General features: G+C 45.5%; 3 protein-coding genes and 2 long non-coding RNA genes across 7 annotated transcripts; 1 reads left to right on the top strand and 4 right to left on the bottom strand.

Annotated features, from left to right (window-relative positions):
* Window positions 1-21799: 21799 nt before the first annotated feature.
* Window positions 21800-32554, bottom strand: CCR7 (C-C motif chemokine receptor 7). The gene is made up of 3 exons (XM_035135887.3): window positions 32436-32554; window positions 31063-31112; window positions 21800-24004 (listed from the first exon to the last, which is right to left on the bottom strand). Exons 1-3 carry the CDS (start codon window positions 32443-32445, stop codon window positions 22928-22930), a joined length of 1137 nt encoding a protein of 378 aa, XP_034991778.3. The 5' UTR covers window positions 32446-32554; the 3' UTR covers window positions 21800-22927.
* Window positions 32555-57271: 24717 nt separating this feature from the next.
* Window positions 57272-87791, bottom strand: SMARCE1 (SWI/SNF related BAF chromatin remodeling complex subunit E1). Of its 2 annotated transcripts, none has more exons than XM_035135524.3 (11): window positions 87745-87791; window positions 86417-86459; window positions 85611-85654; window positions 79142-79309; window positions 73718-73798; window positions 72588-72719; window positions 71725-71896; window positions 68243-68415; window positions 64652-64753; window positions 61283-61493; window positions 57272-59052 (listed from the first exon to the last, which is right to left on the bottom strand). In XM_035135524.3, the coding sequence occupies exons 2-11, from the start codon at window positions 86421-86423 to the stop codon at window positions 58841-58843; spliced, it is 1302 nt and encodes a 433-aa protein (XP_034991415.1). In that variant the 5' UTR covers window positions 86424-86459; window positions 87745-87791; the 3' UTR covers window positions 57272-58840. The 2 variants fall into 2 exon arrangements, with proteins under 2 accessions (XP_034991415.1, XP_034991416.1); XM_035135525.3 differs by having other exon boundaries at window positions 79205-79309.
* LOC148683833 (uncharacterized) lies at window positions 73989-79135 on the bottom strand. The gene is made up of 2 exons (XR_015946581.1): window positions 74599-79135; window positions 73989-74321 (listed from the first exon to the last, which is right to left on the bottom strand). It is a non-coding gene; the product is annotated as an uncharacterized LOC148683833 (long non-coding RNA).
* A 77-nt stretch (window positions 87792-87868) lies between the features above and the next one.
* On the top strand, window positions 87869-89671 carry LOC148683832 (uncharacterized). Of its 2 annotated transcripts, none has more exons than XR_015946582.1 (2): window positions 87869-88168; window positions 89486-89671. It is a non-coding gene; the product is annotated as an uncharacterized LOC148683832 (long non-coding RNA). The 2 variants fall into 2 exon arrangements; XR_015946583.1 differs by having other exon boundaries at window positions 87869-88172.
* Window positions 89672-93160: 3489 nt separating this feature from the next.
* KRT222 (keratin 222) lies at window positions 93161-113253 on the bottom strand. The gene is made up of 6 exons (XM_035135860.3): window positions 113060-113253; window positions 105487-105615; window positions 102799-103019; window positions 100995-101074; window positions 99503-99611; window positions 93161-97821 (listed from the first exon to the last, which is right to left on the bottom strand). The coding sequence occupies exons 1-6, from the start codon at window positions 113153-113155 to the stop codon at window positions 97608-97610; spliced, it is 849 nt and encodes a 282-aa protein (XP_034991751.3). The 5' UTR covers window positions 113156-113253; the 3' UTR covers window positions 93161-97607.
* Window positions 113254-115583: the final 2330 nt, after the last annotated feature.

Here is a 115583-nt window from a genome sequence, read left to right as displayed (position 1 = left end):
TGTGTTGGTATATTATATATATATATATATATATATATATATATATATATATATATATATATAATTTTGAAAAGCAGGTAAGATGAAACTAAATATAACGGAAAATTCCTTTATTTTATTTTTTTATAAAAATCACATTAAAAAAACAATTTGAAACTCTTATTTTTTTAAAAAAAATCATTGGAATTTCATTGGAGAACAAGTAGGCTCGTTGAAATCAATGCACTTAACAATGGTGTACAGTCGTACCTTGAAAGTTGAACGGAATCTGTTCCGGAAGTCCGTTCAACTTCCAAAACGTTTGGAAACCAAAGCTTCCTGCAGCCAATCAGAAGGCACACTTTGGTTTCCAATTGGAAGCTGCGGCAGCCAATCGGAAGCTGCGGAAGCCCTGTCGGATGTTCGGGTTCCAAAATAATGTTTGCAAACTGGAACAATCACTTCCGGGTTTGCAGCATTCGGGAGTCAAAACGTTTGAGAACTAAGCTGTTCGAAAACCAAGGTACGACTGTACTTAACAATGGCCATGTTAGATATCATCTTCCTTTTTAAAAATTCACTCTGTACTGTATGCCTCTCTCAAACCACTTTCAAATGATCATGTTTCCAAATTCAGTTTCAGTTCTTCCCTACCTCTCTTATGGTGATAACAACTTGAGTGAGTCCTAGCACTGCTTCTTTATCTTGTACATGGTACTTTTACACTGCAAGCCTATGCACGCTTACTCAGAAGTAAGAGCACCTCTGGATGCATTTGTGCTTGTGCTCGCGATGGTTTTGGAGCAGTTCTGCACAATCCCACTTTGAATACTTTTTGGGGGATATCATTTATCTATTGCCTTTACATCCCACCCTTTCCTCCAAGGAGCTCAAGATGGAACCCATGGTTCACCCCTCTTCTCGTTTAATCCCTGCAATAACCATGTGAGACAGGTTAGGCTGAGAGGCACAACGACTCTGGCAGTACGTGCCAAAAGGATCTAGGAGTCTTTGTAGGCCACCAGCTTAACATGAGTCAACAGCGTGATGCAGCACCAAAAAATGCTAATGCTATTCTAGGCTGCATCGACAGAAATATAGTGTCCAGAGCAAGGGAAGTAATAGTACTACAGTCGTACCTCGGGTTGCGAACACCTCGGGTTACGAACAACCCGGGTTACGAACTTTGCAAACCCGGAAGTATATTCCCCGCGCGTGCGTGCGCAGAAGCAAAGCGTGAAAATAGCGAAAATAGCGCTTTGCGCATGCGCAAAACGGCGGTTCGGGCCCTTTTCGGGTTACAAACTGCGACCCGGAACGGATCGCGTTCGTAACCCGAGGTACCACTGTACTCTATTCTGCCTTGACCAGACCATACCTGGGATACTGTGCCCACTCCCAGTTCTGAGTGCCACAATTTAAGAAGGATGTTGACAAGCAGGAATGGGTGCAGACGAGGGCGACCAAAATGAGCAAGGGTGTGGAAACCAAGCCTTATGAGGAACGGCTGAAGGACCTGGGTATGTTTAGCCTGGAAAAGAGGAGTCTGAGAGGAGATGTGATAGCCATCTTCAAATATCTGAAGGCCTGTCACATAGAAGAAGGAGCAAGCTTGTTTTCTAGCTGCCGTGGAGGGCAGAACTCGAGGCAATGGCTTCAAGTTACAAGAAAGGAGATTCCGACTAAACACCAGGAATAACTTTCTGACCGCAAGGGCTGTTTGACAGTGGAACGGCTACCACAGGAGGTTGTGGACTCTCCCTCCTTGGAGGCTTTTAAGCAGAGGTTGGATGGACATTTAGTATGTTCTGATATATGCTGTGAGCAGCCCAAAGTGGCTGGTGAAACCCAGCCAGATGGGCAGGGTATAAATAATAAAATTATTATTAGTAGTAGCAGTAGTACAGTAGTAGTAGTAGTAGCAGTAGTCGTAGTCATGGATGCTTTAGCTGAGATTCCTGAATTACAGGGGGTTGACCCTTGAGGGTATCTTCCAACTCCTTCTATGAGTGGTCTAAGGTCACCCAGTGGTGGAGCCCTGTGGATACATGGTGGAGTGAGGATTATGAACCCTGGTCTCCCTGGTTTTAGTCCAACACTCTAACCACTACACCACACTAGCTCTGCTTTGTTTCCAATCAGTGCACATCCCATAGCTTCCTGGTGAAATACTGTAACTTTGTATATCACAAATAGTTTGGGTTGTTGTTGTTGATGTGCTTTTGTTGCACTATAGCGCAGGAGCACCTCCCAGCCAGGAGTAATAAAGTAACATTGGGGAAGCATCCCATTAAAGTGGAATGACGTGTGGGTGGTTCAGTATAAACCCACCACTAATGTGCTCTCATTGCATCATTGACATGTGACAGGACACACCTGCCAAAAATACCAGTCTGGAGGGCCCCCATTTCTCACCAAGCTCAGTTAGCTTAGCCTTCATTTGCCCGATCTGTTTGCCTTTGGGGAACTGTTGGGCGAAGTCACTGTTGTTTTCCAGCTGAGGAGGATTGCGGCTGAGGAATAGTGATCCACCAGTCACCACAAAATTAGCCCTGCGTGGCTGCTGGCTGCAGGGAGAAGCCAGGTTCCCCTCAAATGCAAGCCCAGCCTTTCCTGCTCCTCCAGGAGAACCCACCACTGCATGCCTATTCCTTTGCATCATCAAGTGACGATGTGCTTGGGTGAAGCAGCCAGCGTGATCAATAGGCAGAGCTCCTCCGTTTGCCTCAAATGAACTCAAACCCAGCGCTTTTTGAAGGAAGGCTATTGATGCTCCCAGCTGCAAGTAATCAAGCACTGAGTCACAGAGAGGGACGAGATATCAAGCGAAGCACATGCCCATGTAAATCAGCTTCCTGGTGGCGTCTTAGAATGGGCTTTTCTTCTTTTAAATTTATTGGTTTTGAAAGGAAAAAAAAACATAGCACAACAAAGAAAAACAAATCAAATATGTAGTACTCAACAAGAAGCAATCCGGAAAAAAGGTTACATTTCTTACATCCAGAATCGAGTTAATTCTTCACTGATTCTAGTATGACTTCCTATCTCCCCACTGTGTTTCTTGGGCTTTTCAAAGAGTCTCCCCTACTTACATCGCTGTGCCGGATGACACAGCAATGCAGACCTCCTCCTCTTCGGATACGGGGACGTCATCGCACGCAGGACTCCTGCTACAGTTCCCAACACGTCCCCCTGTTTATGTAACTGTGCAGAGGGGTGAATCACACACCGGGTTGTGCATTGTCTGTCGCCCTCGGGGAAAAGGTTGTGTTAGTTTATGTGCAATACAAGACTAGAACGAGCCACTTCATCTTTGCCAGGTGCCCTGGACCCCACCTCTGAGTCTCACAAAGGTAGGAGGCTATATAAGGAGTTGCAGTAGCTAGCAGAGCCTTGCACTGAGGGGTCCAGGGAGGTTTGTACATGCTGAGGCTTGTCTACACCTCACTCCTCAAAGTCTCTTCCCCTGCTCATTTTCTAAAGCATTGAGTGGATACACACAGGCACACTGGTTTAGTGTTATATCTGCACCAGGGAATCATGGTTCGTTTTGCTCCCAACAAACAATTATCTGTAGTTTAGTTTGGTTTAGACATGCCACTGAGCCCCTGGGATCCTGGTGTCAGGAGCCGGAGTCAGGGGCACGTCAGCAATGAAACACCCAGTGTCAGTGACGCTAACTCTTTATTCAAAGAAACCAAAACAGCGCAGGCCCAGTGATCACAGCAATTCTTCTTCCCAGTAGGTCTTGACCCAAGGAGGCAGTTATGAGGACTGAAGGTCCCTGTTTTCCCACCGCTCTCTAAGACTCCTCCTCCAGGTCCTTCCTCCGCAACCTGAGGCTCCTCCATCTTGTCTCTCTTTGCTCCACCCTCTGCATACCTCTTCTGGTTCTGGGAGACCAGGGGGGAGAGGAGCTGGCCGCAGGAGGAGGAGGAGGGGGAGACTCCCTGGCTTCTTTAGCAGCCTGCTTCCACTCTGCCTCTTGGCCCCCCTCCTCACCAGCCTCCTCTCCTGCTTCTGAGTCTGGGTGGTCCTCTGCCACAGCCTCTTCCTGTTCACCAAACCCTGTTAGCTCTTCAGTTTCTGACACCTCCTCCTCCCAGTCTTTTCTCTCTTCTCCCTCTGACCACTCATCATTGTCCCACCACCAATCCTCTGGCTCAGAGCCTTCTTTCCCTGGGGGGTTCCCTTGGGGGTTTCCCCAGCTTGTGCCCCCCCCGCATCCAGCCAGTCCATGCCCCCTGGTCCCCCCCTCCATGTACTGACTGTGGTTAACTATGGACATGTGAACTGAGCCAATGTAAAAACTGGGACTTGCAGGATTTCCACATTCAACTCCATATTCTGGGCAGCACTTCCCAGTACTATTCTATCCAGGATTCCTGGATTGGGAATCATGAGAACACCCCTAAGCAAACTTGAAACCAGTGTAGGCTTGTAACATTGTTGTTGTTTAGTCGTTTAGTCGTGTCCAACTCTTCGTGACCCCATGGACCATAGCACGCCAGGCACTCCTGTCTTGCACTGCCTCCCACAGTTTGGTCAAACTCATGAGGCTTGTAACATGGGCATGCCTAAAATTAGCAGTGTAGATCGGGGCTAGGCAGAAGGTAGCAGAGCAGACAGATCTGGGGCTTTTTTAGAGAAAGGGCAAGTAAGGGGGAACATGATAAGGGTGTGTGAAATGATGCCAGTTGGTTATGGAGGAAGCGGATGGGGAAAAGTTGTTCTCCCTCTCTTACAATACTAGCACTTGGGGACGTCCAACAAAATTGAATATTGGAAGATTCAGGATGGACAAAAGAACTACTTCTTCATGCAGTGCATAGTTAAACTATGGGATTCACTACCACAAGAGGCATAAAAAAGAGTTAGGCAAATTCATGGAGGATAAGGCTCCTAGCCATGACAGCGATGTTGAACCTCCACTGCCAGAGGCAGTATAGCTGGACATAGCTATGCTGGACTAGATGGGCTTTGGACCTGATCCAGCAGAAGTTGTGTTCTTGGGATCAACTGGTATAGCTCTGGATTATTTGCAGTAGATCACTTCTGACACCCCCACTCACCCATGGTTTAGTAATATAGAAACAACAAGGCAACTTGACTGCTGGAACAAGAAACTTCCTAGAACTTTTGCGTGAGCTCAGTTCAGTTCTGGGTCTGGAAAACAAAATTCCTAGGCTCTGGACGTACTCGGAGGCACCGAGTTCTTTAGTCCTTGCAGTGTATCTTTTGCACATGACTCCGGTTGCTGGATCTCAGGGTTCTAGCAAAACAAAGCCGACTCAACAAGCCTGAAATCTCCTCACTCCTGTGCCCTTTACACCCTCAATGAGTCTTAGTAGAGTGATGCTGCCACTTCCCCAATTTTGAGAAAGCTTTGTAGTTACTCAAAGGAGGTGAGGCTATTAATAGAAAAGCAGGTTTAGCCCAATACTTATGGCAACTTCCTCTGCAGGGGAGGCTATCATGAGCATGATGTGGTGGGGCAATGGGAGTTGGGCACGTCCTTTCCACATCATCTCGGCGCTGCACATTACATAAAAGGTAAAGGTAAAGGGACCCCTGACCATTAGGTCCAGTCGTGACCGACTCTGGGGTTGCGCGCTCATCTCGCATTATTGGCCGAGGGAGCATGTGGCCAGCATGACAAAGCTGCTTCTGGCGAACCAGAGCAGCACACGGAAACGCCGTTTACCTTCCCGCTGTAGCGGTACCTATTTATCTACTTGCACTTTGACGTGCTTTTGAACTGCTAGGTTGGCAGGAGCTGGGACCAAGCAACGGGAGCTCACCCCGTCACAGGGATTCGAACCGCCAACCTTCTGATCAGCAAGCCCTAGGCTCAGTGGTTTAACCACAGCGCCACCTGGGTCCCCTTTCACATTACATAGCATGTGCTTTTTTGTGTCATTGTGGCTCCGAGAGGCATGTGCTGTCTTTGCCCTCTGTTTCACCATCCCTGGTAGGCCTATTTGTCTTGTACCTTGTGGCATCATGCAATCCTGGTGGTTTGCCCACAAGGAAGGCACCTGAGACAATGGATTACTCACTGGCTCCATCTTAATAAGGGAGGGCATTGAAAAGAGAATGGCCAATAACCATTCTCTACAGTCGTGCACGATCTGTTCGTTGCCCTTTAAACTCCAAAGCTCAAAGCACCTGAAAGTTATCCCTGATAACTGGCTCATAATACAGTGGTACCTTGGAAGTTGAACGGAATCCATTCTGGAAGTCCGTTCGACTTCCAAAATGTTCAGAAACCCAAGTGTGGCTTCCGATAGGCTGCAGAAAGCTCCTGCAGCCAATCAGATGCTGTGGAAGTACCCCCGGACGTTCGGGTTCCAAAGAACATTTGCAAACCAGAACACTCACTTCCGGGTTTGCGGCGTCCGGGAGCCAAAACATTCAACTCGCAAGGCATTTGGGATCCAAGGTACGGCTGTATACAGCGGAGAGAAATTAGGTCTGCCTTCCCCATCTGCACAGCACACAATCCTACCCTGGGTGTCTTTAGACATCTATACAGGGCCATGACATCCAAATATAACCTCTGTGCGTAAAATCTGATGTACAGGCTGAAGCACACATAGATGATTATCTGATATTATCCAAGAAACGGACCCTGTGAAATGGCCACGTGTGCATAGTGCATTCTCTAATATCACATCCTACAAAAGGGATGGGAAATTTTATTCAGCCTGAGGCCATAATACGGTAGGGAATCTTCCAGGGGTCGCATGCCAGTGGTGGTGGGCAGGGCCAAAGTGGTTGAAACAACAGGCATGACTCTTACCTTGCACCATAGGCTATATCCCAGCTATTTGAAACAGATGTTTGTACACACATACAAGCCCATATTTCCACCTTCCATCAAAGCAACCAAGAGGAGTCATCCCAGTTCATGAACACAGACCAGCAGGAGAAAGCACTAGAGGAGGGTGCAGAGCAAGACTGCTGAGGATTCAGAGGGCTCACCTGGATTCCTGAGTAACCAGGAAACTTACCAGCAATAGGGACACGGGTGGCGCTGTGGTCTAAACCACTGAGTCTCTTGGGCTTGCTGATCAGAAGGTCAGCTGTTCAAATCCACATCCACATGACAGGGTGAGCTCCCGTTGCTCTGTCCCAGCTCCTGCCAACCTAGCAGTTCGGAAGCACGTCAAAGTGCAAGTAGATACAGTCATACCTCCGTTTAAGTATGCTTCAGTTTGAGTACTTTCAGTTCAAGTACTCCGCGGACCCATCTGGAACGGATTAATCCACTTTCCATTACTTTCAATGGGAAAGTTCACTTCAGGTTAAGTACGCTTCAGGTTAGGTACAGACTTCCAGAACCAATTGTGTACTTAAACCGAGGTACCACTGTAAATAGGTACTGCTGTGGTGGGAAGGGAAACGGCGTTTCTGTGCACTCTGTTTTCCGTCAAGGTGTTCCGTTGCGCCAGAAGCGGTTTAGTCATCCTGGCCACATGACACAGAAAGCTGTCTGTGGACAAACGCCGGCTCCCTTGGCCTGAAAGCAAGATGAGCGCCACAACCCCATAGTCCCCTTTGACTAGACTTAACCGTCCAGGCATCCTTTACCTTTACCTTACCAGCAATAACACTAACAGGGCAACAACCAGGGCTTTTCTTCAGATGGAAATCACCGGAGCTCAGTTCCAGCACCTCTCAGGTGGGTGCCATTACCATTATAAGAGAACAAGAGAGGTATTCATGGTGAGTTCTGGTCATACCTGCCAAGTTCCTCTCTGAAAAATAAGGGACCGGACCAAAAGTAGCATGCCGGAAGTAGCGTGACGGCCATTTTGGAACTGGGCGGAGCATGCTCAGAAGTGACTTTTGATGCTGCTGTGCCCAGTTCCAAAATGGGCGCCGCACCAGAAGTCGCGCTGCAGCCATTTTGGAACTGGGCAGAGCAGCATCAAAAGTCGCTTCTGAGCATGCTCCACCCAGTTCCAAAATGGCCACCGTGCCAGAATAAACCGAGAAAAAACAAAAAAATCCATTTTTTCAACTAGGAACAGCTGGAAAAATGGGGATTTCCTGGGGAAAACGGGAGACTTGGCAGCTATGGTTCTGGCACCTTCCCCCCCTAGAAAAATAACACTAGCAGCAGCCATAGCAGCATTCATGGCTGGCCCAAGATCAGAGTCCAAGATAGCAGAAGCTACAACAAAGGTTCACCTTCAAATGAACAGCATTTCTACCGCATTTCCATACCCATCAACATTTCTCCAATGAAAATAGGGACGTCCCGTCCCATAACGAAAATTTTGCTATTTATACCCCACACATCTTCCTGGGTTGCCCCAGCCACTCTGGACAGCTTCCAGCATATATATAAAAAATGTAATAAAACTTTTTTTAAAAAAGCACGTTCCCTATCCAGGGCTGCCTTCAGATGGCTCGGGGGTCGGTCAGATAACTCCATACCCTCCAACATTTCTCCAATGAAAATAGGGACATCCTAAGGAAATTTGGGACATTCCAGGATCAAATCAGAAACCAGGATCAGGGACGTCCATAAAAAATAGAGACACTTGGAGAATCTGCATTTCTACCTACCGGTATGGCCCATGATTTCATGCCATGGTGCTGATTTTGATTATGATGCCAATGTACTTTCTTTGTTTTCCTTCCTCTGTCACAACAGGAAAGTGCAAGGTGGTTATTAAAATGTGAGTTACGTACGAGCTTTGATTTGTAGAATGATCAGCAGAGAGTTTGTTACATAGTCTGCCAAGACCCCCCAGCAGTTTCCCACTTCCTCGCAATGAAAAAAGGGTTTGAGAACCACTGCTGCTTTCAAAAGGGAAGAAGGAGATTGTATCATGAGAGCTTCCCACTTGGAACTCCCAGCTAGCCGCTGGGGACCAGGAGGGCTGACCTATGTGTCGAGCTGGAAGGCTTCTCGCCTTCCCCGTTGGCCACGAGGGACACGGCAGTAGGGCTTTTCTCACGACACTGGCTGCACCGCGTTGTGGGAAAACTTGGGGTCAGCTAGTGTTTACGAGAAAGGGATTGTTTGCGGTTGACCTTTCCCTGTGTTCATGCAAATGCATGGGAAGCCCACATCATGCCCCAGAGTTTTTATAGGAGGAACCCATGCCATTATTGCCTTCACCTCGACCATTCCTGGCAAGGGAAGGGAGGTGCTCCACTGGACTGCTGGGAAAGACATGGAGGTGATGTAGGCCGAGAGCACACTACATTGCGGTTGAGCAAATCTCACGATGGGCAGGGGACGGGCGGAATGATGAAAAGGGAAAAACCGCCGGGTTTTATCAACATTTGTTATTTCAATGCGGATTGTTATTTGCTTTACTATCGTTTTGCATTGTGGATTGTGGTCCAGTTTGAGGGTTTGAGGTGTGTGTGTGTGAATGAAATTGGGCAGGGTGTGGATTTTGTTAATAAATAAATAAATAAGTATAGTTTATATATAAATACATAAGTATGTGGGCATAGGGATCGCTTAGAGCCTTTCCACTCCATAGCCTTTTTGAAATTACGAGTGCAAACAAGCAGTGCCGGATTTATGTATAGGCTAAGTAGGCTGAAGCCTAGGGCCTCTAAATCTAGGGGGCCTCGCCAGCCCGCCCTCTTTCCAAATTGCAAACCCAAGACTTAATGCGAGGGCAGGTTAACTCGGGTCTCTAAATCTAGGGGGCCTCACCAGCCTGCCCTCTCCCCAGTGCCACAGTCTCCCCTCTCCCCAAATTGCAAACCCAAGACTTCATGCAAGGGCAAGGCAACCCAGGCCCATGCACCCTGCACCCAATCTTGTTTTTGTACAATCTTGTTTGTTCTCAGTAACCAAAATTATATTATCAACATATACAAGCAGAGAAATTGTTTTCCTTCATTTGCAAGGAATTGTACAAAACAAAGTGGCACTAATAAAGAAATGTTCCAGGGTGGCATCAGAAAGCAAACTAAAAATGCTTTTGCAGTTCATCAAAACTATCCAGCAATATCAAGTTATAGGAAAACTGGTGCTATTAACAGTGATCCTTCTAGTTGGTTAATTGGTTCGGCAACTTCCATGCACATGATGTGTGATGCTAATTATTTCCCCAAAGAGTTAAATGATAACTACCGGTAATCAGAGGCAGCTATAGTTGCAAATGACAAGAAAATTTCTGTGAAAGGAAGAGGAGCAGTGAAATATACTCGGAGGCGAGAGTGAATTTCATGCTCTTTATTCAGCCCATATTCATCAAGGAGAAGAAGAGAAGACGAATCGCTCTTTTCCCAAAACCATCTGCTTATATACATTATTTACACAATGGGCCTTGCGTGATTGGCTACTTCAGGGCTACACCTGTGGGCCAATTATATTGTGGATTGACTTCTGCCTGCAGCCTGATTGGCTGCTCCTACAGGCCAATCAGGTAGCAGATTCACTTCTGCCAGCCGCCTGATTGGCTGCTCCAGCAGGCCAATCAGGTTGCGGATTCACTTCCACCTGGAGTTGGATTGGGTAGCTCCCGCTGATTCTGAATCCTATTGTTCTAGGATTCAGCTCAGTACATAACACCCCTCCCCTCTAAGTTCCAGTCCTGCCCGGGAAGTTGCATTCGTAGTCCCCAAGGTCTGCTGGCCGCCTCCGTGTGCGTTGTGGCCTGGGGTGTTCCTTGGTCAGGGGTTCTGGTTCTGGCTCGTGTTCCGAGGCTGCTGGCTGTGCCGGGGCTGTCTGGTCTGGCGCCACTGAACCACTAGGTTGTGACTCTGGTTCCGGTGTCCTTCCAGCCTCGGGGCGCCCCTCTGTGCCTACTGCTTCTGCTTCCCCTGCCCACCCCTCTTGCTCTACAGGCCTCACTGCCCTGCTGTCCCCTTGGGACCCCTCTGTCCCGCTCTCCTCCCGGGTTCCTCCTGGGAATCGTCGCCGTAGCTGGTCGCAGTGGCGGCGCCAACATTGCCCCCCTTCCGTTAGTACCTCGTACGACACGGAACCGGTCACCTTGGTGACTGTGGCGGGTACCCATGCTGGGCCTGCCCCAAAATTCTTTGCATACACTGGGTCCTGGGCCACAAATGTCCGGGGGTTCCTGCCTTTCCCCACCACTACCTCATCCTGAGCTCTGTCGGGGTGAAGTCGGTCCAGTCTAGTTGCAAGGCGCCGGCCCATGAGTAGTTCAGCTGGGCTCCGGCCCGTCGTTGTGCTTGGGGTGCTGTGCTGTGCTAGAAGAAATGCGGCAAGGCGGTATTCCCAGTCCCCTTGTGTTATGCGGCGGAGGCTGTCCTTGGTGGTCCGCACCATGCGCTCCGCTTGGCCATTGGTGGCAGGGTGGAATGGTGCTGAGCGGATGTGGCGGATGGCGTTCTGCGCTGTGAAGGTCTGGAACTCCTCTGACGTGAATGCGGTTCCATTGTCCGAGACGAGGGTGTCAGGGAGCCCGTGGGTTGCAAACAGCTTACGTAGTACCCGGATGGCTGCCACCGTAGAAGTGGACGGTACCAGTGCGACCTCCAGCCATTTGGTGTAGGAATCCACCACTATGAAGAATGTTTTTCCCTGGAAGGGGCCAGCGAAGTCCACGTGCAAGCGTGACCATGGATGTCGGGCGGACTCCCAGGGCTGGACTGGGGCCCTTGGGGGATCCGGGCGGGATTCTTGGCAGGTCTGGCAGTGTTGGACCCAGGCCTCTATCTCTCTGTCAATCCCCGGCCACCACACATAACTCCTGGCAAGGGCCTTCATCCTCACTACCCCTGGGTGTGTCTCGTGTAGGGCTGTGAGGACCCTTTTGCGGAGGGGCTGGGGAACAACAACCCTGCTTCCCCATAACAGGCACCCCTTGTGGGCCGACAGTTCATGTTTGCGGTTTGTGTAGCCAGCGAATTCTGGCCCGGGGCTGCTGCTGGGCCATCCTCGCCACACCCAGTCCAGGACCCGGGAGATGACCCTATCTTTTGTGGAATGGTGCGCAACTTCTTGTGCCTGAATGGGTCGGTCGGGAAGCAGCTCCAGGGTCATAACCTCTTGCGCAGGCGCTGGGTCGGGGCCTGTTTCTGGTAGTGGTAGCCTGCTGAGTGTGTCTGCGTGGCCCATCGCCTTCCCAGGGCGGTGGATTAGTGCATACTGGTAGCCGGCAAGGAAAATTGACCACCTGAGGACACGTGGAGACAACACTTGGGGGGTCTGCTTCTCGGGGGCAAACAGGCCAAGCAACGGCTTGTGGTCAGTCACTATGGTAAAGGGCCGCCCGTACAAGAAATCATGGAATTTTTTTACGCCCTTCACGATTGCCAGACCCTCCTTGTCAATCTGTGAGTAGTTTCGTTCGGCTGCAGCAAGCGTCTGGGAGAAGTATGCCACCGGCACCTCTCTTCCATCCGGGAGTTGGTGTCCCAGGACAGCGCCGATGCCATAGGGAGAGGCGTCGCATGCCAGCACCACTGGCAGCCTCTCGTCGAAGTGTGCCAAGACCGAGTTCGAGACGAGCAAGTCCTTGACTGCCTGGAATGCGGCCCTTTGTCGCTGGCCCCACACCCAAGGGGCCCTTTTATCTAGGAGTCTGTGTAGGGGCTCCGCTACCGCTGCCTTATGGGGAAGGAAGGCATGGTAAAAGTTCAATAGTCCCAAGAATGACTGAAGTTCGGGCTTGCTCTTGGGCGCTGGGGCCTCACAAATGGCCCGTACCTTGTCACCGGTTGGATGGACCCCTTCTGCGTCCACCTTAAATCCCAGAAAGTCCACCTGCGGCACTCCCAGTAAACACTTTTCCCGCTTCACCTTGAGGCCCGCCGTCTGGAAACGGTGCAGGACGGAGCGGAGGCGGTCCTCAAATTCCTCTGGTGTGGGCCCGGCGATCAGTACATCATCGAAGAAGGGGGTGACGCCAGGAATCCCTTTAAGGAGAGAGTCCATTAGATTCTGGAATATGCCTGGTGCCACGCTAACGCCAAATTGCAGCCGCTTTACTCTGAATGCCCCTCTGTGCGTCACAATCGTCTGAGCCTCTGCTGTGGCTTCGTCCACAGGCAACTGTTGATACGCTTGGGCCAAGTCCAGTTTGCCAAAGATTTTTGACCCAGCCAGGGTGGCGAGGACATGGCTGACCACTGGCACTGGGTATGCATGGGCCGTGAGAGCCTTGTTTATGGTGCATTTGTAGTCTGCACAGATGCGGACCGAACCGTTAGGCTTGACGGGTGTGACAATTGGAGTTTCCCAGGGGGCGTTGGGCACCGGCTCCAGCACTCCTTGCTCCACGAGCCGGTCCAATTCCTCGTCTATGCGGGGTTTCAGGGCGAACGGGACCCGGCGGGCCTTGTGCCTGATGGGTCGTACAGCGGGGTCTAGCTGTAGGGCAATGGGGGGTCCTGTATATCGTCCCAATGCCCCATCGAAAACCCCTGGAAACTCTTTGCATATGGCGTCCACGTCCACTTGTAAGCTAGTGCGGTTCACCCCGGTAACGGCTAGCCCCAGAGGTCCAAACCATGCCAGTTCCAGTAAGCTAACGTAGGGGCCCTTAACTACCAGCAAGTCCAATTGTTGCTTTCGCCCTCGATATTGCACCCTGAAGGTCCCCACCCCCATTGTAGGGACCTTACGTTTCTGGAAGTCCCGGAGGGTGAATGGGGCCGGCCTTAGTTTGGGACCCCCATTAGGGCACAGTTCCCTTAATGTTCGGGCCGAGATTATGGATAGAGTTGAACCCGTGTCCAGCTCCATGCGGCATGGGGCTCCCTCTATCTGTACCTCTATATAAATTTTCTCTGTGCTGGGATGGGGCAACTGGAATACCTGGTAGTCCGTGATCTCCGTCGAGTTGCCTTGGTGCATGGTGCCGTGTGACCTGGGGCTCCTGGGTCGGTCATCTGATGCTTGTCGACGGGTGAGTCGAGCCCGACACACCCGGGCGATGTGTCCCAATTTTCTGCACTGCCTGCACTCTGCGTTGCGGAAACGACAGGTCCTCCTCTCGTGGTTCTCCCCGCAGCTTGCACAGTTCCCTCCTTCTCGTCGAGGCTGCTGTGGTGTGTGTGCTGCTTGAGTGCGCCGCTGTACTCGGTGTACTTCCTCCCTGTCAGATTCGGATTCGTCGGTGAGGTCTTCGTGGTAGACCCTCGGTTGGGATGGCGGGGCCGGTCGTGCCTCTTGCGTTGACCTCTCGGCGGCTTCGGTTGCCAGGGCTTCCTCCAGAGCAATCTGGAACGTGAGGTCTTTTTTGGTGTAGAGGCGTCGTTGCAACATCTCGTCCCTCAGGCCACCGACGAGGCGGTCACGAAGCATGTTCTCCAACTCTGAGAAGTTGCATAACCGGGCGGCTTGGCGGAGGGAGGTCACAAACCCAGTTATGGTTTCCCCCGGGGCTTGCCGCTTTGCGTAGAAGGCATTTCGGCAAGCTACCACCGAGGGCTGTGGTGAAAAGTGCTCCTTCAGCCGTTCCATTATTGTTTTGTAAGAGACGGTAGCGACATCTCTAGGTGCAAGGAGAGCCCGGGCGATTTCAAACGTCTCCTTTCCACAGACGCTGAAGAATGTCGCCCTCTTCATGGCATCGTTGGTGACTTCTTTCGCTTGCAGGAGGAAGTTGAAACGGGCGGCGTACCCTTCCCAGTCTCCTGATGCTGGTTTGAATGGCAAGAAGCTGCTGTCGGTTGCCATTCTGGGTTCCTTGTGTCCTGGAGCTGAAGCCTGGATGCACGGTGCGATGCAGCGGTGCAGCAGGTGGCGGTGCTGCGGTGCAGTGCGTGGTGGCGGTCAGCTCAGCAGGATCCCACCTTCGTCGCCAGTGAAATATACTCGGAGTCGAGAGTGAATTTCATGCTCTTTATTCAGCCCATATTCATCAAGGAGAAGAAGAGAAGACGAATCGCTCTTTTCCCAAAACCATCTGCTTATATACATTATTTACACAATGGGCCTTGCGTGATTGGCTACTTCAGGGCTACACCTGTGGGCCAATTATATTGTGGATTGACTTCTGCCTGCAGCCTGATTGGCTGCTCCTACAGGCCAATCAGGTAGCAGATTCACTTCTGCCAGCCGCCTGATTGGCTGCTCCAGCAGGCCAATCAGGTTGCGGATTCACTTCCACCTGGAGTTGGATTGGGTAGCTCCCGCTGATTCTGAATCCTATTGTTCTAGGATTCAGCTCAGTACATAACAAGCAGGTTTGCTCAAGTGTGTTGCAGGTAGAAATACTGTTTGTAATGAATTGAGAGCAGCAGTTTACTTGCTCAAATTAACAAATAAGAAAGTTTTGAGAATTTAAATTCTAGATTAAAATTGATTACTTAATTGAGGAGGGGATTGTGACAAAAACACTGGGGCCTAATTTGAATAGTAGAGTGCCTGGTATCTGGTGGGCAATCTCATCCTTTATTTCCACACTGTGGCTACAGAGCAAATCACCTGTCAGGAGAGTTATGAGATTCAGGTGAGGGTCAGAGGCCTTGTCAATCCCAGCAAGGTATATAAGAGGCCTTTGTCCTGCCCAGGCCTTTGCCCTGCCCAAGCGGCATTGGTATATACTAATCCATTAGTATATAACCTATTGCAACTGAATTCCCCTTATGTAGCCAAGATGGAAATGCTCTTGCAGAAAAGGGATGTGTTGACAGGTCAGGGGAACCCAAAGATCTCCAGAAGTCAAAACAAAACAAAAGCAAAATACCCTCTACCACACACCCCCAAATTTTTTTGATGGGAAACTCCTTAAGCTTTCCCCTTGCCCAAAAACAGCTAAAAGAGGACTGAGCCAATGTTTGTAGCAAAATGTTGAGTATTTGTTGTGGGTTATACTGATTTAATCAAATAGCCAGACTTGGCCCTCCTTGCTCTAGAGCAGGCATCCCCAAACTTCGGCCCTCCAGATGTTTTGGACTACAATTCCCATCTTCCCCGAGCACTGCTCCTGTTAGCTAGGGATCATGGGAGTTGTAGGCCAAAACATCTGGAGGGCCGCAGTTTGGGGATGCCTGCTCTAGACAAAGTAACTTTGGGCTAGAAAAATATTGCCTGTTTCACTGTCTCTGCTTGAAGAGATTGATAAAGCTCTGCCAAACAAAGCATTTCTTATCTGCTCCCCGGGGTCATCATCACATCACAAAATCTTCCCACAGCATGGTTGTTATGTGACAACTGCAATCACTGGAGAAGGAGCAAGGCTGTCTCTCTAAACCCACCTCAGGGCACCAGGTTAAAAAACAATAAAACCAGTGTTGCCTTATTAAAGGTTTACATCTCTGTTTTGAAGCCAATGAGTTTATTTACTCAAACTAGAGTATGTATGGAGGTTACTGTAGAATGTCATGCCTCATCTGTTTTCCAGTCAACACTTATTAATGATGAATTTCTATGCGCAGTTTAAACAAGAGTAACATGCCCATCTCCCTCTACGGAAGCAGGAAATTCAAACTGCAGAACGCCAGATGTTGTTATATTGCCCTCTGCTGTTTGATACACTTCAAGCTTGATACTCCAAATGAATATACTGTAACGGTATGAAATTCTTTTAGCTTTATAGACATCTTTCTGTTCTGCCTTTCCACCCACAGAGAGATGATCAACATGGCCAGCAACCAGAAGTGTAGTTAAAAAGAAGTATACAATGGACTTGAAAAAATAAACATGGGATAGCTCGGTCGGTAAAGTATGAGATGTGGGTTCGAGCCCCAGACTTGGCAAAAGATTCTTGCATTGCAGGGGGTTGGACTTGGTGACCCCGCGTGGTCACTTCGAACCCTACAATTCTATGATTTTATAGAAAACCAGGCTGGGAATCAGATTGAAATGGATCTGATCAGTCATATCCAGAAAAGCGTGGAACTGAGGCACCACCGCATTCAAGCACATTGCCGAAAGGTGGCTGTTTGCAGGGCTGGTTCAATATATTTTGCTTTCTAAAGAGGACAAAATGGTGCCCTCCCAGTCAACAGAAGTTGACTGGACTGACACTGGAATCTTAGTTTGCTTCTGGCAAGGGGGTGATGCATGGGAGGGCAACGGGCTAGTTATTGGGGTGCAAGGCAGGCCATGTAGCACACAAAACTCTGCCTTCCAGCAGAAAGTCATGACCAGAGGGCTTCAGGAGGAACATCTACGCTCCTGCAACCACCTTCTTTTGCCAAGCCAGTTCCCTCTTTGTCTAATGGTAGGGATGGAGCTGGGTGTTGGGTGCCAGCTGCAGATGATCTAAGACAGTAGGGACTCCCCCCCCCCAATAATGGTCTCACTGCAAAAAACAACAAACAAAAAAACCCTCTCCCACCCCACAATTTTTATAGATCCACTCACAGACCATGAAAATGGGCAACCATTACAGCTATTTGTTGAGCATCAAGGGGCAAAATGCATCAAGGATCCTCTCATCTTCTCCCTTCTGCTGGCTGCCACATTTAAATCTCTGTAATGACTTGCACTGAGATTGCATCAGAAGAAAGCATCATTCTACAGGGCACTCTGGGGAAAAACAGTAGCCACCCAGGACAGCTGCCAGTGGCCCTTGACACATTGTTACACAGCACCATTCTGGGGGGTTCAAATGTACCCCCAACAGGAACTGAGGGAGCACCAGGGAGCTTTGCACACTACTCTCAAAATCTGCTGAAATCGGAAAGAGGGGGGTACAATTTTATGTCCCCTTTTTAATGCACTCCAAATTCAGGCTGAACTTTCAGAATTCCAAATACTTGGTCCAGCACTACTGACTAATGCTTCCTTCCGGTTGGTGCCAGGCCCTCTTTCTGCAAAAAAACAAAAAACAAACCCACACCTACATTAAAATAACTTCCCTATTTAATCAGGCAACCCAACTCTGACTATTGCTTCCTCTGGAATTGTTGGAGCTAAGCCCTCTTTCTGAAGAAAACAAGAAATTTCCTGCCTTATCTATTCAGGAAACCCAACCTTTTTTTGATCACCCTGTCCAAGAAATAAAGATGAGCATACAAGTGACCAGTCATATAATTTCAAGAATTCTATCCACATCCTAGGTAGAAACACTTTCATCGAATACTTTGTGGAAATCACCATCTATGAGCAACTTTGTGTGCAAAGCATCTTGCAAATGTGGGTCATTGAGGGATCACCCAGAGCGACAAGTTGTAAAACTCAGAACAGTTCTGCTGGACAGCCCTGCACAAGTGCAACAGTGGTGAGTGCAAAGTAGAATCTCTTTGTCGGCACCACAACCACCGCAGAGTAGCTGCAGAACGAACTTTCTCCTGTGTTCGGTCAGATTCATTCAGAGTTCTCCTCCATCATCGCTCTCTCGCAGATAGCATCTAGCCAAGTCTCATTCTGCGAAAGCCTGTGCCACAATAAATATGTTAAGTCTGTTAAGACACCGCAAGGCTGTTTGTTATCTTTACTGCTCGCCAGCTTCTGTTGGCACAAAGCAAGGGTAGGAAAACTCGAGGCCCCTTTTAATCTCCACCATTCACTCGGCGTGATCTATGCGCAAAGCGTGGGAGGTGATCAAGGTGCATGTTCCATGCGCAGACTGGCAGGCATGAAATGCAAGCAGACCAAGCTGATAGGGGAGGTGAGATTCTGAGAATTGCAAATTTCACTTTGAAAACAAGTTTCTCGCCTTCTCTGTTTTTAGAGGGAAAGTCTATAGAGGGGTAGGAGAGCTGGACATAAGGCCAATATATTTCACATCTGGCAACCAATGCGTCCCCTTGGTTTCAGATAGTACATGGGTAAATGAGTCTAAAAAGCCCGGGATACATATTTTCACATTCCTGGTGGCTCGTTTACCAGATGTAATGCATTCAGCGTAAGTTCTGGAAGTGTATACTCGATTCTGACCAAACTAAGCCTCCTAGAGCGCGACATACATCAGGAGGCATATGAATTAATGCACACATGTTTTGTGCAAGTCTGCATCCCCTTTCTCAGTGTGTGTGTGTGTGTGTGTTTGTCAATGGCTACTCTGCTTGGCCATTCAAGTGTCATTCACATCATTTTATTTAAAGGGCTTGCTGATTTTTCAGTCCCTCATCCCCCCCGCCCAATTTTCCATTATCTTACCAACCAGCTTCTGGAAACGAGAGATTTCATTGCTTTGCAGTGAAACCACCGAACGTTTTTCACGGGCCTCCTGTTTTCGGATTCCATTTCCCTGGTGTTTGGGGGTGGCATGAGCGAGCGAAATGAAAAGTATGCATATGGGGAAACCCCACATCTCGATCGCAGTTTCAGAAACAGTTTCACTTCAGCTTCCCTTGAATAATCAATGCGCCCGTGTGAAAGGATGCTCAGAGCCCGAGCGCTGCTGTTCTGGTGGGAGGTCCCACCTCGTTCGCAAGGGCCAGAGTTTCACACCCGCTGTGCATTTACTTCACCTGCTCTGGAATGGAGGTTAGTCTAGGCAGTTTCCTCCAGACGTTTTGGGATCCCTTTCTTTTACAAGTGTACTCTGCAACATGGCCTGGGCACAATAATACAGTAGTACCTCTAGTTACGAACTTAATTCGTTCCGGAGGTCAGTTCTTAACCTGAAACTGTTCTTACCGTAACTAGAGGCATGCTTTCGCTAATGGGGCCTCTTGCCGCCACTGCGCTGCCGGCACACGATTTCCGTTCTCATCCTGGGGCAAAGCTCTCAACTTGAGGTAACTCTTCCACGTTAGCGGAGTTTGTAACCCAAAGCATTTGTAACCTGAGGCACCTGTAACCCAAGGTACCACTGTATACTGTGGGAAGGAGGCCACTGTATAATACCACTGTAGTGCATTCGTGGTGGATTTATACGGGACCATCCACACATCATTCTGCTTATTAGTTGCTCGGCAATTAACCCCCTGTGTTCTTTTTATTATTGCTATCTGGATGGGCTTTACTGCAACAAAAGTGGGGCAACACCTGGAGGAGGAGGAGGAGGAGGAGGAGGAGAATTTATTACTTATACCCCGTCCATGTGGCCGGGCCTCCCCAGGCACTCTGGGTGGCTTCCAACAAGATATTAAAAACACAATAAAAGATCAAACATTAAAAACTTGCCTAAACAGGTCTGCCTTCAGATGTCTTCTAAAAGTCAGGTAGTTGTTTATTTCTTTGACATCTGATGGGAGGGCGTTCCACAGGGCGGGTGCCACTACTAAGAAGGCCCACTCCCTGGTTCCCTGTAACTTTGCTTCTCGTAGTGAGGGGACCACCAGAAGGCCCTCAGAGCTGGATCTCAGTGTCTGGGCAGAACATCACCCTTGGGACATTTGGGGGGGGGGAAGAGAAGTTATGGACATGTACTGATTGGAAAAGAAGCAGTCCACCCGCTCCTTCCCTTTTTGCAGGCGCAGATAGCATTGAAAGGAGGATCGGGTGTGACTGCCCCTATAACATCCCAAGCACAAATCGCCATGAATGCATGATGAAAAGGATGGCCGGAGGGGCCCTTGCACTACAACTCTCCTCAGCCCCTGCCATTGTGGCTAATGGCAATCCAGCAACCTACAGAGAGTTCCCCATCCCTGAGTTGGGCGCAGTTAAGTTTTGCACTGGAAGAACATCTCTGGTGTGGGATGCCCAGGGCAGGATTTGGGTTTGATGAGGCCCTAAGCTCCTGAAGGTAATGGGGCCCTTTATATGTCCAGCTGTCCTTTGTCAACAAAAAATTGTCACTGTTTTTTGTGTGTTGAATATATGCTATATGGTAATTTATGGACCTAAAAGCCATTTGCACATGTTGCCATGCATCCAGTCCATGCACAATGTAGGCACCCAATGTATAGAAAGGAGCAAACCAATGCTATTTTAGGGAGCAGGCGAGCAGGGGGGGGGGCATTACTTACATCATAGGAGCCTACACAAAACAAAACAAAACACTTTTGCTGTATGTAGGTTTTATTTTATTTGTTGTTTATCTTATAGAATCATAGAATCATAGAGTTGGAAGAGACCACAAGGGCCATCCAATCCTACCCCCTGCCGAGCAGGAAACACCATCAAAGCATTCTTGACATATGCCTGTCAAGCCTCTGCTCATAAACCTCCAAAGAAGGAGTGTCCACCACACTCCTTGGCAGCAAATTCCACTGCTTATATTATATTATCTTATATTTTAGAAATGTACATCCAGTTTTCCCCCTTTAATTTTTTTTATGGCCCCCAAGAGAGTGGGACCCTAAGCTATAGCTTGTTTAGCTTATATGTAAATCTGGCACTGGGGTTGACTCAGAAGTGTGCATGCACACGAAAGCTCATACCTATGACAATCTTAGTTGGTCTCTAAGGTGCTACTGGAAGGAAGTTTTTTTATTTTTTGTTTCGACTACGTCAGACCAACACGGCTACCTACCTGTAACTAGTATTGTGGTGATGTGTTATCCCCAAAGGCTTCATAGTTGGACGCGCAGTACTTCTCACTTCCCTGCATTCCCCACTCCCCCTACACACCTGGAGGTCGGTGTGCGAGTTTCTCTTGCGAGTTTCAAAGATCTCATAAGCTGCATTCCACAGTAATCCAGAGCAGGGCTTTTAGTGTGGCTGCCCCTGTTCTATAGAAGTCTTCCTGACACCCAGTGATACCGGTAGGTGTCCAATAACTGCATTTCCTGGAAACAATTAAAGACATTTCTTTTCATTCCAACAGGCTTTCCCCAGCTGGACCAATGTGGGTTTTCCATGAGCTTGTCAGGCTTCCGGTCATGTTTTATATGTACCCTTTGCGGTTTTAACTGCCTTGAATTCTTTTATATACAAATTGCCAAGAGGCAGTGGCTTAGAAGGCAATTAATAATTCAGTGACGACGATGATGATTAATAATAATAATAATAATAATAAGAGAGGAGAAGTTCCAAGGGCAGTACTTGATTCCTCTTGAAGGGAGCAAACAAACTTAGGTGTTTCTGTTAATATTTTGAGTTTTGAGTTTATTTACGAATGTACAAGTTGAACATAGGTGGAGGCACAGCTCAACCCTCTCACAAGCAGCAAATGCTACCGTCCCACATCAGACTGCTAGAGAGGCAGCCGTCAAAATAGCACTTTCCAGAGTTCAAAGATCTCTCTCTGCCTCCTTCTGAGTCCCAATCACTAACTGCGGCTTCTCTCCCCAACACGGACCTTCCATAACTTGAGGGAATAGGGAAGGTATGCCATATCACCCAATCTCTCCCGGGTTTTAGAACATATTCTTGTCTCAAGAGGCCATCTTCTAACATTTGGCTCCTGCTGAGAGACCATTTCCTGAACACCATGAGCTATTCCTCTGACAAGTCTGAAACTCTGGACAGGTATTGCGTTAAGGCAAACCCCCAGGAATAGCTGTGTTCACAGCAATCTGCTGGAAAACACATGATAATATTCAGTAAGAGTAGATTAAATGGGCCCCTCAGCAGCTGCAGAGTGCGTTTACCTCACCACCGAGAAACGATAGAGCGTCCCAGAGACAAAGCTAGGGAGCGGCCTGGAGACCAAGTCCTGTGTGAGAAGGCAGTGGGCTTCTTATAGGTATCTGGCCACTGTGAGAACAGTAATGCTGGCCTAGATATATGGGCCTTTGGCCTGATCCAACACAACTTTTCTTACATTCATTTAGGCCAGGGTTTCTCAAACATGCGACTACAGCTGTTTTTGGACTACAACTCCCATCATCCCTAGTTAGCAGGACCAGTGGTCAGGTATGATGGGTATTGTAGTGACAAAAACCAGGTGGAAACCCACATTTATTTACGCTCACTCTTCTAGTTCATAGGCAAAGTTTTGTCCCCGCCATCAGCTCACTTCCTTGAGATCCGTGAGCAACTTTCCTGCAGTCCACATCTCTTTACTCTATGCAACAGTCTGAATTAGGTGAGTTGATCTGTGGATGAGGGGGGCGGCCCGTTGGTCCCTTCAGGCAACTTGAAAACATACCCACCGGGTGAGATACAAAGCTTCCAAGTTTCAATCTCGCACGCTGGCCAATGGAAAAGGCTGTTGTTGTGACACCAAGTTGACTGGCGGTCCAATGTCCCTGCCCGTAGGGCCTTTCAAGGGTAGAAAGTGGTGGTGGTGTCAGTTTCCGTGGCAACAGAGCACCTTGTGTTCTCCCGGTACGTTGACCACTGCCAGAGCTGCGCTTGGCTGATGCAGCCCAGGTTCTTGAGGAGCCGGAGCAGGTCATTGCGGAACTTGACACCTATGAAGGCGTACAGGAAGGGGTTGAGGCAGCAGCGGAAGCACGCCAGGCCATACGTCACGTCATTGGCCACATCCATGCGCTTGATGACTTCGCATTGGCCGTTGGTGTGGTTGAAGGCCGAGATGGTCTCAGCTAGCACGACGCCATTGTAGGGCAGCTGGAAGAGGACAAAGACCACCATCACGGCGATGAGGACCTTGATCGCCCGGTTCTTCTCGAAGCTACGGGCTTGGAACAAGGTCCTGATGATGACGCAGTAGCAGAACGTCATCACTAGGAGAGGCATCAAGAAGCCAAAGAGCATCTGGCAAATCCTGATGCCGGTGCTGAAGGCCAGCAAGTTGTAGGCTAGGATGCTGCAGCGTGGCTTCTGTTGGTCAGACTCATAGATGCCCCTGTGGACCAGCTCAGGGATGGAGAGGACGAAAGCCAGCATCCAAATGGAGAGGCAGGTGACCTTGCTGGCGAAAACTCTCTGGGACCGAAGGCGGTGGGCTGAGGGGGCCTGGACAATGGCGAAATACCTGTCGATGCTGATGGAGAGCAGCAGCAACATTCCGCTGAAGAAGCTCATCTGGCAGATGCAGTGGATGGCTTTGCAACCAAACTCCTTGAAGACCCAATACTTTGCTGCGCTGAAGGCCCAGAAGGGGAGAGTCAGCAGGAAGAGGATGTCCGCTACGGCGAGGTTGAGGAGGTAGATATCTGTCATCGTCTTGAGCCTCTTGAAGTAGATGTACGTCACCATGACCAGGCAGTTGCCTGCCAGCCCCACAAAACACACAAGGGAATATACGATGGGTAAGAAAACTGCACGGAATCGCCGGATCTCATCCTTCTTGCAGATGTCCGCATACCCATCGTAGTCAATCGTGAAGTTGCTATTGTATTCGTATTCAGCTGTTACAGTCTGGCTCATGCAGAGCTAGGAGGCAGATAAAAGGATTGGTTACAATTTGCACGTTGGAGGGGATAATATCTCTGCAGCATTTGCTAATGACCCCCAAACCAGGAAGCAATCTTCAGATAAGGGGGCACATTCATTGAGGAATTATATCTAGGTATAATTGTTTGATTCACAGTTTAACTATCATGGCTTCCCAAAAGGATCTAGGGGTCATAGTAGATCACAAGCTTAACATGAGTCAATTGTGTGATGCAGCAACAACAAAAATGCTAATAATATTCTAGACTGCATCTACAGAAGTATAGTGTCCTGGTCAAGGGAAGTAATATTCTGCCTTGCTCAGACCGCACTTGGAGTACTGTGTCCAGTTCTAGGCGCCACAATTTAAGAAGCTGGAATGTGTGCAGAGGAGGGTGACCAAGATGATCAAGGGTCTGGAAACCAAGCCTTATGAGGAACGGTTGAGGCAGCTGGGTATGTTTAGCCTGGAAAAGAGGAGACTGGGGCGAGGTATGATAGCCATCTCCAAATATCTAAAGGGCTGTCACATGGGGGATAGAGCAAGCTTGTTTTCTCCTGCTCTGGAGGGTAGGACTCGAACCAATAGCTTCAAGTTACAAGAAAGGAGATTTCGACTAAACACCAAAAATAACTTTCTGGCAGTATGACCTGTTCAACAATGGAACAGTTTCCCTCAGGAGGTTGTGGACTCTCCTTTCTGAGAAGTTTTAAAGCAGTGGTTGGGTGGCCATCTGCCATGGATGCTTTAGTTGAGATTCCTGCATTGTCGGGGGTTTGGACTAGATGTCCCTTGGGGTACCTTCCAACTCTACAATTCTATGATCCTATGAAGGTGTCCTAGAGGTCAATGCCAGATGAAGATGCTCTCAGAGCTATCTAGTCACACACAAAGACTACAGCTCCAAAGATTTCCTGGGATGAGTGGATGACAGTCACGCCACTTTTAAGTCTCTGGGTTCCACAATAGATGAGCAGCCATTCACACAATTAGTAATTGCATTAAACGCTGTTTAGAAAGCAAATAGGGATGGGGATGGGGAACCATGGGCACAGGGGTTCTCCAGATTTTTTTGGGGGGGGGAGATGTCACAGAGATTGGAGAGTTCATTCCCCAATGCCATCAGTAGCTAGCCATTCACAGCCAAGAGTTTGATTAATCCTCTTTGTAAAGCCACCCAAGTTGGAAAGGTTCAATTTCACACCAATGGAATCTTTTCTTCCAATGCAAGTCACCAGTGTTCTACTTAATAAGCGAGATGAACTGAAACACTCAGCAATGAGGACACCCATTGCCCTGCTGACTGTAGATAAAAACCCTGCAACACAGGACTGAGATTGGAGCAAATAAGAGCTACTGTCTCTGTTGCTCAGCCCTGCAGCCCCAAGCGGAGAGAGTATTAGAGAAGAGGGTAAATTGTATGGTCTCAAGAAGAACTCTGCAGGGGCACTGGTGTGTATGTGTGTGTGTGTTGGGAGAACAGAAGTGGGTTCTGTGTTTTGGGGGCAGGCTTATAAGACATCTGTTTGGTTTCCTGTGCACACTTCCTTTCAGATTTCAGCGCTTGGCCCCAATCCGGATTTGGTTTGAAGGGCAAAAGGGTTAAAATGCCCCTGCTCCCCATCAGCTTCCCAGTAGGAGCCCCACCATAGTGGCTAATTATTTAACAAATCTGCCGTGTAAGGACTGAAGACATGAATAACATCACACCCGGTTTGACCTTCAGGTCCCCTTTCTCTCTGATTGACACTGTAGAACAGTGGTTCTCCATCAGCTAAGTACTGCAGACCCCCTGTTTTGCAAAAGCCAAGCCACATGGACCCCCTATTTTTGAAAACTTTGATATCTCACTAGCATTTTTTGTTGTGCAAACGGCGGCACAGATCCCCTGGGTGGGTTACGTCGACACCCTGGAGTCTGTGAGCCGCCAGTTGGGAACCACTTCTGTAGAACAAATTTTTTCTCCCACCCACCAAGACGGGATGACTTCTACATAAAGGGAATTTTCAGTATGCAGCATTTGAAAGCATTTTTATTTTACAGAAAATGCTTGCCAGCTGGCAGGCATATGCTTACAGAAACTAAGCTTTCCAGGAATTGTATAGCCAAGCAAAAACTATATTGCCAGAAAAAGAGGAAACGTATTTTCTAGAAATGCACTGTTGACACAGACATGCACACAATATGCACAGGCTAATTTATATTGATAGATGCAAATGCAGAAATATCTATTGTCATGTTCATATAGGTGCGTTGCATGTCTCTCTATAGAGCAACTCACTCTGACCTACCATAGTTACCTGCTCTGTGCCAGCTCAGTTTGCTGCCCTGGTACTCCCAGGTGATGGGCAATGCTGGGGCCCCTACCTGCTGTCGCCTCTTAAAGTCCCCCCCTTTAAATTGGACTCGGACTGGGCACCCTCTCCAATAAAATCATAGAATCGTAGAGTTGGAAGGGACCCTTCGGGTCATCTGGTCCAACCCCCTGCAATTCAGGAATCTCAGCTAAAGCACCTCTGCTTTAAAAACCTCCGGTGAATGGAAGTCCACCACCTCCCGAGGAAGACAGTTCCAGTGTCGAATAGAGAATTGTCCTCGGTAAAAGGAGGCACCTGGGGATCACTAAAATGAGATTATGGCAGGACTATCGACTTCTGGGGGAAAAAACCCCAAACTGATGCAAATCAATGGGGAGAAACAACAACTCCTAGCTTTAGGGAATGTCTGCCATTTTCAGATGGAACAATAATTCATGGCAGCGGTTAAAGTTTCGAAAATTGCCACATTCGGGCCCGTGAGATACCAAGGAGGAAATTCTGATTAGGACATGTGAGCGTTGCCTTATGAAGGATCACGTGCGATTGGTTCATTCCTTTTTGAGGATGTCATCAAAGGCAGAAGAGGTTCTCTTTTTTAAACTTGGAGTTTCTGACCCCACGTAAGGACAATGTGACGTGTAGTGCTTACACCAAAGTTTCCCAACGAAATAAAATAAAAACAGAGCGGGAGATGGGAAGGATGTTTCCTTAGCTACTGGCACAGTTAAGTGACCTAGAGCACAATCCTATAGCTGCCTACTTTTGAATTCAACAGGACCTGCTCCCAGGCAGTAGCTGGGCCACGGTTGTGTCTTAGGAACTGAGCTAGAAATCATGTAATTCCTGGCTCAGATCTTATCCCCTATCACGAGCTAAGCAGGTGTGGGTGTTAAATGAGCCACTCTTTCTCAGTTCTTTATCTGCAGTATACAGATAATAACATTGATCTCCTGCCAAGGGCTGTTGTGTAGAGATTACACTGTTGATAATGTGGCCGAAACACCTTAAAACACTCAGAAAATGCTACATACACGCTAAACATCATTACAAAAAATGTTCCGGGGATGGTGGTGGAAACATTTCAAAAACAAAGGTGTGTCTGCACCAGCTGTTTCACTCACAATTAAAAGCTAGCGGCAAGGGTAGTGCATGGAATTCCCCTTTCAAAGGTTGATGGACTCCAACTCCCATCATCCTTGCTGGTTGGGGCTGATGGGAGATGGAGTCCAACCCCATCTGGAGGGCACCCCTTCAATATTCCTGGTTTATGTGATCTATACCTGGTCTTGGACAGCAGTCCAGATTAGGGTCCCGTTGTTGGGTTTTTCCCTGAGAAAGTACCTGTCTCATTACATGGAACGAATATTTTCTCCACTACATTCCCAACGGTGCTGAACCGACACCAGTAGGGACATGATACTGCTGGCGAAGTTCAGAATTGTGCGTGAATAAATCTAATGCAGAAGGGGCATCAGAACCGCCATTGCAAATGATGTGGTCTGGAGTGCCTATCTGTGAATATATTTACTGGTGGGAAAGTATACTGTATACTTACTCACTCACTCATTTATTTCTTACATTTATATCTTGCCTTTCCGCCAATAAACTCAAGGTAGCATCCATGGGGCCAATACCTTGGGAGACCAAGGTTCAAATCCCCACTCAGCCAGATGAAGCCCACTTGGGCAACCCAGTCGGATGGGTGGGGTAGAAAAAAATAAAAGTATTGTCATCGTCATGATCATCTTGGGCCAGTTGCCATCTCTTAGCCTACCTCACAGGGTTGCTGTGAGGATAAAACGGCTTGGGGGGAGATGCATGTACACCACCTTGAGCTCCTTGGAGGAAATGTGAGGTAGAAATGCAAGAATAAATTAAGAAAGCAAGCTGAGAATGCTTGGGGAATTCAAGTTCTGCGAATTGAACTGCCCTGATTCTCACTTCTTAGACCTAGGTGTGGATTAGGGCTTCATTATCCTTTGGATTTTGCACTGTTTGGGATTTTGTGATGCAATTCGTGGCATTAAGGGGGGGGGGAGCAACTCCCCAAAAGCATTTATAATGTGTATTTCTGACTAAAATCCCTCTAGAAATGTGTACAGTGAGATGAAATATGTATCAGCTAGGTACTTCGTCCTAAAGCAGTATCTCAATACACATTTTAGCACAAATTAATGCGGAAAAATGGTGGGAAAGACTTAGGAACAAACATATGCAAAATTGACATGAACCCAAACCAAAAATCCATCCATCCCTTGGCGCACCAATCTTTGGCAGCAGAGAAGTAACCATAAGGAAGGTCATTATGAGTCCTGTCATCGTGCTAAACCATCATTAGCACAAGCCATGGTATGTTCATGCACTTCAAACCATGGTTTCTGATTCAGGTTAGCCGGCCTCTCACAAACTATGGACTATCAGCTCAAACACCGCACCAAGCCATAGTTAAGTGTCCATCATCCCTTTGGTTAACTTTGGCATGATGTCTGCACTCTTAAGATAACAGGTTTTGTGGTCAAAAGCTCTCCCTTCGCTCAGAAAAGGGTGATTCCAAATCCGCCGGCCACTTGTGGGTGACCACAGCATGTGATCTGTGATTCATATCTTTACAGTCCCTTGCTATGTCACATGGGAAGCTGGTGTGTGTTTCCCTGACATTTGCGCTGGAAATTCCAGACAATGAAAACGACACATCGGGGTTGCCCATATTCGAACGTGGAAGGGGCATGATATTCCAGGACTGAGTCCAAGACGTGGTTTGGTTTTGGATAGGGGCAGGGAGGAGGAGGAGGAGGGAGATGGAGAAGGAACAGGGTCAGTGGGAGGAACTGCTGGGGACTTTGCTGGTGTGTTTTGTTGCAAAAATAGCAAGGAGAGTGAGGAGAGGCAGAGGAGTAGAGAGAAAGAACCGCAGTGGGTTGGGAGGCAAACCGGCCACACAAAGTTTAAAAGGGAAAACACACAGAGCTCTTAGGCCTGCAAGAAAACCTTGCGGTGGGCTTGTGAGCGAGGGCTCCTACCACATCCTGTGGGTGGACCTGCAGAAGGAGCATTGCCCAAAGAGAAAGGAAGGGGAGGCAGCCCACCACCCACCACCAACACCTCCACCCTTTCCCTTGAATGTGTGTGTGTGTGAGAGAGAGAGAGTGAGAGCCTGTATGAAAGTGAGAAAGACAGAGAATGAGGGAAAGAGGAGCTCCAGAGTCAACCTCCGTTCACAACTTAGCAACATGCCTTTCTTCAGAGGTGGTAATAAAATGCCAACAAAGGTCCGTACAGTTAAAGCTATGGTTTTCCCAGTAGTCTTGTACGGAAGTGAGAGCTGGACCATAAAGAAGGCTGATCGCCGAAGAATTGATGCTTTTGAATTATGGTGCTGGAGGAGACTCTTGAGAGTCCCATGGACTTCAAGATCAAACCTATCCATTCTTAAGGAAATCAGCCCACAGTGCTCACTGGAAGGACAGATCCTGAAGCTGAGGCTCCAATACTTTGGCCACCTCATGAGAAGAGAAGAATCCTTGGAAAAGACCCTGATGTTGGGAAAGATTGAGGGCACTAGGAGAAGGGGACGACAGAGGACGAGATGGTTGGACAGTGTTCTCGAAGCTACGAACATGAGTCTGACCAAACTGTGGGAGGCAGTGCAAGACAGGAGTGCCTGGCGTGCTATGGTCCATGGGGTCACGAAGAGTCGGACACGACTAAACGACTAAACAACAACAATAAAATGCACCTTGAGATGGTTGCCCAGCAGGGATGGGAAAAGCTGTCCCTTTTCTATTTCCCATTTTTTCAATCTAAACTTCAGTTCTCTACATTTCCGCAATCTTAATAATAATAATAGTAATAATAGTAATAATAGTAATAATAGTAATAGCAATAATAATAATAATAATAATAATAATAATAATAATAACGTACTTATTTATACCCCGCCCATCTGGCTGAGTTGCCCCAGCCACTCTAGGCAGCTTCCAACACATATAAATAATAATAAAACATCAAACATTAATAGTAACAATCTGATCCGATATTTTAAAACTCACAATAACTTTAAAAATAAACAACTTACGGTATATCCAATAAAGCGATATTCAATAATCCATTGGAATCCAATAGTAAACAGTAAAATTAAACATCATCAAATAGTCATTAAACAGTTTAGACTTATCAATTGCAATAAAGAATTACTAATCTATAGCCAATAAAAATAGTCCTCATGAAAATTCGCCAGCGTTTTAGCGCAGATTTTTCCTAATGAGCACATTCTTGGGTATGCAGTTTTGCCCAATATGCTAATTTTTGCAATGCCCCCTAAAATCATTCCTCTTTGTAGGTTAGGTTTTAGTAATGTATGCGCTTGCCTGCACACTTGACTTGAGTATAGGCATTTTTGTACACATTGCTTGGCTGGAGAACGGTTTGGCAAGATTCTGAGAAGTGTGGATTCCAAAGGATGGCTGTGGTTTGGTGCATGTATTTCTGCAGAGCAAGCGGTCCAGCTAGGCTCGCCTTTAAATGCAAGCCGAATCAAATTTCTATTGCCCAGTGGCCATTTGTCGAACACCCTCAACCTTTAATCCTTCCCATTGCCCAACTTCTTCCCTTTACTGACATGGGAAGGTGGAGCAAAGGAACATGGAACAGACTCTATCAAACGACTTCACCCCAACCCACCGCAGCAGTGATGAACGGCAGTGCTCAAGGGACACCGGCCGTTTGGGTCAGCTCCTTACCTGGAAAAGGAGAGGCAAGCTCAAAACGACGACCGCTCTCAGCTTTTTACCTAGAGGAGAGAAACAGAATGCTCACAGTGACACAGAAAATGGCTGGGACGACACAGAGGAGGACAAGAAGAGAAAGCAGCCCTGCAAATTTAAGCGATGGCTGAAATATCGTGGTCTTTCAGCAAAGTTGTTCATGCCCATTCTGAAACGCTTATAGAAAAGGCTGTAACGAGGACAGATCATGCGTTAGCTGTGAGAAACAGGGCTGTGATTCGGGATTTATTTTTGTAGAGGGGGACAGGTGGCTTCTAAGGTTCAAAAGTAGTTTCACCGGATGGCTGTTTCGATGGGGGAGTTGTAGCCGATGGCTGCACCACCACTCCTGGCAAAGTATACTGCTGGCAAGTCCCACAGTCATAGGTGCTGCTCCCCCCACCCCCGCCTCAAGGATGGCAGGTGCAAGGCCAGAGTTGGCCCTAGGATAGCAGTTGCTGACACCTATCCTATGGTCACCAAAGCTTGTGACCATAAGACAGGTCCAAAACTGCACTTTGCATTGTGCCCAGAGGACTACAGAAAGCTGATCCAAAAGCAGCTTTCCAAGCAAGCATGAGCTCTGAATCATCTTATCTAAAGCAGTTTGCCCAGTTCATTCCTTAATCCGCCCCCTGCAATTTATATTACATCATCATCATCATCATCATCATCATCATTATCTACAAACAGAAAACAGAACTGACATCATTGCTGGGGAAAATACATATATTATTATTATTATTATTATTATTATTATTATTATTATTATTATTATATATGTTTATTTTTCCTATCAAAGTGGCATCTCATTCAGAAGCATGTACAGAAAGCCTCACTTATCAGTGAGTGCATAGGTCCTTAGAGATTAGGGGCTTCCTGGACCACTTATTTGAGAGCGGGGTGCAGTTTATCTCTTTTAACAGAAGAGGGTTTTTTTAACATTAATAAATCAAAATATCACATTGTGGTTCCTTCCTCTGTCTTGCAATCTGAAATTTGGGCTTCTCTTAACAGCTGTCCTGGGAGCCAAGTAGCACAGTCTGTTCATTGAAACACACACCTTCCAAGGAAGGAGAGATGACAGGGCTTTTAAACCTGATCCCCCCTCCACTTGGAAGCCCTTGCCCCCATTCCCAGATGGATGTCTGAGCACAAGGCTGCCATCATTTTTTTAACCCTCTTTTTATTCATTTAATGGCAAGTGAATTCTACTCTGCACATGCCCAGAAACACACTGCCATCGTGATTGTTTCCAAGTAGCCTTGGAGCTAGAAACAGGTTCGGAGGCTAGGTTCTGACTCAATTTGAAGCCTGAAGTTGAGGTTGAGAGAGAAAACAGGACTTACCTCTGTCCATGGCCTTTTGCTACCGGTAACTTGCCACGAAACCAGACAATGACAGCTAGTGAAAGGGAGCTTAGAATGATGCTGTGCGAAGAGCAATTTATAGGATCTTCCTTTTTCTTTTTTCTTTTGGCTCAGCCCTCATACTCTTGCAAGGACGGAGCACATGATGCATTGCGCTCGGAGGCTGAGATTTTACTTGCTGCTGCTTCTCCCGCCTGGAGCACAGCCTCAGTGAGGGGGCCCTTGATAGCCTCAGGTGCTTCCTGCTGCATTGAGAGAATGCAGATGGCCCAAGTGATAAGGAGATCTTTGCCCTTTTCAAGAAGAAGAACCTGCAGAATGAATTGTTGCAAGTCATCCTCTGGCAAAGGGTGAAAAATGGCTTTTCTCTGTGTTCCCCGAGGAACAGGTGTCATGTATATTTATATTCTTACGAGCCCCCGCTTTTCACCCAGGAATGCCCACAAAGCACGCAAGGGCCACCAGAGGAGGCGAAGCACCCCCTGCAATAAGTAACTTGCCTCTGTCCCCAAACAGAGTTTTCTTTCTTTCAGAAACCAAATATTGGACAAAAATGCATGCTGCCCACATCTGTGCCCCTCTTTCCTGGTGCTGCACAAAGTGACTTCCAGGAGAAGAATAAAGCAATACCAAAAAAACTGAGATTAAAGAAAAACCCAGGCCACATGAAAACAGCATCCTGCACCATCTAGGTCAGGCTAGTGCCTTGTAGGGATGAGCAAATCTGTTTGAGCTTTACAGGGGTCCCTTTATGGTAAAGGGACCCCTGACCATTAGGTCCAGTTGTGACCGACTCTGGGGTTGAGGCGCTCATCTCGCATTATTGGCAAAGGGAGCCGGTGTACAGCTTCAAGGTCATGTGGCCAGCATGACAAAGCCGCTTCTGGCAAACCAGAGCAGCACATGGAAATGCTGTTTACCTTCCCGCTGGAGCGGGAAAGACATGCTTTCGAACTGCTAGGTGGGCAGGAGCTGGGACTGAACAACAGGAACTCACCCCATCGTGGGGATTCGAACCGCCGACCTTCTGATTGGCAAGCCCTAGGCTCTGTGGTTTAGACCTTACTTGATTGCATTTCCTGGGTATCCTGGCCATTCCTTTGAGATGGTAAATACTTTAGTTCCTGAATCTCTTACACATTTTGACAGTTTGCTCAGCTTAACAGATACTTGCCAGACTGTTTTTGCAGGGAAATGTAAGCCCCTACAGTCCAAATACTATTGGAAAGCTTTTCCCATTTCATTCCTCCCTGCAGAGAAATATTTGAGGTCAATTTGGGAGAGTCAAAATGGCTTCAGGATTGCTCTCCTGTGCTATTTCAGACACGTGGTATATGTACTATAGTGATCTCAGGCAGGCAAGCAAGCTCCGATAAGAATGAATGAGTCTCTGGCAGTTTTATGGTACGTTTATTTACAATTAACATCCAGAGAGCGGCTCTGGGCGTACCACTCTTAGCTACGAGTTGGTCACTCTGAGTCTCTGCCCCTTTTGCAGCATGGAGGGTACAAAAGTCCAGCCCTTCCTCTCTTTTAACCCTTTCAGCTCTTCTGGTTCGGGGAGAAGGTGGGTGGACTCCCCCCCCAATAAATAGCCCTCTAAATGCTGCATCCCTCCTGGTTGCATAGCAACCCTCTCAATATTGTCTATCTCCCCCCCCCTGCCTGTGATCTTTCCGAGTCTGCTGCTCTATCTGAGTCTGGGAGCTCTTGATGAAAGGGGGGCTGAACTAACCCGCTCCTGCTCTGTCTGTTGCTCCAACCCCTTGTCTCTGGGAGTCAGACCCTGGCTCCCTCTTTACTGGCATTCTTTCATCTCCAGAGTCAGACACTTCCCAGGCTTTCAATTCAGCCACGTCTCTGACATATACTTACAGTATGTATGTGTTTGCCTTGTACATTTTTGAACATTTATTCTACATTTGAGACCTTCTGATAACAGGAATAAAATTAACTCTCAAAAGATCAGGAAATGATAATTAAACAGAAATTCACTCTCAACAATTACAATAAATAATTATTAAACTATGATTTTAAAAAATAACTGCAAGGCACAATGCATACAATACCACAATAAATCCCTACTTGAGACCTTTTTTAATCCAGGCAAAAACATTTTCAGTTCCTGAAGCCTTTGATATGTTATCGGAGTTGCTTTTCTTGTACTGGCCTTGTTTCTTATTCTTCTGCTGCTTTAACTATGTTGGTTAAATGTACGGCTTCTCCCAAATAATCCTGGGAGCTGTAGTTTGTTAAGGGATGCTGAGAGTTGTGGGGAGGCACCTAGTCCCCCCCCCAAGCTACAATTTCTAAAGTGGCTTAACAATCAGAGGGAATGCTGGGAATTGTAATTCCGGGAAGGGAATAGGCATCTCCTAACAGATCTTGGTGGTGCTGGTGACGCTGTGGGTTAAACCACAGAGCCTAGGGCTTGCCGATCAGAAGGTCGGCGGTTCGAATCCCCACGATGGGGTGAGCTCCTGTTGTTCGGTCCCAGCTTCTGCCAACCTAGCAGTTTGAAAGCACGTCTAAGTGCAAGTAGATAAATAGGTACCGCTACAGCGGGAAGGTAAACGGCGTTTCCGTGCGCTGCTCTGGTTTGCCAGAAGCGGCTTAGTCATGCTGGCCACATGACCTGGAAGCTATACGCGCGCTCCCTCGGCCTATAGAGTGAGATAAGCATCGCAACCCCAGAGTCATCTGCAACTGGACCTAACGGTCAGGAGTACCTTTACCTTTACCTAAGGCATTATCAGGTATCCTGGCAGACAGAAGAGAAGCGACACTCTCAGAATTCTGCTGGAGACCGCCTCCTTCTGTGATGTTTTGGGGTGGTGGTCTTGGGGTACAGGGTGGGCAATTTCAAAAGTATTTATAAGGGCTTGCACACCATTGTTCTGGGTCTCTCTTACCTCCTTGCAAGGAGGGGAGGGAACTCTGTTGCAACACACAAAAAAAGATCTGCCTTGCCTCCATCCGTTCATCTCTGACCGATCATGGACTCAGGGGACTCAGTCCCTTGGGGAGTTGGGCAGCAAAAGCAAACCCCCCAATTTTTTCTATAACATTCCTTCAAGGGATTCTGCGCCCTGTAGTTTACCCCTCACACAGAGTTACTATTCCCAGCAACCCTTCACAAACCACAGCCACCAGAAGTCTTTGAAGGAAACAATTTGTTTTGAAGCTATGGCGTGTTCACCATCAACACTTTCAGAGTCTCGCCTGGTTTAGATGAAAAGGAGAAAGAGGGCTTAAGTGTCATCAACATGCTGATGACTCGTATTCACTCCAAATCCCCAGACAACCTTGCTCACTGTATGTATATGTGTGGGAGAACTGGGGGCGGCAGTTTTCAGGTAGAGAGAGAGAGAGAGAGAGAGAGAGAGAGAGAGTGTTGTGTGGCTGCCATGTGAGAATCAGCCTTGGGAGTGAGGCACAGAGGTATGCTGTAACTTTGGGAGAAATGACAGTGCCCTTCATGACTAGCCCTGTAGGTCCGCATGCCTCTTCCTTCGCTCTCGCTGCCTCTGTTTATAGCAGGTTTATTTGGGCAATTGGCAGGGCCGCCTTAAGCTCATCAGGCGCCCTGGCGCAGGGATCCCTCAGGCGCCCTCCCACTCCTACCCCCCTTTAAAAAAAAAGGAAAAAGGAAAGCTCTTACCTTCCCTGGAGGCGCTCGCGCCGGAAGGCCTTGGGGCTTCCCAGAGCCCTCCTACCGGCAGCGGAGGCCAGATGGGTGCCCCATGGAGCCAGCGGGGAGAGCCTCCCTGGCACAGTGTTAGGGCCTGGCATGCTGGGCGGCGGTGGGAGCCTCACGGCGGCCTCCGCACCTCACAGCGGGGCCGCGCTGTGCCGGAGGCCACCCGGCAGCTTCTCGTGGCCCTGTCTGTCTCCCGTGGGGCCGGAGATGCCAGATTGAGTGGGAGAGGGGCAGCCGCTGCTCTGCGTGGCCTTCCTCCCTTGTCCCAGTGGGCCGGGGCCTTTCCGGCCGTCTCCCGCGAGTCTGCCGCTTGCTGGGTCCCGGCGGCCTCCCCCTTCCGTGGGTGGGCCACAGGACCCGGGTGGGTCCGGGCAGTGCCAGGAGGCCTCCCGGCCATTTCATTGCCCCAACAGGGCGCTGTGTTCCTTCCCACCAACAGGGCTCTGTGTTTCATTGGTAGAGCTGCTGCCATATGGCGTCGCCTCTACCAATGAAACGCAGCGCCGGAGTGAGGGATGACCCTGGCGGTGCAGAGCGGAACAGGGTCCTAGTGCCCCTGTTCCCTGCTCTCCCCTGAGCGGCGCAGCTGGTGGGCGTGCAAGACTTAGAGGAGGGAAAAGGGAGGCCGCTGCGCAGCTCCTCCACTTGCTGGAGCACCCCTCAGCGCCCCGGCGCCCTGGCGCCCCGCACAACTAGAGCCAATGGGTGAGCCGGCCCTGGCAATTGGTATACCACTTCATGTTTCGAAAGAAACCTCTAAGCAGTTTGCACGATCCTAAGAAAACACTACAAAATAAAAATATGGCAAAATTCACACTCTAGAGGGGCACAGATATCAGGATGAGATATCTTCTAAAAGCATCAATATAAACTCAAACAACAAACACAGGGAGAACATAAAAACCATGAGCAAATCCGCAGAGGCAGCTAGCCCTCCTCCACCACACGCAAAAACGTGTCTACAGAGATAACAGCAGCACTCTCACTTTTGCCGCTGTTGCCCCCAGCTTAAAGATGAGGCACTAAAAGATGAGGCAAAATCACACATTCCTCCAGAAAAATGGGTAATCATGGGGCAATTATAGCATATCTTAGTGTGGCCCACACTAACTAAGCGGTTAGTTAGTTAGTTTATATTAGACCCCTCCCCTTTAACCCCCCATCTTTTGCAACAAGCTCGTTTACTTAGAATAAAACAATTAAAATATGTGTTAATTACTCTCAAGGAGCTTTGAGGACTTGAGCAGTTACTGAAATTTAGCCGTTGCAGCAGCAGGAGGAAAAAAACCACAACCTCCTCAAGGGAAATGCCATGAAGGAAGACCCTTTTCACCTTGCTCCCCATGGGAAGCGTGGTTACAGAGAGTGTCCCGTGAGTGATTTTTACCAGCTCTCCTTGAAAATTTGCTTTGGATGATTGCTATCGCTCTGCACGGCTGCAGCCTGATTTGCCCTTTTCTTTATCTGTTAAATGTAAAAAGATTCATTCAATGGTTTAGCAACTGCTTTACTCCGTAACCGCAGAGCCATATCTTGCAGAAGAAACAGGTGTATTATCTATCTTCTAGAGATTTTTTTTATATTTTTTAGAAAAATTAAAAACCACTTCCAGGAAGTGGATCTTAAAGATTCTGCACCGAGTACGTATGAGCAGGAAGTTGTAAAAATGTCTAACCCGCAAGAAAAATACTGTACAACCTTGTGCATAAGAGATCTCGGCCAGTTTTAATTCATTTATAGTAGCAGACTAACCTAGCTGAATTTGGGCCCCATTGAAACCAATGGGACTAGTCAAACACAGCTTAAATTAAGATCCATTTCAATAGGACCAAGGCTTAACACCCCAATGCTGGTTGCTTGAGTGGGGAAGGGTTAGGTCATGATGAAGTGTAGGCACCACTCTGCTGTCTTCAGCCAGCAAAGGCGAGTGCTGCTGCTCTTCCATAAGGCAGAGACACACGGAAATAATAATAATAATAATAATAATAATAATAATAATAATAATAATAATAATAATAATAATACAGTGGTACCTCGGGTTACAGACACTTGAGGTTACAGATGCCTCAGGTTACAGATCTCGCTAGCCCAGAAATAGTACCTTGGGTTAAGAACTTTGCTTCAGGATGAGAACAGAAATTGCTCGGCGGCAGCAGGAGGCCCCATTAGCTAAAGTGGTACCTCAGGTTAAGAACAGTTTCAGGTTAAGAACAGACCTCCAGAATGAATTAAGTTCTTAACCCGAGGTCCCACTGTAATAATAATACCCTGGCCATCTGGCTGGGTTTCCTGTTTTCTCAGCCACCCAGGGCGGCTTCCAGCACGCCTAAAAACATAATAAGACGTCAAACATCAAAAACAGGGTTGCCTTCATATGTCCTCTAAAAGTCAGATAATTGTTTATAACCTTGACATCTGACGGGAGGGCGTTTCACAGGGAGGGCGCCACTGCCAATAAGGCCCTAGTCTGTGGGACCAAGCTAGATGAGATGTTGAGCTTGCTCCAACATCTTGTCATTTCTTAATTGCTTGTAGCAGCCATGGGGAGCTTGACTTTCAAAACAGGACCTTGTCTCAACCCTTTCTCCCCCCACCCAATGTGTTCTCAATGTCCTGCCACCCCACATGTCAGTGGCTGCTAGCCCCAGGTGGAAAGCAGAGAGTGCGACTGGGAGGTGAAAGTTACCCGTGGCGGCTGGGTGCCCCTTGAGGCCGGTGGGACGGAAAGCAGAGAGGCCAAACGCTAGGCGACTCCAGAGCCAAAGAAAGGCAGAGCCAACTAATTCTCGCTCTGCCTCCATTCTGCTGCCTGCTGAGTTTCCTCAAAGTCAATGCTGAGACTAAGGAGAAGGAAGAAGCGTATAGGACTGGTTGTAAAGTCAGAAGGAAGAGAGGTGGAGGCTGGTTGAGGGAGCAAGCCCCCTTTTGCTCCAATAGGGCAGCCTTCACGGAATATTACAGTAGTTCAACAGTGGTAATGAAACGGTGCCACCCGCCATTCCTGAGGGCAGCAGGTTGGCTTGGGAGTTGCAGGCCATGTGGGGCACAAACAGCTCTGTCCCACAACAGTTCACCACTACCCCCAACACCCAACGGGGGAAGCCACCTCATTCTGCCTAATAATAATAATAATACAGTGGTACCTCGCTAGACGAATGCCCTGCTAGACGAATTTTTCACTAGACGAATATGTTTTGTGATCGGAGGTTGCCTCGCAAGACGAATTCATTTTGTGAAAAATTCATCTAGCGAATCGCAGTTTCCCATAGGAATGCATTGAAATTCAATTAATGTGTTCCTATGGGCAAATAAAATAAAATAAATATAAAAAGATCAATGCATTCCTATGGGATTTGCTAGACGAATTTTTCGCAGAATGATTTGACTCACAGAATGAATTAAATTCGTCTTGTGAGGCACCACTGTATTTATACCCCGCCCATCTGGCTGGGTTTCCCCAGCCACTCTGGGCAGCTTAGATAAAAATGGTAAAACATTAGCCATTAAAAATTTCCTGATACAGGGTTGCCTTCAGATGGGAGGGCGTTCCAGAGGGCGGGCGCCACTACCGAGAAGGCCCTCTGCCTGGTAGGGATGGTTCTGTCTGGGCTAGGGGAGGGGTGTGTGCAAGATGTTCTGCTCCTCTGTTGGTAGCAACAGGGTCATATTTTTATTCTTAGAAGGCTTACAAGCCAGGGACAAGGCTAGGCCCGAACGCTTCTATCTGACACTGAGTTTTCTATGTGGAGAGCATCCCCCTCCCAATAGAGAAGAATTCCATAATGTGAATTGCCTCACTTGCAGTGGCACCCACCCCCACCCACCCCACCTGGCACAGGCTTATCCCCTCAGTGTAAACTAGCTCCTGGCATAGCCGCCCGCTGAAAAATGCGGGATCAGCAGCAGCGTGGCACCGGAAGCCGCTTTTACGCATGTCCGGACATGCGTAGAAGTGACTTCCGGTGCCACGCTACCCATGTCTGGGCACTGGAAATCAGGCGGCGCCAGGACCCAAAATGGAGCCTCCCTGGCAGGTAAGAAATCCGGGGGATTTATGGGGTTTTTCCCAATCCGGGCTGCCAGCAGGAAACGGTTTAAAATACGGGGGTTCCCCGTGAAAAACGGGAGACTTGGCAGCTATGGCTCCTGGTGATAAGGTTTGGCTAGTGAAATTGTAATTCCTTGGGCCCTTTGGAATAAACCATGGGAATCAAACTGGTGCACACAGAGTTTGGTGTCCCCTAAGCCCTGGAGCCCCCACAAAGGTGCTGTTGCAGCTGTCAAAATGGCAACACTGCCCAAATCATAGAGGGGGAAAAAATCTCTATGCACTCTATGCAAATGGTTCTTCTGTTCCTGGCTGCTGCTAAAGATGGAAAACAAAGCCAAACCACAACCTGCCTTTTGTTGTTACATTGCATTGCAAGCTATATATAAATATATGCATGTATCTAAAGGAAAGGTTCAACCACCCGTTCTGCCTGTCAGCTATGCGCCAGTGCCTTGCATCTTCCACCACGGTGTGCATGCATAACATGATGAGCATTTAGATCAGCTTCTTTGCAGGGAAGTGGTGATTGTATGGTGCATTGTCTAATGCCCACTGACCTCTCTCCAAAGACTTCAGTAAAGGAAACAGCAGCTTCTGTCCTAAGTAGTGAAGGTAGGCTGGCTGTTTGCCCTGCTTTACAGACAAGAGTGCTCTGTAGTAGCTGCAGCTAGCACAAAATTCAGTGGCTTGCTTGGGCAGAATGTTGCCATCATATTATGCTGTTGCTGAAAGAATTACACAGGGTGCCAATCAGCTACCAGGCTAAGTGCTGCACAGTTTGGGGGCAGAATACCTGAAAAGGGATCTTCCATATCAACCAACTGAAAACAGGCCTTTTGCAGCAACAAGGCCCAACATTGCCAAGTGGAGGTAGGGGCCTGCCTGGGTGGGGTGGGGGTGGGGCCGAATAGGGGGCAGGGATAGGTAATGGGTCAGAACCGGGTGGGGGGAGACACAGGGATGAAACCTGCCCTCTCCACAGTATCTCGCCTCGGCTTTGCAGACTAGACTGAGTGGATTTAGGGGCCTGCCTGGGTGGGGGATGGGGGCCCCCCCGAATAGGCCGCAGCATAGAATCAACGGAATATGGGCCTTTTACAGGGCCATGTCTTTGGGTAGAATAAATTTTATTTCACATAACACTCATGGGTAGGGGAGTCAGGGTTGGGACAGGGCAAAATTTTACAGAACACATGCATTGGGGGAATGATTGTGTGCAATATGAACTGGTCACAGGGATAACCCGGGGGGGGGGTTAGATGGAGGAGAGGAGGGAAATCACAGGGATAAGCTGGGGGTGGGGGAAAGAGGGGGCATAATAGGCCATGGATCAGGACAGAGTTGGGGGATTCACAGGGATGAGGGAGGGGGATGAGGGGGGAATCACAGGAATAAGCTGGGGGATGAGGGGAGGAGTAGGGGAATCACAGGGATACGTCATGGATTGGCACAGGGTAGGGGAAATCACACAAATAACCCACAGCAATGTGTGGCAGGGCCAGCTAGTAGATTCATAGAATTGTAGCATTGGGAGGGTTCTCTAGTCCAGCCCCCTGCAATGCAGGAATCTCGGCTAAAGCATCCATGACAGATGACCATTCAAACTCTGCTTAAAAACATCCAAGGAAGGAGAGTCTGAACAGCTATTATTGTCAGAAAGTTCTTTCTGATGTTTAGTTAGAATCTCCTTTCTTGTAAGTTGAAGCCATTGCCTCAAGTCCTGCCCTCCAGAGGAGGATAAAACAAGCTTGCTCCCTCTTCCACGTGACAGCCTTAAAGATATCTGAAGATGGCTACCATATCTCCTCTCAGTTTTCTCTTTTCCAGGCTAAACATACCCAGCCCCTTCAACCGCTCTTTAAGTTTCCAGAGCCTTTATCATCTTGATTGCCCTCCTCTGCGCACATCAACAGATTGTCAACATCCTTCTTAAATTGTGGTACCTAGAACTGGACACAGTTCCAGGTGTGGTCTGACCAAAGCAGAATAGAGTTGTACTATTACTTCTTAGCTTTTTTTTTGCTGCTGCATCACACCTCTTGACTCATGTTAAGCTTGTGGTCCAAGATGGGATCAAGTTTAAAACTTCCTTTGGACAGCCTTTTAAAGCCTTTTAAAGCTGTAACTGGAGAGTCCAAACAAGCAGCAGACTCTCTCAAATCAAAGCTTTCTTCCATGCAGGCCCCTGAACCTCCAGTCCTCCTACCCCAAAAGGCAGAATTGCTGAGAAAGTGGGGGAAGAGTCCCTGCTGGACAGCTTGCTGGGAAATGGAGTACCTGACACATTTCTATTGCATTCTAGAAAAGAGCATGGATAATGAAAAACACACACAATTTTAAGTGTGCTCCTGCCTCCATATGGATTGGAAAGACTCCCCCAGATGTGAATAACTCAGTAGGCCAGGCCCGTTCTGAATTCTACTCTTGCCACTCTGAGTCAAAACGGCTTCTGAAGCCCTGCCCACACCAGTCTGCACGCTAGAGGTTGAAAGTCTTGAGTCTTCTGAAAGTAAAAGGTCTAATTCAGCCCACATGGGTTACCAAGGTTTTGCTTAAAAACAGGGTGTCAAATCCTGAATCACAGAGCCTAGAGGAAAACATGAACAACATCTAAATCTGCATTTGTTTGTTCTCAGTAACCAAAATTATATTATCAACCTATATAAGCAGAAAAGTTATTTTCCTGTTTTGTTGCTTTTCCCATGAGACATTGGTTGAATTGGACCACATATATCAGTATGAATAAGTTGCCAAGGCTCTGTTGAACTTACCTGGGTTTGCTGGGGAGGGGGTAACAAACAACTTCCACATATTTCACTATTGGTTTAATTTCCATTCCACTCACCAATCCTTTCTTTGACAGGTAGGGTTGCCAGACTCAATAGAGGACAGGACTTCTGTGCCTTTAATTGCCCTGCTCTTTTTTGAGTCTGGAAACGTTAAAGAGAAACCAGCAGACCCTTTGCTTGGAAATTAAACAAAGGGTCTGCTGGTTTCTCTTTAAGGTTTCCAGACTCAAAAGAGAGCAGGGCAATTAAAGGCACAGAAGTCCTGTCCTCTATTGAGTCTGGCAACCCTATTGACAGGTCTGCTTTAATCCTGAAGTTTCTATGTCCAAGCCTTTTGTGTTCATCTGTGGCACAAAGGGCTTGGACAGAAGAGACTTCAGGATTAGACAGTAGCAGACCAAAGCAAGGTGGGCAAATTAGGCACATTAAGAAGGGCATTATGAGAAAACCACTGGGGCCTAATTTGAATAGTAGAGTGCTTGGTATATGGCGGGCAATCTCATCCTTTATTTCCACTCTGTGGCTCCAGACCAAATCATCTGTCAGGAGAGCTATGAGCTATGGCCTGGCAAGGACGCAGACCCACAGCCCAGGTGGGGCTCACTAGCTTGGGAAGCAGGTGTGTGATTCCTCAGCTGGAGTAGACTCAGGTGAGGGTCAGATTCCTCGTCCAGCCCAGAATGTATAACAGGAAGGTTGTCCTGGCCAGGCCTGTGTCCTCTAATGAAAATAGGAACATCCTAACAGATCATGGACATCCCTGGAAAACAGGGACACTTAGAGGGGCTGCTGTACCAGCACCCAATGAAAATAGGGACATCCTAAGGAAAAGCAGGACATTCTGGGATGAAATCAGAAACTTCTCTAAATCACAGACATCCCTGGAAAATAGGGACACTTGGAGGGCTGCTGTACAAGCACTGCAGTGCTGGGTCTGACGCCGATTCCCTGAAAGAGCTTGCAAGATCTCACCCAAATCTCATGAGATCTTTTGCCCTCCTTGATATCTTGCAAGACTTTGATGAGATCTCGCAAGATCTCGCAGGAAATCAGCACCTATTCTGGCACCGCTTCTCTGGCAGAGGTGGGGGCATGAAAGGAGGCACCCATGAGGGTGCTGCTGGGGCCTAATTTGAATCCTGAGTCCTGGCCAGGCGTCTGTCCTGGCCAGGCCATACCTCACAGTTCTCCTGACAGTGCCTTTCGTGCCACAGATGAACACAGGTTCATTGGGTTTTCGGTGAAATCGTGACCGCCATTAGCTATCCCGACAGATGGTTTGGTCTGGAGCCACTCACACTACTCCTATGTTGTGAAATTGGGGGGTTTTGTGTGTGGGGAAGACCTGTTTGATTGGGATATTTCCTGCTTGTGAGTAATCAGTTTGTGGTCAATTCTATTTTTCCAGAATAAGATGTACTGGAAATCACCACAAACACCTCCCTTGTTCTCTTACAATGACAATGGTGCCCAACCTGTGATTTCATGAGTTATGGTGAAAAAAATACCCTCCCTGTGGTGATGTTTTGCTGGGTGCTGTCTCCCTCCATGCCCCCTACTTCCATATGCCCAATGGAAAGGTTGCAGTCTGCCTTTTCCAACAAGATTTGTGGACCCCCCCCCCTCCATGCTGGCTACACCTATGGGTAGAGAAGATGGGGAGGAAAGGGGGAGGAAATGAAGTGACAGCCTTTCATGTGAACAACTCCAAATCCTTACCTAGTTTGGAGTGAGGCATTGGTTTTTTTTTTGGACTGCTATTTTGTGCAAGCATGGTAGATCACAAAAGGTATATCACAGGTTTCCTGACTTTGAGCAACACACACACACACACACACACACACCCCTCTGCTGATTTATGCAAAGCTGGTAGATTGGCAAACTTGTATTTTATATTTTAAAAAAGATAAACTAAAGGTGTGTACTTATAGGTAAACAGATACCAGTTTGTAAGGCCAGTCCATCCATGATTTTTCTTTGTCCACGTGAAATGTGGGGCTTTGACCGCCAAATGTTTCAGGGGGGGCTTCTGCTGGCATTTGTCTAATTTACTCCAAAGCGGCACCAATGTGGGATCCCCAAAATGTAAACCGTATTAAAAGGGCACTTTGAGTGGGAGGGATTTGTAAGGGCTGCAGGGCGGAATTTCCACTGCATTTTATTTGCTAGGAAATGCCCAGTTCATGCGATTTCCTTGGAGGAAGCAGGGAATAAACATGAAATAAATACATTCCAGGTAAGGGTGTCTTTCACTTCCCCACGGAGGTGCATGCTATTGCAAAGTCCTTCTAGAATGGTTGCCACCAAGGCAAGACTGGAACGTTTCAGCAGCATGTGCCAAAGAGCCTGTTCAGGGTGCGATGTGCAAACCAAGAGGTCTTGGGTTCAAATTCTGGCTCCATGGCGAACTTACTGGGAAGCCACTGTTCTCCCAGGCCTCCCTACTGTGCTGCTGTAAATGTTACTGAACCAATATCTAATGAGACGCACTTGCATTTTTCTGTAGTATTATTATGGTGAGACTTAAACCTGGATCACCTTGATCCAAATCCAGCCCTCTGTTTTCTGGAAGACACTGCAGGGATCAGGGCCAGCTCACTCCACTAGAGCAGGGATCTACTAGAGCAGTGAGGTGCCTTCCAGATGTTTTGGACTACCATATCCTTGACCACTGGCCAAACTGTCTTGCAATGCTGGGAGCCCTAGTCCACAACACTGGTTATCTCTGAGCTAGAAGTAATCTTAATCTCAGGGTTGTGGGTTTGAGCCCTGCACTGGGTAAAAGATTCCTGCATTGCAGGGGGTTGGATTAGATGACCCTCGTGGTCCCTTCCAACTCTGCAATTCTACGATTGCTCCTTGTTTTTCATTTCTCCACCCTTAAGTTCAGTTCTCCACATTTCCGAATTGGTTTATGGCCGTCATGAGAATCCATCAGCATTTCAGAGTGAATTTCTTACAATTCACATGCATGTTTGCAATTCTGCCTAATATGCACACCTTCCCAGGGCGATATCCCCAAATGGGAGACATTTGAGTGTGATATTTTCACCAATAAATGCATCTCAATGCACACTTTACCCTCATCCATGCCTTTTAGTGCACACCACCTAGCTGGAAAACTTGCACTGGAAATAATAATAATAATAATAATAATAATAATAATAATAATAATAATAATAATAATTTATACCCCGCCCATCTGGCTGGGCTTCCCCTGCCACTCTGGGCGGCTTCCAACAAACATTAAAATACATCAAATATCACAGATGAAAAACTTCCCTAAACAGGGTATTTTCTAAATGTCAGGTAGTTGTTTATCTCTCTTACGGGAGGGTGTTCCACAGGGCGGGTGCCACTACCAAGAAGGCCCTCTGCCTGGTTCCCTGTAGGAAAATTCAGAGGAGTGCAAATTTCAAAGGACTCTTACTGTTCCTTAAATGCATTTATTGCCACATTGTCACTTGCTGAAAGCGACTTACAATTGTGTAAGCAGCTGGATGGCTGTGTTCTGGTCCTCACATTGTTTTGTGTATTGGGTAGGTTTACTTTTAAATGTCAGCTGAGAGTTTCTACAGCATCCCTATGAGGGCCTCCCCCCTCCGCAAGGGGCTACTTCCCCCTGCCCCACCTGTCCAGGGACAGCTCTGCATTCAGGTACTGTTGTTGTTGTTTAGTCGTTTAGTCGTGTCCGACTCTTCGTGACCCCATGGACCATAGCACGCCAGGCACTCCTGTCTTCCACTGCCTCCCGCAGTTTGGTCAAACTCATGTTCGTAGCTTCGAGAACACTGTCCAACCATCTTGTCCTCTGTCGTCCCCTTCTCCTAGTGCCCTCAATCTTTCCCAACATCAGGGTCTTTTCCAAGGATTCTTCTCTTCTCATGAGGTGGCCAAAGTATTGGAGCCTCAGCTTCACGATCTGTCCTTCCAGGGAGCACTCAGGGCTGATTTCCTTAAGAATGGATAGGTTTGATCTTCTAGCAGTCCATGGGACTCTCAAGAGTCTCCTCCAGCACCATAATTCAAAAGCATCAATTCTTCGGCGATCAGCCTTCTTTATTGTCCAGCTCTCACTTCCATACATCACTACTGGGAAAACCATAGCTTTAACTATACGGACCTTTGTCGGCAAGGTGATGTCTCTGCTTTTTAAGATGCTGTCTAGGTTTGTCATTGCTTTTCTCCCAAGAAGCAGGCGTCTTTTAATTTCGTGACTGCTGTCACCATCTGCAGTGATCAAGGAGCCCAAGAAAGTAAAATCTCTCACTGCCTCCATTTCTTCCCTTTCTATTTGCCAGGAGGTGATGGGACCGGTGGCCATGATCTTGGTTTTTTTGATGTTGAGCTTCAGACCATATTTTGCGCTCTCCTCTTTCACCCTCATTAAAAGGTTCTTTAATTCCTCCTCGCTTTCTGCCATCAAGGTTGTGTCATCTGCATATCTGAGGTTGTTGATATTTCTTCCGGCAATCTTAATTCCGGCTTGGGATTCATCTAGTCCAGCCTTTCGCATGATGAATTCTGCATATAAGTTAAATAAGCAGGGAGACAATATACAACCTTGTCGTACTCCTTTCCCAATTTTGAACCAATCAGTTGTTCCATATCCAGTTCTAACTGTAGCTTCTTGTCCCACATAGAGATTTCTCAGGAGACAGATGAGGTGATCAGGCACTCCCATTTCTTTAAGAACTTGCCCTTCATGGATCAATGCCTTGTCGTGGCGAAGGGGCTTTGAATAACTCGGAGAAGCTATGAGCTATGCCATGCAGGGCCACCCAAGATGGACAGGTCATAGTGGAGAGTTTTGACTAAACGTGATCCACCTGGAGAAGGAACTGGCAAGCCACTCCAGTATCCCTGCCAAGAAAACTCCATGGACAAAGGCATTCAGGTACATGAGATGACAATTCTCTCTGCCCTTCGTTCATACTGCAAAGTGAGGACACCGTGGCAACCGCATGGAGCCACATGTGTATGTGTTCCCCTCAGTAGCCCAAACCTCACAGCCTTGCAAAACAAGAAGCCACTTCAAAAGGGCTGCTAGAAAGGTCAAAGGAGGGGCTGTGAGAACGAAAGCAGAGGGGAAGAGGGAAGCAAAAAGACAGAGACACAGCAAGAAAGATCAAAAGTGAGGAGGGAGAGTATAGGCTCCGTGGGCACTAATACTATTGCCCTCTTCAATTTCCCCATTAATTAGGGCAGTGTCAACCCTACGCTTAAAAGAAGTAAACACCCGAGTTAAACTTCTGCACCAAAGCGACAAACAACATGTTGCCTGGGAGAAAACCCCGTCTCCCCCTACCCAAATTCAGCTCCGTGTGAATTCCCTATGTCCAGAATGCGTCATGAGACTTGGCTCTCTCTAGAAGAGAAGGGTGCTTTAATAATAAATAATAATAATAATAATAATAATAATAATAATAATAATAATAATAATAATACATTTATTATTTATACCCCGCCCATCTAGCTGGGCTTCCCCAGCCACTCTGGGCGGCTTCCAACAGAATATTAAAATACAACAATCTATTAAACATTAAAAGCCTCCCTAAACAGGGCTGCCTTCAGATGTCTTCTAAAAGTCTGGTAGTTGTTTTTCTCTTTGACATCTGGTGGGAGGGCGTCAAAGGCCCTCTGCCTGGTTCCCTGTAACTTGGCTTCTCGCAGCGAGGGAACCGCCAGAAGGCCCTCAGCACTGGACCTCAGTGTCCAGGCAGAACGATGGGGGTGGAGACGCTCCTTCGGATATCAATGGGCACATGTGGCGTAATGGTTAGAGTGTCGGACTGTGGCCCCGGGAGACCAGGGTTCAAATCCCCACTCCGCCATAAAGCTCGCTGAGTGACCTTGGGCCAGTCGCAGGCTCTCCGCCTACCTTGCAGGGCTGTCGTGGCTAGGACAAAATGGGGAGTGGGAGGAGAACGACGTACACCACCTCGAGCTCCTTGGAGGAAAAGGTGTGATATAAATGGGACAAGGACAAGGGTGAAGTTCACAAGAAAATTAAATCAAGCTGTGTCCAATCCCAAGCCCGGGTTGGTGATGGTTGCGAGATCCTGGATTGTTTGTTTTCAATGTGGTTTTGCAGGCTTTGGCGCTGCTTGTTCACATTGCATCTCTGAATCAACCACAACACTCGCATGCTTGTTAACCGGGAGGCCACCTTCTTCCTGCATTGAGCGTGTCATGCTGGAGACAGGTATGCTTGTTAAAAACAGACTTCTTATTGAGGTGGGTAGGCTGCAGGGTGGCCAGAGGTAAAAGAAGACAGGGCTGCTGCCAGCGCCATCGTAAGGGTCTTTTGCACCCTAGGCAAACACGCCGCCTCTTCCCTCGTAATGTAGCAATACATTTTAGTGATGTAAGATGGAAAAGACAATGTATAATTTTCTGACATTGATTATAAATTTCCATTTTTTAAATCCATGCCATCTAAACTCAATGCCTCAAATTAACTCAAACCATTACAACGTAACCTGTTTTATTCATTTCCCTTGCTGTAGTTGAAAACTCACATTCTTATATTTTAGATTACTGTAATCCGAAATTGTCGAAAGAAAGAAAGAAAGAAAGAAAGAAAGGGCACTGAGTAGCCAGTAAATACATTTTAAAGAGAATTCATAGGACTCAGCTACATTAGTCAAAAAACAGCGCTTTGAATTCGTTATAAACCTGCAACACCAGATGGCGCCCAAGAACAAAGGAATTTCCTATGCAATTCTTACACAGTTTTTTTCTTTCGTTATAATGATTTAATTTCTGACTTATTTATAGCGTCCCGTCCCCCCCATGTGTAGATCCACCCATAGACATAGTTGGTCTTGTTAAAATGGCAGAGGGGGAAATACTAAGAATGTGATAAGGTTTGTTGATTTCATAAATTCTCATTAAGTTTTTTTAAAAAATCTTTTTTTCACATGCTTATTAAAGGTACAGGATCCTTGCCATCTCTGCCCACTTGGCCACTGTCGTACCTTCATTTTGGGCCAGTTCACTCATTCTGCACACTGATGAGTGATTGAGCTAAACAAACAGTTCCGTTCTTTACTGCTGAATTGGAACAAACAGCTATCTGCAGAAAACTCGATAGCTGTTTGGTTCAAATTCAGCGGTAAACTGTGGGTCTTCCTGGGGGAAAGCAATGGGACAATTGGAACTTTGGATGAGCCCCTACTTGTGACTGACCTAAGTTTGCCAACAAATACAAATTCTGTGTCATACATGGCTGGCACTTAAATAATATACAGTAGAGAGCATCTTGGTATGCCGGGTATACATTCGGGACAATCCCTTCCTGTAGTTTTGTGAAAAAGGGTTTTCTAAATGTGTTCAGAAACAATTGTCAACATTCCCGCAGGTGTTTTAGAGTAGGGCTTGCCAGAATAAGTAACAAAGTCAAGGTCTGCTCGAAATGCTTTTGCATTTTGACAAACGGTTAGGAGAATGGCTCACTGATCACCGCCAGAAGGAGATGGTGTGCATATACCGGTAGTTATGAGATTGACAAGGCAGCTCTATCTGTTTGTTTCCAGTGCCCTCCTGTGGGTTTGCTGTGAAACAGCAAGCTCTTCTCAGCTTCCCTTGGATCTAAAACTATATGAAGTTATGTGAAGTAGCAGGCATGTGTCCCGACGCCACTGCGGGCTTAAGTGGAGAATCGTTTTGACGGAGAGCGTGTATTCATATGTTTTGATTTCACCTGCCCTTGCACTCCCATGCCCCCAACTAAACCCCCTCACCATCGTCTACCCCAAAAGGTGTGTTTGCATTGCTTTAGTAATGAATGCAGTAATTGTTTACGAATTAACTGTTGATTATAACAAAGTCATTTCCGCCAGAACCCTACCCTCTTTCTGCCCCCTTTTTATTTATTTTTCCCCCACATGCATAAATCTGAAAGCACACAAATTAAATGCACACGAATTGTGGGCTTACTGTACACAAAATACATCACTCAGAACAATACGAAAGAAGCATCTGCTTGGCCCCTGTGAGAAACAGGATGTGGAACTAGACCACTGTTTCCCAAACTTGGGTCTCCTGCTGTTTTTGGCCTACAACTCCCATCATCCCTGACCACAGGTCCTGCTAGCTAGGGATGATGGGAGTTGTAGTCCAAAAACAGCTGAAGACCCAAGTTTGGGAAACTCTGGCCTGGCCTTGCAGGGTTCTTCTGTCAGGGCCTGCCCTGCCGTGAGGCAGTTGTTTTACTTGGCAGATGCTAGGGATGGAACAGGGGCAGCAGCTCTCTGCCTTCTCCTCTGAACCCCCTAAGCTAGTCTGCCGCCTTCAGGTTTGGTAGAAGTTTCTCTCCTAAAGGTTCTCTTCCTGCTAAACAGGAAGATTCAGCTACTAGTCCCATGAGGTTTGGTACATGGAATTGGAGTGTGGGTAGGAATGGGCAATTCTGTCAGTTACCATTTATCTCAGTTTCTCTCTCTCACACACACACCCAGAATCTTTTGCCTGCAAAATAATAATAATAATAATAATAATAATAATAATATTGTTTTGACAAGCCTACTCTGATGCTTAGAAAGCTGATGTAATTATAATCTGCTTCAGTATTTTAACTGTTGTATGTTTTAAAGTAGGGCTGTATATTTTTCCTGATTTTATCACTTTACTGTTTTGTAAACTGCTTCGAGAGTGTGTTTCCCCCGCAGTCAAATAATAATAATAATAATAATAATAATAATAATAATAATAATAATTTATTATTTCTACTCTGCCCATCTGGCTGGGTTTTCCAGGCTACTCTGTTGTGTATTAATTTTATCAAATGAAAATAAATAAACACATTTTTTTCCCAACCTTAAATTCAGTTCTCCACAATTCTTCTTTAAGCTCTCATGAAAATTCGCTGGCACTTTAGAGCGAATTCCTCCTAATATACACATTTGGTGTGTGTGCCATTTTTCCCAATCTACTCATTTCTTGCAAAGCAGTGCCCCCAAATAGAATGCATTTTGGTCTGCTTATTTTCACTAATATTTGCATTTTTGTGCACGCTTTCCTATATGCATTTTTGGACCCATTACAGTCATACCTTGGTTTAAGTATGCTTCGGTTTTAGTACTTTCAGTTTAAGTACTCCTCGGACCCGTCTGGAACGAATTAATCCACTTTCCATTACTTTCAGTGGGAAAGTTCACTTCAGGTTAAGTACGCTTCAGGTTAAGTACGGACTTCCAGAACCAATTACACTCATACTTCGGGTTAAGTACGCTTCAGGTTGAGTACTCCGCAGACCCGTCTGGAACGGATTAATCCTCTTTCCATTACTTTCAATGGGAAAGTTCGCTTCAGGTTAAGTACGGACTTCCGGAACCAACTATGTACTTAAACTGAGGTACCACTGTACTTGGCCGGAGAATTGCATTGTGGCTTTCGGAGATGTGTGGGTTTCGAAGGACAGTTTTGCCTTAGTTTGCAAATTTGTTTCAGAAAGCGCAAATGTGGGAGAACTGTATTACGCCTTTGCATGTGCAATGGATCTATTTCTCCGGCATCCCTGGGTGGTAGGGGTGCTGCAGGCACCAGAATCTTCTTTTCCTGTGGCAACAAAATGGTTTTGGATTGCCTTAGTATTGTGTTCTTGAGCTCCGGGGATTTTAGCAGGCATTGCCCACACGCCTTTAAGCCTACCTGATCTAAGGCGTGCCCTGCAAAATACCAGGCTACTTATGTGGGACAGGCACTTAAGTGGCAGGCCAGCCTCGGAGAGCCAGCTTGCGTCTGCGTACAATGATCTTTAACCACCGTTACAACAGCGCCAGCCCATCACCGGCACGAACACATCCATGACTCATCTGACAAGTTGATCTCGTGTTACTGAGCGTGGCGACTTAGCGGCTTAGCTGTTCACTTGGTTGGTTTCATCCAAGCAGATTCTCCAAGATTCAGGCTACTCCGTTTCACCACTTCTATTGTGGGGGCAAATTAACAAGACGTGTTACTTCTCCCCTTTCACACAACACGCCCTTTTGCAGCAAGACATTCTGTCTTTGCCGCTAATTACTGTTAATTAAAACCTGCCATGAGAATTTGGGCACCTGTTGAAAACCCAAAATGGCTTTGAATGGGAGGTGAGTGGGAATTAAAACCTTTGCACAATCAAGGTGGTTACACTGCAGAGGCATGCAAATCCTTGATTTCAGCTCTGTGGCAGAGCATCCGCTTTGCAATTAGAATCAGAATCATAGAACCATAGAATTGTAGAGTTTGATGGGGTCCCCGGGGCCATCTAGTCCAACCCCTGCATCCTGCCCACAGCCATCCCGGTGGGGCAGGGGGCTCGAACTACCAACCTTCTGGTTAACGGCCAGATGCACTGACCTAGTGTTGCCAGTTCAATCCCCAGAATCTCCAGGTAGGCCTGGGACCTCCTGGAGAGCTTCTGCCAATCGGTGCAGACAATATTGAGCTTGATGGACCAATGGCCTGGCTCAGTACAAAGCAGCGTCCTGTCTTTGTAGAAGACAAGCTGTTGTTTTCAGTCTAGGATTGTAACATGCACACAAGTTATCCATTTCAGTAGAAAAGCGTCACAATGAAAGCACAGGAGAAAATTGGGCAGCAAGGCGGGTGAGGTGGGGTGGGAGAGAAGCATGTTACATTTTTTTGGTAATAAGATCACCAATCAAATCGCACCCTTTCCCCTAATAATCTGTCTCTGTACAATAAAGTTTGGCTGTCTTTTTCTGGAAGTGTGAGTCTTGCTCGTCGGAGGCTTCGAAAATAGATTTCTCTGGCCAGAGAAACAAAGCACAAAAATACCTTTGCGAGAGAATCGTTTGCTTCCGGCAGGCTGAATTTAAGGCAAAGGTGGGACTGAGACTGAGACCGTGGCTTGGCTCGTGAATAGCTGACGGTTGCTTCCCCCTCCCTTAAAGTTTATATGAGCATGTGCAAAATGCCTTGCATTGAAAGGGCAACTACCCCACACAATATAACCTCCAGGCAGGTTTAGGAATCTGCAATACTCAGTTTAGAAATTAAGCTGTTTCCCCCCTTGGAGACTCAGAGCCATCCAGGCACTGACTTATGTATTGGGATCAGGGCCGGCTTACCCATAGGCGCTAGCGGTGCGGGGCACCCGAGTGCCAGGCTCTTAGGGGCTCCAGGCTGAGAGTCCGGGGATTCAAGAGCCAGGCCAGCCGACAGCCCCTGTCGAGCACAGCAGAGCCTGTCGGAGTGCCACAGGCTTTTCTGCTGTGGGCACTGAGGCAGCTGGCCGTCTCCACCCCTGGGGGTTTCCCAGGCTGGTGGCTCCCACCACTCCTCTTCTGACACGCCTGACATTGGAGGAGAGGGAGAATGTTGGCAGCTTCTTGTTTGAGAGGAACACATAGGCAAAGATCTAGCGGAGGAAACAACTGCTTCTCCACCCTCTGTATATATCACAATATAGGAACACAGGAAACTGCCTTATACAGAGACCAGCAGTCCACCCAGCTTAATATTGTCTACACTGACTGGCAGCAGCTTTCCTGAGTTTCAGGCAAGGGATTTTCCCAGCCCCACCTGGAGATGCCAGGGACTGAACCAGGAACCTTCTGCATGCAAAACAAAAATGAAGTAGTGCTGAGCTACAAACCTTCCCTCAAATTAAGCCACACAATCCTCTGCAGAGCGTTTCCCATGTGAATCTGCACTTTGATCTCGGCCAATTTCACATAACTGGTTTCAGCCCCAATGGCAAAGCTAACTGAATGCCAACAGAGAGAGAGATGCACATTGCAATCGCCGTAAGAGGCCTTGGGTTCTTTGTAATTTTATCTTTTGTTCTTAATCCGAGTGGACGCTTTGCGGTTCCACCAGATTCATCCGAATGAAGGAAGGTCCTAAACGGAGTTCAGTATATGCATGGCAAATGATGTTCCGACTTATGCACCGAAGACACAAGATAACGACGAAAGCATGTTGCAACAGGGCAACCTGTGCATTGGGTGGAGAGCATGCTCACGGGACTTTGATGGTGTGGATTTTAACCGTCTCCGGGAGCCAAGTCCTCCTGGGGATTTCACATCGGAACACACAAGCTCCGAAAGTTACCGTGGGCAATGTTACGGAAAATCATTTGCTCCCCACCCAACCGCTAAGCGAGCAGGTGTGCAAAACGGTGGAGCTTGGGCTTAGAGGCTCTTACAAGAAAAAAAACACAAACGAAAGCATTTTAAAGCATCAGAAGCGACTCGAGACACACCAGGGCCAGCTGCCAAGAGCAGCAGCAACAGAGAGGCAGTGTGGTCCAATGGTTAGAGCAGGCTTCACCAGCCCGGTGCCTCCAGATGTCTTGGGCTACAACTCTCATCGGCTCTGGCTAGCTGCTAGCATGTGCTGGTATGAGTTGTAGAGCAAAAAGTGTCAAGGACACCAGATTGGCAAAGGCTGGGTTAGAGCTCACCAGGCAACGACTGGAGGGCCAGCTTCAAATCCTTGCTTAGCCATGAAGCTTACAGGGTGATCTTAGTCCAGTTCTCCTTTTTCTCTGCCTGACCTACCTCACAGGGTGGTTGTGAGGATTAAGTGAGGGGGACCAGGTTTGTTGCCTTGAGCTCTTTGCAAGGAAAAGCAGGGCATAAAATAAGTGTTCAATATGCTCATCTCTCAGGGGGAGAAGTGTCCTTAACTAGTTTTGCAGGTTCTCTAGATCAGGGGCAGCCAACTCCCGAGACTGCGATCTATTCACAGAGTTAAAAACTGGCAGTGATCTACCCCATTTTTGGGAGTTCAGGTCAAAGTTGAGATTATTTTAGGAGGGAGGAAGGCCCATTTTTGGAGGGTTCGGGTCCAAGTTGTTGAGTTTTTTCAGGGAGGTGGTAAAATGTTGAGGTTTTTTTAGGGGAGCCACAGTTGTTCAGCTTCTTTGTGGGGAGCCAATGATCTACCAGTGATCTACCACAGATGTCCAGTGATCTACAGGTAGATCACGATCTACCTGTTGGACATGCCTGCTCTAGATGGTTGTCCATGTTGGCACAGAGGCCACAAACTTGCTGGTCCCCTGGGGCTCATGCTCCATGCCCCCCCCCCCACCTGACAGTTGCTGACCCACATCTCTCATTCCCAAGATTCCCTGCCAAAGTTCTGATGTATTTGTAACCAACTAAGAAAGAACTAAATTGTCCCCGCCGTCTCTACAGGTGCAGGGGTACATCATTAGGGCAGTCCTGAATATTATTTCATTTAGAATTTTTTTGGGGTGTGTGTGTGAAAATATGGGAATTGAAATATTCCTCAGAAATCCCTTCAATTGAGATTAAATTTGATTTTTTTGATCTTGCTCGCTGCCACGGTTTTCCCGATCTGTTGTTGGTTTGGGACCATTTCCCTTCAAAGTTACTGCTTCTTGGATTATTCCTGTGTAGGATGACTTGGTTGTAAGAGGGAGAGGTGAGCGCATTGCAGATTTGGTTAACTGGTGAGATCAGTGAAGGCAAACTAAGGAGGAAGGCAGCAAATAAAAAAGGTGGGATACATATAATCCGTGCAGGTAAATGTACAGTCAAGCATTTGCCAAAAAGGAGGAAGACACTGCCCTTTCCAAATCCCCAAAGTAGCTTTGGCTCAGCCAGCTTCCTGCTGCACTAGCTAGCTAGCTTTCTTACTTATTTTTACATTCCTATCTTCTCTTTCAAGGTGGCAAATATGTTTTCTCCTCTCCCTATTGTATCTTCATAACCCCCTTGTGATGTAGGTTGAGATGACTGGCCAATGGGGATCTGAAGCCAGGTCTCCCAAGCTGCTTACATATCATATCTTTAAAGCACCCCTCCCCACAAAGACCCCTGGGAACTATAGCTCTGTGAAGGGGTAAACTATAATTCCCATGCTTCTTTGGAGAGGATGTGCTTTCAATGTGTTGTAGTCGTACCTTGGTTCTCGAACACCTTGTGACTCGAACGTTTTGGCTTCCAAACACCACAAACCCAGGAGTAAGTGTTCCGGTTTGCGAACGTTTTTTTTGGAAGCCGAACGTCCAACGTTGCTTTGTATTGGGGCAGGAAGCTCCTGCAGCCAATCAGAAGCCGCATCTTGGTTTTTGAATGTTTTCAGAAGTCAAACAGACTTCCGGAACGGATTCCATTCGAGAACCAAGGTACGACTGTACAGGCATGCTGGAAGGAGTTCAAGCTTTTTTTTTTTTTTTAAAAAAAGATGGTTCTCTTCAGAGTTTTATTCCCCCTCCTTTGGGGGACGGACGGAATGGAACCAGTGCTTTATAACAAATCTGAGACAAGTACAGACCGCTACCACCTTCCCATTTTCTTAAAACATGTTTTAGTTTATTACATGAAAAACCATTTAAAACAGAACAAAGAGTTTTTAAAAAAACAAAACAAAACAAAACCCACCATAAATCCTTAAACCAACAACGGATTAGGAGACACTCACAAAAAGACTGGCGTTGCCTTCCCTTAAAGTTACTAATTTATTTTTTAATCCTCTGAGAAGACGTCTGTGGAGGGCAACCCTGAAGCAGAATTCTCAGACAGCCTGCGTTTAACAAGGAAAACAAATAACTTGGTGGTGCTGTAAAGGATCCAAAGAGCTCGCTGCAACTCCCAAAGGGCTGTCTGACATGAATTGCTTGCATGGTGCCGTGGTAGCACAGCGCAGCGTGGGAGGGGAAACGCTCTGACAAGCTTCAAACAACTGCCTTGGATTTGTGTTCCACCACCGCCTTTGCATCAAATCGTTCTCAGGAAAGGGATCAAGGAACATCAAAATGGCGGTGCTGGGGGAATCCCTCACGGATCCCACATCGCTGGATAGAGCCCCAAGGCTTAACGAAGCTGTATAATGCAGTTGCATTTTCAGTGGGAAGGGCCTTAATCACCATGTGCCTGGGGAGAAACTGCATTCTGGTTTAAGGCCTTTCTCACATTTCAGACTTCTGAAATATTACATTTCATCCCCGTCTCTTTTCAGTGTTGGAAAGTCAGCTTTTCTTTTACAGACAATGAAAAAGGGGGACGTTAAGAGCAAAGAAAGTGTCCTGCAAATGTAGCTCTTATCCAGATCTTTCCATGCTATTTTCATGCAAAGTTGTATAAGGATTTCCCTAACAGGTTATTTAAAAAAAACAAAACTAGTTTAAAACTATGAGGTGTGTGTGTGTGTGTGTGTGTTTTTTTTTTTAAGTGTTTGGATAGAGAGGAAATAAAACAAGAAGGGTGTTTAAAAACAAGCTCAGAAATGCAGTTTTGTGGAACAGGAAACTTCCTTTCTTCACAAAAACGAATGGCAATGTAATTTTGCAGGAAGGAAGTTTGTGCTATTCACTGATAACCAATTTTCAATTATATCTGAAAGAAATGGAAGTCTGGAGTATCAGTTCCACACACAATTTTAAATAATGTGAAAGAGGGAGAGTGAATTTGGCAGAACTTATAACTTAACAATCTGATTCGAAGTTGCCAAGTCTCCGACTGAGAACAAAGGGATTATTCGAATATGTGGCTGCTTCTCTAAAACATTCTATAACATTTCCCCGGAAAGAGGGCATAAGGAAAATTTTAAAAAAGCAAATCATAGAGCAAAATTGCTTCCTTGAGAGAGAAGAGTGACAAAGGTGTTGTGGATTATGATGCAGCTGTGTGCGAACTGTGATCTGCTTCTGTGCCAACTGATCGCTCTAAATCCATTCATGACCCCTGGATATCTGATGTTACAAAAAGTTAAAATGCCCAGTAACCATTTGGTGGTGACCAATATACAAAACATGAAATGATACCAAGAAGAACCTACATACCACCTCTTTTCTTTCCCATGCTGTTAATCTTTTGTTTTTGTTTTAAAAAAGGGAGATGCATGAAAAGTAGCTATATATTTATTCTTTCTTTTCACTCTCTTCCGGAACCACCGGGTCAGCTGGGGGTTCTTCGACCATGGCGCTGTTGCTTTCGGAGCCGGTGTTGCTGTCGCTCGTTCCTTCCTCTGCCATGCTTTCGACTCCTTCCTGGCCGCTCTCCTTGTCTTCTGGAGTGGATGTCCCTTCACCGTTTTGCTGGCTCTCGATGGTTTCTTCCGCAGGAGGCTCCTCTGCCATAGAAACAAGTTTGCCAGTGAGATTTCCCCTCCTTTGAATTTAGAAAGCTTTTCAAGCACAACAATAGGCGTCTAAACAATGCATGGCATGCCCAGAAAGAAAACAAAACAAAGCAATCCTGTCTTAAGAGTTGCTATGCGTAAGATGGGTATTGTTTGTAGATTCTTGGGGCAATCATTGGCTTGTAGAGCCTAGGTTGTGTAACAACCAAGTATATACAAAGGGGAATTAATATTTGGTAATTTGGCAGACTGGTTACTTATCACAGGGATATGGCTTAGTAATCATATTAAACAAGATATGGAAATTCAGAAACTGTTTTAATCACAGTTTCCCCAAATCCCCCACCTTCAATTCCACCTCTCTAACTGGCCTGCTGCTTCCCTTTACTGAAAATGTGCAGCCACCTCTCCAACCATTGGCCGGACTGCTATGATGTCATGGAATGAGCATTCTGACGGCGAAGGAGTTGATCTGCCAGTACAAGGGCTTAGGGGCAGAAAGGGCTGTGAATTGTTGTTGGGAAGATGTGGGGAAAGGTGAGGAGGCATCACTATAGCCATGGCAATCAACTGCTGGGCTGAGTGAATGAATGAAGGGGGAGTGTGCAGTACAACGGGGAACCGATTCAAGGAAGTCCAATTCTACACAAAATCTTTCCCTTACTGACATATTTCTTTGCAGGGTGTTGGCACAGCCTAGTTCTTGCCTTCCTTCTGCCCCAAATTACGGTAAGCTGTGAGCTCAATCAGGATGGCAGAGAGGCAGAAGTGCTTTCGTGGTTTGCACAAAAAGGGGCAATCCCTACCAACTCCACCCCTCCTAGCTCCAAGGAGTGCAAAATAAAATAACAATAACAATAACAATAATAATAATAATACCCCGCCCATCTGGCTGGGTTTCCTCAACCATTCTGGCTGCAGCCCCTGCTGCCTGGCTGCATAACCCTTCCAACTGTATCAGAGCTTTATTAGTCGTATTCTTATTTTAATAACTTTTTTTTAATTGAGCTTTATAAATAAGGATCAGAGGAATAATAAATGATACAAATAAATAGACCAAGTCTCATGTCATTTGTGTATCACAAAAGGAGCATAATAAATCTGCAGTGATATCTACAGCATATGGTTCATTATTAGTGGTCAATGTGCAAGTTCCTGGTTTGTGAAGTGGTTTAAGCAAAAACAATAAAAAGGGGAAACAGGACAGAACAGAATTAACATTCAACATCGCATACCCAAATACCTAATCAGGAGTCCTGGTGGTTGTGCTTAGATTAAGAATGAGCAATAGTCATTTTTCCTCTTATGTTACCAATGAAACAATATAACTCTATCTGAGTTATGAGCAAGGACGAAAGGAGCAGGCCTACTATTTCCCCATAGATTTCCCTGGAGCTCATTCTTTCAGTCCTCGTAGCACAGTTGGTAGAGCATGAGACTCTTAATCTCAGGGCCGTGGGTTCAAGCCCCATGTTGGGCAAAATATTCCTGCATTACAGGGGGTTGGACAAGAGGACTCTTGTGGCCCCTTCCAACTCTACAATTCTATGATGCTAGGATTTTTTTGGGGGGGGGGGGCTCTGCACTCTCTCCCAACAAGGAAAGCATGTAAGGAAACGTGGTTTCTCACTGAGAGCTTTGTTTCCCCCTGGCTGTGGGCTGGAGTGGGAACTAGTTGTTACAAAGCCTCAACCCTAAGGGGCCCCTCATAGGTAGACTTGTTTTCCATTGAACTATCAGCTGCTGAATATTGCTTTGGAGCAGCTCCACAGACCCAGAGGCATAAATTGAGGAAGAAGCCCTGCTCTGGGCACCTCCACTTCAAGGCTCTTACCCAGCCTAACTACACATAGTTCGGAAAAGTTATTCCTCTTTTTTCCTAATAGAAGAGGAAACCTTGTTCTGAATGAAAGTCTGGCTGTATCGTAAATGGCAATTAAAGACAAGCCCTGGTTATTAAGTTCAGTCTTCCTCGCACCTGTGTCACCAGACGTGGCTGTAACCTGGTCCCTCAGTGATGCGCAAGACACGGAAAAAGGGAAGCCACTGGTTGATGGGGGAGCCTATTAAAACTCAACTGTGCTACTTGATACAGACTTCAGATCCTTTAAGAAAAGCTTAAAACAGCAGAACTTCTCCCGACCGCGGCTACATGCCCCCCTCATCCACCACTGCTGCTTCAAGGGAAGCTCCCCAACACCTGGGCTTTCCACACAATTACCTGCTTCCATCGGAGTGCTCCCCTCTTCTTTCTTCTCCTCTGCCTTGCTGGCAGCTTGCTCCTCCTCGGCGCTTGTGCTGTTCTGATTGCGCTCGGCTTGCTCCGCGGCCTCCTTCTCCCTCTCCTCCTGCCGCTTGCGGGCCTGCTCCTCGGCCTGAGCGATTTCGGCCGCTATCTTCTCCATGTCCACCTCCACCTTCAGGCTGCACAGCTGGATGTGGGGAAGAGGAAAAAAATCACACGCCACTTTTAAAATCCAGGTCCTCTCATCATCTTGGGGCTGCAGGCTCAAGTCCTGTCTCCCCTCCATGGAGTCACTAGGCAGCCTTAGGCACGGCATTTTCTCCCAACTTCAGTCTCCCCTCCCTCCAATATGCAATAAGGGAATCATACATACAGCAGAAATAAGGTGCACAATATGTATGAATAAATCACACTGTAGGTGTGATTCATTTACACTATCTTAGATAAATATCTTAGCACAGAATCAAAGCCAAAACCCAACATTTGAGGCAACGACAAGCCATCTGTGCTTGCAAAACTCAGAAACTATTATTCCTAAGAACCAACCAGCTTTGTGTGTTTCAGTTGTAGCTTACAAAAAAACCTTTAAAATTAATTTGAACTAGTCCGATCTATCACTGCTTGGTTCCGGTAGTGGGAATAGTCCAGGTTCGCATCTTTATTTAAACAGGATTGGTAAGATTCCTGTTGGGAAGTGCTGGGACCACATTATAGATTAATTTATCGGGGGGAAATCCTGTGGGGCTTGGTAGGGTAGCACAGCCAGCGCTGCATTCACAGCCATAGCATTCGTGGCAGCCAGGGAAGAAGTTATGGGGAGAGAGGCAGGGGAAACATTCCCCTTCACTGAGTCAGCTCCCAGGCTGGAACAGCAAAGCACCCCAGGCTGGCCCTGTGACTGCCATGTGATGGGTCTACACAGGAGCCACCGCTAGCAGTTTCTGCTTGCCTGGTGTTTGGGCATGAGCACTAGGACACTCCTGACCAGCAGGGCTTCCCCACCTATGGTGGAGCTCCAGCAGAGCCACGCAGGGCAGAGGGATACCTCCGCTCCATTCAAAGACCCTCTGGTACAGAAAACTGTGTGTGTGGATTGCTTCGCTCACATACCAGAGACAAAAAGCTGGCTGTTTTTTTCTGGGGTACGCAGGGGTACGCATACCCCTAAACATTTTGTGAATCTGAGTTTGGCCTCATTGAGGGGCAGTATTTCAAGATGAGTTGGAAAATGAGAGTACCCCTAAACATTATTTTAGGAAAAAAAGCACTGTTTCCAGCCACGGTTTACTATAAAAAGACCTACTGCGTCAGGTTTTGAAGATTCTCTTACCCATAAATGGTTCTGTTTGTGGAACAGATTTTACACACGCCCCTCTGACACATTAAGCTGGGATTACGATGGGAGTTTTTATATTTCCGTCACTGCTGTAGTTATGTGGTGAACCGCTTTGTGTGGAAAAGTGACATGCATTGTTTTTTTGGATGTCGTCATTCCAATGAGAATCTGAATTTCACACCTTCAGTTTTCAACAGCATGCTCCAACAGCCAGACTCCAACTCCCTAACCCTTCCCTGTATAGTTTCAGCTAGTCAGGACGGGTCGTAGTACCAAAACGGAATCACTTCCCCTTGTCAAGCAACCATTTCATTAATAAAAGGAACCTGGCCAGCAACAATGAGTGTGCAGTCTAGTTTGGGATGTTATGTTGGGCTGGAACAAAAGTAAATAGTTAGCCGATCAGAAGGTCGGCGGTTCGAATCCCCGCGATGGGGTGAGCTCCAGGGACTGGGTATGTTGGAGGTGAGCCATCATGTCCATTCCACGTTGAATATTGTGAGCCACATTGAATCTTAAAAGCTGAGATGGGACTTGTTTTCAGAGAGGTGATTAATATGCCTGGGCCTCAGACTAAGGTGCGTTGGGCTCACGAGAGAATGCTCTCCCACTGACAATATTCCTACACATAGTAAGCTAGGAGGTTAGTGAGACACCCAGCATGTTAGTGAGAAGATCTTCTATTTGAAGGTATATCCAGCAATCTGAGTCTTCTTCTCCGCAAACTGCCTTAGCTAGCTCTCATGAGGAAAGTCTGTGGACTCTTTGGCCTGTATTTATTTTGCCTTGGAACTAGACTACCGGTGCAAGATGCCATTTCCCCTTTGCTCCTTCCCAACCTGTGTACAGTAATACATCTGGTTACGAACCATCCTCCTTACACACGCTTCGGGTTATGAGCTCCACTAACCCGGAAGTAGATGCTCCTGGTTGCGACCTTTGGAGGCCCCACTGGTGAAAGCGCGCCTCAGGATAAAAACGGTTTCAAGTTTAGAACGGACCTCTGGAATGAATTAAGTTCGTAACCAGAGGTACCACTGTACTGGGAGGCACAATATTTAGAAAAGGTGAAGCCTTGCTTCGAAGGAAACTAAACCTACCCTAGGGCTGATATGCAGCAGAAGCTCATTCCCTAGGCTTTCCAGACAAAAGAGCTCATGGGACCGGATGGACTTAGTAGTACAAAGTGTTATAAAACGGCAATGGCAGAGGATTTCAGCTCTCCCTCCTCTTTGTTTTGGGGAGTCATACATCAGCCCTTGACTGAGAAAGCCGACTAGTCCATGTGTTGTAAATTTTAAGGCTATATATATATATATATATATATATATATATATATATATATAATAATAATAATTGTTCATAAAGATGCACATGAATGTACAGGCACATGTCTGAAGCAGCACAGGAAGACAGGCCTGACTGACACCATTTTGACTCTCTCTGACCAGAATCACACACACATTTCCACATGACTTATCAACATGGGAGCCATAATCCTGTAAGCCGGAGGCTCTGCCAACTGGACATTTCCCCATAAATGGTGCCAGACTACTAGCCATCTCATTCACAATGGAAGACTCCTCCGAAAAAAAGATAGTGATCAACTTTTAGGAAACTGTTAATTTCTCTTTGTGTTTAGGAATTCACACCTGGGAGGGGTGAGAGGAGGACTGGGAGAGGTGTAAAAGGTGCTCAGATTTCTACCTTGAACCCTCCCTTTTTGTGAGGTATTGATTACGTAGCTGTGATGTAGGAATGATGTATTGGGGGTGTTTCTGGGTTATGGGAAAACTGATAAAAGTGGAGGTTCTCTTTTGTTCTGGGTTCATTCCTTGTTCTCCTGCGTGAGGGGAAGGACCCTGTTGCAACAGCAAAAATAAAAGGCTTTGCTTCTCAAAATTCTCTGGTTGGCCTCTGTTATATTCTCCGACCGATGGAGAACCCCATAAGGGCAGATTTTTGCTTATTTCACATGGAACAAACAGAAAAGCTCTGCAGAACCCTACCCTCTTTAGTTCATTGTTAAAGGATTCTGTACTCTCCAGGAACTTCCTTTTCTTGTCCTGGTGGCGTTCTTCTATCTGCAGGAGCTCAGCTTCTAGTTTCCGCTGTGAGTGGAAAATCAGATTACAAAGTGAGCACATAGATGTAACACGACACACACAACACACGTTAATTCAAATGTTCATGCAAAATACTGCTATATTTGAGAGCGGGGAATTTGAAGAAAAATATGCAGATCCTCTACTTTGAAATAAAAGCAGATGATTTCAGAAACAAAATGAGGCCAAGTAATGTGAACGATTTTATTCCATTGGCAAACACCTCCCAAGAAATCCTTGCCACTCTTTCGCCTGTGGACCATTTCAAACATCCCTCTGCCTGAGACTTGTAAGAATGGTTAGAGACGAGGCCTCTTCATGGGATCATAATTCCAAAGAACCATATTTGGAGATGTGTGTATGTGGGAAGGTTTAAGACTGTAGTATAATCACGTCCTTAATTTCTGCTAACCAGGAGGTGAAGTTTATTTTTGGCAGCACACCAGCATGCCTCAAACGCTTAACGAACAGGTTATTACGCTCCAGCCCCAAGCTTAAAGACATTGCAAATGGCTGTAAAAATGCTAATTTATCTGTGCTTTAAAATCTCTCCATACCTCTCCATATACATGCACACATGCCTGACTGCTTGAACGCTAAGATCCATATTTTACAAGACCTTCTAATATCAATCGAGTGTGTCCTGGTGACATTTCCATTTGTGTGCAGAGATGGTCCACACACCTGTGAACTCTTTCCCAATAGATTTGTCAGCCTGAATACATTTGGAAGGTGTTAGTTTTAGCCACACAGTTCAGAAGGTGAAATGCTATTTTGAATTTAGTTTTAATATGCACATATGCTGCCTCTTGAAGTATACAAAGGAATTCTCAAGGTGTCCTCATAGCTACCCATGGACTTATTGGTGGTGGGTCCAACACTGTGGAACCAACAGTTCAGGATCAGGTATTATACAGTTGCGCTAAAAAGAGGTGGTCCATTTTACATTCTTAAAACATCAATGACTTCCCTTCTTCTCTTTCCATAGTTCATTTTACATATCATACATCCCTGCATATTATACAAAAACTATAACTTTCAGTATTCCATTATTGCATCCATCAAAACTTATTTACACTGTTGAATTTATCTTAATGCTGCCAACTTTTTCAGCTGTACACAATAATTTCCCATCTATTCAATAAACGTTTTCCAATCTTCTCTAAAGGTATGTTCTTCTTGTTCTCTTATTCTTTATGTTAAGTCTGCAAGTTGTACATATTCTGTCAACTAAAGTTGCCATTCTTCTTTGGTAGGGACCTCACTTGTTTTCCATTTTGGGGCTAATAAAACACAGGCCACAGTAGTAGCATACATAAATAACATTTTTTGACACCTGGGAATTTCAGTCTGAATTACCCCCAACAGAAAGGACTCTGTTTTTTGGGGGGGGGGAGGGGGAAGTAATTTTAAACATTTTTTCCAATTCATTATGGATCAGTTCCCAATACTCTTTTACAAGTCCACCACATGTGAAAGAACGTTCTGACCACCTCTTCGCACTTATCTGATTCAGTCTTATACATCTTAGCAAGTCTAGGCAAAGTCAAAGGGACCCCTGACCATTAGGTCCAGTTGTGACCGACTCTGGGGTTGCGGCACTCATCTCGCATTATTGGCCGAGGGAGCTGGCGTACAGCTTCCAGGTCATGTGGCCAGCATGACAAAGCCGCTTCTGGTGAACCAGAGCAGCACACGGAAATGCCATTTACCTTCCCACTGTAGCGGTACCTATTTATCTACTTGAACTTTGACATGCTTTCGAACTGCTAGGTTGGCAGGAGCTGGGACCGAGCAACGGGCGCTCACCCCATTGCGGGGATTTGAACCGCTGACCTTCTGATCAGCAAGCCCTAGGCTCAGTGGTTTAACCCACAGCGCCACCTGCGTCCCTTAGCAAGCCTACTTAAATACCATCTGTGAATCATTTTCAGGTAGTTCTCCTTCAAATAATAACATGCTGTAAACTGCAAGTCACTTTCCTAGAGTTTTTCCCAGTGGTTAAAATCTATTTTGTGTCCTATATCTATTGCCCAGTGTGTCATTGAGGCTTTATCAAGCTCGTCTTTTGTTTCCCAGTCTAGTAACAGATTATACATTTCAGACAAAAGTTTCTCTTTGTTTTGTAGTTCTTTTTCGATTTGTGAGCTTTGGTCTGAAAAACCCTTTTCCCCCCTATCTAATTTAAACATTTCATGTAACTGATGGTATTGTAACCAATCCATAACTTGGCTCCTTACATTTTCCATTGATTTCAGTTTAGGTTCCCCCCTGCCCTGTACATACCATTGTTTTTCTATCCTAAATCTTGGAGAAAGAACATTTAGTTCACATATTTAGCAACTAGGGAAACAAACCCTAGCATGCAGAGAAATAGCCTCTGGCGGTTTGCATGCTAATGAAAAGTTGCAACAGAGTCTTTAGAAAGAGCGGCTCCTAGTTTCACCTGGTTCAACCGTTGCATCTCTGTGACAAAGTACAGCATGTACGGGGATATTTAAAGAGGTAGTCCGGACCTTTTGTTACATTTGATCTCTCTACAGAAATTGTCTAAAGCACTGAATGTTGGGTCTCCCCCCTCTCCAAAAGTGAGAAAGAGGTAAGTTTTGTGTGTGTGTGTGGGGGGGGAATCATATGCCCAGGATATGTTTTCAGCTACATCAAGAGACTTGTAGGTTCTCCACAAGCTGCTTTTTGAAACACATGCATGTTTATAGCAAGATCCACCCGCCCTCAAAGACACACTTGCAAGAAGAAGTGGCAAGATACAAATAATGATACACGAGTTGTTTGGGATGAGGTAGAAGAAAATAAAAGATAAACAAATAATTCAAGAAAAGCAACATCTTATATTTTTGCACCATCTTGAAAGAAAGGGTTGAAAGAAAGGCCTATGAGTTGTGGATTGGAGGGAGGACTAGAGCTGCAACAGGTTTGCCAAACGCAGGCCCAGACTATCTTTTGAGGGGGGGAAATGAACGAATTCCTATGCCCCACAAATAACTCAGAGATGCATTTTAAACAAAAGGACACATTCTATTCCTGTAAAAACATGCTGATTCCCAGACTGTCCGCGGGCTGGATTTAGAAGGCGATTGGACTGGATCCGGTCCCTGGGCCTTAGTTTGCCTACCCATGGCCAAACGTGTCTTTAAACAGGCACTGTTGCTGTACTCAAACAATTTCAGGCCACAGGAGGTTCAATATTATGGATGATTTCAGAGCCCAAGGACAAAACATAGTTCAGTATTTAAAATGGAAGAAAATATTGAAGGTGTTTCAGATTTTTCTTCCCCACCAGCAGAGAAAAGGCAGTAGCAGTGCTAGTGACAGGTCTCAACAATGGGGAGATTTTATTGGAATAACAGGTAGATTTCAAAACACGGGGGTGGTGCGTGGGGAACAGCTGCTGTTATAGGCACAGGTATCACCCGAGCACACTTCACATGAAAAGCTATTATGTTTATTAAGCATTCTCATATATCCAAACTTTACCTGGTGAACCATTAAGGACTGGACTTGGCGTTTGAGAACCTGCATCCTTGCCGTGGTGACCACGGATCTGACATCGGGGACGACACTTTCACTCAGGATCTCGCTAATTAAGCGGTGATTTCTCTGGAAACGGGCTGTAGCAGTGTGCTTCATAGAAAACCCATCGTCATAATCTGAAACAAAAATGTATGCAGTAGTAGAAGATACCAGAGTGCAGTTTGCAGTTTCACCACTGCTTAGCTTCACAGGTAACACTGGCTAAGTAACTTTGGGTTGCATCTAATGTCAAGTCCTACTCACAAGGAGACTCACTATATTAATGGGCATGACTAACTTAGGTTGCTTATTTCAATGGCTGTATCCAGAGTAGGACTAAGATTGGATACAACCTCTTGAAGTGTACAGCTTTCTGTTCTCTCTATTCCTTTCTGTCACTTCGCTATTCCTCCAAAGAATCTTCCAAGTTTCCAGAAATCCTGAAGCTTGGCTTTGTGGAATGCTCTGCCTTTGTTAACATATCTTTAGGCACCAGGCAAGAACATTCCTCTTCTCCCAGGCCTTTGGCTAATTCAACAATCCATGGCCTTTTAAACTGTGTGTGACTCTTATGCTGTCCAACGAGTTCAGGACTGAACTGATATTTGAAGAGTAGACAACCCAGCTCGTGCCTTTAGCCACCACGACCTACAAGCTCTCAAACTCAATGTTCCCTGTTCTAAGTGTCACTAGATGCAGGTTCTTACCTCGCTCCGCTCCGCAAGGCTTTCTGCCATGTTAGTATGCAAAGTACTGCAACATTGGAAGAGCGAAGAGGGCAACCTGTAGGAAGATCTAGCCTAGGGTCGGACAGCCTGTGGCCCTCTAGCCAGCATGGCCAATGGTCAGGATGAGAAGAGGACCCTATTCTACCTCTACATTAAAGAGTCTCTTCATTAGCATGCTGTTTATGCATGCAATCATAGAATCATAGAGTTGGAAGAGACCACAAGGGCCATCCAGTCCAACCCCCTGCCAAGCAGGAAACACCATCAAAGCATTCCTGACAGATGGCTGTGAAGCCTCTGCTTAAAGACCTCCAAAGAAGGAGACTCCACCACACTCCTTGGTAGCAAATTCCACTGCCGAACAGCTCTTACTGTCAGGAAGTTCTTCCTAATGTTTAGGTGGAATCTTCTTTCTTGTAGTTTGAATCCATTGCTCCGTGTCCGCTTCTCTGGAGCAGCAGAAAACAACCTTTCACCCTCCTTTATATGACATCCTTTTATATATTTGAACATGGCTATCATATCACCCCTTAACCTTCTCTTCTCCAGGCTAAACATACCCAGCAATCATGAGCAAGATTAACAGCAATAGTTAGAAAAGTCCCTAAGCAAAAATGGGAAAAGGAATGGAAATACGTAAAAGATTATTTTTGTAATGAAGGTATAAATTCCAGATGGGTGATCTGCTTCGATTAAGTTCGCACAAGTTTATTGGATTTATTATGTATATAGGAAGAAATTGAGACATGAAATAAGGAATTAGTTTCATAAGAGGAAAGCATAGTTAAATTTATTTGTATGTGGGGAACTGATATGGAAAGCTGGGAAGTTTACTTTGTTTTATGTTTGTTTGTGATTTCTTTCTTTCTTCTTTTTTCTTCACAAGTTTGTTTAATTTTGTATAATTTTCTATAATTTTATATTTGCGTTGTGTTGTGTTGATTTTGTTGATTTATGTTGATTTGTATTTTATGTATGCTATTAAATAAAGATATTTTTAATTAAAAAAAAGAGATCATCATCATCGTTGGTTGCTACAGAGTGAGAAAGGAACCAAGCTGCACTTCACAGACAGGTGGAGCCCTGGCCTCTTTTTGTAGAGGAATGCATATGCGCCATCAGTGAAGGAAACAGGAAGGTGGCTTTTTGTTTGTTTGCTTTTCTACAGAAGCACAGCAAGCCCCCGCCCTGTCCCCTTTCCCAGCACAAGTCAGTACTTAAACTGAATGGCAAACTTGCCGCCACCCACCCATCCTCCCCTAGCCAGAACCGCCTACAGAGAAACAAAAGGATGCCAGAGACAGTCAAGCACCAAAGGGCTTTTTTAATTTTTGCTTTGAGGAGCGGGAGGATAAATACCGGCTATGGGTTTGGCCTCGTATCTAAACAAAACTTTATTTTTGGATAGGTTTCACTGAGGAGCCACCCTGAATTTCTAGCCCATCCCTTCCAGCCAATGAGTTCAGACTGATAAAAACATTGGACGTCTGACAGCAGCAAGGCTAGCACTTAGTCTGGCCGAGAAATAAAATGATTGCATGCTCAATATGATGCTTCACCCCATGCTTAATTTCTGCCATGAGTAGGAGAAAGAAGCTTATTTGTAATTACCCAGCTCTGTTGAAGTGGCTGAATAGGATCGAGTCATCCTAACTCTCTTAATTAACTCTTTAGTTGCAGGGAAACATGGAGTTTTCCAGCTCCCACATTGCAACACCTTGTCTCTCTCTCCCTCTCTCTCTGTGTGTGTGTGTGTGTGTGTGAGAGAGAGAGAGAGAGAGAGAGAGAGAGAAAAGTCTCACTGTTATCCTATCCCCGGAACCTGTGTTTGCCAGGATTCAGCCTTCCAACTTGGGGTGAGGGTAACAGAGAACATGCAAACCTGTGCAGAATGCCTTTCATGAGACCACAATAAGCCCTCACACACTTAGGATTTGCAGGGAGGCATAAGAAGACTTGCTGCAGGAAAGCTCATGATTTAGAAAAGGCATCAAGAAATGGGGATCTGGTCCTTTTCAAGCCTTCTGAAGTTAAAAGACCAGACACGCACGAGATTGTGCTGGAGACTGTTCCCGCAGGCAGAGAGGGATGCTCCCTCTGATACCCTGATCTAGGCTCTTTGCTCAGCATCCCCGCAAAAGAATGCGTTTTGATTCTGCCAAGATTAAAGAGCATATATTCAGTATCACTTAATGCAGGTAGCTTAAATGTTCAGCCTGGACAATGAGGTCCTCCTCTGCTGGTTCTCTCACTGGGAGAAGTGAGGTTACAGGGAACCAGGCAGAGGGCCTTCTCGGTAGTGGTGCCCTCCCTGTGGAATGCCCTCCCATCAGATGTCAAGGAGATAAACAACTATCTGACTTTTACAAGACATCTGAAGGCAGCCCTGCTTAGGGAAGTTTTTAATGTTTGATGTTTCATTGTGTTTTTAATACTGTATTCTGTTGGGAGCTGCCCAGAGTGGCTGGGGAAACCCAGCCAGATGGGCGAGGTATAAATAATAAATTATTATTATTATTAGTAGTATGGATCATCCACCACCAAGCTGCTGGGGGTGAGTGACAAGAGACTGATTTGGGACAAGTAACTGGCCCAAGGGTTCCTGCTAAACAATTCCATTGCTAAGTAGCCTTTTTGAGTGAGAAGTTTCAGCTTCCCCACCAACCCCCTTGCCATTCCTTATGGGCAGAAAGCACCACACCTGCTACTCCTGCTTACCGTCCGGGTCTTCGGCGGGCTGGATGCTCATGTAAGGTTCGCCCTTCTCCATCCGGGACTGCCTTTGCCGGCTTTCCTCCTCCAGGGCGGCTTCGGCACGGCTTTTCGCATTGATGTAGGCAAGGTAAGCGGGTGAGTTATGGTAGGCCTTCATTGACTCGTTGTACTCTATCTAGAGTTGTGACAGATACATTTTAAAAATCGCAACCAAAACAGTCTCCCTTGCCCTTGGGGGGAATCCTTCTGACTAAAGGCTCCTTGCAGGAAAACAAGGACCAATTTCACGCGAATCAAGGGGTGGACAACATCTCAGGGCAGCTTTACTGAGGTTCAACTGCTCTCCTCTGCAAAGGTCTCACAGCCAGAGGCAGGGCAGGGTGTCATCTAAACATTTCGGTGCGCGTCCATATATAATGAACAGCAAAGGGAATACAGGAGGAGTGTGATGCTGGGAGGAACTGGAAGAGGGAAATCTCATTAAACTGTGTTTTATTTCCAGGTGCCTTTAGAGTGGGGGGGGGGGGGCAGAGAGGGACGGCACACAACCTTGACTCAGGTTTAATTGAAGGATTTGGTGTTATGTTTTCCCCCTGGGTGGGCTCTTTTCAAGCAATCCAAGTATCGTGTTTCTACCATAGTTTCCTTAAAACTCCCAGGAGAGCTGGGCTCGCACAGCAAAGAGTTGATTCAGTTTCCTTCCTCAATAACTCTCTCGTATGTGAGTCTGCTTTATCACCTCCTCCTCCAGAGCTAGTCTCTCTTTCTTTCTTAAAAAAGAGTTTAGCCTCGTGTGTGCACGTGTGAGAGAGAGAGAGACGTCCAGTGTCATTTGGGGGAGAGAGAGAGGGATTTCTTCAGTGTACCTTTTCTGCTTCATATTCATTTAAGTACTCTTGCTTCTCTTCATCAGTGAGGTCTCGCCACATCCCTCCAATGATCTTCCCAATTTCCCATAACTTCAAGTCAGGATTGGACGCCTTCACTTGGTCCCAGACCTTAATAAAAACATCTGTAGTAAAGCTCCAGCTAACTGAATACTTATAAAATTAAACACATCTATTTTTTTTGTTGTTAATATCACTACCATGACTAGTGTCTTTTCTGAGAACTATCATCACAATGCAAGGCTACATTAAGACAGGTTTTTTTTGCTATGCTATGTCCACTGTTTGATTATTTCTTTGGGGCAGGAAGTCAAGAGTTACGATGTTTATCCACTGCCTGGTTTAATTCTCAGCCGCACAGCATCTTTTCCGCCAGTCTTGCCCTTAAATCCTGCATTATGTTTCTTCTCTTTTTGTCTTAAGAGAGGCCGCTGGATGAAACGAGTGTTGCTGTTTTTTTAAAAAAGCAGAGATGGGAAGGCAGGTAACACAGTCGTCCTCCTGGCTCAGTGACTCCTCAACAATGGATTGGATCAGGCGCTGTCCTAGGTACTCATTTTAATCAGGAAAAAGCTCACATTTTTAAAAAGGGGAAAGAGAGGAATGGCGCTGCACCCTCTTTTTTTAAAAAAGAAAGTGGTTTTTTTTAAAAAAAAGAAAAAAACCACACACAACTTTTCAAAAAAGCAAAGTAGGTCCTATTGTCAACTCCTGCAAAATCCAGCTATCGAGCTGCACCAATCCTGGGTACTTTTAAAACAGAAAAGTATGTCAACAAGTCACCAGATGCGTCCTTGGTAGCAGTTTTAAGCATTCTCTAAATATTCAATTAAAGGAAGGTCTTCATTTGTCCCCCGAAAGTACGGTGGCCAAGTTTCATCCTGTAGCGGAACTAACTCCCCACCCGCTCCATTTGCATGGCTCGCTATTGCCTTCACTGTGAAAAGAGAAGACAAACTGCACTCTTAAGTTTTCCCTTAAGGAAAGAAAAAAAAAACACAACACATCCAAGCACACTTTTAAGAACCACCACAAAATAGATGAAGCACGAGGTTAACGTGGTTTTGAGGACTGCTTACTGAAATTAAGAGCAAGTGTTCTGTACCCACCTTCCTGCTGTACCTCATGTAGGGCATGAGGGGCTTATCTGGAGGCTTAGGGGGTTTGGGGATTGTGATACCCGATGATGCCTAGAGAAGAACCAAATAAAATCCACTGGTTATCTTATCTCAAACATTTGCGAACCACCAAGACAGGCATTTGCCAAGAGACGTACACAGGTAAGTGAGACACAGGTGCAGGTAACATGATTAGCTCTCATCAGAAGAGTTATATATTCTCCAGCACCCTGGATCGGGAGTACTTTTTTCCAACAGCACCTCTGATGAATTTGTCAGTACAGAGATTTCTAAATGAAAAAGAGAAGCAAATTTTCTCGACTTGCAACAGTGGCTTCAAAAGTTCGTTTTTCACTTTCTAATGAGAGCAGCTGTTAACTCTACCAGCACTAAATACCTGAGGCTGCATCCACACCTGCCTCACCCCACCCAGCACTGGAGCTAAGCACCTCCACACCCACAGTTCTATGGGGACTGGACTACTGCTAACTTCCAACAGTTTGTTGGGATCGTTTCATGTTGTGAAATCTGCGGCTCTCCCATAATCCGCCTGCAACGCATAGCAGAGTATGGGTGATGCTGTGTTTGACAGGGCCTTTCTTTTTTTTTTTAAAATATATTTTTATTAATTTTCCAATTAAAACCAATTATATCACATTCATTATTTCAAATTATACACATATATATATCAATCAAACCGAATGTTATGCCAAATCATCTAGAGAATTTTTTTTTTGGGTTCTCATGCTTCAAGAAATTGGGGATTCCTCGCAACCGTCCACTGCCGTCTTTTTTCTAAAGTTCAAATCGTCTCTCCAAGTTCATAATAATCCAGATCTTCCTATAATCCAGATCTTCTTATAATCCAGGGCCTTTCTAGACAGCTATGGGGAATGGTAGTCACTGCTCCGAATCCTGGGCATACCCAATTTTGACTTCTTTTAGGCTGGCGTCTTGGGGATAGTTGGATTTTACAGCGGTAGCTTGCTTAGATCCCCCCCCCCCCACAGAGCCACAGCCCAGGAGAGCATTAGGGGCACTTGCTGCCATAGGCACAGTGGCAAACCAGTGGTCAAGTTCAGGGGTGAATGCAACCTCAATGCTAAAGAAAAGAGACAGGTAACTTTAGGAAGAGGCGAGAGAACAGAACTGAAGTAGTATGGATATTCTTTCACGCAAGGCCTTCTCAGGTTATACTTATTCCATTAAGGCAGGCTAAGGGCGGGGAGAACCCAGAAAACGTATCACAACAAGAACTCTGCAAGGTTGGCTCCCTCAACCTGTACACCACATGAATCCGAATTTCACTGTCGGAGTCCAAATTAGACTGTGAGTTCCCGGAGGGACCTTTGTCTTCCTTAAAGGTACAAACCGCCAAGCACCTTGCCTGCACTCAATAAGAAAGAAAAAGAAAGAGACTAAAACAAACAGGTGTTATTGGCTGGCAGCTACACAGTGCCTTCCTTTCTATGATTTATTTTCTTGTTTCCGAAATACATTATTTGTACAAATACAACCTCTCATCCATCCAAGACAAGCTGACACTTCGTTTGCATTATCTATAGTTTGCCAGAAGGATCCAACTCCTCAGTCTTAACACGTTTTCCATTAAAAGCACAACCTTGGCTTCCATACTTTTGCTGAAATGAGGGCAGTATGTTTGTTATTTTTAAAAACAAAACAAAACAAAACTTCTATACCGCTTGGTTGTAGTTTACAAACCATGGTTATGCTCCAGTGTTCTGTGTTCATGTAGGGGCTGAGTGCAAACTATATTAAATGGACCCCAAGGGAAGTTGCAAAAGTCAACTTCCCCAAACTATTTCTGATAGTGTGATAACTCTGGGCAATGGAATTCTGCCATAATAAACTAAGGTTCCTGCATCTGGCAACTGCTTACTGCGCCAGAAGCTCTGACTTTGTGCCACCAGCTCCATGGGCTTCTTCTTCATTTCAATGGAAGAAACAGATCAGCGCATGCCATTTCTCAGCTCACGTGGATCTCTTTCCATAGCAATTAATGGGGCAGCCTGCATGAACAAGATTCCACCTGCACCTTGCAGCACATACAGCTGTCCTGGAAAGGGACTGCAGTGTTTAAGATGAAGGCATAAACATACCGGCAAGTCTCTGCATGGATTTCAGTTTTAGAACAGAATTTTAGAACACATTCTCGCAGAATGTAGCAGGACAACTGTCTAAGTCTGAGGTAAAGCATGTGTGGCAAGCTTACAAGAGCAGATCTCTAGCATTCCAGAAGCACTTCAATGTTTTGTTTTGTTTTGATGGAGGAAAAAAACCCAGGCTTTGCTCCTGCTCATATTTATGAAATGCTTTGAACCAATCAATTCATACATCGCTTCCATTGAAATATATATATGGTATATATAAAGATTTTGAGGTGTATGCATTAGCAACTGTATAGATACATGCACACACATAACAATGGGTCTGAAAACATTCAGTGAATTAATTAAATGCTTATAAATCAATAGGTGTTTTTTTAAAGACCACCTATATTGAAATATACACGGCAGAGAAAGGTGTAAATGCTCATGACATATATACAATGGAAATCTGTGAAACATAAAAACCTGTTTTAATCTGAACTTAAATTCAGATTTTAAAAGTCTTTGGGGATAAGATTTTTAAATGATGAATGGACAAAGACTGTATTTGGGGAAAACACACACAGACACCTTATGATGATCTTAGTTACGGAAGAAATCCTTCCTATGAAATGTGACTTAAAAACATGAAGGGCCATCTTATGGGGAGGCTGGACTGATTAACTCACACAGGAGAAAGAACATATGTAAAACCTTGTTTGATATTTATCTCAGCAGCTGGGAAAAAATCAGTGAAAGAGGAAAACATCTATGTGACTGTAAGGGAAAGATCGGGATTATTATAGACTTTGAGTGATGATTTGGACTTTAGAAAAAAGACGGCAGTGGGCAGTTGCAAGGAATCCCCAATTTCCTGAAGCATGGGAACCCCGAAAATTTTAGATGATTTGGCATAATATTTGGTTTGATTGATATGTATTTGTATAATTTGAAATAATGGATGTGATATAATTGTTTTTAATTGGAAAATTAATAAAAATATATTATAAAAATAAACCAACATGAAGGGCCATCAATTCCCCGCCATCATATTGTGTGCCTTCTGTATCGCTTGGCCACATTAATCTACTTCTGATCTGAGCACCGAGGGCCAAAAGAGGGCTCTCTTCAACTTATCAAATGAGTGTTGTGTTGAGCTGCGGACAAAGGTTCCACAAGGGACATGAGAGTCCCTTGACAGTTGCACACTTCGGTTTTGGGGCTGGCTATGACAGCAGCTACTATGCAATCCAGCCTTGCCCAGCTCAGTATCATCCAGATTCTTTGGATTAACCACCCCTGGCCATGCTGTCCACGGCCGATGGGAGTTGCAGTCCAAAACATCTGGGGAGAACCACACTGGGGAGAGCTGATGTGCTTCCTTGTTTGACTGTCCAGCGTGGGTGAACATTGTTCTAACACTTACTACAGTTATGTTACTTGCAACTGCATTTTATTAATTTGTTAGCTAATTTAAAATATGCATTTTCAAGGTATATTACACATGCTCCTGGAGCGCATGAGCGCTACTTCCTTATAGCGTTATTCCCGCCCACCCCCATTCCTGTGTAGAAGCAGGCAGGGAATGCATGAAATGGGCCAGGAGTGGGATTCTGTCCCAGAGCTACGTTGCTCAACTGGGAGTATAATAATCAAGGGAAAAGGAAGCATGTAATTAAGCCTGGCCTGTATTGCCCCGTTATTGCCACATCACCAGGGGGAAAAGCATGGGAAAGATTTCTCAACGATGCGGTCACCACTGGCAGGTCACTGTGATGTTGTCTACAGCAGCCAGATGACACGAGTTAAGACAGCCTAGGTGCTAATAGGTTATTATGGAGCATTCTCCACCAGCAATGCTTACAGGTTGTTTCTTTCCGAGCCCAATTCAAGGTGCTCATGGTGTTGTTTAAAGCCCTAAATTACTCAGGCCTAAGATTGGCTGGGGGGCCCTATTGGTTCTCCCCCCCCCGAAGCTCAGGGGTTGGCAGCCTGGGAGGGGGCATTTTCTATGGCAGCCGCTAAAAAGTGCATCTGGCATCTTCATTATACAGTACAGCTGTTGTTGAATGAAGATGCGCCTCTTTACACTGGCTTTTGACACCAAAGCTGTGTATTTTTAGGGCCAGTATATGTCTCTGTTGTTTCTAAACATTGTTTTTCATTTTGGTAACCTGCCCTATGACCTTAGGCTGAAGGGCAAGTAAAATATATTGATAACAATAGTAAAAATAAATGAATGTCCTTTGGCAGCAGATAGGAAGCAAGTAGGAAGGTCAAGATGGTAGTTCTTACTGATTCTTTCCCCAATTTTAAGCATCTTTTAGGAGGACATCAAAACTTCACATAATTAGTCTAAAAGTAGTAATGGGAAAATCCAAAATGATGTTTAAAACTGAAGGTGAGCAGGTGCTCCCCCACCCCACCCCCAATTCCAGAACACAGCTTATTTTACACAGGGAGGCAGAAGATGCCAACTTAAATGAGCCTAATAAGATTTTGGATATTCTTGAATGGCTTAGTTGACAAACAAATCGGCTTCCGAACGCCGAAAACCTGGAAGTAAGTGTTCGGGTTTTCGAATGTTTTTTGGAAGCCGAGCGTCCGACACGACTTCCAATTGAGTGCAGGAAGCTCCTGCAGCCAATCAGAAGCCGTGTAAGCTGCGAGGGATGTTTGGGTTCCAAAGAATGTTTGCAAACTGGAACAATCACTTCTGGGTTTGCGGCGTTCGGGAGCCAAAACGTTAAGACTCGCAAGGTGTTCAGGATCCAAGGTACGACTGTAGCTCTAAAACAATTTCCTGCAAATTTGGGAAATGCCCACCCACCTGATGAAGTAGGCTGTAGCTTCAGAAACATTCCTGCTAAGTTAAATCTTGAAGATGCTGAAGCACGCCCACCTTTTAAATGAACTGCAATTCTGGACCTCAAAAGGCTGATTCCCTTGTGCATGTCTATCACTTGCTTCCTTCTCCCTTGGTGGCCTGGCAAGGCAATGTGTGAGCTGCCTCCATGGAAACCACAGTCAAGAGGCGCTGGGAGTGGTGCCTGATCTGCGATAACAGTTTCACCCATATGTGATGCTCCAGTTATCGGTGGGCATATTCGTGAACTCACCCAATTTTTTTTGTATGCTTTACAAATAGAAGGCCATTATGTAAAACATGCACAGTGAAAAAAAGAAAGAAAAATAGAGGAAGACTAGGGAGAAAGGGAAAGAAACCACAAGTTATTGTTGTTCATGTTTCATATTTGAAAAATGAAAATAAAAAAGTGGTATCAGCTAAGATTCAGAAGAACCTAACTCTAAAGCCATTTCTGGTCACTTCCTGTTGTTTGCCGGATGACGTAATAGTTGATTCTCCTACCGTGGCCCGGCTGTTGGTGCCCGGGTTCCCTCCCAGCCTGTAGTTGTTGTAGGCCAGATGGCTGTATGGATTGTATCCCACAAACCCCGGTGTGCTGGGCATTTGCTGATGGAAACAAATGAGACAAAAACACGAATGAGAAATGAACCCCAACGAGGAGAACACAGAGAAATGAAAATGGTTTGCAGTACAGCATGCAAAAGCAACCGGAAATTTAAACAAGCATAATGAGGTGTTACAGCAGCTGGCTCTCTCTCTCCCGCTCTCAAGAAGGACAGTAAGCCTGAATGAAACCTGTTGAGGAAAGAGGGGTTTCTCTCTTTTAAAAAAACCAAAAAAACCTTGCCACTGCAGATTCTGGATGGGTGTAACCTCAAAGTTAAAACAACTGCCTAGTTCAGACGACAACCCTGAGCTAGGTTAAGAACACTGAGAACTTAAAAGAAGAAAAGTCACTTTATCCAGAGATGGCCCACATAGATATTGGCCTATTCCAACCTCTTTTTCTTACAGGTGACACTGATCATTCATAATGTATGGATCACAACTGTGATCAGGGCAGTGCGGTGGGGTAAGTGAAGGGAAGATACAACAATAAACTATAACGTTGTTCACTGCTCCTGCTCAGGCTGCACAGAAAAAGCATTTTGGTTCCTGACACTCATTCTGATTGTGCAGATAAAATATAACTGATAGAATTCGACAGGATGGGTTATTGGTGTGTGAAAACAATCCAGATCCAAGGATCCCCAGGCATGTACCTCCAGATCGTGGTACCCTGGCACCCTGACATCTTTACCTGGTCGCAAGTGGTTGATAGCCAGGTGCAAAATGCACCTGGCGCCTGGCTAATTTCCAGCACTGAAAACAGCAGGCCATGGCTTGCTTCATAGCTGGGTCAGAAGATGAGAACTGCATCATGCAATGAAAGGAGGAAGAATACAATCCCAAAGTTCCTTGCTGAGATAATGTCAAATCATGATTTGGCATTGCGTCTGAACCACCCAGTTTGCCAGTCATCTGCCCGCCTAGGGGCTAATTGCTATGCTCTGTAGGTGAATGGCAAATTGCATGCTTGATTTAAATATACATTCTAAAAAAATCAATATAACCTTATAACTATTACCACCCAACCTGCTGGGCTGGGCTCCAGCCAACCGAATTTTAAAAAATCAACTACCCTTCAGGTGCTTCTGAAGGATGCTGACGGAAAACTCCCAAGAAAAATGGAGATTCACAACTCTGATTCATTGCTTATCCAGGTGCTCATGGGGTACAAAAAGACCCACACAAAACTGGAATACTGAAAGGACATGAAGCATCATAGGAAAGCATCTAAGTATGTTTAGCCAAGTAGAACCAGTCCTTTATATGGGTGCTCAGTGCACCAATAATTTCTTAAGCCATTTGTATTTTCAAAATTAGTTCATGGTTCAAACTTCGGTATTTATTTTGGATCTTTATATTCAACCAAATAAGACTATAGCTTGCGTGTTAACAGTTAACTCCCCCCCCCCCCCGCACAAATGTATATTTAATGGTGGCTAAAAATCCCATAGCTGAGATAGAAATCGTTGAAGCTGTGCAACAAAATAAATTAAAATGAATTCTTTTTTGGGGGGGGAGGTGTTTCCATGGTGTCAAAAACATCACATCTAGGAAGGCACCCCAAAGTCAGAGCACTGCCACCAAAAAAGCACTCGCCCTCGTATTCACCTGCCACACTTCACTTTTCAATGTTTACCTAGCTCTAGCAAGGTGCTAGGAGCTGTACAGGATAGAGAAACTGACATGGTGCAAGTACACAGAAACATCCTATAATAGGCTGCCCAGTTATGTTGCTAGATGTTTGACTAGGAACTCATCAGTACTTAATGTCTTCATTGCTGGCTCATTTCTGAGCACAATTCAAAGTGTTTCTGTTCACCTTTAAAGTCCAATACAGCCTGGAAGCTGTCAAGTATAAGGAGGGCTGCTTACTCTCACACAAACCTGTCTCCATGGTTAGGTACTCTGTTGAGGCCCTTCTCTGGGTGCCTCTCCTGCAGTTTAAGTAAGTAGCAACAAAAGAAAGGCCCTCCCTAGGGGACTGGCACAAAATTTCACATCCTGCTGGCGCCAGGAGACTTTTTTTTTATTTGCCCAGGTCTTTCAAAATAGATTTGCTTTAAGGCTGCCGATGTGCTTTTCCTGGTTCTTTATAGTTCTATTATCACCATTTCAAAATATCCCTATAAGCCACCCTGGAGGTTGTGAAACTGGCAGGTGATGTATCAAACACTTTAATTAAATAAATGCAAAGGGGACTCCAGCCAGATATTCCTAAAACACAGTGGGGGAAAGCTTACATAGTTACCCTGGTATGGAGCGAGTGACACAAAATTATTTTAAATTACTGCAGCTCTGAAGAGAAACTGCACAGCCACAATATTTAACCAATGTAATCAGAATTCAGTGCGTCAAAAGATCTCAGAGGGCACGGGACTTTATATTCAAGTGTACATGAGTAGCCAACAGTCGCACTGAAAAGGTCAGGTGGGCCAAAACTCAGAATAAACCCGAGCTTGCAAGAGAAATTAAAAATAGTAATGAAGATTTATTCAGCTACATTCAAAGCAAGAGGAAGTTCAAGCAAGTAGTAGGTTCCTTGCATGGATCAGGGGAATGTTGTGGACATGGTGTATGAGGGGACGCTCATCATATTAGCAGAAGACACCAAATTGGGAGGAGACGCCAATGCCATGGAAGACAGAATCAGAATTCAAGATGACTTAAGCAGATTGGAGATCTGGGCCAAAACTAATGCAATTAATTTCAATAGGGACGACTATGAGATTGTATACCTAGGTAGGAAGAATCAGCTGAACAAACAGAAGATGGGGGACGGGGGACGGACAACTGGCTTGCAGGTTGTACATGTTAAAAGGATCTAGGGGTCTAGATGCAGCAGCAGCAAAAAAAAGTTAATGCTCTTCTAGGCTACATCTACAGAAGTATAGAGTCTAGATCAAGGGAAGTAACAGTACCACTCTATTCTGCCTTGGTCAAAATACACCTGGAGTACTGTGTCCAGTTCTGGGCACCAAAATTGACAAACTGCAATGTGTTCAGAGGAGGGCGACCAAGATGATCAAGGGAATGGAAACCAAGCCTTATAAGGAATGGTTGAGGAAGTTTGGTACATTTAGCCTGGTAAAGAGAAAACTTAAGAGGAGATATGATAGCCATCTCCAAGGGGCTGTCACATTGAAGATGGAGCAAGCTTGTTTTCTCCTGCTCAGGAGGGTAGGCATCGATCCAATGGATTCAAGTTACCAGAAAGGAGATTCCGACTAAATTTCAGAAAAAACTTCCTGGCTGTAAGTGCTGTTTGACAATGGAATGGATTCCCTTGGGAGGGTGTGGACCCTCCTTCCTTGGAGGTTTTTAAGCATAGATTGGCTGACCATCCGTCATGGATGTCTCAGCTGAGATTCCTGCACTGCTGGAGGTTGGACTAGATGACCCTTGGGGACACTTCTAACTCTACACATTTGTGATTCTAAGGAATTATGATTGGCACCCCAGTGCTAAACTCATTCCACAGAAGTAAGTCCTGCAGAAATCAGTGAGGCTCCTTTCCACGTAAATGATATACTGGTACCTGTATATTCCGGCGTATAAGATGACCCCCAACTTTCCCAGCTAAAATATAGAGTTTGGGATATACTCGCCGTATAAGAAATACAACCCATATAAGACGTATAAGACGACCCCCAACTTTCGAGAAGATTTTCCCGGGTTAAAAAGTAGTTTTATACGCGGGGATATACAGAAGCTGTTGAGATGGCTAGATAATACAACTTTTAATAATGGGCATTCTACTCTGTAGCCTGGTGAATAGGTGGGGTGGACAAACAATGTTTAAATCATGGTTAAAGGGCACCAGGTTCTCACACAGGACCAATATATAGTCCAAAAGCCAACAACAAGCTGTGGCTTCAGATTATGGTTTGTTTTGGAGCAAACAAATCATAGTTGAGATGCTGGGGAGGGTTCACATATATCACTAAGCCACGGATTAATGAACTACAGCTTAATGAACCATGGTTTAATGTTATGTGCAAAGCAGGCCACTGCAGTAACTAATGACCAAATAGAAATAAAATGTTTAGCAGTGCCACAGAAAAAGAGGGAAATAGGATTCAACCAGCAGTTCTGTCCAGTATACCCAAACCTGGGCAATTCTCAGCTCTTGAACCATCCTGAGATTCTGTTTTATTCTGTTCTGGAGAAGGTGAACCATGAATGCAACTAATACCTAAATCATTACTTTGAGACAGTACACTAGGTGCAGAGTTTGCCGCTTGAATGCACTCCCAAAAGGTGGGCAATAAATATTTTTAATACAGTGGTACCTCGTGTTATGTACCGTCCCCCTTGCACTCTGCTAACCTGGAAGTAGATGCCCCTTGTTGTGAACTTCGCCCCGGGATGTGAGTGCAAGTCACACTCCGGTGGCACAGCAGCAGCAGGAGGCACCATTGGAGAAAGTGCACCTTGTGTTACAAGTGGTTCCGGGTTACAAAGGGACCTCCGGAACGGATTAAGTACGTAACACGAGATACCACCCTTAATAATGTTTTTTTTTTTTTGCAAAAGCAGTTTTGCGCACGGCCTTAGTATGTTTTTTAAAAGGGATCTGCACCAATTACAGACTCTCTAGATACCTTTCAGTCGGACCATCAGTATGCAGCAATTTGTGGAAACAGGCATATTCACATTGTTTGGGCCACCAGAAACAAAATGAGTAGGCTGTGTTCAGGTGAGGAGCAAGGAGAAGAGGGAGAACACCTACCCAAAATGTCACTGTGTCAAACGGCCCACAAAAAAAAAAAATGGAACCAGTGAGCTTTTGCATGAGTAGTGTCTGCAGATGTAGAATTGTTTATTTTTCATTATTTTCTGTTACCACACAAAATCCAGATTAAATGGTAAGAGCTGTAGGATGGCATTTTGACAGCAATAACATGGTGTGAGTTCTACAATAAATTCCCATCATGAAGCCCTCTGGCTCTGCAGACAGCACCTGAAGCAAGAAGGCTGAGTTCACACATCACTTGAACTTTGGTTTGGTGCTATACACAAGATACAGGGGCCAGCAAACTTTTTCAGCAGGGGCCAGTCTACTGTCCCTCAGACCTTGTGGGGGGCCAGACTATATTTTTTTGGGGGGGGGAATTCCCATGCCCCACAAATAACCCAGAGATGCATTTTAAATAAAAGCACACATTCTACTCATGTAAAAACACGCTGATTCCTGGACTGTCCGTGGGCCGGATTTAGAAGGCGATTGAGCCGGATTCAGCCCCTGGGCCTTAGTTTGCCTACCCATGCACAAGTAGCTGCACCAAGCCTTGAGTTTGCACACCCACTCCACATAGCTAAGGAGGAGGTTGAGGGCCTTCACTTCTATTTAACCAAACCTGTGGTCAATACTAAATATGGTTAAAGAAGTCCGTTTCAGAAAACACAATTTGAAGTTGGCATGTTTTAAGCTAACTATAGTTAAAAATCATAGACAACATGACAACTGCAGTAAAGCAAAAGCTTCTTCTCACCTGCACTAAACAATGGTTTAGCATGACATGCCAGCTAAACATTTCCACAGAGTGGAAATTTGAGGCCTGCATTTAATTCTTACCTTCTGCTCTCTAAAGTATGTTGCTTATAGCGTGCTTTCCTGTTCATAGTACACACCACAGATGTTCTGAACATGTTTACTCAAAAGGTTAATCTACTCTCTGTCCCTAGAAGTGAAAACCTTGCTGTTGTTTGTACACCTCACTTCCACCTTCTGCCACTGTATCTAATAGCTGTAACAACACATCCCCCTCCCCATTCCCTGCCAAGGTGTTTATACCTCATTCTATGGGAATAACTACAATATACAGTTAGGGAGATTCACAAATGCCTGTTATCACCACACAGATGCTCATATCTTAGCAGACTTAAAAAACAGAGCTTGCATTTATCCAGGTTTCCAAAAATGTATGGTGACAGCTTTTACTAGGTGCTTTGGAGAGAAGCTATGTGAGGTATTACTTGGATTAAAGATGCAACACGAGATTAAAATGTGTACTTTTAAAAAAATGAATGCCAAATGTTACACTAAGTAAGTTTGTGTTATAGTCTGGAAACATAGCATGCAGTAGGCATGAGACCCCAAGTTCCATTTCTTGAAAATGCCAGTTAAGAGCACTCCACAGCCAGGGCTGGCAAAGGACTGGAGTCAGAATTTAATCACGCTGTTTGAGAGGAACCATTTGTCTGATTTGATTTACAGAGCTCTGCAGTGTCTTCTCTGCTGAACTAAAATGAAACCAGGCTTTAGTTTGCAAAATAAGAAAAATACTTTCATACTTACGGTTGTGGGGGCTGGGGCGGGTGGTGGGGCATAGGATGGCCTTTCTGTTTTAAAAAAGAAGAGGGGGGGGTAGAGAATGACTATGCAGACATGCTGGAAACCTAGAGACTGCCAGGAAAAATTTCAAATCAAAAGGTGAATAGATGAGGGCGGGGGAGGAAAGTCTGTCGTTTAAGAAAATACTTCATATAGGAGCGTCCAAGCCGTGGTTTGTAGGCTTGTGTTCGGTTCCCAAGAACTCAAAGAAGTGAGTAGAATGAACAAGCCCAAGTAAATTAAAAGTACAACAGAATTTCTCTATATTCTTCCCTTCTCCTATTCTAACCGAACAACAAAAGGGTGGCTGATTCAGTTGCTGAAGCAATTAGAGACTTTTCATGTGACTGCACATCCAGAATGTCACGATTTTCAGGTGTGAATCACATTTTGAAAAATTCAGGGTGCACAATTATAGTTGATTTGGAGGTCTTGTGCAAATGAACTTTTTGCCACAAGGACAGTGACAGTAACACACTAAGTATGTAGCTCAAAATCGGGAAGGTTTAGAGCAGACTTTCTCAACCTTGGTTCCCCAGATGTTGTTGGGACTATAACCCCCATCATTCCTGACCACTGGTCCTGCTAGCTAGGGATTATGGTAGTAGTAGTATTCCAACGACATCTGGGGACCCAAGGCTGGGAAAGGCTGGTTTAGAGAGTGCAGATATCATTATCAATGATCCATGGAATGAAATATTGATGCCATTCTATATGTGGATACGAATTAAATAAGAAAAAACACACATACAGAGTGCTGCTAAACTTACTTGACATTTTGGTAGAAAAGTGTTCAACCAGCTGACATTAGATCTGAAAAAGAAAAGTAGAACATCACTATAAACCATGTTGTGTCTTGACACATCCCATATAAGCAGTTGGACCAACGTAGTCCTCCAACATCCAAAACTGAAGCGCATAATTGATATACTGAACAAGAACCATCTATAAACTTCATTGTTTGCAGTACTGAGCTACCTTCTTAAACACAGATAATGCCCTCATTGTTTCAGAGCAAAGATATGAACCAGTACAGTACAGGGAAAGTTTATTTCCCTCCCCTTTAAACATCACCCACTTGTAGCGACTTCTTTCATGCGGTACCGAAAGAAAAAGTTGAAACCAAATATTGCAAATGGTTTTCCTCCCTAGAGAAGAAAAAGCTCTGAATCAAAAAGTGTTTATTTGTGTAACAAGATCGAAAGCCCAGAGTCATTAATGATAAGATTAATTTAGGAGGATCAGTGTTTTTTTGTGTGTGTATGTACACACACACACACATATATGCAGTCGTTCCTCTGTTTAAGTAACCCCCTGGTTACGTAAACTTTGGGATGCACGCGCGGGAAACCCACAAGTATTTTATCAGGTTTCGCTGTGTGCACATGTGCAGAAGCGGTATGCGCATGTGCAGAAGCGGTTCTCAGGTTGCGGAAACCACAGGATCCGACCGGACCTCGAGAACGGATCCCATCTGCAACCGGAGGTACCACTGTACAGTGCTTTCCCCCCCTAAAAAATGTTTAAGGGGACTCTCATTTTCCTACTCATATTGAAATACTGCTCCTCAACGAGGCCAAAGTTAGACTCACAAAATGTTTAGAGTACCCCTGCGTCCCCCCAGGAAAAAAAACACTATGTGTGTGTGTGTGTATGTATATGGACAAAAAAAACTGATCCTCCTAAATTAACCTGTTATCATTAACGTCTCTGGGAGAGTGATTGTGTGTGTATATATATAATACACATAGACAAACTTTCTTTCATATATATAAAAAACACTTTCTTTTTTGAAATTACGTTATGCCTTTTGTGTTTTTATGCTGTGAACCGCCCTGTGATCTTCGGACGAAGGGCGTTCTATAAACGCAATAAAATAAATGAATGAGCTGAAGTACTCCAGCTCTGCCTGTCCACCCGCTCCGCAAGAAGACGGCGACCCACTGGACTCAGCAGGACCTACTTCCGAGTAGACCTAGTGAGGCTTGTGGGGAGGGCGTGCCACCCTCGCATCGGGGGGGGGGAGGAGGAAAGCTAACGGACGCGCATCCTCCCTCCCTCTCAGACGCCACACCCAGACTGGGCCCCGCAAACTCACCGGCTCCAACACGGGCCTCGGGCCTCACTCCTTTGTCTCCAACGAGAGGGAAGCGGCGGAAGCAGGGATGGAGAGGGGCGGAGGGGGAAGGCAGCAACTTCCGTTTCCTCTTCAGCACTTTCCACACAAACCTTCCCCTCGCCCTTGCTCTCTCACCCACTCATCCCGTTGCCCACTTTCGAATTAAAAACAAAAACTTCCCAATTTGGGAAGACATTTGCACCTACTCATCTCCCTCTTTACTTAAAAGGACGCTGCCAGCGGATTGTTGCGAAACTGCGAATGCAATTTAGAAATTACATTTCCCGAAGCTGCCTGCTGGCTTGAAGCGGCGGCGGCGGGGTTGGTAGGCAAGGAGTCGCGCGCCGGATGACGTAAGGGTTACGCGACGACGTGACGCAAAGGGATTGAGCGTAGAGTTTAAGTAGGTCGGTGCGCAGAGCTCGTCCTCCGGTTCTTTTATGCGGGGAAGGTGGAAGAGTGTCGGTAGAAGTCAAAGCAGAAATGTCAGGATTTCTGCAGCCAGAAACAAAAGCGAGTAGAGCAGCGGGGGCTTTCTCATTTTTCTATTTTTGCTGCTAACCCAAACCACCCCCAGAGCTACTTCTGACCTGCAAGATGGACAGGGGCCTCCTATGCAAAGAGCTTTCCCAAGGCAATTTGTCCAGGCACAACCCCTCCCCCCCAATCCCCGGGGATAATGAAATATATTGGCAATCTCTCTTCGATGTTTAAGCCCCTCTCTCCGTGAAGGAGTAGGACCTGAGTAAGGCAGCTTAAGCTCCTGTAGGGGTATACACATTGCTGTTCAGTCACAGCCACAGCAAAATCCTGGTTATCTCAATTGATACCTATTTATTACCGCATATTGGAAGGTGAAAATATGGCTTCGGTCCACTTATTTTTGCAACCTCCAATGGTGACAAGCTCTAAGTCCTAAAGAGGCCTAGCACAAATTTACTCCTGGGGGAACAGCAATTTTATATACTCAAAAGTGTGGCAATAAACCTGTTGACGTAATTTTCGCAACTAGAGTGTAGCTGTCAACTTTCCCCTTTTCTCGTGAGGAATCCTATTCGGAATAAGGGAATTTCTCTTAAAAAAAGGGAAAAGTTGACAGCTATGGTTTAGAGTTCTGTTTCAAAAGGGCGGAATCAAAGCAAGCTGAGATTTCCAACATTAGTTTATTTCAAGAATTTGTGGCGAGAGTTTTGCTACCTGCAAGTGGGATACATCTTTGCGTTGTATTCTCATTTTTGCTTTTGTGCTGTCTAGCTTAGTCATTGACGTCGTTGTTTTAATATAATAGAGTTTTGCGTACAAACGGGGATGTTGAGAGGTTACCACATGGTGTGGTCTGAAAGCAAGGGCTTAATTGTATTTGTGCCTCCTGCAGTGCTAATTTCCCCCCTAATTTTAAAAAGTATTCTAATAGGACTTCCCAAAGCAGTCCTGTCTCCCCCAAGCAAGGAAAAAGATTCTGATGCTTAAATGTTTGTGGTCCCAATCAGTTTGTGGGATGTAAACCTAGGGCTTTCCATTCCTGGCCCAACAGATGTATCCTAGTCAGGAGAGTCACTGCTATGTGAACCTATAAGGCTTTGTGGCAGAAGGTATTTACAGAAATAAGCTATATTACGAGTCAACATGTGGAAGGTACCACAAGTTTTGGATTGTTAACCATTTTAAAAGAAGGGCAATCTGACTTTGTTATAAAGAACTAATTATTTTTCTTTTGCAGTGGCACATCTACAGTACTAGTGTCACAGAATTGGAAAGGATTGAAACATCAGTTTATCTCCAGTTGGAAACAGAATGGATTGTCTATTGCTGCATCAGAGAAATTAACAAAGGATGTAGACGATTTTGTTGAAATATGGCATCGTTTTATCAAATATTATAAGGCTTAAAATGATTTCTAAATCTGCATCTATATGCCATGGTGTATTTGTAACAACGAAACCGGATGCCTTCATCTGTCCTCGCTGCCATAAAACTTGTCTCTCTCATATTGCTCTCTACAGCAACAGCAGGGACTGTAACTCTCCAGGGGCGCATTCTTCCATTATCTCAAGACCAATGGATGCCAACAAAATACGCATGATATATGCAAATATGCATGATAGGCGAATTTCATGCACATCTGTATCATCCCTCTGTGGCCCTCTAGTTTAAGGTTACCAGATTTTTTTCAATGAATCCGGGGACACTTTTCAACTTCAATGGATTTTGTATGGGGACTGGTTTGTAAATCCGGGGACTGTCCCTGGGAAAGGGGGACGTCTGGTAACCTTACTCTAGTTGCTGGACTCCAACTCCCATCAGCTCCAGTCAGCCTGGCTATAGATCAAGCATGATAGGAATTGCAGGCCAACAACATCTGGAGGCCTGCATGTTCCCCACTCATCTCCCAAAGTCACCAGAGGATAATGGCCATCTAAGATAACCAATTTTGATCTAGCTTGTTTTCCACACCATAGTTTTCACCAAGGTGGTGAATCTTGGTTGTACTACTTTCAACTGTGGGCAACTGTTTGTGGGATTGCTCTTGCAAGTAAACAAATAATTCCCTGTTAGCAGAAGACCAGATACACATGAGGAACTTCTTCCTGACAGTCTAGTTTTCAGTATCCAAGATTACCTAGTATGGCTGTTTGTTCTGCATATATTGGTATGGGTTTGGGGGTGCCAGTCTCCCCATAATTCCTGGATCCAGTAAGTGTTAGGAATTACCGTAATCAAGCCTCCTGAACCCCTGGATCCATCAAGAGTTAAAATATAAGCCAGACTAGCTTTCTTTTGAGGTAATCACCTGGGCGATGAGCCATTAAGAGAAAACAAAGGGGAAGGTGATGGACTGCTAAGATAGCAAGAGAGGGAACTCTGCCAGATGGAAAATGGGTGAGGCCCCCTCCTCCAGCTCTAGATAGTTAGAAGGCCAGAGTTTTGAAACAGAGTGTAAACTAGACTGTGATGTGATCCAAAAGGAAAAAAGTTGCAGGCTGTAAAAGGCAGAGGCAGAGCACAATGCTTGCTTTCTGCTGCGATCCAAGACTACAGCTAAGGGGGAAACAAGTTCCTTTTGCAGTGTTTATGTAGTGAGCCCCTCCATCGTAGGCTCAGGTTGTATATATATGTAAATAAACCATATATTATAAAGATACCACAGTCTCTGCTATGCCTCATTTCCAAAAGGAAACACGGACCCTGGGTAAGGGTGCCTGGAACCGCTCCGAGATTGGAGTGGCATTCAACAATATATTTGTTTTGAAAATGTTAATTTTTTTCTTCCTGAGTCTATAGAATGAGAAGGGCTAAGCTTAAAAATAAATAAATAAGAGCTTAGATGAAATGCAAAGCTAAGAGGAAATTTCCTAGGCTATTATATATTTTAAATAAATTTATGTTGTCTGGAGAAACAGCCATGTTTCAAGTACAGGTAGTTCCCAAAAGGTGTTTTCCTCTCTACCACCAGTATAATCACTCTGGATTGTATACTTTGAAGTCAGATTAGCACGTTAAGCCTATCATTCCGATGAAGATGTGACATTGTATGTATTTATATCAAAACAATCTGTCATCTGTGTTTTGGCATGTCTGAATAGAGAAAAGGGGGGGTATGAAATCGAGACATGGGATTTGTACAGCTAAATGAAATAATTAATTTTAATAAGGGATTTGGGCGACTGTATTTCCTCCTGAATGGGAGTTTTTTGTTTGGTTTGCTAATCCTGTTGTAAACAGTTCAGTGAACAGCTATGTGTGATTGCTTTTATCTGGTTGTTTTAATTGTTCTTTTTGTAGTTTTGTTGCAGATGTGTGCTACTTTCAGTAACAAGATTGTTATGCTATGAGATAGAAAGAAAGATAATCACAGTTGGCAGTGACCTGATGGGTAGTGCTGATTTATTGTATCTTTGGCAGAGCTTGCGTAACATTTGGTGTTGTGTGCAATATATATTATCCTCAAGCAGTAATTGACCTGTGCTGCCTTCTGCCCTTATTTGCTGGACTGGGCGATCAGTGAGTAGCTGGGTCTTGGCAAAGCCAAAGATGGGAAATAAATCACCACATTTTTAAACAGGAGCCCAATGTTTTGCTGCCCTTAATTATGGGCTTTTCTTGAAAGTCACGTATGACTCAGAGCTTGGATGGACTCAAGGATCACTTATACCTTGAGGCACTCTGTACATTCATCCTACACATTAATCCCTTACAGACTAACTCGCGCCATCTTAAACTGTTTGGTTGCAGATTTCTGCACAATACTAGGGTTGTCCGCCCCCCCCCCCCCAGCCAGAACTCATTTCTGGCACCTCTCTGGTGGGTGATATTGCTATTCTTAGTGAACAAGGGTTCACTATTCATTCATTCATGGTGAGTACTGGCACATTTTTCCTAGAAAAAAAGCACTGGTTATTCCTTTGAATCAGAAAGCCATAGCTATACTGTGGGGTTTGGATTCCCCTTCTCCCAATTGACCAACGGCTACCTGCAGGATTTTTATTTTATTTTTTGTAATCTTTCAATTAATATATTGATTCTGAAACCAGTTAACATACAGGCAAATTCGGCTTCTCGAAGTTATTTGAAAAAGTTCTTTGCTGAGGGACTGTCCCCCCCCCTTCCTTTGGAAATGGATTTGCAACTTGCGTGGCCAGGATGAAACTTATTTCTCTAGACCCATCTCTGGAATGACAGAGAGATTGTATTACTCCAGTTTCGACACAGTAATACCGGCTGCTTAATTCAAAGAGCTGGTTCTCACATTTAAAGCCCCAAATGGCTTACTTTTGTGAGCGCCTTCTCCCATATACCTTTCCTTGTTTTTTTAACAAGAACAACAGCCTTTTTCGAGAAACAGCCTTCTTTCTGAGTCCACGTTCCACCATTTACTATAGGCAGATTGTCTGATAGGGTGCAGTGCAGGGCCTTTGCTGCAGTGGCACCGGTGGTGGCTGGTGCCCATGGTGACTGGTGGCGGAGTCAATGACTAGTAGTACAGCCACCTCCTGATTTGTTTTAAGTAAGAAGGCTGACAGCAGACTCAAGTTGGTGGGGCAATGCCCCATTTGCCATAATGGACTAGCCTTCATTGAGTGGCCCCCACTCTGGGAAGCTCTGCCCCCCCCCAGATCAGACTTGCCCCCTCATTACATAGTTTGTGCTTGCACAAGAAAGTCTTTTTATTTGGAAAGGCTGGGTTCTACTGTTTCTGCAAGTTTATTTTTACTGCTTTTTTTGGTGTTCTTTTATTTTTTATTACAAGATGTGCTGAATTGCTGGAAGGGCAACCGACCTATTTCAGAAATAAACTTAATGTGACTCAGCATCTACAATGGTTGACCCTCGAATGTGAATAGTAGTGACCTTTGACCACTGTATGCAGTGTTCAGAGATCCACATGACACCAAGGTTATATTTGCCAGGCTCAGTTTTATTATCCGAATCATCATGGTATCATTTACTTTGGTAAATTCATATCCCCATATTGTTTTCTAATGCTCAAAAATTAGTTTTAAGTCTCCTTTTTGAAATTCAAGTTTAAAAAGTACAAATTAAGTATCAACCAAAAGAGAGAGAGAGAGAGAGGAGAAAAAGGCGCACAGGGCAATTAATAAAATCAGTTTTACATTCATAATGCCAAGTAATCAAATATTAACAATTCTAGATCAGAATTTATGAAGTTTAAACATCAACAGCTAACATACCTATTTTAAGATGTAGCACAAGAACCAGCAGTAGAAATGCTTTGTATGTTGCTAAAAGTTGGAAGTTAATTAAATAGAGCATTGACACTTGCTGTGTCATTTTCCGCACCTTTGCATGCCGTATGTAATAAGGCAATTGTTGACACTCCAGTAAAATTACATGCTACAGATGAAGACCTACATAAAGAAGACACTGAACTGGATCCTCAGATATCATGATATTCTGCAGTGCCCTCGAAATCTTAAAAACACACACAACCTAATTTCATCATAAGGTCACAGTTATTGTTTTACTTAAATGCCTCTTCAGGATTAGTTTTGTTTTAGCTTTCTAAAGACAAAATAGTTTGAAGTCTGCAGTAATGAAAGAGAAAAGTATAGCCTTATCTAAGATGCTGTTTTGAGTTTCTGTAGTAGTAAGAATACACATGACATAAATCGGCTTCAACAAAAAAATAATAATGAATCGGGTGTCTGCTAGGAATACAGGAAGTTACGGGTTTGAATCATAATAATATTATAATAATTTATTTTTTATACCCTGCCCATCTGGCTGGGTTTCCCCAGCCACTCTCAGCGGCTTCCAACAGAAAAATAAAATACAGTAATCTATTAAATATTAAAAGCCTCCCTAAACAGGGCTGCCTTCAGATGTCTTCTAAAAGTGCCTTTTCTTTCACCTTTTTTCAAGAAAAGTTATGCTGTCCTAGGGAAGTGAATAAAAAGATACTGCTCTTTACTGGTAAACAAGCAAGCATTTCATAAAAGGACTATGGCCAGGACCCAAATGCTTACGGTATTTTAGGTATGTTCAAAGGCCACTATGCACCCAGGAAGATTTTTGTTCTCCATCTTTGAACTGCAGCTCCCCCATATGTCAGATTTTGAAACTCAGGTTCAAAAGTAATAATAATAATAATAATAATAATAATAATAATAATAATAATAATAAATTATTTATACCCTGCCCATCTGGCCGGGTTCCCCCAGCCACTCTGGGCGGCTTCCAACAAAACATTAAAATACAGAAATCAAACATTAAAAGCTTCCCTAAACAGGGCTGCCTTGAGATGCCTTCTAAAGGTCTGGTAATTGTTGTTCTCTTTGACCTCTGGTGGGAGGGCATTCCACAGGGCGGGTGCCACTACCGAGAAGGCCCTCTGCCTGGTTCCCTGTAACTTGGCTTCTTGTAGTGAGGGAACCGCCAGAAGACCCTTGGCGCTGGACCTCAGTGTCCGGGAAGAACGATGGGGGTAGAGACGCTCCTTTAGGTATACTGGACCAAGGACGTTTAGGGCTTTAAAGGTCAACACCAACACTTTGAATTGTGCTCAGAAACGTACTGGGAGCCAATGTAGGTCTTTCAGGACCGGTGTTATGTGGTCTCGGCGGCTGCTCCCAGTCACCAGTCTAGCTGCCGCATTCTGGGTTAGCTGTAGTTTCCGAGTCACCTTCAAAGGTAGCCCCACGTAGAGCGCATTGCAGTAGTCCAAGCGAGAGATAACTAGAGCATGCACCACTCTGTCGAGACAGTCCGTGGGCAGGTAGGGACTCAGCCTGCCTACCAGATGGAGCTGATAAACAGCTGCCCTGGACACAGAGGTAGGCATTCCCACTTAGCTTGAGGAACACTTAGCTCTTCAAGGAACACTTGTCTAAAGCCTCCTTAGCTGTGCTGTCATTTGGATTCTGGTCTAAGGATAACCATGATCTCTAGGTTCGGGTATTTTGCCATTCTGCTTAATGTATATAGATTGTGTAATAGCAATTGGTCTAATGGCATTCCCATCACTCCCAGCCAGCATGGCCAATGGTAAGGGGTGCTGAGAATTATTGTTAGGTAACGCCACACTAACTCCCCACCCTGATTTACATGGAAATGAATGCTTTCACAAGTGAGGTGATGCCAGGAATGGTATTTACAGGGCAACCTTAGACATGTCTACTTAGAAGTAACCCCCACAGAGTTCATGAAGGTTTGCTCCTCCGTGTGCATGTGTGTGGAATTGTAGCCTCAGTCTGGAATATGCCGCTTTGGGAAGTTAATATGGCATAAAAAGTGGAAGAAAGCCACTTTGAAATATCCTTTAAAAATTCTGGTCAGTGCAACTTTTGAAGCAAGATGATGACACATAGTGGCCCTCTAATGGCTCGTTTATTGTAGCGTGAACTTTTGTAGCCAAGAGCCGAATTCACCAGGCAATACATATAGACTTTAAAAAGCCGTTAAAATCCATTATCATTCTTTTTATTTCTTGCTTATAACCTTGTGTGCAGAGTTTCTGTAGCTGAAATGGGATGATAGAGTACCAAGCCAGGATTCCAGCTTTTGGGATTAGCGTAATCATACATGCGAGATTTGAGCACAAGGTTGGCTTCAAGCTTGTAGCCCTTTTTAGAATCATTTGATTGACTGCAAAGCAGGTATTTTCAGTTGTTAATACGATGACGACAGACCACATGGTTTCCAGGCCCAGTTCAAGGTGCCCATATTAATGTGCAAAGCCCTAAATGTCTCTTTCCCCAAATACCTAAAGTCTCTCTTGGGTACTAAGACTGGCAGAGGCAGCCATCTTGGTATTTCTTCCACCTTCAGATGCACTGGGGTGTCTGTGACCTAAATTGCGAAACTCCTTGTGTCCGGCACCTTCCTTATACAGCTTCTAGCAAATGCTGAAGATATACCTCTTTGCCCTGGCTTTTGAGGTGTACTGTATATTTTAAGGACTCACCTTATTTCTGCAATTGCTAAGTTGTTTGAAACAGTTTTTAATATTGTGTCGTGATGTTGCAACCTGCCCTGGGAGCTTAGGACGAAACCCAAGTAATAATAATAATAATAATAATAATAATAATAATAATATAGGCAAGTAGATCATAAAGTAACTGTTATACTTAAGATACCTTCATCCCTGCTACTGTAATAACTACAACATAGCAGCTGAAGCCCTAGATGTATTGAAATAAAAGGTTTTGCCACTGGGTTCAAGGAAGTCGTGCCACTGGGTTCAAGGAAGACGAGGGTCATCTAGTCCAACCCCCTGCAATGCAGGAATCTTTTGCCCAATGTGGGGCTTGAAATCATGATTTCAAGCTATAGAGACAACAAGAAAATATACAACATTCACGAGCTGGCAGGAATTTGCAAAATCGATACGGAAAGCATTTTACCTACATAGGGTCTTTTGGGGCGAAGAAGAAAAGTAATAAAACATATATGAAATAATGGTCTGGTCTGGAAAAAACAACCATAACCAAGTATTGGAACTGTCCATTCCTTTCAAGGAAGTCTTTCACTTGCTAAAATTCCAAGTCACAGTGAAAGGCCAGCAAGAAATGTACTGTACTCAAAAATCATTTGCCTCAGTAGCAGCCTCACCTGAGCTTAACCTCGCAAAAGTACCAATGCTATTATCGGTGGCAAGGTATGGCTTAAATCAGATTTTAAACAAACTGCAGGAAATATTTTCATGGTTTATCTGTTGGTAGAAATCCAGCTATGGTGGAATATAGAATCTCAGGTAAGTGAAAAATAATCTCAGGCAAGTGAAAAATTATCTACCCATTCTGACAGAACAAGGGCAATGTGTGTATGTTTCACAGTGAGTGTTAATTGTACTACTTTGGAATTAGATGGCTTGAGGCCTATTTGCCCTCTTGAAGCTTTTGTATTACCAGTTCCTGGGAGGTAACGGCGACTAAGGAGTGTTGGTGAAAATATATAAAATGACGGAGATAAAAATGACTAAGGACAAGTTATAATCACTTATAATCCTGTGGCAGAGGAAGTCCTTTCAAATGCAGATGTTTAGTTCTGCAGAGACAAGTCTTTGAACCCATTAAACATAGAACTGATGAAAATTATAAAAATAAACAATTCTTCTCTGGAGGAAAATAAAGGCGGGGGAGCTATTTCATCAGGTGTTTTAACTAACAGGAATTCTGTTTGTCAGGATTCCCGTAACTGCCTCTCATATAGACGCATGAGCCAGCTTCAAAATAACTACAGGATTATAGGAATATATATTAGCTGAAAGAATATACTCCTAGTATTGGTAGACAGGAGACAATCATGTGGTCTACCTGGGTCCATACTGCCATTTATTTCTGAAACCCATCCATGAATAATCTTTGGGTTAACGTGATGCAGATTTAGGTTTTGATGGATGGGATACTGCAAGACCGCCTCATAACCAATCTCACTTCGATATCAGGCAGCCCTTTCTGTTTAGTCTGTATACAACCTTCATCTGTGGCTGCCAAGTGGAGATCAAACCGCAAAGAAACTGATTTTTTCCTTAAGCGAGGGTTGTCTTTAAAGAAAGAGCCTTCCCATTCTTTAATCACTTCATCTACTTTCTCCGTCCTGAAACAATAAATTAAACATCATACTGTACACATGAATGAGTGTGGAACAGACCTTCAAGCTAGGATTTCACAAAGTGATGGGAAATGGCATGACCCGACCACACACAGAGTTTTTGTTCAGTCAGCTGAAATACGGGGGCTGGTTTTAAAATCTGTACCCCTCAGGAAACGTGTTGGCAAGTTGCAACCTTTCTGCAGTTTTTTAACTTGTAAAATAAAAGGCGCCCAATTTGCTACACATGAACTTATGCCAAACTGAAGTGCTGCACTAGAAAAATGATCAACCAGGATTTCATACTATGGAAAGAAAGATACCCATGGAAATCTGCTTTCACAACCTTCTTCAGGACAGAAGGCGGAGAGAAAGTCTGTTGAACGAAGCAACACCGATTTAAGGATCTGCATTGATCTATCACTGAGTCCTATGTACAGGACCAGGGCCGTTCTTCCTATTGGGCTGACTGGCGCGGTGCGCCAGGGCGCTCGCTCAGCAGGGGGCACATCAAGGAGGCACATGGAGCTGCCAGTGCCTGCGCCTTGCCCGCTCCGCTCCTTTCCCGGCAGCAGTGGCTAAAACGAGGCGGCAACAGCGGCAGCAGAGCTGCCTCCATCGAGGGAAACCTAGACCTGGACCTGGGCTACCTTCCGCCCACACTCCTTCAAGTCACAGCGAGCACAGACAGCGCTGCCCCACAATGCTCCGCGGCACCTCAAATGAGGTGCAGTGCTCGCTGTGACTTGAAGGAGTGTGGGCGGAAGGTAGCCCAGGTCCAGGTTTCCCTGAACGGACACAGCTTCGCTGCTGTCTCGCTTCAGCCGAGCAGGTGGAGGCGGAGCACAGCTGGCAGCGTCCCTGCCTGTCGTGCCGTGCCCTCCGGCTGCCCGTTGCACCTGGCCCTGCCCGGCAGAGTGCGAGGGGTGCCGGAGGGATCATCGCGCCACAGCGCCCGGTACACTTAAGACGGCCCTATACAGGACACATCGACACTAAAAATTCAAAGCACATTTAAAACATATGGTTTCCCCCAAAGAATACAGTTCCCAGGATTTTGGCTCTAAATGTGTTTTGAATTTATAGTATGGTATGGTATGATATGTAGACCGCTATTGAACACAGTGGGACATACTTCTGAATAAATAGTCCAACACTCATTGGCCTAGTTTGCATTTGGTAAACATCAGGTTAGTTAATGGTTTACTGTGAATCTGTGATTTTCACTTGCCTTGTTCCTTTCCAATAGCTACGGGAGAAACAAACCACTATAACTGGGTTTGGTTGTCATGCAGACTGCGTACTGTGGTTTGCTTCCCTCAAACAAACCACAACCAATAACCCAAAAACAACCCACAGTGGACATTAAGCCATCCACACTGGGTACCCCTATGTTGTCTGAAAACAAGATGATACAGGGCGTTTGATCAGAAGCATCCCTACTATGAAGCAAGCCGATGTTGCTACACGTTAACTGGCAAATGCTGCTCATTGCCAATGCCTTCTTGCGCATTTCCCACTCACTGCAATAAACTTCTGCAGGAGAATTTTAAGCTGGATTTTGTCTCTTTTTGATGGAGGTGGTAGTATTAGTTGCCCCCCCGCCCAAAAAGTCCTAAGCTCAACTCGCCTCAGAGAACATTTCCTTATTGCTTGTAAGCGCTCTGCGCTGTTCAGTTTCACTTACTGTATTGTGCCACAAGCCTCTGCGCTCTCCTTTGCGACATTTCCATTTAAGACTGCTTGCTTTGTCAGTATTTCCACTTTTTCAATCTCGTGAGCCTTTAGCTCACTTGCTGTATAAATTAAAACAGAAAAGAAAATGCAATTTTCATTGTTATGCAGGAACAGGCACCAGTAACCATATATGACTCCCCCCCCCTCCAATTAGAAAATGAGAAACGGTAATTAGTTGATCATCGGGGAATGTGCGGTGTTCGGAGAAGAGGAGGTTATGCGTTTGTAAGGAATTTCTTGGGTAGTCCAAGGAGCCAAAAGAGGGATTAGAAGAGTCATATTGAATGGGACAGCCGGAACATGGTTGTAACAAACAAACAAACAAACAAACAAACAAACAAACAAACAAACAAACAAACCACTGTGTGAATTGCTATACAGTCGTACCTTGGAAATCGAATGGAATCCGTTCCGGAGGTCCATTCGACTTCCAAAACGTTCGGAAACCAAAGTGTGACTTCTGATTGGCTGCAGGAAGCTGCAGCCAATCGGAAGCCCCGGAAGCCCCGTCGGAGGTTCTGCTTCCAAAAATAGTTCGCAAACCGGAACAGTCAGGAGCATTCAGGAGCCAAAATGTTCGAGAACTAAGCAGTTCGAAAACCAAGGTACGACTTCATAGCTTGTTAGTTATGCCCTGCACAGCTCACACAAGACGGCTTACATATCCTGAAAATGCAACACAGTTCAAAACAACACCAGGCAATCTAAATAACAGTACAAAACTATTTAAAAACAGAGGTCAGTTAAAGATTAAAAAAATGGCAGTAGAGATTTCAGCAGCTTAAAAAGCTACATATTTTAAAATGGCCCGTGAAATAGAGCCCCAAATTGGGGGTTGGGGAGTGGCCTGAAATAAACAGGTTTTTAAAACCTGCTAAAAGGTTTAGGATATATATGCAGCAGAGGTCCATAATATAAGAGGGCCATCACAAAAAAGGCCCTGTCTCATGTACCTATCAACTTTATAGATGGGTCTACATGTAAGGCCCTGAAGCAGTCATCGTGCCCAGGCAAGCTTGTATGATATATGTACAGATACCCTTCACATAACATGGTACCAAACTATTTAGAACTGGCATAGGCAAACTTGACCCTCCAGATGTTTCGGGACTACAATTCCCATCATCCCTGACCACTGGTCCTGTTAGCTAGGGATGATGGGAGTTGTAGTCCCAAAACATCTGGGAGGGCTGAGTTTGGGGGTGCCTGGTTTAGAACTTTAAAGGTAAACACCAGCACTTTGAGATGAGCCCGGGAACCCACTGATAACCAAAGCAAATGGTTCAGAATAGGTGCCATCTGAAGTTTCCAGAATTACAGAGTTGTCTCTTATTTCCCAGTGGGTTCTTTTCTTAAACTCCTACAAGTTCTGATTCACATCCAACTTTGCCTAAATGGTGAGCTGTCTTTTTATGTTAATTCCAGGTCTTAAGAAAACTCACATGAAGGTAAGATGAACGCTATTTGGCTAGTGGTGCGCTTTTTGTCGCCTTTTCTGTCTTGGCACGCAGAACGATGGAACCTTGAAAGAAAAAGAGGAAGAAACTATAAGAATGTAGAATGGGCCTGCTCATGGTTAGATCCTTCTAAATCGGGGGCTGCCAGACTTCAGGCTTGCTGGGTATTTTTTGTTTTGTTGGTGGATATCAGGTTTCGATATCTACCAACCAGAGCCAGATGCATAATAATACTTGGAGGGTTGATGTGCTGACGTACACTTGGAATAAAGGGACAGAACACAAATTAAATCCAGGAATCTGCTTTCAGTAACAGAACTGAGTTCTGAAGTCCTTTCACACAAGAGCTTCCTGGTTCCCTCCCAAACATACATTGGATCAACTTGATTTAGGTTTTTGGCTGCTGCTGCTGCTGCTTTTGGACAATTCAGAATCAGGGACACTTACTGATTGACTGTGAATTGCCCAAAGAAGTGCAGCAGATCTTGATCTACCTATTGCCCATCCCTGTTCTAGAGAAACAGATACCATGAACATTTGCAGCAGGTGAGCTCTGTGGGTTGAGCAGTCCCTATTGAACTTGTTTGGTCTGCAGCACGACACTTTAGACCAGGCACCCCCCAAACTGCGGCCCTCCAGATGTTTTGGCCTACAACTCCCATGATCCCTAGCTAAGAGGACCAGTGGTCAGGGATGATGGGAATTGTAGTCCAAAACATCTGGAGGGCCGAAGTTTGGGGGTGCCTGCTTTAGACCTTCTGCCTGTTCAGTATACAAGCATGTGGCAATCTCTATCAGGGTAGAGTTAGCTCAGGGCTGTTTCATATGTTGTTTCTTTCCTCTATGGAGACAATGGTCTGGACTGGATGTGACATATTGTATATACAGTATTGGCTTATGAAGCTGAAATGGTTAAAACACTTGTGCCACATGCTTGAATGGAGAATCTGCCACAATTGAAGGTTTCTTAGATTAATTAAGAGTTTCCTATAATACAAAGGTGATTGCAGAAGCTTTCAAACTCTCCCTCTCTCATCCCACCACATTGCCTTGAATGAAGTATTGTGTGAGTATATTCTGAGTACATTTTTAATATATGGGCTAGGCAACCAATGAAAATGGTTTGGTCCACTTCCCAGCTAAATCACCTTGGATCTGCCACAGTGCTAGCCATGCCAAGAATTTTAGGCAGGAAGTGGGATATAAATCTAGGCAAGCAAGCAAGCAAGCAAGCAAGCAAACAAACAAACAAACAAACAAGGTAACTTTTACTAGCCATAGAACCCTGGCTATGCTATAGGTCATGTGTTGGCAAACTAAGGCCTGTGGGCCGGATCAGGCCCAATTGCCTTCTGCATCCAGCCCGTGAACGGTCCGGAAATTGCCGTGTGGATCGCCAGCACATGCGTTCTTTCCATCTCCCTCCCTCTCCCTCACACGGTGGCACCTCCACCTCCTCCCTCCCTCCTCCTGGCTTCTCCTCGCCCTGCCTAGAGGAGGAAGGGGGCTGGGCTTTGTTGGCGCCAGCAGCAGCAGTGCTTGAGCGGCTGCCATTTGAAGCCGCCCCTCTCCAGAGCCCTTTCTCGCACCGCTCATCGTCCTGCTGCTGCCGCCAACCCCTGCCGCTTGCAAGACACAGGTAAGCAGCCATCAGGGCTCATGGTGCTCTTGCATCATTCCCCCCCCCTCCAAAATATAGTCCTGCCCCCCACAAGGTCTGAGGGACAGCCCCCTGCTGAAAAAGTTTGCTGACCCCTGCTATAGGTATTTGAGGACTGTATCTGAGTACCTTTTCTCCTCCCTCTCTAGCAGACTGTGGTATGTAGCTATTTCTTGCTCAAGCCTCATCTTAGTGTTTAGTAATAGTTCGTGTTGCTGCAGCTGCTTTTCAATCCCTTGCCGCACTTTATGTAGCTCTCTCTCCAGGCCTTCAATCTCTGCTTCCAGGTGCTTCAGTTGTGTCTGGTACTGCTGTTTTGTGGTGCGCAGAGAATTTTCCAGACCCTTTTCCTGTTAAATTAGATTACTGGTTTCAATTCCAGAATGTACTTCTAAAAAGCCCAAGACCATTAAAAAAAACAAGGAAGGGGATAAGTAACTTTAAAAAAACACACACATACACAATCAACTTTACATTTTAAATTAAACCCACACTAATAAAATCAGTATTTGTCATAAACCTTTATATTCTGAGCAATATAAAACATACAGTGGAACCTCGGTTTCCAATCGTCTCAGAAGGTGAAGGTTTCGGTTTTTGAGCACCGAAAACCTGGAAGTAATTGCTCCTGTTTTCGAACAATTTTTGGAAGCTGAATGTGCTATGTTTTGAGTTTCCCTATTGTATTGAGGCTTCTGTAATGAGTTCAGTGGTGGAGCTTCATGCTCTGGCACTGTGGGGTGGAGAGCAGGCGGGGGTGGGGCTGGCGCGCATCCTGGGGGCATGGCACGCCGCCTGAGGGGGCGGGGCGCCCAGCACGTGTGCAGGGGGGAGGAGCCGCGATGGCACCCCACCGGGATCACATAGCCGGGGGCGGTGTGCTCCCCTCGCACTCCTCTTCCTCCGCCAGTGATTGAGTTTTCAGTTTTTGAATGTTTTGGAAGTCGAACGGTCTTCCAGAACGGATTACATTCGAAAACTGAGGCTCCACTGTAGTTACATTCGATCGGGGTTGATTGCAGATATTTGGCTGCAGGGATCAGATCTATTAATGCAGGGATTGCCAACCTTCAGCGACCAATGGAAACATTTTGAATTTTGAGAAAGTGCTGTGGGCGCCAATCACAAAATGGCTGCCCTAGGGGCATGGCACAAGGTCATGCTTGCGACGGGAAGTCACCCATGTCCTAATGGATCTGACTGTGGAGATCCTACAATATTGTTTCCCTTCCCCACAGTGCTGCTGTTGCTGTCTGATAACAATGGAGGATTATGGGTTCCATTTTCCATTTCTTCATGTGACCTTTCCCTCATAGCTGCCAAGTTTTCCCTTTTCTCGCGAGGAAGCCTATTCAGCATAAGGGAAAATCCCTTTAAAAAAGGGATAACTTGGCAGCTATGCTTTCCCTTGCCAGTCTCCTCCTAGGCCCTCCTTTTCACTATCTAGGTGACAAGAAAATAGATCTTATCTCAAGTAATAGGCACCTTAGACTAAGGAGACAGCAACAAATCAGGAATAAAAGCTGGAAGAAAGACACAGCACCAGTTTGAACTATTGGAGTAGCCTGGTGGGAGCCATAGCTGCCAAGTTTTCCCTTTTCTCGCGAGGAAGCCTATTCAGCATAAGAGAAAATCCCTGAAAAAAAGGGATAACTTGGCAGCTATGGTGGGAGCACCCTGTGTGAGTTCCTGATACAGTAAGCTATGATCTAGCCATGAAGTAAACTGGTCCTGACTTCTAGCTTATTCTTTGACCCTTTTTGCTGCCTCACTTTTGCGAGAGGTGAGGTTGCAGGGAACCAAACAGAGGGCCTTCTCGGTAGTGGCACCCGCCCTGTGGAACGCCCTCCCAGCAGATGTCAAGGCAATAAGTAACTACAGTATTCTACTTTCAGAAGACAAATGAAGGTGGCCCTGTTTAGGGAAGTTTTTAATGTTTGATGCTGTACTGTTTTTAATATTCAGTTGGACGCCGCCCAGAGTGGCTGGGGAAACCCAGCCAGATGGGCGGGGTAATAATAATAATAATAATAATAATAATAATAATAATAATAATAATAATAATAATTCAGTCCTGACTCCTGTCTTATTCTAGGCTCATCTCAGGCCCAGCCTACAGTGTTGGGAATACAGTGGTACCTCTACTTACGTATAACTCTACTTACAAATGTTTCTACTTATGAACGGAGCTCCGTCTGCCATCTTGGATGCTGTTTAGATAGGATTTTTTCTACTTACGAATTTTTAGATAGGGTTGCTTTGACTTACGAATTTTTTCTCCCAATGCATTCTTATGGGATTCGACTTACAATTTTTTTTGACTTACGAATGTGCGTTCGGAACGCATTAAATTCGTAAGTAGAGGTACCACTGTACGTAGTGGAGATAAAGCCATACCCTCCAACACTTCTCCAATGAAAATAGGGATGTCCCACTCCCTAATGATAATTTTACTATTTATACCCCACACATCTTACTGGGTTGCCCCAGGCACTCAGGGAAGCTTACAACATATTAAAAAAACATAAAACTTTTTTTTAAAAAACCCACTTCCCTATACAGGGTTGCCTTCAGACGGCTCAGGGGGTTGGATAACTCCATACCCTCCAACATTTCTCCAATGAAAATAGGGACATACTAAGGAAAAGTGGGACATTCCAGGATCAAATCAGAAACCAGGATGACTTTTCTAAATCAGGGATGTCCCTGGAAGATAGGGTCTGTAAAGTTACCTTGGGTACTGTGAGCCCAAGGGAAAACAGCAAGCAATTTCACCTCCTCTCTACACAGACAGCCCAGCTGCTCAATCAGACTTACCACAGCATGGAGAGAATCAATTTCCATCTGCATATGGTGCCATTGACGTCTTGCTTCATTTAGCTCTGCCCTGGCTGCTTTTAGCGCTTCCTCGTCTTTGCTCATTCTTTCACTAGTGGCTTCTTCTAGCTGCAAAGAGGAAGCATTGGCCACATCAGTTCAAGATGTCCCGCACTGAAAAACTTCAAATTTGGCTGTGTGAATGAATCTGAGGTTCCTGAAACAAAGCACACCTGGTGCACAACTCACGTCTCCTTCCGTTTTATTATACTATCATTGAAACAAGATGGTTCTGAAGGGAGCTGATTGGTTTCACAGTGGGAGCAAAAGCAAAAAAAATAAAAATAAAAAGGACAGGGTGGTCATAGGTCTGCCTGAAAAGAAATGGCATATGTTCTAACCCACCCCACCCGAACTTTGAGCACAGGACACGGTATCAGTTTGCTGCCTACAAACTGAGAGCAAAATGCTAGAGCAGAATTTCCCAAACTTGGGTCTCCAGCTGTTTTTGGACCACAACTCCCATAATCCCTCACTAGCGAGATTGGTGGTCAGGGATGATGGGAACTGTAGTCCAAAAGCAGCTGCAGACCCAAGTTTGGGAAACACTGGAAGATGGGCTGTAGGGCTCTGTGAGTGTGTGCCGTCTACCTTACCTACCAAAATGTTAAGATGAATTTATGGATGACTGCAAAGCAACACCCACCTCTATTCTTTATTGCAGGGATGGGGAACCTGTGATTCTTCAGGTATTGTCAGGCTATCATCCTTGAGAGATCCAGGGTTTCGGGGTGATCAGAATGCTGATTGCTCTAGGCCATGGCGTTCCATGTGTTTCCCCTAACGTCAGGCTTAACATTGGGGTGGGAGAGAATGTTCTGCCTGCAAACAATCTGCAGCAAGTACTAGGTCGCCAACACACCAGAAAAGCCGATGTTGCTCTTGTATTTAATGGTGGATCCTGTGGATAGGATCTGAAGAACTCAGCAGCTGCTACAAGGCCAGTTTTTCATTCACCACAGCATCTTCAGTACCAGTGCTTAAACCAAGATGCCTTCATGAAGCTCAACCTGATATGTGCCAAGAGAGACATACTGAAGCACAAAGAGGATCCAAGAAGAACTGATTGCACAACTCCCCTTGAGGGACTTGGCATGTTTCAAAGGACACATTGGCACAACTCCAGAGGTTACTCCATAATATTGTTTGCTTATTTATAAAATGCCATCCATATACATGGCACTTTCCAAAGAATTCGTCCCTGCCCCAAAGCTCTTACAGTCTAAAATAGATACAGAGGACGGGGGGAATAGAGGCATTGGGCAGGCAGGGGAAGAATATGCAGTTACTTCAACTACTATCACATATACTTTGGCTTTGTTACAATGGGAACTAGAGGGAAGTTCCAATGGCTTCCCAGAAAATTATAGAATGCAGGAATATACTGTTAAGGACTCACTGACTTAAGGACTCACTGAGTCTTCTCAAGAAAGTTCAAAATACAGTCAAGGTGTCTATGAGTCAGTTGCTTGGATATCACTGAAGGGGGGGGGGAGGCAAATGGTTTGAATCCCAGAGTGCTCATTAAGATCATAATTCAGAAACACTACTCGGTTCCTACATCAGACAACATGAGGAATCTGCTAGCCTGCGTACTGTATTTATTCTGTATTTATTCTAATGCACATCCTAGTTTTCAAAACCTTGAAACCCAAAAAGGTACAGTAGTGCCTCGCTTAACGAATGCCCTGCTTAACGAAATTTCCGCTTAACGAAAGGATTTTTCGAGCGGAGGTTGCCTCGCTAGACGAATTTGTTTTATGAAAAATTCATCTAGCGAATCGCGGTTTCCCATAGGAATGCATTGAAATTCAATTAATGCGTTTCTATGGGCAAAAAAAATTTCAATTTTTTTTCAATGCATTCCTATGGGATTTGCTAGACGAATTTTTCGTTATAAGAAAAGACCCGTGGAACGAATTAAATTAGTCTAGCAAGGCAGCACTGTATTTGCTTGCAAATGTAATGCGCATTGGCAAAAAGTGCGCTCCCAAGGCCTGTTCAATCTTCTTTCCTGAGAGCCGCCATTTTCCGTCTCAAATACTGTCCCTGCGCAAATGGGCTACTGTGCCCACACCTGCAGCCAGGCTCTTTTTCGCATGACAAGGCCGGTTCCTGCAACATTCACCTTGTTCACCGGTAAGGCCAAGTCCTTGTTCGGGGGGGAGGGGGGGCAGGACGGGGTGATCTTGAATCAGTGGCTGGCATGCAGAGCGGGGCGAGGGGAAAGGTAGTGTGTTTGTACGAGCAAACTCCCATGATACACACCGACTCACTTCACCTGGCTCCCACAGCTTCTGCTGACCCACGTGGCTCTCCCCCTCCTGTGGCAAGGATGGCAGTGGAGGCAGTGGAGTGGCAACAGAGCGACCGGGCCTCCCAGTTAGCAAGAGCTCGTCTTTTTTCTTGGTGCCCCAAAAGACCCAGCAGAACTTGATTACCCCATCTAGGCAAGTTTGCAATCGAATCTAATGCACCGTCGAATCTAATGCGCACTCTAATGTTCACGGCAGAATTTGGCCAAAGAAAGTGTGCATTCCATTCAAGGAAATGCGGTAATTTCAACACCTCACGTTTCTTCATCTACCTATTGGAGTTAAACCAGCGCGGGGAAGCGTTCCAACAACAGAACTGTGAGACATTTGGTGACATCACAGCGGTCCAGATTTATTTATTTATTTAAAAAATAAATAAATAAATAAATAAACCCTAATAATAATTTAATGTACTGTATTTATTAACCCAGATAAAGCCTGGCTTGTTAATATATAATTTTATTCAGCCTGATGGATCTGATACCTCTTTGAAAATGCATAAACATTGTTGAAGCATCATATTGGAATTTGCCTTCTCATTTGGCTGCTAGAAAATAATGGTTGGCAACTAGTTCAGACATAAGTTGTGGATTTCTACTGACACCTACTTCTGAGGTAATATTTTTACAAATACCTAGCTTTGTTTCTTCTGGAGAAATGCACATACTCTGTCATTACCAGATTACAAATTGCCTTTGCATGACACATCCTCAAATAACAGGGGAGTGACTGTGGGCATGGCGGACGTCATCTGAGGCCTGGTTTGTGCTGTCCATGGTATAAGCAGAAGAAATTCATGCTTTAGGGTGGTTATTTACGCATTTCCAGAAGGAGAAGGAGAAGGAGAAGGAGAAGGAGAAGGAGAAGGAGAAGAAGAACATCCTCCCCAAAGAGGTCAAATATATGCATGAAATTTGCATATGCAGCTAATTAATATGTATACATATAGGTTCACATTTAGAAAAACAAAAAATACTGCAATCCAGGCAGAAACATGAAATATGATATGAGGATGAATGTGACCTGGATGTTTGTTCATTTTGATGCTGTTGGCGGGCAACTTCAAGGCTCCAGTTGTTGTCCCTTCTTATGGTTCTTTACTAGGGGCTACACTTGCCAACCTCACCCCCCCCCCTGGCCTGCCATTCTCCCTTGCATTAATCCCCTTTCCATCTCATGCAACTATTAAGCTCACTTTTCACCTTTCCAGTTTCATTTCTGGAGGCACTTCTCCCCTTTATTCTGTAGCCCTGCTTTGCACCTCTTTTCACCTTCACTTTCACACCCCAACTTTCATGCTCACCCCCTCCCCATGCCTCCTATTCCCTCCTTTTTTGCAGCCCCCTTTACACCCCCATTTTCACCTTCACTCCCTTTCCCTCCTCAACTCGACCTCGGACATGGACCACCCCTTTTCCATGACTCATCCTCTCTCCTATGATAACAGCCCCCTTTGCATGTGAGCCATTGTGAAACGCACGGTACTATATATTTTTTAAGTTAAATACTGTAGATTATTAAGAGCAAGGCTGCCAGTTAGCTTGTTCAATTAGGGAAGGTTAAATTCAGCTGGTGGCTTATGTACCTATATGGCTTGTTAATAAAATATCTGTTCTAAATTATTGCAAGGAATCTGGAACTTAATGCTGAAGACAACACATGACACCAGGAGTGAAATACAGTGTGTGATGCTACAATGGAATATTTGAGGCCTCTCCTTCCTTGGTCTCTTTCACACTAGGTAGCTGAGGAATGGAAGAGGGAGAAGTTTAAGTACAGTGAGAAGGGGGTAGCGTTGTAAGAAAAAGAAAAAAGTGGCTGTTTTAAACAACAGCCTGTGTTGCAGCCTGTAAAGCAGGAGAGAAGCAACACTGAGGAAAACAGCCATTTTAAACATCAGCAGAGGTTTGAGTGAAGCTGGGGTGCTTTAAAACAGCCACTTTGACTCCTTTCAGGCTCTCCCCCTTCTCACTGTACTCAAACTTCTTTCCTCAGCTATTTCATGTGAGAGAGATAAAGGACTCACTGGCATCCACCACTCTCCCACCTAAGGTTAATAATAATAATAATAATAATAATAATAATAATAATAATAATAATAATATATTATTATTATTTATACCCCGCCCATCTGGCTGGGCCTCCCCTGCCACTCTGGGCGGCTTCCAACAGAAATATTAAAATACATCAAATATCACAGATAAAAAACTTCCCTAAACAAGGCTGCTTTTAGGTATTTTCTAAATGTCAGGTAGCTGTTCATCTCTCTGACCTCTGATGCGAGGGCATTCCACAGGGCGGGTGCCACTACCGAGAAGGCCCTCTGCTTGGTTCCCTGTAGCTTTGCTTCTCACAGTGAGGGAACCGCCAGAAGGCCCTCGGAGCTGGACCTCAGAATGATGGGGTGGAGATGCTCCTTCAGGTATACTGGACCGAGGCCATTTAGGGCTTTAAAGGTCAGCACCAACACTTTGAATTGTGCTCGGAAACGTACTGGGAGCCAATGTAGGTCTTTCAAGACCGGTGTTATGTGGTCTCGGTGGCCGCTCCCAGTCACCAGTCTAGCCGCCGCATTCTTGTAGTTTCCGGGTCACCTTAAAAGGTAGCCCCACATAGAGCGCATTGCAGTAGTCCAAGCGGGAGATAACACATTTGATCATGAGCAAATGCGGCCTCATAGCCTCCAACCGCCCCAAAAATGCCAGGACCATCACTTTCTCACACAGAGTCCGAAATCCCCATCTTTGTTGAGGTACACTAATCAGAAATGGCTTCATACTGGGGGAAGCAGGGATGAGAAAGTTGCCGAACTGAGATCTCCTCCTCTGCCACCTCCTTTGCTGTTGCTCCTGGGAGTTGCAGAAGGTGGGTTGGGGGGGGGGGAGAAGGAAGAGTCTTGCACCGGGTTCGAGTGAGGGAACTAGGCCTGCCAGCCAGCAGAGTATCAGCAGCACCAGGAGCGGGTAGAGGAGGAGAAGGGGGAGCAAGGCAACAGGGACACTGATGTCCCCGTCCTCATTGTGGGAGGCTGCGACTCTCCAGTCTGGTGGATCCCCACCCAGCATAGCTGCCAAGTCTCCCATATTCTCCGGGAAATCCCTGTTTTTCCAGCTGTTCTTAGCTGAAAAAACAGGTTTTTTTTGTTTTCCCCCGGTTTATTCTGGCGCGACGGCCATTTTGGAACTAGGCGGAGCATGCTCAGAAGCGACTTTTGATGCTGCTCTGCCCAGTTCCAAAATGGCTGCAGTGCGACTTCTGGCACAGCGGCCATTTTGGAACTGGGCAAAGCAGCATCAAAAGTAACTTCTGAGCATGCTCTGCCCAGTTTCAAAATGGCGGCAGCGCTACTTCCGGTCTGCTACTTCCGGCCCGGTCCCTTATTTCTCGGACAGCAACTTGGCAGGTATGCCACCCAGTTGACCATGCCAAACAAAAACAAGAAGGAGAAAGTGAGCCAGATCAGGTCTGAAGAGAAGTGTGGTGGCTGGAAGAGACCTTGGGCAGGAACACATGCTGGGAGTGGTGTAGCTGGCAGGATGAAGACAGGCCTGCGGGGGGCTGGAGTTGAGGGGGGGGAAGGAGGTCATGGGGTAAAGGGTGGGCACCGGAGCTAGCTGGGCTTTGCACGGGGAGGGGTTGTCTGTATCCTGAAAACCTTTAATAAAAATTTTAGCATGCAAAACCAACAAAGAAAGAGCCCCTCCCCAGCAGTGATAGTGATGCAGATTTATGAGGACAGTTGGAGGGTATGCGGCCTGAGGAAAGTTCCCCACCCCTGCCCTATCCTACAGGTTTTCTATTGACCCAGGGCCATTGGTATACAGTGGTACCTCGGTTTAAGTACACAATTGGTTCCGGAAGTCTGTACTTAACCTGCAGCATACTTAACCTGAAGCGAACTTTCCCATTGAAAGTAATGGAAAGTGGATTAATCCATTCTAGACGGTCCGCGGAGTACTCAACCTGAAGCGTACTTAACCCGAAGTATGAGTGTAATGTAATTGGTTCTGGAAGTCCGTACTTAACCTGAAGCGTACTTAACCTGAAGCGAACTTTCCCATTGAAAGTAATGGAAAGTGGATTAATCCGTTCCAGACGGGTCCGCGGAGTACTTAAACTGAAGCGTACTCAAACCGAGGCGTACTTAAACCGAGGCATGACTGTATAGGTATGTAAGCCTCGTTTTAAGCAAAGTATGTTGCTATCAGTTGCTCACATGCATGTTGCAGAGTAGCTGGGTGCATTGGGATGTGGGGAACCCAGGTCCAAGTTCCTGGTCTGCCGAGAAACTCTCTGGACAGGTATGTCAGTGCCTCTGGGCCTAACCTAGCAGGCTGCTGTGTGGACAAAATGTTGTAACCTGTGCCAGCCTCTTGGGACAGGATTTGAAAGCTGCTGGAACATACAAATACTGTAGCATCATCTTACACCAGAAGCAAGCCTGCCGTGAGATAATAATAGGACCACACATTCAGAAATAACCATATCTGAAGTGTAGCAGGGTGATACGATCAGCCTGCAACTAGCTTAAATATCTTGGTTTATGACGTGTTGCGGTACTCAGACTAATTGGCCAGCTGTGGTTCACAGATGTTAATTCCTGTGTGGATGTCTAATGGTGCCATTGTGACCGGATAACCTTTAAGAAATACGAGAGCTGGAACTAAGGCAAGGCATTGCAAAATACTATGGCACTCGTTTTCGTCTTCTGGGGGACACCGTAAATATCATCTCGAGGGTTAAAACACAGGCTCCCACAACCTTAAAAGTGGCTAGAAATCGTAACCCACTTTAAAATGGCTCCTATACACAACTGCTAAAGGATGCCTACTTTATTCCCTCCCCCCTGCAAAAAAAGAAGCATCATCTCAAAATGAGCCAAGAGTACTATTTCATTTGCGGGGAGGGGGTGGGAATCACAAAAACCTTTGCCACCCTATTTACATAAACGGATAGATGCAAGGTGACACGACTCTTATACCTTAATGTATTTCCCCGCAGTTTTTCGGGCTAGATATGCTGCAGTATGAGAGGAGGAAGAACGAAGAAGAAGAAAAAACCACCACGATTCCCTTTCCCCAATAAAATGCTGCATTGGAAAAGAAAATACTGTACCTCACAGAGGCTGAGAGAGGAACTGAGTACACATTGGATTGCCTCCTTATTCGGGTAGGTGCCTTTCTGTATATAATCATTACCTGGGTCCCTGCTGAGAGGATGGTCTCTATCTGACTTCTGGTGATGAGCGTTTCATAGTTTGCCCTGATCTCATTGAGGAGCTGGGACAGTTCCATGCTGCTCCCATCCTCCACCTTGGCTAACTCAACCTTATGGATAGGAGGAGAAGCAGCAGCAGCAAAGCATTCTCAGCCTGCAGTAAGAGTGAGAACACAGAGGGAGAGAGAGAGAGGGGAGGGAGGAAAACACTGATTTTTTTTTTAAAGCAGCAGAGTTCTATTCTCTTAGCAGCATTGAAGAATGGTCATTTGTTTTTGATTTATTTCATTTATTAAATTAGTATATACTGCCCTTCATCCTAAGATCACAGGGTGGTACACAAAATAAAATACAGGATAGAAACAAGGAAATAGCTAAAGCAAAACAGCAAAGCAATATCACACACACACACCTTTTTTCACAGACGCATTTAAAAGGCTGTAAAGGTAAAGGGACCCCTGACCATTAGGTCCAGTCATGACCGACTCTGGGGTTGCGGCACTCATCTCGTGTTATTGGCCGAGGGAGCCTGCGTACAGTTTCCAGGTCATGTGGCCAGCATGACAAAGCCGCTTCTGCCGAACCAGAGCAGCACACAGAAACGCCATTTACCTTCCCGCCAGAACAGTACCTATTTATCTGTTTGCACTTTGACGTGGGCAGGAGCTGGAACCGAGCAACGGGAGCTCACCCCGCCGCGGGGATTCAAACCATCGACCTTCTGATCGGCAAGCCCTAGGCTCAGTGGTTTAACCCACAGCGCCACCCGCGTCCTGTAGCGTCAGCCAAAGGCCTGGTTGAAGAGGAATGTTTTCACCTGGCACCTAAAGCTACATGATGAAGGCCCCAGGCAAACCTCCCTGGGGAGAGCATTCCACAGGTGCTTTGAAATGAAATAATTACAGAATTAATTATAATTAATTATGTTTGTGAGTGAAATGAATTATGTAGGTTTTAGTGGAAGCCGAACTGCAGCCAAACAGAAACGTCGCTGATTGCGGTGAACACTGAGTGGCTCCTTAAATCCCTAGTAGTGGATGAATCAACTGAGGGCCACTTCAGAGTTGCTTTTTCTCCAACACAGAGGCTATTTTATAAAACATATTTTATTGCTTAGGGGAAAAAAAAGACAAGATAAAATGAAAAATAATCTTGACTGAATTTAGATAAAAGGAAAAAAAGATGGAAAGATTTCCAAATAAGATTAGTATTAATTGGCAAATTAAGACCTTGCAGAGGCAGTTATCTATGCTAACAACGCAAGAGATAGAAAAGTTGAATTATGCTCACTGAAAAACTTAGAATTTGCCAATAAACCAGGGAAGTGGCTGGCGTAAGAACAACAGAAGGGGAAAGAGAGGAAAGTGATAGTGACGCTGCAAGAGGGAAACATTGTGATAAGAGATAATGCACATATGAAAAATAGTATCTCATCAATTTTATTCTAAGCTGTATAAAGCAAATTCTTCAAACTTCTCTTTTCAGTGGGCCTATTCAGACACATGATTGGTTACATGTTTTTTGTGTTTCATTGTTTTTTTGATGTTTTAAAAATGTTTTAAACAAGTTTTTATTTTATATTTATTACAGATATGCTTGGGAGGAAGGGTGGCATATAGTTAAATTTGATAGATAAATAAACTACATTAATAATTTTAAATGACGGTATTACGGTACTTGTTTACGCCAGATCACTATATTGTGAATTGCTTTATAATTGCCTTGGCTTTCCTGCAGTTAAATGATCTAACACTTTGTGCCCTTAAGGCCTCATGAGGAATGATAAATAAGTTGCATACGGGAAGTTGAAACTCGAACATCCTTTTCTTTGGAAACACACTTTTCTTTGGAAGCAAGAAAGCTAAATACATAATGCAACATCCTACAAACTTTTCTTTGGAGGCAAAAAAACGCAATGTGTTAGAGTTCATTTTCAACATTTTTTGTTTTGTTTTGAATCAGCAAATTTTCTCACGCCTCAGTTCAGCTCTGGGATTTTATTGGCACTGGGATTTTATTTATTCATTCAAAATATTTATACTGTAAGTTGCTTTTCTTTATTGATATTCAAGGAAGCATACCAAAATAACAGGACTACAATGAAATGATAAAATGTAGCAGAGTGATGAAATAATGGCTTAGGTATTTATTTATTTATTTACTATACCGAACACGCTCAAAAATTAAGAGCGGCCAATAATTTCAATTTCAATTCAACCTTCCAAACAGTGGAAGTAAAGCACAGAATTACAAAACTTAAGAACTATTAAAAGTCTCCATGAAAAATGATGCAGGAATTGGCGTGTCCCTTAGTTGTCTTAGAAGGGCATCATACAAATTGGGGGCCGGTACTCCCTCACCCTGGTCGCCATACATTTGAATCCACCTGGTGGGGGCATCTGAATACCATATTTTTCTGTGTATAACACACGGCCCCGTGTATAACACGACCCCTATTTTTTGGGACTCCATCAACCACCAGTCTCCCATATGTACTATCCATGT

This window comes from Zootoca vivipara, chromosome 12, assembly GCF_965207765.1.
Source record: "Zootoca vivipara chromosome 12, rZooViv2.hap1.1, whole genome shotgun sequence".
Lineage (NCBI taxonomy): Eukaryota > Metazoa > Chordata > Lepidosauria > Squamata > Lacertidae > Zootoca > Zootoca vivipara.
The sequence above is the reverse complement of the archived record's forward strand: the minus strand, read 5'-3'. Positions and strand labels throughout refer to the sequence as shown.

Coding starts and splice junctions, on each gene's coding strand:
- CCR7 (XM_035135887.3), bottom strand. Junction 24,005..31,062: donor GCTTGCCTCTCCTTTTCCAG/GTAAGGAGCTGA, acceptor TCTGCCTCCTAG/CTCTGCATGAGCCAGACTGT.
- SMARCE1 (XM_035135524.3), bottom strand. Junction 68,416..71,724: donor GCCCGCCGAAGACCCGGACG/GTAAGCAGGAGT, acceptor TTTTTGTTTCAG/ATTATGACGATGGGTTTTCT. Junction 59,053..61,282: donor GAGCACTCCGATGGAAGCAG/GTAATTGTGTGG, acceptor TTTCTATGGCAG/AGGAGCCTCCTGCGGAAGAA.
- KRT222 (XM_035135860.3), bottom strand. CDS start 113,155: ATGGAACTGTCCCAGCTCCTCAATGAGATCAGGGCAAACTATGAAACG. Junction 103,020..105,486: donor TTGATTCTCTCCATGCTGTG/GTAAGTCTGATT, acceptor CTAATTTAACAG/GAAAAGGGTCTGGAAAATTC. Junction 97,822..99,502: donor GAGGCTTGTGGCACAATACA/GTAAGTGAAACT, acceptor TTATTGTTTCAG/GACGGAGAAAGTAGATGAAG.